Source organism: Atractosteus spatula, chromosome 3 (assembly GCF_055471065.1).
Source record: "Atractosteus spatula isolate fAtrSpa1 chromosome 3, fAtrSpa1.hap1, whole genome shotgun sequence".
Lineage (NCBI taxonomy): Eukaryota > Metazoa > Chordata > Actinopteri > Semionotiformes > Lepisosteidae > Atractosteus > Atractosteus spatula.
The window spans coordinates 43,581,290-43,725,468 of record NC_142708.1 but is presented as its reverse complement, the minus strand read 5'-3'; the positions used below and the strand labels follow the sequence as shown (position 1 = coordinate 43,725,468).

Here is a 144,179-nt window from a genome sequence, read left to right as displayed (position 1 = left end):
TTCTAAGAGTCAAGATAAGAGTCGAAGTTGTCTGTGCGTAACCAAAGGATCCGCCCGAGGTTAGCCCAGCAGCAGGCCTCGTGAACTGCCGGTCACCCACCATGAATGCTCACCTAATCAACGAGTGAACTATGGTCAGAACTGTCCAGCTGAATCTTAGTATTCAGGACTAGCGCTACATCGGGAATGAACCGGTCTTCTTCCTGTCTAAAGAGTATGACTTGCTCAGACCCGCAATCACTTTTCATGTGCACAAACTCTGCTAGTTCAGCCAAGACTAACTAGCTGGTCCTCAAAGAGGCACTGCCAGAGCCCAGCAGCAGGAATCTCTCCCTCCTTTTCCCACACCTCCAGCCACACCAGGACTGGCTGGCCCCAAGCCAGAGGACACCGATTGGATACAGCAACAGCCTGTTGATGTTCCTTTGTGTCCGTGGGAGATCTGAATCCACTTAAATCGGATGAATATTCAACATTCTATATTGCAACTTGAGAATTCACCTCAATCCCAGTTGATGTCAATTTAATTCCTATGAGTGATGTACTTGCTTTTGAGTATCTACTGTAGAAATTGTAATCAAAAAGCTCATTAACGGAACGGTATAAATGAATGGTATACTGAATGTATTTATCTCTTGCTATTTGTAACTCTTCATGATAGAATATAAACCTTTTGTATTCTGCTAACCCTCACTGTAAGATCTGTTATGTTTATATGCACATTTAATATATTATTAATGTATTTCCGTGCATTAGTATCCTTGTGTGTGCGTAACTGAGTTGTTCCACAATGTCAATTTTCTAAGCCGTCGAATAATTATTTTTTGATTTACTGCTACAATTAATAATTGTCCCATTAAAAGCACAAAACCTCCACATATAATTAAGCTTTTTGAAAGAAACTTTTCAAAACCTTCCAAAAATCTATATTTATCTATGTAAAATTTATAAATTTTCTAAATTTAACAATATGCTCTGTTTATTTCTATTACTGTTCTTGCCCATTCAAAGAATTCAGTCCAACCTTTAACACATTAATAGAATAAAGGTCTTTCTTTTGTTAAGTGAAGCATAATTGGTCCTGTGTTTTTTTGTTGATTATTACCATGAATGACATTCAACTGATTTAATCACCTCATTAACTGTGCCTAATCAACTCGTTCACTAATGAAGTTATTTAGTGCTTATATAAAAGTCTGTCGTTTGTATATAATCAGTCATGAATGATCAATTAATCAAAATTATGCTAAATATATCTAATCAATATCTAAAGTCTGGATACTTTGTTTCTAAAAACATGCATAGATACTGTATAGTGATAACATTGTTGAGACTTACTATGACATGAACTCTGAGCTCTTACTATTCCAAAGTAACTATGTTGCTAGAACAAAGGGAAAACATAATAAAATGTTACCATATTACCAAAAATATACTGCTGCTCTGAAATTCCTCCAGAGAAGAACAACCAGATGTATTTCATTACAGTTGTTTTCAATTGCAATTCCTGAATGTCAAAATAGTGAACACATATCCCCAAACTCCATTTCAGTTTGAAAAATAACATATTACCAGTACAAAATGCCCTAAGACACTCAAAATATTTACCGCAACATTTTAAACCTGTCTACTGAACAGTACCAGTGTTAGTAAATTTAATTTAAAAAACAGTTAATTAAAAGTTAATTGGAGACATTACTAAATATATATTAAGAATAAACTTGTTATTCAGGAAGAAATAAGAAAAATGTTTTGCATTGTGTAATAAAGGAGATTGTGTTATAAAGTACCAGATATAACTATAGCCATAGGTTATGAACACAAATTAAAACATTAATTAAAATGTAATCATTCAAAATTAAATATGTTTAATTAACTCAACCTATTTTATTCTTTAAATGAAATCTATAAAGGCATAAAAAATTCTATACTATGTTTTAAGAAGAATGTAGAATGTAAAGAAGTATATATGTATGCAGAAAAGTATAAAATTTAAATGGAGAGAAATAATGATAAAGTTATTCAATGCACAAGTGAGGTCTCATTTGGAATATAGTGTTCTGTTATGATCAAAAAGATGTTAGCATGGAAAGATTTCAGAGAAGACTGTTCTCTGTCTCAAAGGCATGCATTCTCAGACAGACTATAGAACAGAAAACCTTTCTAGAATATAGGAAATTGAAAGGTGATTAGATTATAGTCTTTGAAAATCTCAAAGGTACAGAGTCAGCCTAAAAAATTACAATGATGGAACAAGAATCTACGGTCACAAGTGTAAATTAAGAGTGCATTTCGGAATCAAAATAGGAGGCAATCATGAGTATCTGGTACTACCTTGTCATACTGAAAGTGACTTTCCTTTAAAAAAAAATAGGATAAACATTAGTAAAATGAATAAGAATGCTTGTCTAATTTGTAATAATTTCTTGTCCTTAATGCTGTATAACTGTTCTACTAAGCTCCTAAATACATTAAGTATTAAATTCAAAATCATTACTAGGGATCCCTAGGTGGTTTCTCACTAAAGAGGCAAACCATGTCTTGTACTAATTAGGTCATGCATTTGGAGAATACTTTTAATATTTGCTTTATTTGAGTTTTGATTACTCTGATATGTTGGGTTTGTCTGAGATCCCTGCAACACCTCTGTGTGGTCTCCACTGTATACTTGGAGTAGTGAAAATCTTCTGTGATTAACTCCAGAAACTAAACCAGAGCAACATCTCCTAAGCAGGTACAGTATGTACAGAACAGAAAGTTCTCAATAACATTCTGTCTATCTAACTGGAGTTTCATCTTTGATTTGAAGTTCTAGGTTCAATCCCTGGTCCTGACTGTCCCTAACTGTAACAGCAGAATGGGGCAAATAGACTCCTCTCATTTTAAACCATGCACCATTCAGCTTCCTCTGTCTATTAAAATGAACCTTTTCTCTGCTTCATTTTTGTGTGTAAACTTTGAAAATTCCACATTTTAACCACATCCTTGGACAAATATAAGTTACAACTTGCCATTGCTTGCAGAAAGTTTTAACTGAAAGTGTGAGAGTGTGTACTCTTGAAACTGCAATGTGATAAACTGCAGCAAAGAAAGCATGAGTACCGATCTCTGAAATAAGTAGTTTAACATTAAATTAGTTTGCTTTGTTATTGGTTTCAAATGTTTATAATTGTGCCTGTCTTATCCTTGAAAGTGATTGTTCCTATAATTGAGGCTGATTGGCAATCTGTCTAGAAAAGACTGAAATTGCTAATTAATTTTTCAAAGGGGAACATAATGGCTTTTTTGTACTGCAGATTTGTTTTTGTTCAGGCCTTTCTTTTCAAGCTGCTCTACAGAAACTGAAGAGACATGAATTCAATCAAAAACTTCTAATAATGAAGTGAGCCACTGCCATACATCTACAAAAGTACCTAATCTGCTAGCTTTTACAAAGGAATTAAAAAGTCACTCTTAAAGAATTTTCAAGTTTGCAAGAATCTACAAAGCAATTTTCCGGATTGACTTTGCTTCAACAAGCAGATAAAATTCTGTAGATTTTATTTTCATATTATATCTTAGACCCACAATCAAATACAGTGCATGCACATGCAGTATGGCAGATAGGCATTAGAGCCTGTCCGGTTACTACAGAGTAATGAAGTATGTTGCCCAACTCCCATCCTCACAGATTAGACATTTTATTAACCAACATAAATTTGAAAACTGCTAAAAACTGTGTCATTATCCTGTTCAACATTTAAGGTGTGTGTCAGAAAAATTAAAAAATTAAAAAATTGAAAACTATAATATACTATGAATACTATGAATTACAAAATAAGGAGCAAGCAATGGGCACAAGACAGGATACAGCCTGGACAGGACACCCGTCCATTATTGGGTACACACAGACACACAATATGCACTGACACCAGGGGCAGTTTTCCCAGAAGCCAATTCATCTACCAGTATGTCTTTTGAACTGTGGGAGACAACCAAAGTAACCAGAGGAAACCCACATGGACACTGATACAAGCTTCACACAGATAGACCCCCAGGTCTTGACTTGTACCCAGGGCCCCAGCACTGTGAGGCAGCAATACTAACCACGGCACTACCATTTTTATTTTGTTTCTAAAAACTACTTGCTTCTGCTTCTTAAATTAATTTAAAAGGAGTAGTACTAGAAACCTTTTTGCAGTATTTTTGGAGTATTTTTTTCTATACCTTTCTTGGCAATTCTAGCAGCAATGTCTATAGCTTTATATCCTCTTTGTCTGTCTTTGCTTCTTGGACTTTTTGTGCAGTCAGCAGTGCACAAATCCTTCGTATTTTTTTCAAATCCCATTAAAATATATAGTATAGGGTAGTATATATACAGTATATTGGATATATATATATATTGAGCCTAATTTTAGACTCAAGGTTCAGAGACAAAAAACAGATATATAATGTATAAATTGTAAATATATCCCTTAATTATAGTCCTTGTTGTTTGTCAATATGACCATCTTCGCTACTATGTAACTGAATTAAGTAGTAATCATTGATCATTTTAATTATATCATTTTCAGCTACTGAATTGGTATTTATGTTTGGAAAACTGAAATCTCTCAGTTATATATTGTATTTACATATTATAAAAATAGGTTTCTTACATACCATCCTGAGCTCATTATAAAAGTAACATAGTTTTGTCCAAGTCTGGATTATCTTGTACAATATATAGAATATAACTGTCGTTAAGTCATTAGAATTTCTATTTTCTTCTGTTTTGCTTCAGCTGTCTAGCTTGCACATTATTTGTGATTAACAGTCCCACCACACCACCCCTTCTACTACACCTGTCTTTCCAAAACAATGTTTACCCACAAATCATATATTTTATAGTTATTATAATATTCAGTTAGCCTATACTATGTAGTAGTTTCCTAGTTAATCAGAAGCCTGAATACCTGCACTCGTAGTTAATATGAACACAAGGCTATGATGGTAAATTAGGACAATGACTGTTTTTAACTATCAAGTATTGCGGCCTGCTGCTTTTCTTTCCTTTCTCTTTTGTTTTCATTCTGTCCATTTGTTCCAGGTCCAGTCCTCACTGGGTACAGCACCTTTACAGACTTACTGTGCATGCCACCACTGACTAAGAGGTAGTTGACAAGTGTCAAGACAAGCAGTGTGTGCTTCAATCAATCAATATTGTTGTCTGTTGCATTCATTGAGTTAGGGAAGCAAGAAGACCTCAAAAAGAGCAACAACATTTTTTTCGAGGATAATCTATTTTTGCTTGATGAACTTCAGTTAAGAAGTGTTGAGAGACAAAGAGAAAGAAATCTCTTCAACAGATCTGGGAGGTATGGAAGTAAGTCTAATAGAGAAGATCTAATACTAGTTTGTACACCTGTAATGTTTCTTCATTCTTTCACTACTCCAAAGCAAGGGGGTTTTACCTTGAATGTAAGTCCTCAACCAGGCCTGTACTAGTCCATCACTGAGCACACACAAACACAGACATGCACACACTCACACCAGGGAAAGTTTTACAGAAGCCAATTAATCTACCATCATATCTTTACATTCTGGGAGGAAAACAGAGCACCCAGAGGAAACCCACGTGAACACAGGGAGAACATACAAACTACACACAGATAGTACCCCAGGAATTAAACCCATGGCCCTAGCACTGTGAGGCAGCAATGCTAACCATTATGCCACTGTGATGGTTGCACAGATCATGAGTCATCTTTGATATGAATTAAATTTACTGATTAGACAGAGCATTTTCATGAATTGCGTGGTTCAGTTTCAAATTTCATGTGGAAAGAGAACCATCCATTAATTTCTCCACATTGCAGTATGAGGGATCTGCGGGGATATAAGCACCCTTTTTTGTGAGTTCTGTCTGTATCCTGTCATTTACTGTTTGTACATTTTACTTATAATCACATACTACATTACAAATGGAGTTTTTAATGAAAGTTCGGGAGGAATGAAGGCAGCCGAGCTCATTCGACACAGCTGCTGCAATTCTCAGTAATTCTGACGTAAGCAACCGGTCTCCATATATATATCAAACGTCACCTTCTCTTCTTCCTCGTTCATTTTCTGCATGGTTCATTCTCGCTTAGCTCAAATCCGTGCTCCCTTCTCATGGATCTGCAAATCTGCTGGTCTGATGAAGACCTTTTCTGCCGCACAGGTGACTCCCCTACCCCTCTCGTCCAGTCCCCCCCCGCTCCCCATACCTCCGTCATCACTGTGCCATGCCACTCATCTCCCAGCCAGTCCTCACAAGATCCAACTCCTCGCCAAAGACTGCGTTCCGCCGTTGTAGTCCCTCTCTCATCACAAACCCAGCCTTCCCGTTCCTCTACGGCAAAGTCTCCAAATAACTTTCGCTTCTCTTGAGGTTTTCCCTGCCGCCGCGCATCAGGCACAACGGCTCCCCCTTCTCCCGGATCATTTCTCATGATTTCCAACTGGACCGTAGCAAGCCTCCAGAGGATACTTAGAAAATATGGCATCCATTTTAAAAGAAACGCTTCCCCAAAAAAAAAGCTCTGTTTTCCCCGTACTTAACTGCAGTCTACACAAAGGAAACCTCAGCTCCACAGCTCCTCCCGGTGCCCTCTGATGACATCACCCGCGCTGCTGCCACTCATCCCAACGTGAGGACCCCAAGGCCGCCCGCACCTCTGCCTGTTGTGTCTTCTGTCTTGTCTTGTCCTGATATCTGTGTCTGTGTCTCTTCCCCAACCAATCCATACCTCTGCTGAACAACTGCACCTAGCCTCTTTCACTCAGCCTCCCTCCCTAAACTCCTTGCTACCGAGTCTAAGGCCCCAGGTGCATGCCCCTCCCTCATCCCCTTCTCTGCTCAATCTATTTTCTGCACTCTCCTCTCTCTACCTCTGGCGTCCAACACGGCTCAGGCTCCGCCGGCTTGGTGCCTTCGGCCCCGGTTTCCTTTCTTTCGGCCCCTGCTACTGTCTCCACGGCCCACAGGTCATCCAGCAAACGACCCTCAGCTCAGCCAGCAGGTGGCCCTTACCTTCCCTCACCCCCTGGCGTCCAAGACAACTCGGCAGCCTCCTCAGTTCTCCACGCAGCCTTCGCCCCTGCTTCAATTCCTCTTCAACAGTCTTTGGCTTCCATATCCCAAGCCACCGAGCTTCAGGCCCCAGATCTGTCTAACCCCTCCTACCACAATCTGCTTTCCGCTTTTCTTCCCTCCTCATCTTCTCCCATCCCCGGTGTCCAACACAACATCAGTCATCCCATGCCTTCGGCCCTGGATTCCAATTTCCCCTTCTAAGGACTTTTCTCTCCCAGTTCCTCCTAACGCACTAAAGTTAAGTCCTCCTCCCATTCCCCTTTTACTACGGCAGCAAATTCTACGAGGTGCAGAAGTCAATCTAGCTCGCCTTCTCTCTTCCTCCACTTACAGCTCTGATTCTAGAACAGTCGACTGCGGCACGATTTCCGTTACTCGTAAATCTTCCGACCCTCACTCTGCTTCAGTCCTTAGAATTTCTGACTTCTGTTTGGCTTTCAGTATTTTTTGCGACATCATGTGCTCCGCCTTTCCCGAACATCGTCAGGAACTCGACGATTACATGCACATCATCCTCAATCTATCTGTCCGTTTCGAGGGTTCCCTGTTCTATGATTACCATAAGCAGTTCTCGGCCAAGGCCGCTGACCGCCTACTCCAATGGAACCAGCACACCTACTGGGGAGCCCTCGACATTGAGCTTTACTGCTGCACTTTCGTCGGTGTCAGAGCTCTTTCGTGCAACTTCTGTTCCTCTTGGACACATTCATCAAATCTTTGCCCAGATATTGTCTGCAAGCTTAACCCTGACTCCGCCCCTTCTCCCTCACAGCATCAATTTTCCCTCCAGGTCTTCTTCAAACCTTCTCGGTCCAAAGACGTTTGCGGTCGCCCCATCATGATCGGAGGCCAACAAATCTGCAACAACTTTAATTACTTGACATGTACAGATGCAGCCATTCAAAATGCATGGGCGATACCGCATTATTACCGCATTACTACCGCGAGTTACCGGTAAATACCGCGAGTTACCGGTAAATACCGCTAGCAAAATAATAGTATCCGGAATTTCCGCAAGGTGGAGCTAATAAAGCTCAACCTCTCATGTTTGAGCTGTAGCCATCAAAGTCTTTAACGAAGATATTACTAATAGTATTAATAATAAATGACCTTGGACAAGCTGTAAACTCAAAGTATTGCCCTGGTCCACATTCTTTTTTTCATTGACCGTCTTTGTAAAAGTAACACCACAGCATTTCGCAATCACGCATTTTTTTCCAATCATGCAAAGTACAGTAATTTTTGAGAATCGATTCACCATGCCTTTCACATGCTCATAAAAGAGATTGATTTAGGAACATAAACATATTACCGTATGAAAACTGTACTGTATACAGTATGTATATGTATATTTAATGTCTTAACTGTGCCCGTTTAAGTATTGAATATTTATATGGAATTTTACCACTGAAGGGAAATCTTAGTGCCTGAGCATAAAAAGAATAGGAGCATACTGCAACGCGTGTGAAGGCCATAAACGATATTAATTTTGGAACATAAACATACAGTATATGGCTGGTCTCGGTACTTTAAAGAAAACATACACGAAACATGGTTTCATTATGACCAGAATCGGTCTTGAAATATTTTTAACTTGATTTACAGTATTTGAGAGGTATGTCTTGACACCGATACTACGTAAATACTGCTCACGTACTGTATATGTTTCTAGGTTTATATTATCAAATTACTTTTGAGCAACTGATAAGAAGCGCGAAACGGTATGCCCAGGGCGTTTTAGTTTCGTTTTGTGCGGGGACTGCTTTAACTATATCGCCGTGGATTGATTAGAGATATCAAGTACATACAAGTCATTTTTTAAATGTTGTAGCTCGTCTTGTAAAAATGTTACGAGAACATCATCTGTCAACAATTACACAGGTTCTGTTTCCACGTTGCGGATTTTGGTTACATAATATTATTTTCTAATTTCATGTTGTGAATATATGATTTGGGCAAACAGAGCCGCAAAGAAGTACATTATGGGTTGTTGTTTTTTTTTGCAGTTTTATCTAGAACAAGCGATGCTTAAACCTTTGTCTGATTCTTGTGAAACTATCCACACGACAGTTACCTACAGTAGGAGTTGACTTCAGTGATGTCACTGATGGGATGTTTCTAAAAATCCATCCTCTGTAAAACGTCTTCTCTAGTTGTCCTGGATATGTATTCGCTAATGAAGCTGTGTGTTCTGAGCCTGGTTCTCTACATTTCTGTATGAACCAGCTTAGAGGGCTAAAGACAGCTTGTGTTTAAATTGAGTGTAAGGTAATTTATGCTTCTAAAGTCATGGTCAGCATTTATTATTGTACTGTGCTGTAAACTTGTTCTGTGCCTAATTACTGTGCCTAATTACATTATTTTATAGCTTTATCAAATCTGTACATTGTCTGTCGATAATGTTTCTGTAGTGCTTTTTCAGCCCTCAGCATGTGACCGCGCTGGTGGCGCTGTGTGTTAGTTTCCTGACTCCCATGTCACACGGTCTGTGATTGAATCCCATGGAACTATGACTTTATTTTTTAACAAACATTTCTTTGAAAAAATGAAACGTTTCCCTTGGTCAGAGATTAAATAAAACCTCACTCGCACCAAACAAATTTATATTTCTAAATATCACAACATGATCGAATTTAAGTCTTTTTAATAACAATGAATAGTCACCTATGCGTTACAAAATAAACATTTATATTGATTTGAATCGCGTTTTGATTTAAATCGTAAACGCGTGTTTAAATATGTGTGTTTAAAGGCGATATACTGTATAAAAGCGCAGATTCTTATGGAATGTGTTCCGCCGGGGATTCAAAAAATTTATTTATCTAAGGAAAATTGCAGTATAACTTTGTTCATGCACAAACAGTGGCATGTTACATTATAATTTGGGTGTCTCCTCTTGCCAGAAAGCTCTAAATTGCATTTTGAGTGCAGTTTTTGACTTTTTCTAAATTGCAACCCATAAATAAAGCTGATACAGTTTGGACTTACTGTATTCTAAACTGTATTACAACAGCACATTGGACAATGCAACGTAAATTGCAAAAATGCACTTGGAATCTGTCCAAGCCCTACTACGAAAATTATTTAAACTGCGACACTTATCATTCATCTTTAAATAAACTTTATTTTATATAGTGTTTTAAGCGAATAGGTAATTAGATTGCTCATAAACCTAATCGCTTTTTCTACATAAACACAGCGTGATTGCTCTCTGAAAATGCTTTTCCTTTATATTTAGGCTCAGATTTCAACTATAGATCGTATTATTATAAACTTTCTTGGAAAAATGTCTTTTATGTAAACCATGTTTGCTATTAATTCATTTAGGGCTAAAATATGTTCATTGTCTTCCAATCGAGTTGAGTTGACATTGGAAGCTTGCCACGCCCGGACTGTTAAACCAATGCATTAGCATGTTAAAGCGATTTCATTGAGGAGCCTAGCTTTTTAACTAGTAAGTACTGTACTTCCTACTTTGAAAATACCTGTGAAACCGGTTTAATTCGTCACAGCCAGCACTCCCGCAGAGAGGGGGGTTGTACTCGTTAATGTCCGATGACATACAAGTGGAAAGATTACAGATTTTAATCGTCTTTTTTCTGAACCAGGGAAAATCTGAATGCTGAATGAATAAAAGCATTTTATTAAAAACGTGTTTGCGTTTGTCTGGTATTTACTTTGGTCCCTTTTAACTGTTTTTCGATCTACTGTATTGCTTTGAGATGCCACTTTTAAAGGTGATATGTAAAATAAAGTTTTTTATTATTGTTATAGAGAAACATGATCAGATTTTCCCTGGTTCAGAAAAAAAGATCTAAAGTGCTACACCTTACTTTCCTAATTCGATGTATTTAAAGCAGTGAACTACTGTAGGTGTAACATAACATTCAGAAATACAATCAAGAATAGTTTTGTGGTGTTTGTTTAGATGAAACGTTCCTAAAACGTATAACGTAACAAAATTAAAGACGATTAAAATCTGTAATCTTTCCACTTGTACTGTATGTCATCGGAAAGTTTCTGCTTTGTGTAAGGATGGTATCAAAAAGTAATCTTAAGTGGTGAGAAAGCTGTGCTCAATGTATTTAAGGGACTTAAAAGTAAAAGGAGATGCTTCATATTGCTTGACTAATTTTAAAAACTAAGTTATAAATGCAGACGCTCCCTCGGTGCCACGCCAGGTGTAAATAACAAAATATACACCAATATAATCATATCGTTATTGAATTCTTTAGATACGCGATTCCATATTATATTAGCAGAAAAGCTTAAAACTACCACTTTTTCACACGCTATTTCACATGTCAGTTAAATACTTCGATGCTTAAAATGTTTAGGGAGAAATGGAATACCGGTGTGTATTTTTCCTTTAAAGTACCGATTCCTGGAATCTGACTGGCTGACACCCTTCTGAAGTGGTTCCATAATATCTGGTATACGGAAAAGAAAGTGTTGATAAAAAAGCCTGGATTCTCATGTATCTCAGAGAGCGAGTGATCAGAAAAAGGAACAGCTGTTACACCCAGGTTTTACGCTCTCTCTCTGTTGAATGAATGAAAGCATTTTATTAAAAACGCATTTGCGTTTGTCTGGGTATTTACCTTGTAATCTGTGGTTTACATCTACTGTATTGTTTTGAGATGCCACTTTTAAAGGTGATATGTAAAATAAAGTTTTTTATTATTGTTATAGAGAAACATGATCAGATTTTCCCTGGTTCAGAAAAAAGACGATTAAAATCTGTAATCTTTGCACTTGTACAGTATGTCCTCGGAAAATACAATCAGTTTCTGCTTTGTGTAAGGATGGTGTCAAAAAGTAATCTAAGTGGTGAAAAAGCTGTGCTCCTCAAAGCGCTTTACAGGATAAAAACAATAACAACAATAGTGGCTGGGCAAACGATTTTTTTTATAGAAATACAAAATGAGATACTGTATAATGATGTGCATGAACAAAGTTATACTGCTATTTTCCTTAGATACGCGATTAAAAAAAATAAATTTTTTGAATCCCCAGCGGAACACATTCCATAAGAATCAGCGCTTTTATACAGTATATCGCCTTTAAACACATATATTTAAACACGCGTTTACGATTTAAATCAAAACGTGATTCAAATCAATATAAATGTTTATTTTGTAACGCATAGGTGACTATTCATTTTTATTAAAAAGACTTAAATCCGATCATGTTGTGATATTTAGAAATATAAATTTGTTTGGTGCGAGTGAGGTTTTATTTAATCTCTGACCAAGGGAAACGTTTCATTTTTTCAAAGAAATGTTTGTTAAAAAAAAACTCATAGTTCCAGTGGGATCTGATCACAGACCATGTGACATGGGAGTCAGGAACATAACCCACAGCGCCACCGGCGTAGTCACATGCAGAGTGTTGAAAAAGCACTACAGAAACATTATCGACAGACAATGTACGGCGTGTACTATTCTTGTGTTGCGGTACATGAATATAATTATATCATTATTAATTTAGTTAGATACGCGATTCCATATTATATTCCCTTTTAATCAAATTCTAAAAGTATGCTTGTTGACTCCGGTATCTCTTTAGTTAAAGACTTCGATGCTTAAAATGTTTAGGGAGAAATGGAATACTGGTGTGTATTTTTTCTTTAAAGTACCAAGACCAGCCATATACTGTATGTTTATGTTCCAAAATTAATATCGTTTATGGCCTTCACACGCGTTACAGTATGCTCCTATTCTTTTTATGCTCAGCTACTAAGATTTCCCTTCAGTGATAAAATTCAATATCTACAACGGGCACAGCAAAGACGTTTACTGTAAGTCTTTCTACGACAGACCAACGGACCACGAGTGCCCCTGTCGGTCAACTAATCACGTACCGCGGTACCGAGCGTCATCTTGTGTCACAATGCGCAACGCCACCTGCGGTACGTGTCTGTAACGCTCACTTTGAATGGCTGCATCTGTACCTCTTCCCTTAGTCGCTTCCTTCACATTTGCAGCTTCTGCGGCGAAGCTCACGCTCGCTCTGCCTGCCCCGCTGGCCCTTCCACACTCGCTCCAATTGACTACTTGCCTATCTGTCTACCCCAATCGATATCCCTGCTCTTTCTTCCGAACTGCTCCATCACCCTGACTCCTCTTCCACTCACATCTTCCTCAACGGCCTTTCCTTTGGATTCTCACTAGGCCTGCTCACACTTCCTTCTTTCTCAATCCTTTGCAAAAATCTGCAACCTGTCACTGCCGGTCCCCAGTCCGTCGATTCCTTGCTAGCATCCGAAGTCGAGAACGGTTTCATGATCATCCCACTTGACTCTCCCCCATTCCCCGCATACCGCATCAATCCCATCGGTATAGCGGTCCATAAGTATTGCGGTAAAAAATGCCTTATGATCGACTTGTCAGCCCCTCATAACTCCCGCGTGCCAACTCTAAATAGTCTTATTTCGAGCTCAGACTTCTCCCTCCACTATGCCACAATTGACCACGCCATTTCTCTCATCAAAATTGCAGGTCTAGGTGGTTGGCTCGCTAAGGCTGACATTTCCAGTGCCTTTGAAGTCACGCGTCTCGACCCAGACTTCTGGCACCTCTTCGGAGTTTATTGGCAGAACAAGTTCTTCTTCGCAGTCCGCCCTTACTTTTGGACGTAGGAGTAGCCCAAAAATTTTCGATACCTTAGCCGAAGCTCTCTGCCGGATCCTCTTGAATAACTATAAGCTTCCTTTTCTTGTCCACCTTCTCGACGATTTCCTTACCACAGACTTTCTTCACTCCCCACCTGCAAGAGCCTACTCCACACTTATTTCCGTTTTTAGGACCTCTCACCATAGACAAAACAACCGGCCCCTCTCATACAATCCAATTCCTCGGAATCACCCTCAATTCCATCAATTTCTCTGCCTCCCTGCCTCGCGACAAGATCAACAGGATCCCGATGTATATCTCTACCTATCCATCTGCCAAATTTTGCACAAAGAGGGAACTTCTCGCTCTGCTCAGCCACCTCAATTAAGCCATGCGTATCATTCATCTCCTACCTTTTCGACCTCGGCTCTTCTGTGTCCTCTCTTTGCCACCATGTAAGCTTTTCAGCCAACTGCAAATCCGAGCTTGGGCTTTGGCAGCTATTCTTGGCCAACTGGAATGGCATATCTCTCTTCTACGATGACCTCCTCTCTGATGCCGAGGATATCCAGCTTTTCACAGACCCAGCCCCCTCAGTCAGTACGGAGGCTATTACCAAGGCCAATGGTTTGCGGCCCCTTGGCCTCCCAAAATTCTCTTCAATCCCTCTCGCCGACCTGTCCTTGGACTTGTCCGAAGTATTTACAATTGTCGTTGCTGCTTTTCTTTGGGGCCACAATTGGAAATAAAAATCCGTCCTCATCCATTCGGACAACTGCGCAGTAGTTCATATAATCAACAGAGGAAGGTCTTCATCCCAATCCATCATTTCTCTCGCACATCAATTCATCCTCATAGCAGCTCAAATTCCAGGCCACCTTAATGTGATAGCTGACTCTCTCTCTCGCTTTCAATTTCAGAAATTCAGGAACTTGGCACCAGATGCAAGACCGAACCCATGCACAATACCTCCGTATTTGGAACTCACGTTCCTCTGAATCATCCTTTCCATCACTATCTCCGGCTGGCCCAGCAAACTATCCTCTCGGGGATTGCACCTCGAACTCTCAGTTCTTACTGGACTGCCTGGAAGGGCTTCCAATCCTTCCACCTTTCCACGTACATAAAATTCCCTTCTTTCGATTTATTCTCACCATATTCTTCGTCTGCTATTGTAGAAACTCACTCAAGGTATGAGCATTCACCACCAAAGTATACCCATGCAGCATCCACTTCTTCCATACACTCCCTTTCGGCACAACTTGTCCAACCCTTATCCACCCTCAAATTACTCTCCTTCTTAAAGGCTTTCAGCGACTTGGAAAAACCACTTCCGAACCAATGCGCGCCTCTTACCTCAGACATCCTTGAATCTTGCGTCTACGTTCTCAGGTCGGGTTACCACTCACCCTGGGTCGACCTCACTCTTAAATCTTTATTCTTGTTAGCCTTCTTCGGGTTCCTAAGATGCTCCGAAATCACCGCTGCTTCCACATCCTTCAATCCTTCTTCTCAACCCTGCTTATCCGACATCTCTATCTTATCTTCCGATACATTGACCTTCTATCTCAAGAAAAGCAAAACCGACCAACTCAGGTCTGGCACTTTCAATTCAAACTCCGTTCCTACATAAGCCCATTCGAGCCTCTATCTCATTACGCTGATTTTCGCACCTCTGCCGGAGCTTTGCCTACTGACTCTCTGTTTGTAAACGAGAAGGGCCTTATTGTGACCCACGACTGGTTCCTCTCTCACCTCCATGACATCCTTCTAACCACCGGATACCCTCCTGAACGATTCTCCGGGCACTTCTTTAGATCAGGGGCCACATCCTCAGCCGCTCACCAAGGCATACCCGAGTATATCAAACAACTCGGCCGTTGGTCCTCCGAGTCCTATCACACATACATTAAAACTAACCCCTCGTATCCTCAAGCAGGCACCTCCTCTCCTCGGCTGAATTAGTTCAATAATCATTGTTTTTTCTGCACTGGTGACTGGGGGTCCCGCTTGGTTCTTTTGGGGGTCCTATCCTCCCCGTCCAACGGCCGGGAGGTTGGCCCTCAGCCAAGCGGGTTATGCAAAATTTCCACATTCCAATAAACGAATCTAATTTCTCCCAAACTTTCGGCTGCTGTCAATCCTCGTGAAATGGAGTTTTTAATGAAAGTTCGGGAGGAATGAAGGCAGCCGAGCTCATTCGACACAGCTGCTGCAATTCTCACTAATTCTGACGTAAGCAACCGGTCTCCATATATATAACAAACGTCACCCTCTCCTCTTCCTTGTTCGTTTTCTGCATCCCTCCTCCACCACCTCTCCACCTTTGCAGCTACCCAATTGGTCGCATGGGGGTCCTATCCTCCCAGTCCAACGGCCGGGAGGTTGGCCCTCAGCCAAGCGCGTTACACCAAATCCCCACATTCCAATAAACGTATCTAATTTCTCCCAAACTTTCGGCTGCTGTCATTCCTCATGAACCGCTATTTAGTGAAAGATTCACAAAATCTGAGAAGACATGTCATATCCTAAGTGCCCTTTTTCCTCAAAATAAAATAATAATAATTATCATTAAGACCAGATGCAGCCATTCAAAATGCGCGGGCGATACCGCATTATTTTGCGGTACGCTGTACGCAGTCTACCGCAAGCTACCGGTAAATACCGCGAGTTACCGTAAATTCTCCTATAATACGACAAGCAAAATAATAGTATCCGGAATTTCCGCAAGGTGGAGCTAATAAAGCTCAACCTCTCATGTTTGAGCTGTGGCCATCAAAGTCTTTAACGAAGATATTACTAATAGTATTAATAATGAATGACCTTGGACAAGCTGTAAGTGTAAACTCAAAGTATTGCCCTGGTCAACATTCTTTTTTTCATTGACCATCTTTGTAAAAGTAACACCACAGCATTTCGCAATCACGCATTTGTTTCCAATCATGCAAAGTACAGTGATTCACCATGCCTTTCACATGCTCATAAAAGAGATTGATTTAGGAACATAAACATATTACCGTATGCAAACTGTACTGTATACAGTATGTATATGTATATTTAATGTCTTAACTGTGCCCGTTTAAGTATTGACTATTCATATCTAATTTTACCACTGAAGGGAAATCTTAGTAGCTGAGCATAAAAAGAATAGGAGCATACTGCAACGCGTGTGAAGGCCATAAACGATATTAATTTTGGAACATAAACATACAGTATATGGCTGGTCTCGGTACTTTAAAGAAAACATACACGAAACATGGTTTCATTATGACCAGAATCTGTCTTGAGATATTTTTAACTTGATTTACAGTATTTGAGAGGTATGTCTTAACACCGATACTACAGTGCTTAAGTACTGCTCACGTATATGTTTCTAGGTTTATATTATGCATTTCATAAGGTCAAATTACTTTTGAGCAACTAATAAGAAGCGCGAAACAGTATGCGTTTTAGTTTCGTTTCGTGCTGGGACCCGTGGATTGATTAGAGATATCAAGTACATACAAGTCATTTTTTAAATGTTGTAGTTCGTCTTGAAAAAATGTTACGAGTACATCATCTATCAACAATTACACAGGTTCTGTTTCCATATTGCGGATTTTGGTTACGTAATATTATTTTCTAGATTTCACGTTGTGAATATATGATTTGGGCAAACAGAGCCGCAAAGAAGTACATTATGGGTTGTTGTTTTTTTTATGCAGTTTTATCTAGAACAAGCGATGCTTAAACCTTTGTCTGATTCTTGTGAAACTATCCACACGACAGTTACAGTACCTAGGATTTGACTTCAGTGATGTCACTGATGGGATGTTTCTAAAAATCCATCCTCTGTAAAACGTCTTCTCTAGTTGTCCTGCATATGTATTCGCTAATGAAGCTGTGTGTTCTGAGCCTGGATCTCTACATTTCTGTATGAACCAGCTTAGAGGGCTAAAGACAGCTTGTGTTTAAATTGAGTGTAAGGCAATTTATGCTTCTAAAGTCATGGTCAGCATTTATTATTGTACTGTGCTGTAAACTTGTTCTGTGCCAAGTCACATTATTTTATAGCGTTTTTATAGCGTTATCAAATCCGGTGGAGTTTCCTGACTCCCATGTCACATGGTCTGTGATTGAAACTTGTAAAACCGGTTTAATTCGTCACAGCCAGCACTCCGGTTGTAAAGTAGAAGCAGGCGAGATTTCCAGCGAAAAGCACCTCCCCCTTCTTCAGGTGTGAGGGTCTTCTGCTCAGAATGAAACGCTAAAATGTAATGTAGGCTCTGAATGGGTTCAATTGTGATTTGGGCTTGATTAAGGTCGCTGCCTTTCATCTAAAACCCTACTTGAATCCTTCTAAACTAAAAATCAGTGTTTGTGAGTTCTAAATAAAGAGGTATCCAGGTAACAGTGAAACAGGCGGACAGTCTGGGGAGATCGCCCGTTTTCCATGTAAATAGTTCCCTGGTTCCGCACCCCTTGGTGTTTCTCTCGCTCTCTCTCGGGTCACCTGATCATTAGCTCGAAAGATTTGAGTGCTTTGTGTATATTCTAATGGTAGTGGGGGCAGGGTGTGTGGGAACAGGTTTGGTTGAAATTGCATTGGAGATCTATGTTCTTCACACCTGAAACATTTTCTCTGAAAGCATTTTCTTCGCAGTTTAACCGATCTTGTTACAGCATGTTACAGTTTACTATTATTAACCATATTAATTTTAAGTGCTTAATGTAAAATCTTGTAAAAATATATTTTCATTGTTCAAATATACATTAAGTCTGACTATCATATAATAAGTTAAATACAAAACTAAAGAAAAAATAGGGTTAAATATAATTCAAAATATTTTGCTAACAATGTTAACTGTTTATGAATAATAAAATGTATTAGCTAAGGAGTAGGATGGCACAGTTGTTAGTATGTTTTTTTTTTGTTTCTTTTTCATAAATACAACAGTAGTACCTGATGTCTCAGTGGCTTTCAAAATTAAATTATGCATGCAAACCTGTGAACTAGAAAGATAACTAAGATATCCATCCATTTATAATGGTGGCAAAGTGGTTAGCATTGCTATCTTGCAGCACTGGGGTCCTAGGTTCAATTCCTGCCATCCTGTGTGTGTGGGGTTTACATGTTCTCTCTGGGTTACATGGTTTTTCTCCATATGTGTGATATGACTCCCTCTCGCACTCCAAAACATACTGGTAAGTTAATTGGTTTATGGGAAAACTGGCCCTGGTGTGTGTGTGTTTGTGTCTGTCTGTCCTGTGATGGACTGGCGCTATGTCCAGGGTGTATTCTGCCTTGTGTCCGTTGCTTACTGGGATAGGCTCCAAATCCTCTGTACTGGATAAAGAGATTAGAAATGGAAGTAAAGGCACTGTGTGGATGGAACTATACACAGTGTTAGAAACCCACTATGAAATGGCAGCATCTCACTGAGAATAAAATATTTTATACTGCTGGCTTAAGGAAACAGCCTTTCCACCTCTCTTGCACATCAGTATCCATACCTAGTTATTTAAACAACTTGCCTCTAATTATAAACATCTTAATATGCTGGCTCTGTGGATCCGCATCAGCTATGTTTGCCCATTCCTTCAATTCATGTGCATCCAACACACAGTTCAATGCCAGCAACTACACATAATCTAAAATACAATCCTTATTTCAGTATCTATGTAAACATATAGTCTGTTAACTTCATCATCTTCATCAAAAGTATGCCTAACCCCATTAGGAAGTGTTCTTGTTATAAGTGTATTCCTCAGCTTTCCCCAAACTATCTTCTTCTTGCCAACATCTCTAGTCTTTTATCCTGCAATAACTCAGCCAACACTTAAATCTCCAAAAGCTGCTTGTGTTAATTTCTTTAAATCACAAATATCATGTGTAAATACTGGCCATGTAATACTCTGCATTGTGGAATAATAGTTTATTTTAAAGGGAACTAGAGAAACTAAGAACTAGAGAAATCTAGTTTTTTTCTAGAATTAATAAATGCACATCCTGTTCACTGAGGAAATTAAATCCACACTGAGCAATCTTCAATATGTTCAGAATATGACAGCAAGAATCCTATCAGGGATGCATTACACCTGTTTTCAAGTCCTTGCACTGGTTACCTATCAGATTTCGAGTCAACTTCAAAATCCTTATCCTCCTTATATACTGTCCTACAACTGTTATTATTGATCTCCGAATTATTGTACTTGACATGACTTCATTCAGCCTTTCCTGAACGTCTATGACAGGCAGAGAGAGTGCTGTTTTTGGTGCGATCTTTTACAGCTGACATTTCACTGTTTTAAACGAACAAGAAATTAGATTGCTCATAAATCACTTATTCTATATAAACACAGCGTAATTGCCCTCCGAAAATCTTCTTTTTCTTGTTCGTTTTAGAGACCTTGATCGAAACTGATTTTAGATGTCAGAAAGGATTTATTTTCTCTGTATTTCCTACATTGCTTTGTCGAGATTTTAACTTTATATCTAACTTTATATCTAGGCTCAGATTTCAACTATAAATCGTACAGTAATTAATAGCAGTAAATACTGATGTTTATATATAAAAAAGTCATGCCTTGGAGTATAGACCCCCAAAGGAATGCCATAGACTCAAACTGCAAAATAAACACATACAGAAAGAAAGTATTTGTATTGTAATTGCAAATCCTGGTACTGTATGAGTGATTGGTATGACTTTCCTCATTACAAATCTCTTATTAGAATTTAAATTTCTCTGTAACTCCAGGTCAGAACAGAGAAAATGTAACTGCCTTAAGGAGTTTACGATTATGAAAAATAGAAGGATAAGCATGATACGTATGTCTTCTGTCATTTTCTAAGTCATGTTACTGAGCACCAAATCTTATTGAGAATATGAATCCATTTAAGGTTTATACCATTAAAGTAACGGTTTATTCCATGCTGAAAATGTTTGTACCAGACTTTTTTGAGGCCTGTTTAATTGTGTCTGAAGTCTGATGTTGTAAATTTTATTGTTAAAAAGATCCATGAAAATGTCACTACTAAAGTTAGCTGGTACTGTTGGTACTGTAAGTGGCAAGTAGAGCTCATATTTTAGATTTTGTGTAGTTGCTAGCGTTGAACTGTGTGTTGGATGCACATGAATTGAAGGAATGGGCAAACATAGCTGATGCGGATCCACAGAGCCAGCATATTAAGATGTTTATAATTAGAGGCAATTTGTTTAAATAACTAGGTATGGATACTGATGTGCAAGAGAGGTGGAAAGGCTGTTTCCTTAAGCCAGCAGTATAAAATGTTTTATTCTCAGTGAGATGCTGCCATTTCATAGTGGGTTTCTAACACTGTGTATAGTTCCATCCACACAGTGCCTTTACTTCCATCCATTTCTAATCTCTTTATCCAGTACAGAGGATTTGGAGCCTATCCCAGTAAGCGACGGACACAAGGCAGAATACACCCTGGACATAGCGCCAGTCCATCACAGGACAGACAGACACAAACACACACACACCAAGGCCAGTTTAAATCTAACCTCAGAACCTTTCTTTTCAGAAGACTTAGTGTCTGTATCTGCTTCATTTTCTAATTTTGGTAGCACCTCTAACTGCTTGTCTTTCTTATATGCATTTACTTTGTAATCTGTGGTCCTTTTATCTGTTTTTACATCTACTGTATTGCTTTGAGATGCCACCTTTAATGGTGATATATCAAATAAAGTTTTTTATTATTGTTATAGGGAAACATGATCAGATTGTCCCTGGTTCAGAAAAAAAGATCTAAAGTATACTAGTTTGTCACTCTTCTAATTCCCTTTGCTGAATGACTTTTCATACTAATCTGATCAATCTAACTGCCAGTTTTCTGTGCTTTCTCTATCCTGCTAGATTTGCAATTATTCTGAAAATTTTCATCTTGAAATAACTCATTTCTAAATACCTTTTTCACTGTTAACATCTTGCAGCAACTCTGCGACAAAATATACACTCTGACAGTTCATCCTGCTACCAACATTAAATAGAACAAATCTTAAGATTTCTATATTTATGTCTTTATTTAGTGGTTTCATTAGTGACAAAGGCTAAGCTTTCTTGGAAAAATGTCTTTTATGTGTTGTGGAAAAAACTGACTTGCTTTAACAAAATATGTTTACAAATCCTTTCACCTGGCATTTTCGTAGTTAGAAATTATGGAACGCTCTGTTAAAAGCAAGGGAGTTTTTATGTCCGTTGCAGTTCTTTTGCAACATGAATATAATTATATCGTTATTAATTTCTTGAGATACGCGATTCCATATTATATTCCCTTTTAATCAAATTCTAAAAGTATGCTTGTTGACTCCGGTATCGTGTTAGTTAAAGACTTCGATGCTTAAAATGTTTAGGGAGAAATGGAATACTGGTGTGTATTTTTTTCTTTAAAGTACCAAGACCAGCCATATACTGTATGTTTATGTTCCAAAATTAATATCGTTTATGGCCTTCACACGCGTTGCAGTATGCTCCTATTCTTTTTATGCTCAGGCACTAAGTAAAAGGAGATGCTTCATATTGCTTGACTAATTTTAAAAACTAAGTTAGAAATGCAGACGCTCCCTCGGTGCGCTGCTCTGGTGCGCCGGCTCTTACACAGTGCCTGTCTGCCGTAAGCGTTACAATATACATACCCAACACTGCTTGTACCCATCTGTCATGCAAATAAAACACCTTGAATTGAATTGAATTGAGGGGAGAAGGGGGGGATACTAAAGCCAATACTGGCTCAATGGGCTTTGACGTGCTAATGCGTTGGTTTAACAGTCCGGGTGTGGCAGGCTTCCAATGTCAACTCGACTCGATTGGAAGACAATGAACGTATTTTAGCCCTAAATGAATTAATAGCAAACATGGTTTACATAAAATACATTTTTCCAAGAAAGTTTATAATAATACGATCTATAGTTGAAATCTGAGCCTACTTTAAAAATAAAGGAAAAGCATTTTCAGAGAGCAATCACGCTGTGTTTATGTAGAAAAAGCGATTAGGTTTATGAGCAATCTAATTACCTAATCGCTTAAAACGCTATATAAAATAAAGTTTATTTAGAGATGAATGATCAATGTGGTAGTTTAAATAATGTGAGTCAGGAAACTAACACAGCGCCACCGGATTTAATAACGCAATAAAAACGCTATAAAATAATGTGACACAGTATAGCACAGTACAATAATACTGACCATGACTTTAGAAGCATAAATTACCTTACACTCAATTTAAACACAAGCTGTCTTTCTGTATGAACCTCTAAGCTGGTTCATACAGAAAATGTAGAAATGCATTAGCCTGATTATGATTAAAAACACATAATTAAACACGCGTTTGCGATTTAAATCAGAACACGATTTAAATCAATATAAATGTTTATATTGTAACGCATACTGTCCAGCCTCCATTTCTCTATAAAAATTTGCTGTTGCACACACACACATAATATCCATAATATCGCTTACCTATTTTTTCGAAGAAATGTTTGTTAAAATAAAAGTTCAGCACCAGTTGGATTCGAACACACAACCTGCCAGTTGGTAGTCACGCACCTAGACCGGTAGGCTACAAGAGAGAGCTCGCATGATCAGGCAGGCGAAACAGCCCTACACAGCCCTGCCGCAGTACACGGATATAATCATACCATTATTAAATTCTTTAGATACGCGATTCCATATTATATTCCCTTTTAATCAAATTCTAAAAGTATGCTTGTTGACTCCGGTATCACGTTAGTTAAAGACTTCGAAGCTTACAATGTTTAGGGAGAAATGGAATACCGGTGTGTATTTTTTTCTTTAAAGTACCAAGACCAGCTATATACTGTATGTTTACGTTCCAAAATTAATATCGTTTATGGCCTTCACACGCGTTACAGTATGCTCCTATTCTTTTTATGCTCAGCTACTAAGATTTCCCTTCAGTGGTAAAATTCAATATCTACAACGGGCACAGTAAAGACGTTTACAGTAAGTCTTTCTACGACAGACCAACAGACCACAAGTGCCCCTGTCGGTCAACCAATCACGCACCGCGGTATCCCGTGTCATCATACCTGCGGTATCTGTACCGCGGTGTCTGTGCCGCGCACTTTGAATGGCTGCATCTGTATAATCTCAGTATGAGCTTCCTAGTTTTTTTTTTTACTTAAATCTCTGTTCTACAATGCATGTCTATGGCATTTCATGGTTGGCAAGGATATCTACATAACCAATGCATATTATTCTGGATTTCATGAGCACAACAAATAGGAATATATATATATTTTTATGATTCACCTTTTTTAGCTTGTATTATTTGGAATTAGGATTTGAATGTTACAGAAAGTAGACATTTCCTGAAACGTTTATAATTTCAAAATTACAATAAACATTTGGCTAATGCCACGGCCACACAGCTCTTGAGTCGTGGGTTCAGTTTTGCACTAGACTACATTCTATGTGCATGTCCTACCTGTGTTTGCATGGGTTTTCTCTGCAGTTTCCCATTTTCCCCACCACCCACAGACATGCTGACTAGGTGATGTGTGAGCCTGCCTTGTGGTGTGCTGACATTACATCTAGGATGTAGTTTTACCTTGATTTCTAATGAAAGATTGATAGAATGTCTTTCCATGAATACTTAGCTATGGCATTGCCTGCATTGTTATTGCAAAAACAGTAGCCTTACTAGTTATTTTCTCAGCATCTAAGCTTCAACAATATGATATGGGCATAGTACAATATTATCAATTAAGCTGAAGAAATCTAGAAGAAAGTACAATTGCTGATAATAGTAAAATTAAACAAGAATTATTAATATTTTACTTGTCTTGCAAGTAACAGATGTCTTCTGGATTCTTTTTAAAAAAAGGCCTTTAAAACATTTTAGTGTTATAGCTTTAATTAAATATTAATGAAATCTTTAGCTGATTCAAACACTGTGCTTCATGGTTCACTTTACATTGCCATCCCAGAGATTTGAAAAGAAAGTAAAAGTCAAAGTTAATAAATGACAGAAAGAAGGCAATCCTGTGAAGACTCGGGCAAATATATTTGTATTAATGTATTGATATTAAATTGCGTACAATAATAATCCTTTCAGTATTATATGGTATATTTCTTAAATATCTGCTTTATTTTTTATGATTTGTATATAACAAATAATTATATAGATTTAGACTACTATTTTATTTTAACACTGTAAGGACAGAATTTTCATGATAAAACTGAAAAACTGTATTTTAGAAGGAATTTGTTAATCCTCTTGTGTCTTTAGGTTTACGGTGGCCCCAAAAGTAATACTTTTCACTCAACTGACTATAATGGATTTATTTATTTTCAATAGAAATTCAAAACAATATTTGCTGACAAGTTCTCACTCCACCTTTGAGATGACTTCTTTCAGCTTCTTTGACAGCTTCTTTATTTTGGCAAATAAAAACCCTACATTGTGAAGTCCATGTAGACACTCTGCATCAGCTGTGTCAGTGGTACTAATAGTATTTTCTTTTTCTTTATTTCCTTACATCTAAACATAGTCATAAATTTGTGCATGTCAAAAACTGCAGTGTGAAACCTAAATTTTGAGGTTTCCATTTAAGGGTGAAAAACTATTACCAATGAGTATACAGTCAATATAGAAAATCATTAAATGTATGTTTATTTTTCCATTTCTTTATTTATTTTCTCTCATTTCTATAATAATTGGACATCTAATGTTTTCTATAATATAAAATAATATTCCAAATCGACACAGTCTTTCTTACAGTGCTTTTATTAACAGAATTGGTCCTTCTGAAACTGATAACATCCTACAACAGAAAACATGTCTAAAATCTCCTTCTAAGAAATAAAAAAGCACTATACACCACACACCTTATAGAACACAAAAGTTTTGTTTTCCCATTGTTAGTTTTTTTGATCGGAGAAGTGCCCCTGGAAGTGTAAATTTTGCTTTCAGAAAGGAAAACCTTCTCATGTTAGCAAGCTTATTTTTGTGCCTAACAGTTGTATCATAAAATTAAGTGTTACTTTTTTCAAGTCGAAGACCCTTTTTTAGTAAAAATCATGTTTTTAAATCAGTGAATATTTCTATGTCTTTATTCATCCATTCTTCTTTGATTTATAATTTATACAGAATTACATCATATCATCACACTGCAAACACATATAATGTTTTTATAATGTTTTAATGTTTTATAATGTTAATGTTAAGGCTTTTTGTTTACCCAAGGGGTCTGGTTACATATTGCTACTTGTGGTATACTGTACAGTATGTCCCTCCTAGCGGCAAAGTAATGAAATTGGCTGGTGTTATCATGGACTATACTCACAAACTTCAACAACTACCTTGTATATCCAGCCATAGTACTTGGGGATTTAAATCAATGTAATTTGGAAATCACAATGCCAGGATTCTATCAATATGTGAAGGTCCAAACCAGAAAAGAACATTCTGGATAAGTGCTTAATATATTTTGAAGAGGCTTAAAAGTCCAGGATTAGACCATCGATTTCTACGTCCGACCATAATATAGGACATTTTCATTTCTACCTATTAGTTTAAACTTGCACTAAAGTGGAAGAGAATATTGTCAAGCTATGGACACAAGAAAGTAAGAACATGTTTTAAGTATAAGCAGTGCAAAGTGTTTCACCAAGGGCACCTTAGAAGATATAACAATAGCGACTACAGAGTACATTAGTTTTGTGTACAATCAATTATTCCAACAAAGAAAATAAAGGAAAATTAAGGTGTATCCATATAATAAGGCATATACAAAATACATTAAACACACCATGAATCTAAGGAAGATCAACTTTTAAGAATAAGGACTTTGATTACTGAAAATAATTAAAAGGGACAGACAGACAAAACATGCATATACTGTAAGCATAATTTGGTGGAAGCATTTAAAGCTTATAACAGTAGAAGACTCTGGAACATCATGAAGAGAATGATGGGAATGTCAGGAAATGGAATCAAGAAACCAATAGTAACTGATAATGAACTACAGTAAGTACGTTTTTACTAGGTATGATAAAGCAGACATGTTTGATCAAGTCAATTTCACTTAACAGTTCAGACATGGTTACCATTAATGTAGAACAAGTCATGAATACATATCAGTGTACCAATGTTTGTAAGGCAACTGGTTCTAACAAGTGCATTTATTTTGAAGTTCCTTGAGAATCTGCTCTTGTATGTTAAGTAATTTACCAGATTTCTATAGAAATGCATACTATTCCTGTAGTATGGAAAACTTCAAATATTATAAAAATCCCTATCCCTAAGAAAACCTGCATGAGGAAAGTCAATAAATTTAGGCCATGTGCTCTTATGTAATTTTTGAAGAAATGGAGAGGATCTCAGTTCAGAATCTCACTTAGTAAATGGAAAAGTTGATCTACTGTATATATGTTTGCTTACAAACAAGGGAGCAGCACATAAGATGCAGTAGACCCTCATTCACTTTATTTTAAAGCATTTGGACAAAAACAAAATATATGCTAGGGTGCATTTACTTGACAGTTTTTAACACAATCCGATCAGACATTTTAATATAAAAAATTATTCTGTTACAGCTCAACCCAATACTGATATTTTGGTACAATTCATTCCTTACAAGAAGATTGCAGCAGAATAAAGTTAATAATATACAGTACTTTATTCCAAGGCAATAACTAACTTGGAGAGCCCCAGGGATGTGTGAGTTCAACACTACTCTTCATTCAAATCTTTGTGTTGCCAGTGGTATAAACCAAATCCTAATCAATTTTTCTGATGATTCAAACTTACTTGCTGTGATGAATGATAATGATGACCTCAACCTATATCATAACAGTGTAGACAGTTTGGTTGCAAGGTGCAATAATAATGCCTTGATTTTAAATACTAGCAAAATTGAATGAATTGTCTTTGGTCTTTCCTCAGTTATAATTGATGAATCCATTATATATACAGTACTATAAATATCTGGGAAAATATATAGATGCTGATCTGTCTCAGAAGGTGCTTTTTATAATAAAGTACAACAGTAAATTTACTTTTTCCGTGGGTTATGGGTTTTTGGTGCTCTTAATTAGCTTCTGTCCATGTTTTTCATTTCTGAGATACAAAGTGTCATGCAGTATGGAATAGCCATCTGGTAAAACTGTCTTTTTGTTAAAATTGCAAAGATGTCCAGACTCTTGAGGATCTGTTCTTTAAGGTAGGGCAGCCACTTGAGCAGAGCTTTCGAACTGTTTACAGCACATTTAGAATATGTTCAGACTAGCTGTTAGTACCTCATGTGATCCCTTGCATGTTCTGCATGAAGAATACCAACTCATGCCTTCAAAGAGATGTTTCAGAGACCCTCAAAGTCAGGCTTAAATTGATGTATTCCTTTATTGCATACTCAATAAATAACTTTATAATAAAGGTATTGGTTTATGGGCAAGTACAATCAGTGGCTTATATGCAATAATGAAAGGGTAATAATATACAATTATAGAAGCTTAGGGTACAGTTGTGTAGATTGGTGTATTACTTATGGATGGGTGGATATATGTAATAAATAAAAAATATTTATTTTTAATCTAATGTTTGTATGCTTTTTGTGAGTTTCTGTGTGTGTAAAACATAGTTGCTTGGATGCAAAACAAATTTCTGAAAAATGAGACAAAGTATTATCGCATCATGTAATTTTTTAGTGTTTCTTGTGGCTAAACCCAAGAAACTGTCAGAACAAATTTAGGTCTGTAATACCTTTAGAAAGAAATTTACTGATTCACCAAAAACAGGCTAGATTTCTAACAAAGCTTAGAATAATAAATTAGCAGAAGTATAGTTAATGCAGAGCTTATAGAATGTCTACACACTCTTTCCAAAGTAACACATTTTGTAGTCTAACAGCCTGAAATCAAGACACATTAAATCAGAATTCTATATTTTCACTTTGTAAAACACAACCTCCGATTGAAAACAAGTAATTCAAATGAAAACCATTGAAATATGTTTGCCAATGTTTACTCATTATGCCTTACAGAACTGTTTAAGGGATTGTTGATTGACTGCAACCTTCAAGTCATTCCATAGATTCCACAGACTGTGTGTGTAGATTTTCTGCAGGTACAGTTCTATATATGGCCTCAAATTAGTTCCTTAAATTGCCAGAATATGTGGAATATTGCTTATATTTTACTGGGGTAGAGCCAAGACAAATAATTGAAAATGTTTAATAATGAATTGCAACTGGAATAATATAATAATAATAATATAATAAACTTTGTTTTATATAGCGCCTTTAAAGGTGGCTTCTTAAAGTGCTTTACAGAATGTCAACAACAATAAAAAAAAGAATACATAAGATAAAACAATTACAATATACAAAGGAGACTGAGGATGGTGGTACTAAGAAAAGCAGAGGGGTGAAGAATGGAACAGTTAAGTAAAGGCTTTTCTAAAGAAGAAGGTTTTGAGTTTGGATTTGAATGAGTTTAGAGAAGGTGACTCTGATATCCTTGGGCAGAGAGTTCCAGAGCTATGGGACATAATAGGAGAAGGTCACCCATACAATGTAGACAGGCTTGGGGGACAGTAAGGAGAATAGAATTTGAAGAGCGAAGGTTGCAAGGTGGGGAGTAGGGCGATAATAGTTCAGACAGGTATTGACGTGCCAAGCCATGCAGAGCCTTATAGGTGAGCATGAGGATTTTAAAGTCAACACGGAATTTGACAGGAAGCCAGTGCAAAGACTCCAGGACAGGAGTAATGTGATCACTTGCACTAGACCTGGTCAGGATTAAGCCACAGTTAGTGATAGCATAGGGCGTAGTCGAGCGATATTTCTGAGGTGAAAAAAAGACGTTTTGACAATATGCTGCACATGTGGGTCGAATGTTAAGCCAGAATATCACTCCAAGGTTTTCCAATTTAGACTGAAGCTCAAGTACAGAACCATCTACAGATAGGGTTACAGGATTGGCTTTACGAAGTTGATGGGGGGTGCCAATAAGCATGACTTCAGTCTTGTCACTGTTAAGAAGAAGGAAATGTTGAGTCATCCAAGTTTTTATGTCAAAGATGAAATTAGAATAGACACAGCCACATCAGTGTCAGGTTTAGTATGGATGTATATTTGAGCATCATCAGCATAGAAATGATAACTAAGGCCATATGATCTTAAAAGCTGACCAAGTGGAAACATGTAAATGCTGAAGAGCACGGGACCCAGTATTGAGCCCTGAGGAACACCAGACTTAACAATACTTAATTTATAGGGTTAATTTTCTAAACCCTATAAGCCATAAATGTCTTTATAATCATACAAATTTGAACAGATTTATGTTCTTTCCTTTAGCTCTAGTCCTGAATCTGGTTATGTCAGCATTTTTTACATTTGATTATCATGAAAAAGTATCTTCACAAATTATGTGGAAATGTGGGAAATGTAGAGATATCGGAACAGTCAATATAACTACATAATATAAGATATCTGGTTTACAGTAGTTAAAATGTGCACAAGGATTTTGTTGTGTGATCTAAATTTAATTTCTGTCTTCTCTCTCCCCCACTGTGACTTGGAAGATTATTTTTCTAATTGTTTGAAGCTGAATGTAGACCAAAAGCTCAGAGTATACAACTCAAGTATGTGTATGAACACACAAAAATAACTAAGTTGAATTTGAAATTAAATTAAAACTTGTGCTATTCCAGAATTTATAGGTTACAACATATATTTCCTAGTTTGCCAATAGGACAAGGATGGAGAAACACTTTCAAAATGTTAATCAGGCTGTGTTTTTCAGTTTAACAAACGCATTTAAATAAATTCTAGCAGGATTGAATTTTGCTTGACCTTAAAATGTTATCTCTAAAATATAAATATAATTATGTAAAATTATTTGGAAGCTCTCACTAGTGTGACATCATGTATTGTACAATACCATTTTTGAAATAACTGACCAATTGGCAAATATTTCTCAGTATGGGACAGGTGATTACTAGATTGACAGTTAGAACATATGGATAGAGTTAGTACTCTATATCCATGTAAACTGTGGAATTTTCAATTTATAGTTTGACACTCAAACACTCCTGAATTACCAGTACAAAGGTGCTATACAATTTTGACAAATACAGAAGGCAAAGTTCTATCTTCTACCTAAAACACTGAGATTTACTGTAAATAATTAAAATAGCTCTTTAAAAACAATAGGCAAATCATATCTTTACAAAATTCATAATGCAATGTAATAATTAACATTATTACAAATTAACATAATTTGAAATACAAGACAGTGGGGGGTTAGGGCTCAATCAACAACTTGAAGTAGGAGGTCTTTTTTTCTGAATAAATTTCACTATCTGTACTCCTATTACTCCATATTTCTTAGCAATTAGTGTAGCCATCTGTAATATGAGACTTGGCTGATTATCCCATAGTTACTTTGCCCTCAAGTATCCTGCACATACTAATTAATTTCTTATATCTACACAAACCCACTGCATCACAGTACAGTATGTCAACATACTTCATTCTGACATTACACCTGAGCACTACAATTCTGAATGCATATATTGTATTAAAAGGTGTAATATTGAGAAACTGGCACTCTTGCAGAGGTGCCTAAATAGCAAATTGCATTTTGATGGGTGTTGTGCTGCTGTCAAAAATGATTACACCATGTTTCAGGTTTATACCCTTTTCTGGTAGCTAATTTTTCATGTTGTCAGAATTGATACTTTTAAATTTTCATTGCCATTACTACTAAAATCATTTTCCAATGGGTAATTTATTGACAGACAGGTTACTACAGTCTAACCCAGTCTAACCCTTAGTTCAGAAGCTAAGCATGATGGGACTTAATAGTACTAGAATTGGAGATCTCCCAGGAAAACCAAGTAGTGTGGGTGGAGCAGTAAATGTCTTTCCTCCCTCTGGAGCAGAATTTCCAACTCAGTAGTGTTACGAAGCGTTCTTTCAGGACCCTATGCAGACAGCACAATCCGGAAAGGAGTGAGGAAAACACGGGGAAAAAGCATGCAAAGGGACTGGAAGGAAAACAGGGGGCGTGTCCAAGGTGCGCTGATGTTCAGGGGGGTGTATCCAAGGCAAACAAGTCCAAGGGAGTCCGTAGCAAATCCAAGAATGATCCAATGTCCAATCAATCCAGACACAGACAAACAGAGTTAAAAGCCAGAGCGGGATCTGGCAAAGGATCAGGGGAATAAAAGGGGGTAACGGGACCAGACGCTCCATTCCCGGACCCAGATGGTCAGGACGCCGTTGTGAAGCCTATGACGTCGAGTCACTCCAGGACTCGCGGGTAGGCAGGCTTCCAGGCGTCCATCTTCCAAAGCTGAGCCCAGATTGGCAGGAACGTCTGGTTTTTATAGCACGGGGAACAGGAACCGGAGGCAAGTGCAAGAGATAAACACTAAACAAGGAAGGGCTGGAGCATCCTTAAGAGGAGGGGTTTACAATCGTGATAAGTAGCCCCCAGTATTGACTAGGCACTTCTTTATCTGATGTGCTGTGAACATGTGCTGAGGTGAACATGCATCTAGACAGATGCTGCATTTCAGTGGGTCCCCTTTTATGTAAAACTTAAAGGATATTAAACCTACAGTATAAAGTATAAAGGATATTGCACTATATAAATACATTAAAATACATTAAATGTATGGTCATTGTTAAAAAAGTGGTACATTAATATTGAATTTAATACTGAAGTGTTTCTCATTGTTTACCACCCCACTACATTCTACTTTTCCAGTGACCGCCTGTTGTGATGAGCTGACTGACATCCGACCTCTCTCCTGTTCCACTGTGCATCTTCCACTTATGCTTCAGCTCTCTCTTCCGTTCCTCTCTGTCTCTTCCAGATTCCAGACCTCTGGATCGCAATTTCTACATAAATACAACAGAACCATATCTGCCAAATAGAAAATAATAACACTGTGGTAAAAAGTGTCCACTTAGCAACACATTATTCAATAATCACTTATTTTAATAATTTGATGTCCACAATTGGGAGTGCACCACTTGTACATACTTAATTGTAAGTTAAACTAAAGGTAGACGTTTTTTGTCTGCCTGCAATTTATGCTTCAAAAGAAATACAAATATGTTTTTAAATTGTGATCTTTATATTAAGTTATTGAATGTTTAGGAGTTTTAGAATTACATTTACCTTTTCTTAATACTACCTTGTCTTAATGGGATCCATTTTAAATAATACACAAAGTAAATTAATATTAAAAGCAATAATTATGTATTATTCTAAATGTCTAAACTGCAACTTTAAAAAAGTTGTATATTGCAAAATGTAATTATTATTTTAATTTATTTTTCTCTTATTTGGTTCTAAAACTGACAAGGAAGCATACAATAGAATTCAATACATAAAAAGTTACTAAAATACTCACAAATGCTAAAGTAATAAATCACTTTATTAAGTAAAAAAAAATAAGATACTTAAATGTAAATATTTAATACGTTTTGTCTTACAATTCTTTAATCACAAAATGTCAGTAATTAGATTGTAATAAAATTGTAACAAGTTGGAGATCTGTAACTGCTGTGGTATTTTACTCATGTAGACTTCAATCTTGTCTGACAATATCATTCGACAAGCAATTTGTAGGTTCTTGTGATCTGTCACTTTGTCAGCTTCATGACAGCAAATATCCTCCAGTGAGCTTACGAAGCAGTCAGATTTTTAGCACGGTAAGTATGCTTAAGAGAGAATTGTCAGTGGCACTGGATAAGCATGTAGCCTCCTGGGATCTCTATACAATGCTTTGAGGTTGGACTTAAAGTTTGTGTTGGTGTTGTTTCTTTAACAGGGTACATCACATACAGCTTTTCTGTTCAGAAAAGATATAGTACATTTCATTTATATTCTAAGTTATTTACTGTGCTAAATTTAACTTTTATTACATACTGTATTAATCCTCTATACTAAAAAGCATTAATAAAAAGAAACAGCTGGATTAAAAGACACAATATAGAGAAGTTTTAATTTAAATAATATACTTCATTTAAACACTAATATTAACTTTAATCCATCAAGAAATTATATTTAGAATTTTCTTAAAATAGTATTTACTATATGTAAACAGATGTGGGATACAAAAAATGTGAGTATTTCTTTAGTAGTGTTTCCAAATTTCTCTTATACTTCACTAGATAGTTTGATATTCCTTATACTGTATCTTAATCAGAACACAAGCAGTCATGTTCTGAGTAAGCTTTCAACTTGACAGCCACTTATATTATGAACACTAGTTAGCATTGCTGCTTCACAGGACCCTGGGTTCAATTCTGGACCTGGGGTGCTATCTGTGTGGAGTTTATATGTTCTCACTGTGTTTGCATAGGTTTCCTCCTGGCGATCCGGTTTTCTCCCACAGTGCAAAGACATACTGGTAGGTTAATTGTGCCTATTGCTTGCCTGGATAAGCTCCCTTATGACCCTGAATTGGATGAAGCAGAGAATGGGTGGATGGAAGGTTGCCTAAAGCATGGGTTTTTAACCATGTTCACAGGGAGCCCCAATTCAATTAGTCTTATAGGCAGCCTGTTTCTAATGATGGGAACACATGCAAGATTTTAATTGTTATTTGAATAATCTGTTCAGTTAAAAGAATTGTGATTACTGAGGATCGCTTGGTCCCAAGTGATCTCTAAATTAAGTAGTTAGATAAATTGTCTGGTTAATTTATCACAATGAAATTGTTATGAGTATCAGTGATTTAATTTTGACTTTCAAACCTTGTAGACCAGGGCTTAGGGGTGGGTATTGACCCTATCCCTATTTTAAACTATGTAAATGGGATGCACAAAAACTCTAACAGGATCATACACAACAATAAAGCACCACACCATACACTTCCATAATCCTTTTTCAATGGATTTTTCATCCTGTACCAGGAACTTGACTTTGGCTATATGCTTTGGCAAAATCTGTAGTTTTAGATGGTTACCCATACTCTGAAAGTCATCCTGCATCTAACTAAATATATTGTAATGTAATGAAGGAATAAACTTTCAATTAAAATATGACAAGTTTTTTACTTTCAAGCAGAATACTAATTTGATGGATGGAGCTGAGCCTTCAGAGAATTATACTTTGGGTCTATTTTTAAAAATCTTACAAGGCCAAAATACTCCATCATTCAGTTGTAGCGGTTCACTTCAGACTAATTGTTTAGTAAGTAAGTGGCGTGCATTATTCCATTTTAAAAAGTAAATATACACACGTATAAAAATATATTTAGTGTGCAATCATTCATTTTTTCTTAAAGCTATCAAGGGCTTCAATGTTTTTTATTCTAAACATTTTGTAGGAAAAAGTATTTTAAATGTTTTTTCCCCATTACATTGTGCAATGATTTATTTTCAAAGAAATACTAGTGCTCGCATTCATGGCTGTTCAGTATAATACCATAGCAAAACGATTGCCATCTGTCATATTAAAGATTATTATAGTTGTCTGAAGAGTAGATTTAAAAATTTGAGCCAGTTAAGAACTGTAAGTATTGAGCTGGAGTGTGTGGAGAGATATGCTCATGATCAGATTTTTAGACTATTTGTCATGGTTCGTTTGAAGTAGTTATGAACTATACTTATCAGAGCTTGAAATCTGAAAAGAAGAGAGCATACCACAGACTCCTGCAAGTGACAATTATAGAAAGGAGTAAGCAGTTTAAGGCTAAACACAAAATGAGAATAAAAATGTGTGCTGCAGCCTAAAATGAAAAAAAAAATAGCTATACATTTAAATGCAAAGACGTGTGTCCTTGAGGGTAGCTTCCAAATAATGTGTGCAATAATAAAATGGAAGTAAAAGACACATTCAATATAGCTTTTCAGTATGTTTTTTAATAAATGTCTTACCTTGAATCCATACTTGTGTATTTAACAAAGGCAGCAAGTCCAATTAGAAGGTATGTGTTGTCAGAGGTGACAAAACACATAGGCCAGTTCAGATTGATCTTATACATCTTTATTTCATGCTGTATAGGGGGTGTAGAATGTATGGGCCCCCACATTTTGTTGTGTTACAAACAGAAAATTTGATAGACTTATAAATGTTTTCCCTTTTGATCCATACAATATCCTCTAAGATATCAATGTGTTTAAAAGTTTGGACTTTTAAAAAATTAGTTAAAAATAAAACCCTAAATTTCTTCATTGGAAAAGTATTCACACCTAGCAGTAGCACCACTTATTAAGCTCTGCCTCAACCAGTTGCCTACAGAATTTGCACAATATGTTGACTGAAATTAATCTATGTACAATTAAACTGCTTAATGTTTCAGATTGAACCCCTATCTTTAGAAGGGTAAATGTACATGTCTGTGTGAGTTCCCATCATTGGACATTGCATACAAAGCAATATGAAGACAAAGGAGCTTTTGCAAAACCTGCAGAACACAATAATAGATAGACACAAGTCAGCTGAGAGATATAAAAAGATTTTGAAGGCAGTAAGTATGGCACAGGGCATTGTTAAATCAATTATTTAACAATGGAAGAAGTGGAAGTGGAGGACATATAAAACTACTCAGAATCTTTAATGATCGGTCATCCTCCAAAACTCAGCAGCTGGGCAAGAAGGACATTGGTCAGAGAAGCACTCTGAAAACAGAGAAGAGGCCAAAAACAACCCTCAAAGACTTCCAATGTTTCATAATTGAGATGGACGAAACAGAGTGAGTCTGCAATAACTCATGTACTCCAGAAATCTGGGTTGTATGGTAGAGTGGTGAGGAGAAAGCCATATCACAACAAATCTCTCATGAAGTCCCATCTTGAATATGTAAAAAGGCATACAGGAATCTTTGAAACCATGCAGAATATTGTGTGGTCTGTAGAGAAAAAAAATCATTTTTTGGCCTTAATGCCAAGTGTTTTCTCTGGGAAAAGAAGAGTACTGCTCATCACTCACAAAACACCAACCCCACATTGAAGTACAGTATGGTGGTGGCTGCATAATGTTCTGTGTTTGCTTTCCATTGGCAGGGACTGGGAGGCTTGTCAAGACAGTGGGAAGAATTGACTGAGCAAAATATAGGCAGAACCCAATACAAAACCTGGAGACTGTGACAGAGATTTATACTTCAACAAGACAAGACAATGACCCCATACACAAAGTCAAAGCAACCCTTGAGTGGCTTGAAAAAAAGAAGGTAGAAGTGTCCCAGGTGGTACACCAGATGACCCTGGAACTTTGTTGTGCACTGAAAAATTTGGACAGGTTTTCATATTTTCTATTTGAATGAAATGAGTTTATGTGTCAAATACGCAGCCTACATACTGTACTACGATACAGAAGTTACTATGTAATTATATACCATTGTATAGGAATGTGTGCTACGAACGTAAGTGACCACCTGTATTTAAAAAAAGTTATCTTCAGCAAATAGGGAGGTAGGAGAATGTATGTGATTTCGGAACAATGCCAATCTTGTGAGCACAGGAAAGCATGATAGATTACAGAAAAATATTTAAGGACTGTTTTGGGTTAATTTGAGAAAAATACACTGAGCATCTCTGTGTTTCACTCCCATGCGCATGAAATAAAAACTTCTTTTAACTTGTGAGACGGACTCCTGAAACGGAAACGGGGGAAAATGCAAGCTTGCGGATTGCTTAAGCAGGTAAGCCCCACAATATTTGTGCAGAAGTTTGTTTTAATTTTAATTTTTAAAATTATGTTAATTTTGGCAAAAGAGCTGACAGGTATTATGTGTGGAGAAAAAGCTGCTAAACAGCTCGACTTGCTGCCCCTTTCGAATGACACAGTCACTCATAAAATTATCTACTGTACGTGGCAGATGATGTCAAAAGTACACTGATAGAGCACGTTAAGCTGAGCAGATGCTTTTCACTGCAATTAGATGAGTCTGTAGATGCCTTTGATTTGGCCAATTTGCTCGTTTATGTTAGATATAGAGTTTGAGGGCATGTCCCATGCGGACTCTCTGTTCTGTAAGCCGCTACCAACAAGATCTACAGGAGAGCACATATTTCAGCTTCTGAGTTAATTTATCAAAGAGAATGGCTTCGACTGGAAAAAATGCATCGTAGTTTGTACAGATGGTGCTGGAGTGATAACAGGCAGACACAGCGGTGTAGTTGCGTGAACTAGAGAAGTTGCTCTAGATATGAAGGGGACACACTGCAGCATCCACCGCGAGGCATTGGCAGTCAAGAAAATGCCTGAGGATTTAAAATCTGTTAGACTCTGCTGTCAAAGTTGTGAATTGTATCAAGGCTCAACCAATGAATTCACATCTGCTTTGCTCAACTAAACAGGTTCACCCCTCTCACTGAAATGGTAAGTGCTCAGTGCTATTTTTATTATATGTGTATGTGAGTGTATGTGCGCATATGCCCTCATGTTGGTCATTGAGATTTTCTGTGGTTCCTATGAGAAGATGACTTGTAGGTGGTACTTGGATGCTTTGGTTTGATTAAGGTTGGTACTTGGTCCAAAAAGTTTCAGAACCACTGCCATAGATAATCTGGTAGGAACTGAAGATTACTGTACACCACTCCTCCAGTAACCTGTAACTGGATGAGTTTTTGTTCAGGTGGAGCAATTTTGCAAGAAAGAGTAGGTGGAAAGTAAACCCACAAGATGTGAAAACTGGTTACAATATACTGCAAACAACTTGAGGCTGTTATTGCTGCAAAAGGGAGAGCAACTTAATATTAAATACTTAAGGTCTCAGGTGGGTGAATACTTGTCCAAGCTGGATTTTTCAGTTTTGTATTTTTCTAAGACTTTTCTTCCACAAAAAAATGATTACTTTTCACACCCACTATATCTATTGTAAATGCATAATACTAATGTATCAGTCAAAATAGTGTGGCAACAATATACATGATGCACAGGTGTAATTAAATAAATATGCAATCAAAGAAAGGATCTATGTGCTTTATAACAAAGTAATGTTATAGAATGGATTGAAGGATCAACAAATTGAGAAACCCTTTCAAACTATGTGGAAGAAAATTACATTGAATATCTGTGGGGAGGATTTATGTTATGAATTACATAGTAAGTAAATGTTGTACAAGGGTGAGTCCATAAGAATAACACATTCAACAGTGGCTGATTTATAACTTTTATTGTTAAGTTCAGTTTCATTTACATGAATTGCGATTACTGGTTGAACTAACAGGGCTCCCACATGACTAAGACTCAGATGAATAGCAAGTAGTACAACTATTCTAATTAACGTGACGATGAAATACAAATGAAAAGCGTATTATAATGTATAGCTATAACTAACGGAACCCCCCAAAAATGAAAAGATCCCCATAACACTGATGCAGAACTGATTCTTCAGTGATGTTACTATTGGTGTGTGAGCTATGTTGGTTTGGAATTGCAAGCTTTTGGAAGATTCTTGACTACAGCTGTAGTGTCAAGGCTAATTAATAATACAGGAATTAAGTTTGTTGCTCCCTTGCCAGTCCCTCTCTCCCTCATCTCAGTGGTGCTGGATACAGAGAGGCCATTCCATTTGGTTCAGATTTAAGGTGTTTTTCTATCTGATAGAGTTTCCTGATAAGGAACAACTCCCAAGGCTGAGATTCTCCAGCCACTCTAATAAATGGTCATCTCTGGCGCCTTACTTTCTGGGAGACTCCAAGAGAGAGTCTCATCCCAGGTTGTTTACAACCCTAATGTCAGAGTGCATTGTTACTCATCCTCCACCTCGATCAACCAATCAGGAACTGGTAGAGCATGGTAACCAAACATGAGTCTCGAATGCCCACGAAACATTCAACCAATGAACAACCGTAGTTCCTCCAGATAAAACAGGCAGCACAGGACCCAGAAGGGGGCTCCTCCAGGACATTCTCAGACTCAACTCGGACAATCACATAACGGCCAGTGTGTCCGAGTGCCGGGACTTTAATTTGTTCTAAGAGTCGAGACCGGAGGTCGCCCGCGCGTAACCAAAGGATCTGCCTGAGGATAGCCCAGCAGCAAACCTCGTGAACCGCTGGTACCCCATCGCCTGATCAACGAGTGAACTACGGTTAGAACTGTCGACACCTGAATCTCAGGATTCAGGACTAGCACTACATCGAGAATGAACCAATCTTCTTCCTGTCTAAAGAGTGTGACTTGCTTGGACCCGCAGTCACTTTTCATGTGCACAGTCTCTGCTAGTTAAGCCAGGACTAACTAGCTGGTCTTCAGAGAGCCCATTGCCAGCGCACTGCAGCAGACATCTCTCCCTCCTTCTCCCACACCTCACGCCACACCAGCACTGCCTGGCACCGAGCCAGAGGACGCTGATTGGATGCAGCAACAGTGTTCTACAATGTCTGTTTCAGGGGTGATGTCCTTCTGTAACTTAGTGCCACTGAGCCCTGTTACACTTTCACTTTTCAGCAAAGTATGATGCTGTGTAATATTCACTGACTTAGCCACTTCATTAAATAACATCTGGTGGGAACACTGTATGCAGTTATAACAGTTTACAAAAATCATAAACTATACTTACCAGAAGAAAATGTGTAAATTTTAATGGGTAATGAAGAGAAATTGAAAATTACATAATATTCTACACTGTGCAAAAAAACAAAGAAATCTGAATAAGAAGACTAGAATTAAAATTGCAATCATTTAACAATAAATGTCTGAAAGAAATTGTATTATGTGAATTGGTATTTACTTTTATGTCAAAAAATATTATATATTTCTATTAATAAACATTCATATATTTGCATGACCTACTTTACTTCATAAGGGTATTAAATATAAAGATGCAGTTAAAGATATACACAGATGTATCCAATATTCTCTGTCCTTATAAAAAGTCTGCCATGAATTTTCTGCCATAGTGAATAAAAATACCTCACCCAGTTTTTTTTATTTATGGATAAATTAATTAACTGTCAGAGAGAGTCCAGTCATCCTCAACATGTCCTTGTGAGGCATTGCATGACTAATCTCAGAAGATAAGAAATGACCCCTTAAGTGCAGATAAACCATAACAGAAAATGCATAGATTGCATAAATAAATCCAAAAAAGTTCTGAAAAAAGGAGACATCTTTTTTCTGTTGTTGGTCTATCCCACAGAAAAGCTGTGCACAGTAGAGGCATACAATTTCATAAACTACTTTATAGTATTTATTTAAACACCCAGGGAGATCTGTCTACCATAAACAAAGCAAAAAAAAAAAGATAATATCTAAGATCTCAGAAAAGTTTCAAGTATGTAAAGCTTTTGTCAGTAAGTAGTGATAAGAAAAATTAATATGAACTAATCAGTTAGACTTGGATTTTACCTTGCTGGATCTTCTTTTAAGAACTGTCTCTCCTAAAATTGCTGTTTTTAAAGCAGTATAGCCTGTTCCACAAGGGACATGTGCAGAACTGTATTTACCATTGTATCCCCCTTTCATTCCCCACTGTACATCAATGGCTCCCCTGTGGAGACAGTTAGAAGCACCAAGTTTCTTGGTGCACACATTACAGATAACCACACTTGGTCCCTCAATACTACTTCCCTAGCCAAGAAAGCACAGCAGAGTCTCTATTTCCTGCGGTGACTGAGGAGGGCAAACCTTTCCCCGCCCATTCTTAACACTTTCTACAGAAGCACCATTGAGAGCACCTTGACCAGCTGTATCACTGTTTGGTTATGGAATTGCAACACTTCAGACCGCAAGACCTTGCAACGAATTGTGGAAACAGCTGAAAAGATCATTGAAGCCTCCCTCCCTCCCTCTAAAAAAATGCATGACACAAAGCCAAGGTAGCAAATCGTAAAACACTTCATATCAGATGTATATATAATAAAAGAAACTATAGAAGGAATACAAAAACTAAGAGTAAGAGCCAAATGGGTAAAACAGGCCAGCACTTCCAAGCAAGGAATGAAAAGGCATATGTCTAATATGCATGGAGATTTTATATTCTGAGAATCCCTCAGTTTACAAGCCAAATATGATAAATCTTTCAATAGAAAATGTTGGAGGAATTGCGATGATCACCTGGCAAATCACACACATATTTTTTGGTCATGTAAAAATAATGAAAATATATGGGGGAAAGATTCTTGAGGAAATATTAAAAATCTTCTGTGTTAGTTTAAAACTACATCCTAGAATTATGCTTCTGGGACAAACATGAGATGAACTGCTGACAGAGGCAGAAAAATACTTGTTTAGAACTTTTCAGAACAAATCACCAGAAACTGGTTAAAGCCTGACAGATATAGTGTTCGAAAATTGAAGGTGTGTATGAATGAAATATATCTGATAGAGATTATTACTCACTACCAGTTTTAGAAATTAGAAATCAACATGTATTTGTAAAAACATGTTTAAAATGGGAAAGCTATTGTATGTAGAGACACTCTCTCAATAGAGTGATGGTAACAAAGGTGCAGTAGACAATTAGAAATTGTATAAAAAGTCATTTTACACCCACCCTTTTTTATTTTGTGTTACTTTTTCTTTTTTTGTGAATGTAAGAAAGGAATACTGTAAGCATGTAAGCATCAACACAACTGCAATAAAGTCTAAAAAGAGACTTGACTGAGAAAATGAGTTTCATTGTAAGAATGCAAAAAGTAAAATAGTAAGATGCACAAAAGAACATATAATTGTACTTCATGAGACTGTTTAAGCACTATTGATTATTTGCCATTTAAGGATTCTATTTGCCACTCAGTTCAATTAGAGGTCATTGAAGTTAATTATTACACATTAGTGTTGGTCAGTCTTGATTCTAAAAGACAAGCTCTATTTATCAGAGGTTTGGCCAACAAATCTTCCCATATTTCCAGAATTGAAGAAGCAAGTGTAATGACTTGGACCTATTTTTTTAACACTGAATAGATGGACATTAAAAGGAAGAGAAGGGGCCATGTTTTTTATATTTGATGTATTTTATATATGTGTGGACTTTGAAAACCTGATAGGCATGTCTTTTAACTCTGGGATGCATTATCTGGTTTAAATCATCATTTCATTTCTAGGGTAACACCAGTTTTAAAGAGCTGACAGTTGTGGGGGATTCTTTGTTGTACTGAAACAGGAATGATCACATTATACAATTTTTTCTCAGTTCATTTGCAATAGGGATGATTTGTATTTGAGGTGATGAATGAGGGTAGCTTTGAAATGCTGAAGTCGTGGACTCAGTGATAGTCTTTTTAAATAATTTTAGAATAATTTCTGTCTTTTAAGTCTCTTGTTAATTACAGCGCTATTAAATTGTACCAGAAACAAAGAAACCATGTGACCACATTAGGAATCATTCCTGACTATAAGGGGCATTTTATTAACTTATTATATGTTTGTTATATTTATTTGAAGTGATTTGAGATTTCTATTTTCGTCTTCTTCATTAGAGCTTGGGTGTCACTATGGAACATATGATGTGATAAAATTGTAAAGTATTTTCATACTAGTAAAGTACTATTGGGCTTTAATAAACTTTTACATAATTTTAAATTGGAATAATTACTTAAATTAAGGCTTGAAAGCTGTTCCCTGGCAAGGACTGTTTGGGAGACTTTGGCCACAAGACATACCCCTTTAAATAATCTCCCTAAATACCACAACACCAATGACCTAACAGAACATAAATTAACTTTCTTATTCATTGTTTGTACAAGATGTTTATACTTTTTTAATTTTAAGCTTTTTGCTTTATAACATTTAGATACACCCATCAATGAAGCACAAGGCAAATAGAATTGCTAACTCACAGCAATCTGAAAGTAGGTCATGCACAAGGCATAACTTGGATAAAAGTAGTCTTAACAAAGAGATCCCATCTCTCTGTTTCAGTCTTCATTTCATGTCTTCTGTCTCAGTAATTGGGACGAGAATGAGCAGCTGTACAACCTGCAGGCAGTTAGGAAGTATGAAATAAATGAATGAAAGTACATCAAATCTTAAATGTGTTAAAAACTTATAATTAAAGGTTTGGAGGTTTGAGGTAAACAAATTGACTTTTTTTTCCCTTTAAAAGTTACAGGTAATGTTTAGCCTCTGTATCAGATTTGGGTACATTCTGAATATTAAATTATATTTTCACTTCTGAAAATACATAGATTATTAATTCAAACTGTATATTTATATTATATATAGGATTCTGTATTAAACTATAATACATATTTGGAACACAAGCATTATCAGTGGAGTGTTAGCAATAAATGTCACAAACACGGACTGAAATCCGTGTCAGATCTTGTAGTAGACCCTATGCGATGCGGTAAGAGCTGAAGAAAACAGGAGGCGTGGTAAAAGGGAACACACAGGGGTTTAATAGTGCACAAAATAATAGTGACAATCCGTGAGACAGTGAACGGGGAAGACAAAGAACGGCATCCAAATCCAAACGGGTCCAAAGGCAGGTCAGGGCACAGTCCAGGAGTCCATCAACGAGTAATCCATCCTGGGACGTGACAAGGCTAAAATCCCCGGGAGGGGGGAACACACGGACAGACAAGACATGGAGGTCCAAGGGTGATGGGGCAAGATCCTCCAGACCCCGGGCTCAGGAAGCGAGAGGTGTCGGGGATGAGGCCTATGCCCTCAGGGGATGGACGTAGGGTTTCCTGGTGCTAGGCGGGCCTCGCGACATCTTTACCCTAATGATGAGCCCCGAGGACTGGAGGAGCTGGTCTTTAAATAAAGAACCTAAAAGGGTACACCTGGGGAGCTTAATCACAAGGACAATAATGGGAGCTGTGGAGCGCCCTCTAGGGAGGGATGTTGGGCATGACAATAAACAGGCTACTACAATGTTAAACAGGACACTATGCCCAGTTTTTGCCGAAGGCTTCTTCATCTTCTGGTAATTACAGCTAAGCAGACAGGCCACAGTCAGTCCTTAGGGTAGACAGTAGAGCAAGACAGACTACCTGAATTTACCCCTGCTGAATTTACATTCTCCTCTCAGGGACTACCAGACAAAGGCTACAACAGGGTAACAAACTGACAAGGAACAAAATAATCTATTTACAAGTCTGATGGAGTAAGCAGTAAAAAAACACATTTACCTTATTTTCAAATACATGAATTAAGAATTAGTACCTGGGCCCAGCTGTTCACAAACCCAAACCAAAAGATTTAGTCCCCAGCCATCTTAATGACGCACAGATCCCTAATCCCAAAGGAGATGCAAATTCATATACAGTAAAGGTAAAGTAATTTCTTAAAAATAAAAGATCCTACTCAGGACAAAACAGCTTTCTAAGTGGAAGCATGCTAAACCGGAGATAACCTTTATGCCTACAGTATAATAGTTAATACACAAAAATGCAATAATAAAAGGTGTATTAGCTAAAAAACAAGGTGAATATTATAAAAAGAAAGAGATCTTTACACAAATATAAGGACACAGGCATTTAATGAATAATAGGGTTCTAACTTTCTGGTAGAAGCCTCAAAGCACTTTAGTAATGCCAGTAAAAGATAGCTCTCTCTATAGAGATGCTCTTTCATCATCTGAGGTAAAGAGAGAGATAGATGCCTGAATCTTCTCTGAAATATTGAGGTGATTGCCTATACCAGTTTTTCACTTCATTTCGACAATCTTATCATCATATCAGACCATTTTCCCTATACTGTAGGTTTCCGAATATTTATAGCTCACAGTTGCAGTGTCCTTTATTTGGTGATTTTCCCGGAAGGGTAGACATTTCAGAGTCCAACTCAGCTTGTGGCCTGCTGTACCTTAACCAGCAGTTCTCTTTGTATTGACCAAATAAACAAAACTGAACATTAATTAATAATGTGAGCAGTGATCAGTACCCTTATTATTTTCTTAATAGAGTGTGATACAGTGAAATCTTCTGGAGAATTTCTACATAAACTTAAACTAACATATACTGCACAACAAAGTGCACACAGTCATAGAAATTCTAAAGAAATTAAAAGCTACTGTACTCTTGCCTTGGTAATTTAATGCTGAGCTACTGCAGTGCTTATTTGTGAAAATAATACTGAAGAAAAACAACTCAAGATTTAATCTGTTTTCATAATAACAGATAGGCATGGCCAGCATTTTTGGGAAATTGCTGTAATTACTGCATTTGTTTCTGTACTTTCCATTCTTTCTTTAATTCCATTTATTGGTTTATACTTATAAATTACTCTGAATTTTCCAACTTTATGTGTGAGTCATTCACATTCTGTTTGCATCAAAAAGTAATTAACACATGAATATCATGAAAAACATTAAATCCTTGGTATTCATTATTTAACTCCTCAGCCTCAACCATTTGTCCAGATGTTTGTATGAAATATTTTGCTGGTTTTGTGTATTTTTTGGCAAGAAGTAGAATTTCTGGAATAAGTCAGCATATCACAATTTCAAAACTACCCACAATGCAGTTTAGAAAAAATGAATTGATTTAGTAATAAGTACAGTAAGTAAATGAACAATGAAGAATAGTTTTAAGGTGTATCACAATAAACAGAGTCACCAGAATCATGCTATTCTTCAAGGTACTGTATCATGATATGTTGGAGAACAACACAAAATATTACAAAAGAGCTACAGGATGTGTTCTCAACTTACAACTTACAAGGGAAAACATTTTTATAACCTTACCTATCAGTTTACAGTATATCACTAAAAGTACAGAATTAGTTATTTTGTAATTGCAAAATTTTAATTGGATCTCTTTATTCCATTTTTATCTTTTTTTTAAAGTGTTGTTACATAAGGCAAAGTACATCACATATTTTAAAACAGTCATCCTGCTGCATTTAGATGCTGATTGGAACACTCTGAAAAGTTCCCTGCCTTCTTATTAACAGAAGGTATAGGGCTTATTCACTTCACCGAGGAAAGCAATTAGTGCCTTGTGAAGAGAAGCGAAGCTGAGATTCATATCAGTGTGACTCAGCTAAATATTATACAGAGAGCAGGTTGCCAAAATCCAATACAAAGTATTGCCTGGAGCTATGAACAGACTCTCATTTCCAAAAACGATTTAGTGTTAATAAAATTTCCTCTGGATTAAACCTCTCAGGAACTCAACATGGCGCCTGGGATAGTAAGACCTTTATAGCACTGAGACCTTTTTCTGATATATAGACATTCAAAAGTCACTATTATTTTGTAAGGAGGATCAGTACTGAACACAGTCTGAGAGTATGGATAAATTAAAATAGATCTTCACAAAATAGTGAAAAATAATAATAAATTATGAATTTGCAATGCTTTGTTTTAAATTTATTATTCTTAGACTTATTATTTTTCTTGTGTAAGTGCTAACATTTAATTTCTGAATTTTATTTTTCTAAAAGGGTATATTTTGTCATTTTGTCACTTAGGGCCAGGTGTTAACTTCGGGTTTGCATAAAGCTTGCATTGTTTTTGGTGTGTTTTTCCTCCTCCTAATCAAAATCCATCCATCCATTGTCTAATCTGTTTTATCCAATACAGGATCACAGGGGAGCCGGAGCAAGCAATAAGCAGAAAGCAGGATACACCCTAGATGATTTGCCAGATCCTTGCAGGGCACACAGACACACACACTCACATGCAGGTCAATTGTACTAGTATGTCTGATTGAGGATATTGGAGCACCTGGAGGAAACCCATACAAATACGGGGAGAACATACAAATTTCACCCAGGCAAACATCCTGGGAATTGAACCCAAAGCCCCACCACTGTGAGGCAGCAATGATAACCACGGTGGTACTGTGCTTCCCCTAATCAAAGTCTTCAAAAAAAAAAAGTGGGTCAAGTACCAATCAACAATGATTAAAGGGCACTCTGTTTGCTCATATGCCATTCAATTACCACACAGTAATACTGGACACAAATAGTACAGGGCAGGGGACAGCATAAGACACCGCATTGTTTGGAATGACTGGGGCTGAAGGAGATGCCTAAAATCCCCGCAAGATTACAGAGTTTCTTCACTGTGGCTGTACGAAGCACTGACTGGAGCTGTTTCGATCAATAGAGCTCTTATGTGTTCTTGGGATTTAAGTAACTGGGATCAATGAGTGTTCAGGTGTTTTTGTGAGTGTGTCCCTTGGGGATATGTTTATTATGTGTGTTCTTTTATGATAAGATAGAGGTTTCTAATCTTTACTGTAGTTGTAAGTGGAATAAATGCTACAATTATAAAGGAAGATATATTCATCCTCATCTTGCCTCATGATGGACCAAGTGTCATTAAGGCACGTCGATTTGATGACTGGCAAATTCAAACTAGAGGATATAAAAAAGTAATTGTCAATTCAAAAATTTGGAAAATAATTTACCCTAGACCCACTCCTGACTTTTTCCTCCTTGCTAATTCATGTTATCTGTACTCTGTAAGAGTGACAGTCGGAGTGCCTTGTTGACAGGACACATGTTTCCACAGTGTGTAATGACACTACTTCTGAACTCCATGGCTCTTGACAAACCTAGGTGTAAAACAACCCTTAAGGACTTCACGATGTGCTGTAGGAAAGACATTTAAATTCTTAAAATAAAGTTCTGATGCTTGAATCCTTCTGGTGGGAATCTTCAGTACACCCCCCTGAAGATTAGCAATATTATTCTGTTTTTTATGTTATCCATGATATAGTTATACATAATGTATGTGATATTGACCTCACACTGCACATGTAGGCTCTCAGGGAAGCAACCTGAAACCCAGATGTCAGAAAATGCAGTTTATGAAATACCAGACAGGTTATGTGAAGCATTAATGAGTTCAGATAATGCACTAATGAGAAATTATATTACATTTGTAAGTACATAATTTCTATACATACATAAAATGTGCAACTAAAATTAAAGGTCCACACACTGGGTCAAAAAAGTGATTCTTTCTTAATATAATAAAGCTTCTTCTGCTGACTATAAGTATTGTAAATGGTTTTACAGTTCAGTTTACATTCTAAATCTACAGTATATGGTTCTTTTACAAATATTTGAATTATTTTGTACTGAAGCTAACTAGTTGGTAATGAGGTATCACCTGTTCATGTTAACACTAGCTGTTAAGGGGTATCACTTGTTCATTTTCTTTCAGAAAAATGGACTCAGCTGTACATGTATAAAAAGACACTCCTGAGGGCCAGAGAAAGAAAGACTTGATTACAAAGAGAGGATTGTTCTTGTGAAAACTGATTATCGAGTTCTTCCCCCACCCTGTCCACCATATTTCCCTTTGCTTTCATATATTTAATGAATTCAAAGTGTTCAACTGACTCTCGCAAATAAACTTGCCATTATTTTTTCTTATAAAGACAGCAGCAATAATAACCAACAAAAATTAGTCTAACTGCAGACAGTTAAATTTAAATCTCATATAATGCAATATAATGCAAAAAGACAATCTATTTCAAAGTGTAATAAGAGTTACAGTTTTAAGTTACAGGTCATTAATTCATTCTGTAGAGAAAGGGTGTTTCATTTTTTACTGTATGTATTCTTGCCTCACTTTTCAAAACTATACCAAATTGTAGTTCATTCATTCTATAGCTTTACAAAGGACTGTTTTTGTTTCCAGGCAAACCACCTTTTGCCCTTATTGGGTGCATGTAACAGAAAAAAGTTATCCTTCAGCTATAAATTATGACTTTATTCCTTTCTCTGACAACTATTAGGTTGCAGCACAGTCTTTTTTCTCTATGATTTGGATCCTGAAGAAATTAGACAACACAATATCATCATGTCAAAGGGTATTATGTGCTATGAAAGGCTTAAGGAAATTGACGTGAAATGTTTTGTTACAGACGCTTACAGATGCCGTAGTATGTTTCTAATATTGGAGCAGGGAATAGGGTTTGGAAGTGTGGATCCAGTAGTTGAGGAAATATTGCAGACTGACAGACCACAAATGTCTAACTCAGTCAAAGACAAAATTATTCTCCCTTCTAACCTCTACAGATACACTGTATAATGCAGCTGTAAACTATATCCATCTATTGAATTTAATGAAACAGAGCAAATAAAAAAATTGTCTTGTTGCTAACATTTTTTTATGTTCTCCTATTATAGTCTGCAAATTATTTTGCATCTTTGAATACGTTATAGCACTTTCTGGGGAAAATATCATCAGACATTTAAACTACTTGAGGTATTCTGAGATTATTGATATCTAAAATTATGTTTACTTAAGAATTTATCTTAATTCTGGGACTTAGTTTTTTGACGGATTAAAATAAATCTATTACTATCTCTTGTAGTTTTGCTGGGGGCACAATTCTGTTCTTGAGGAACAACCTTTTAAAACACAGACTTGCTATTGAACAAGGAGAGAAGGTCATTGGTGGTGATGAAGTATAACCCCCTTGAGATAGAACACCATGAGAAATGTTTATTTTATTAGATACTATATTTCAAGGATCTCTCAGATTTGTTTTTATTTCCTTGAAGGAACTATCTGGTACTAGATGATATTACTAGATTATGTTATGTACTGTAGGTAAAAGAAATACAAAATTCTTAAGTTATTAATATTCATCTTTGAATATTAGTTGAATATTAGCAGTTCAAGAATGGAAATGTATTCATGTACTTGTAGTTCATTGTTCTATAAAAGTCTTCTTAATAGGTTCTTCTCAGCATATATATCTAATATAGGTCCAGAGGGAATGCTGAAAGTCCTAACATACTTGAACAAGACCCTGTTATTTTCTTGTATGTTATAATTGTCTTCTAATTACCACTTATAAAAAATAGATGTTATTCATTGTACCCTGAAGATTCCTTACAGTACCACATTTAGATTGTCTGGCAACCACGACTTCTATAGATCCTACTCATTCCAGTTGGATTCCTGCCAAATGACTATGATTATCAATCCAGTTTGGTCCATTTTCCTCTGTGTTAATGAGTTGGCATGCTAAAATATGAATGTATGTACAATATGCCTACAGGTGCCTACAAATGATAGAATGTCACCTTGTAGTACAGTACGTCATGATAGTTTGCTGCATTAATGTTCCTCTGGTTTCAAAAAGGTTTCCATCTTCTGTGTATCCAAACATATCCATACTACAATGGAATTACCTTCACGGTTGGCAAAAATATTTCCTCCGTTTAAACTTTGTTTCCTGCTTTACTAAATGTTCATGAATGTAAACTATTCACATATTTTTTGCACAATGCATGTGGTTAAATGTACGTAGTTTAAAGGGAACATGATTGTATCTGGCCTAGATCATTTGACACTCCACCTGCTCAAGTAGCCTTTCTCATGTTTTCAGTAAGGACTTTATGTAGTCTTTCACCATAAGTATGCCATAAGTTTGGAGAATTCATGAATATCTAAATAATTCATCTTCATTTTTACACATTTTTCTTGGGCTCATTAATGTGATTAAAGTCTTGATTGTGCCTTTCTGTTTAAACATTCCCAGAATGCCTAGCCCTGCAGTGTTCAATTGCCACATGTACAGTAACAGGCTTATTGGAGGTACACCAAGGACATGTGCTGTATCAAGTACTGAACATCAAAACAAACATATCACTCCATCTTTTCATAAAAATATACAAACATTTTATATTGATTCAATGTTTGGTGTCATTTTGATTAAATAATCATTAATGACTGACTCTGATACACGAGTGACTTTAAGTGTTGTATAAACACTACATCATCTGATTATTGAGAGTTGATTTTGCACAGGGGATGAGGTCAATTAACCTTTTAAATGCTAAGCCAGGTAAAAATCAAGTATGAAAAATTCAAGAAAGGAACCAATACTGTATGTTGGCTTATCAGGAAAACATTAAGAAAACTTTCTGCTTGTCCAATTATTATGCTTGAGACTGGAGGCCAGAGGCTGGAGGCTAGAGACTGGATATGATGATAAAATAGGGTTATTGGAAGCCTGGAGAATAAAGGCAGACAGGGGAACCTGCTAAGGTGTGGCTGACATGACAGGGATGCTACTAAATTAAGTGCCAAAAGGAAAGTGGCACTTTGGAGAATTGGAGTCTCACAGGTTCCTGAAGCAGGCAATATTCCTGGTAGCTCAATGTCAGAGCACTAAACTAGCAGGGTTTCAGTGATAAATGTGGTTAATAATAGGAGGGATAATTGGACAACGGGTCCCTGTTTGAAAGGAAGAAGGATGCACAGACAGCTAGACCTGGTCCTCATGGGCTGGGTTGAAATGTAAGCACTCATGGGACTTCTGAGGTTACTGTGGAAACCGCAGGCAGTGAACCGCACCCATCTTAGGTGTGACAAAATGATCAATCATGATGAAAAAATCAGATCACGAACCTACTGTACCTGTGTCATGTCTATTCAATTAAATGTTTGTAGAAAAAGAAGTTGCTTTGAGAAAATAATAACTTATGAGTTGTATGTATCTTTTGATGTTCATTATATGTAATCCTACCTTAAACACTTCCAACATCTGTTCAAACATATGCTAATAAAAAGTTAAAGGAAGAACGTAACTGCAACACATTACAAAATGGTTTAGCAAGCAAGATTTATCTGTTTTCTAAAATACTGAAATAATCAATTGTTGGTTGTGAAAAGATGAAGATTTAGTTTTGATACACTATAGAGGACATGGTGATGATATTGCAGGTACTGCTATCATTACTAATGCCACCAAATTAAAAGGTGCACAATATGTAACCAGCAGATGGTCTGTCTAGAACACACAATCCCAATAAAGCTAGCATGAAGTCTGTCCTGCACCCTGTGGAGTTGCTGAAACTGCAGCACAATGCAATGAGAGAATACAGCACTTTTCAGCATTTTTTAAAACATTTATACAATTCAGCATTTGGAGAGATTCAAGGAATCAATTGACTGGTCTTGATTGATTATGTGTCAGCTATTGAAAATATAGTGTACTGACTGCACTGAGACTATAGCTCATAGTTCTAAATGCAGGGTGGCAGAGTGGTGGTTACCATTGGTGGTGCTGGGGCCCTGGGGTACAACCTACATGGAAATTGCATGGGTTTCCTCTGGGCTCTCTGGTTACCTCCTACTGTCCCATGACAAACAGATAGCTAAAATTGGCTTCTGTCAAAATGGGTCCTGGTGTGAGAGTGTTTGTTTCTCTGTCTGCCCTGTGATTGACTGGCGTCCCATCCAGTGTGTATCCTGCCTTGAGCCCACCGCTTGGCGGGATAGGCTCCAATAAAAAATTAATCAATCCATTCTCTAACCACTTCTTTCAACTCAAGGTCAGGTCCGAACATATCCTGACAAGCAATGGGTGCAAGGTAGGGTGCACCCTGGAAGAGACAACACTCCATTTTAGAGCAGTCACACACACTCATACATATCCAGGGCCTATCAGACTGTGGGAGAAAACAGGAGCACTCGGAAGAAACCCACACAAATACGAGAGTGAATATATATCCGGAGTATATAATATCCAGAACTGAACCCAGGGCCCCAGTGCTGTAAGGTGGTTGGTGAAAACCAGTACACCAAAGTTTATGCAATTTTGTAACAAACAAATATACATCCCCTTGTGTGACATCCCATGAACCTTTCTTGAAAACTCTTTGTAGCTGATACCATACTGGCAGAGTAATGTAGAATGCCATGGAAATCTAGGCGGAAAAGATAAATAAGAATTTACAATATTGGCTATGAAACAAATAAGAAATGAAATTCTAGAAAAATATACAGCTTTGAAAATATACAATAACTTTGAAGCAAAAATGTCCCTTTCAGCATTGTAACTTGTACCTGAAAAATAATATTTTTCAATTTAGATCACTTATATAAAAGTATTAAATCTGGATGACTTTGTTAAATGTAAACTTAATCAAATAATAATGTGCCTACATCCTAGATTTTGATCAAGTCTGACACAGTCCATGTTTTGGTATTCTGTCTGCTCTACCTTTCTGGATTTTATTTCAACCCTAAAAATAAATTGATAATAGAATCTGTCTTTTTTTGCCCAACTAGGACATTAGACGACTCATGAGATGGGCATAAGAAATATAAAATAAATCTCTGCTGAGTACCATACATCTCTGCACATGTTTTGTAAACAAATAAATAACACCCATGACTCATATGTTATATACAGTAAATGTCTCTTGTCTGAAAATGTAAAATGCTATCAATCTAAAAATGTGACTTTTAACCTTTCAATGCCAAAATATTGCCTTATTTTTTAGAGCAGTGGTTCTCAAATTGTGGTACGCGTACTGGCAGTGGTACGTGGAGTGCCGCCAAGTGGTTTGCCAAATGACCCTGGAACTGTGTCGTGTGCGCTGAAAAATCGGGACGGGTTTTCATATTTTGTATTTTAATACGTGTCGAATACGCAGCCTACGTACTACGATACAGTGCGCGCTAATACTTCAGTGGACACAAGAGATACTCTGTAATTCTATACCACTCTATAGGAATGCGTGCTACGGACGCAAGTGACCAATTGTATTTAAAAAAAGCTACTGTATCTCCAGCAAATAGGAAGAAAGGAGAATGTGCGTGATTTTGGAACAATACTAACGTTGTAAACACAGGAATGCATAGAAATACGTGCTACAAACGCAGGTAATCTTGTGAGCACACGAAAGAGTGGTGATAGAAAAATATTTAAGAACTGTTCTAATTTGAGAAAAATACACCGAGCATCTCTGTGTTTCGCTCCCATGTGCATGAAATAAAAACTTTAAATAAATAAATACCGAAATAAAAACTGAAACGCGGAAAAATGCAAGCTTGCGGATTGCTAAAGCAGGTAAGCTACACTATTTTTGAAGAACCTTATTTACCGTTGGCAAAAGAGCTGACACGTATTATGTGTAGAGAAAAAGCTGCTAAACAGCTCGACTTGCTGCCCCCCTTCCCCTGAAAGACACAGTCATTCATAGAATTATTGATATGAAGGATTATATCAAAAGTACACTGATAGAGCGCGTTAAGATGAGCGGATGTTTTTCACTGCAATTAGATGAGTCTGTAGTCGATTTGGCCAATTTGCTCGTTTACGTTAGATACGAGTTTGAGGGCATGTCCCATGAAGACTTTCTGTTCTGTAAACCGCCACCAACAGGAACAGCCTACAGGAGAGCACATATTTCAGCTTCTGAATGAATTTATCGAAGAGAATGGCCTCGACTGGATAAAATGCGTCTGAGTTTGTACAGACGGTGCTAGAGCGATGACAAGCCGACATAACGGTGTAGTTGCACGAATTAGAGAGGTTGCTCCAGAAATTAATGTACGCATTACAACATCCACCGCGAGACATTTGCTGTCAAGAAAATGCCTGACGATTTAATATCTGTTAGACTCTGTTGTGAATTGTATCAAGGCTCGAAAAATTAATTCACATCTGCTTTGCTCAACTAAACAGGCTCACCCCTCTCACTGAAATGGTGCTTTTTTTATTAGTTGTTGTTAATGTTTTTTTTCTGTAAAACACTTTGAGAAGCCACCTTTAAAGGCGCTATATCAAAAACTGTATTATTATATTTATTATATGTATGTGTGAGTGTGTGCATGCGCGCTCATGTTGGTCATTGAGAATTTCTGAGGTTCCTATGAGAAGATGACTTGTAGGTGGTACTTGGATGCTTTGGTTGGATTAGGGGTGGTACTTGGTCCAAAAAGTTTGAGAACCATTGTTTTAGAGAATGGAGGGTTACTTTCTAAATCCTAAAATACTAAAAAGGTATTGCACCCTAAAGAATGTGGCAAATGTGATTGTGTGATAAATTCTCAAAAAGCCACCCAGTTTAGACACATGGGAACTGCTTTGAAGTCTGCATAGAAAAGGTCTGCTACATGTGTGTCACAGGAAAACATCGACAGAATCAATGAGAAGTCATACATTTCTGATCAAAGAGAACACTTACAAATGAAAGGAGGCTATTTGGATCATCTACTATTGTATATAGTTGTTCTTATCAGACAAATCAATTCAAATGCACTGCTGCCCCACAGTCATACTGCAAAGATTTGAGACATGCCACCTTAGATGTATGGAGTTTTTAATGAAAGTTCGGGAGGAATGAAGGCAGCCGCGCTCATTCGACACAGCTGCCGCAATTCTCACTAATCCTGACGTAAGCAACCGGTCTCCATAAATATCAAATGTCACTCTCTCCTCTTCCTCGTTCGTTTTCTGCATCCCTCCTCCACCCCCTCTCCACCTTTGCAGCTACCCCATTGGACGCATGGGGGTCCTATCCTCCCCGTCCGACGGCCGGGAGGTTGGCCCTCAGCTAAGCGGGTTACGCCAAATCTCCACATCACAATAAACGATTCTAATTTCTCCCAAGCTTTCGGCTGCTGTCATTCCTCGTGAAACCAGTTTATAGGTAGGTACTTTATTAATCCCATGTGGGAAATTCAAGTGCTACAGCAGCCAGGCACAATCAACACAGAACAGCACAAATGTAGTAATACAGTAATACAATGCAATAAATAAAAAAATGGAATAAAGAATTACAAACAAAACAGAAAAAGCACACGCAAAGAAGTCCACCACCAACTCCTTGGTCTGTTAATTCTGTTCCAGAATCTATGTGCCAGGTTGTTGCCAATCAACACAGCAGCATCTTTGTCCCATTTTTACTGGCACTTTGAAAGAAATACTGTGTAACTTTTCATCTGAGACTGTTTCCCAGGTTGTAGGACCAGAAGCAACTGTGTGACCAACTTCCACAAAAAGGATCTTGGACTGTCAGTAAAGGCAACTCAACAGAAACTTCTCCTCCACATGGAGATTTAGTTAGTCTGTGCTCAAAAACAAATCTCCCAAAATGCATAAATATTTTTATCAGTTTATACAATACAATGCATACAATCCTGTTTTTTTTCTTACGTTAATTAGACTCCACTCTGAATACATGTGTAAGCAATGTAGGTAAAATTTAATTTGTCCCCTAGGGACAGCTTATTCTCAAATATTATGCTCTGTGATTGAGTAATGCTTCACATAAGTGCAAAAAGATACAACTGAGTTTCTAAATGGAGGCATTGTTGATCAGGAAACTAAAAGAAAACAGGTTAATTAAATTTTTCTTGTGTTAAACAACTATAGAATGTCTGTTAATGGTTTTCAGTACGAGCTTTACCATTTTGCTTTCATTGTCAAGGGCACATTAATTATATAATCAAAAGGGAATACAAGTTAACGTGCCAAATAGCAAGTGATTGTTCATGGAGCATTAAGGTGAAAACAATTCTCACTCAACATTTACTGCAGCAACAAATTGTTCTGACCCTGGCAACGGAGATGCCTACTAGAGACTTTGATGCATTAAAATGTATTCCTCCACTGTTCTTTAATACATTCCATTCCTCTGAGATCAAAATTGACTGGGCAGAATTCTATGTGTGAATATCTAGCAAGCTAAAACAGAACTTATGCAACTTTGATAAAGAGGCCAAAATCTGGATGCAATCAAAGTTCAACCAGTACTGTGTTTTCATACTGTACAGTATATACAAGAAAATAGTTCAGTACCTATCCCTTTTTATGAAGAATTATCCCCACATCTTAACTGTCTCTGAGAATGTAATCAAATCCATTCTTGAGATCAGTTAATAAAATTTGTAACGTGTACAAAAGTAAATTATGGGGGAATACCCTTACACTTTGATTTTTCATTACCACTTCAGTGTTATGTAATACTTAATCTGAACGTAAGCTCATTAAGATACTGTTAGCTAATATATGTAATGTTTTATGTTTAAATTGTTTTTTAAATGAAATAATATTATATTCAAATTTTAAACAGTTTTTCTTTATTCTACAGACAAAATCACAGATCACCAATATAATCCCATGTTTCAGATGGAAAGTTTTAAGATAAGATCAAAGCTATATGTTGTGATCCTTAAGGTGATAGTGAAATAACACATCCCTTTCTGTTCTGTTTCTTTACACCAAACTAAAAGAATTATATCCTCGAGCAGAGCTTTGCGATCAAGTAGCTGGTAGAAGCAATCTATGTCTTTTAAATTGCCCCACTCTGTGTAGAAAAAAGCCACTCTTGCAAGTAATGCCTTCAGCTGTCAAGTGTGTTAATCTTGCTGTTGAATTCAATTGATATTGATGGATATTAAGGCAATGCATTCCCTAGCTTGAGATACCAAAATACATATACACTACATCTAATTGCAAAGCATCAGGTCTTTGATGGGTTTTAAATGTGGCACACAGTGCAAATTTATGCATTACACATGTGGAAAGTGCCCTTGGGAGCAGATGCTGGTACATTTAAAGCTCATGCCTGAATGTGCTCTGTGTCAAAAGCAGGGTGTTTTGAAGGGACAAATCTAGTCATGACAACAAGGTCTGTAAAATAAATAATAAGGTGAATGTAATGCAAACCTCAAATCTATTACTAACTATACTTAAAGTTTCAGACAGTAACACTGAAGAATTTTAAATAAAAATTAAATTGATTATTTAAAACAGGGAGCAATGGAAGATATTGAATCTGTGCTCAATAACTGAATTACCTACATTAGCTAGGTACAGTAACTAGCAAATGTAGTAAGATGCTAATCTTCAGTAAAGCACTTAAAATAATACAATGTAACTTAGGATTGCTCTGAAAGACAGTATATCACAAGAGCTAATAATTAATAATGTAAAAACTAAAAGGATTAATTTGCACTTGGGGTCATACTGTTGTGAAACTTCTGTTACTTGCTAAAACTCTGTTGCCCAAGTCTCTAAGCATGCTGAAGGTGCAATAAAGTTTAAAGTGTCTCTAAGGCATTACCATAGCAACATTTTGTTAATATTCATATCAAAGTGATATGAGACTTTTAGCTTAACAGTTTCATAATGGAAAAGATGTATTTTTCTTGAAGCTCCATTTAACACTGCATCCATGAATAAGCTTAAAACATCCCAATAATTCTTTTGTTGTTTAGCCAAGAGAATTTCAAGCTAGTTCTTTTCATCTGCTTCCAAATCCCAAGAGCCAGTAAATACACAAAAGAATCCTGAGTACAAACAAGTTTTCCAGTGATGTGTACACATACAATATTTCAGTGTAGCAACAAACTATTTGCTGCAACCCTTACTCATAATGGATAAATGACTTTCTCATAATGGATTAATGAGTTCTTATGCTGTTGAAAACATAATCAAACCTTTTTGCAGTTTCTCAGCATCAGTATAAATTAATATCTAATAATCTAATATAACTCATCTTACATTTACTGATCTAAAAATGTTAAAGACCTTTTAATGGATATGTGAAAAAGTTCTGAGAAAGGCTCAGAGAAAATAATGTCTCGCTTTTACAAGATAATAGTATGCATACTGTAGCTCATGCTAATGTGAATCCAAAGTGCAAATTATTCAGTAATATGTGTCACTCTTTTTATATCGTTTGGCATTAAAATGCAACAAATACATTTTGGAATGGATAGCATTTGTTGCATTTCTAAATGTTTCTCTGGACATGTGATACTTCTGTTTAATGCTTTTTTTTAATCTAAATGCCATGCTGTGCTCCACCAGACATGCTCGGAATATTTATTTCTGATCTCATATGCTTTTCTTTATAAACATTGACGGATGCTGCTTGCAGGCAAAAAAAATGTATATATTGTGTGGAACAAATCATCACCAAATGACATGTAAGATCAAAAGGTAAAAGACGTGAGAGTACCTTTTAAGAAAAAATGCAGTATGTGCAGATTTCCACAGTGATTCAGTTTTTAATGGAAGTCCTGGTGCTGCAAAATCAAGTTGTCTGTGGTGTGAATGATATAAAAATGAGTCAACTTTAATCATTGCATTAAGGTTATGGGGGCTAATGTTGGCAGAACCCACAGCAGCCGAATAAAGAAATAATGTATACACATTATTTTTAAGAATGCAAGAAACTTCAGGAGTGTCTTTGGAATAAAAAGATGAAACAAAGTAATGTTTAGATATTTTGATTTTGTATGTGTAAATGAATCAGATATATGCCTTATCAAGTGCCTTGTGTAATATTGACAATAAGTGCACAAATTCCAGCAGAAATGTATTTCATCACATGGTGTTGCAGAATTTGATGATAGTTAGTTTATATTAAGACAACAGTGACAAGTTCTTATCTAACTGGATAGAAATAGTGCATGACAATATGTTTCTTTTACAATTGGACATTAGAATTTACATTTGTTATGTTGGTGTTGAAAGAGATTCTTATACTGTACCATGTCCTTTTTATATTCTGTGTATATAGTATGCCCCCTTGTCTTAAATGCACATTCATGTTAACACATTGAACAGAGTTGTGCCTGGTTCAAAAAATGCCTTTAGAAGTTCTTCAGAAGTGTTTCAGAGCAGAGGAGGCAAAACTAAGTTAATATCTCTGCTATGTTCTCTACAAGGTCAAGAAGCTGTAGGTTGAAATCCACTTGTTGTCATTATTTTAAGTGGCATATAGCATAGAGGTTAGTTACCCCACTATGTTATCATCATCAATGCAGTCTGAGGAAGATACATGTTTACGTTTAGCCCTCTGCCTAATTTTCTTATTAGCTGAACTATTAACAATGAAAAAGATAACTCTTCGTGTATTAAATTTCAAGACAAGTACTATTATTCCTTCATAACAATTGGTGCATTTTGGCCAGTTTAAGTCATTTGTTTGAGCTAGTCCCATGTGCAGTATTGCATAGTCACAACGCAATAGTGGGGTAATTGTTGCACATTTGTACATGTTGCATGTGAGCACTAAAGGCAACATAACTTTGATATAGCAACAGTGATTCTGGCAAAAGTAGAATTCAGAATAAAAAAGCAGCATCATGCTTTATTATAAAACACATCCAGTTAATTACACAAATCCAGTTACTAAAACTAAATCTTGGATGCACTTAATAAAAGTTATATAAAGAAGTAGAAAATAGTGCCCTCTTGAATTATTCAGACCCCTATCAAAAAATATGAACAAAAACATCTTAGTCAAATTATTGATCGATTGTGCTATTGTGCACATGAATTGGCTTCATTTACTCTCTGCTCTCCTCCCCACTAATAGCTGATGTGTGGTGAGCGTTCTGGCGCACTATGGCTGCCGTCGCATCATCCAGGTGTGTGCTGCACATTGGTGGTGGTGGAGGGGAGACCCCATTACCTGTAAAGCGCTTTGAGTGGAGGGTCCAGAAAAGCGCTATATAAGTGTAAGCAATTATTATTATTATTATTATTATTATTATTATTATTATTATTGTGTCTCATTTAAAAAATCCTATTAATGTTACGGAAAACATTGTTAACATTACGGCAAAGAGCAAAGACATATTTGACATAATTGACATTTTTCAAACTTCAAATGTATTCATTTAAATAAAATTCAACAAATCCTGCTCTACGGAAGTGTAATGGAAGCCTCTGAAGATGCTTACGAAGGGCTTTCTGTTTCCATTCGGTATAAAAGCAGGTAATGCACACGGTTAAGGTCATAGAGTTCTTCAAAGACTGCAGGCAAATTGTCACTAATGTCCACAATAGAAAAAGGGTGCTATGAAAGAATTAAAAATCTGCTGATTCTACAGTTTTCTACTGTAGTATCTACAATTTGAGGTTACTGTTGTGGTGGAAACCCTATTAGGCATAGGACTGAGGTTGATCCTGCCATCACGGCCTTTCAGATAAGTGGTTTGGGAGGTGACCAAAGGCAACAGCTGGAGATCTCCAAAATAACCTGAAATCTAAACAAAGCGTTAAAACTTACCTGTCTGAATTTGAATGACAATTGAAACAAAATCTTTTCAAGATGATGTAAGCTTTTTGAACATGCTCATCAGCATTATGTTTAGGGTAAAAATGATGAAGCGCAGGTTGAGAAAAGATTAATTTTCACTTTCAAATATTTGGGGGATTTGTTACATTTTAGTTTTATGGACATTGGACCTCTTTTCAAGATAGAAGACATGGGCATATAACATCTTACATGTACCAGGACATACTGGCTCAACATGGTTCTTTCTGCCAAGAATCTGAAGCCATGCCAAAAATTCTAGCGTGACAATAATCCAAAGCATTCAGTATACAGTGCATCCAAATTGACAAAGAAATGGTCAATTGCTCACAAACTAAATGTTCTTGACTGTAAATTGCAATCACCAGACCTCAGCCAAACCTTTGTGATTTTAACTCAAGATGGCAGTTCACTAACGGAAACCAAAGTATCAAAAGGATTGAGAGCAATTCTACATGGAGAAATGTTCATGTATTTCCGCTGTGAACTGCCAGAAACACGTATGTGCTACAGGAGGTGTCTAGTTAGCATAAGATTTACAAAATGCATACAAGGGTGTGAATAAATGTGACCCTCATGTTTCCTGGACTTTATAACAAATATGCCTTGCTATTCAGGCTACTGGGCAACATTTTTAGATGTTTTCTGGCAAGAAATGCTTATCCAATCACTAAAACTTTTTTGTTACTTGATGTTTAGTTGTCTAAAAAAATAATTTTGGAAACCACTGTATAGAAGCAGAGCCAGTAACACCAGCTAAAGTGCCATCCAATGGGTGAAACCTCTCTCCCTAACTTGTCATTGATCCTAGAATATATTTTATAACACTCCAAACTTAATTTGATTCATATTGGAATATTTCAATAACAAATGTAAAAATAATACTTTAAATAAGGCAATTCACATTGACAAAAAAGGCATCTTGTCAGGTGATTTAAAAAAATTACCAGATTTACATGCCCACAAATGTATTTTATATTATATATCTTTCTATGTTATATATTTGTTTTAACAGCAAACTCGTAACACTTCAGCCATCTTTCAGACTTCTGGAGAATCTCGCTGTAATGCACTGCCATCTTGTGGACACCAGATCCTTTATGGAAGGACTTCAAAAACAAGTTTACATTTTGTTTTTTTATTATTGCTGCTTTTTATATATAATTTACTGTTCAAGACAAAACAATGCCATTACAAATATGTAAAGCAATGCACACATCATTTGCCGTAATTAAAATACTCGTTTCATTGACGACTGCTCAGTGTACAATATAGTATTTTTTGCATTTTTGTATTTACATCTACATTTTAGGCACATTTGAATGTAAATTCAAAAAGATGCGGGGTGCTGCAAATTAATGCATCAAGTACTCTGCCACTGCAGAATAAATAATCAAATGCAACATTGCAGTTCTTCGGAACAAAGCATGGACATTGTATAAATGAAGATTACTGCAAAATTATGCAAAAGCAGTACACAAAGTGCTCTTCACAAAAATAAGATTTGGATACTAAATAATGTTGGTCAGAGGTTTCTACATTGTTTAAAAATATAGCTTTCTGGAACCATATAATAAATTAGGTTTGAAATAGTTTTCATACGATATACAAGTACATTACATAACCCAGTACAATCTGTGCAAAACACAGATCAGAATAGAACAGGACATCTCTCTATTGTTAGGTACAGTAATATAGAAAAATATTAACTAACCTGAAACCAGCTTTTAGGAATAGACAGCCATCTCACAAAAAATGCATAATTATGTCACCTTTATAAAAAGTTTCACTAAAAGAAGGTTACTAGAAACGATTAATTGGTTTTAACATCTTTAGATCTTCAATGTGTGTGCTAAAAGGGATAAAGAAATACCATATTCAATTTTATGGGAGATATGCTTCAAAAGAATTCCAGATACATCTATTAAACTGCCTGGAACCCGTGTAGTAAATTAAGAATACGTCTAAGTGTGAAAACTGATATGGACGTCACCCTGTAAGCCCATTCACATACTGATGTTTAACACAAGGTGCATTACAGTTATTTTTAAATGGAGTCCCATCACATGTGCAATGAAGTGATGAATGAATCCTTTCACATCATTGCACAGTGTAGAGAGGTTTTCTGTTCAGAGACAAAAAGGTGAAGAGTCAAATATGTTGCAGCTCCCATGGTATGTTTTTTTTCATTATAATTTTGTTTTCCATGTGGCTGAATTCCCTAACACCCATAACACTACACTAATCACAATCTGGGGATTATTAGCAGGCAATGCAAGCAGACAATGAGATAGCAAAGCACAGTTACTGCATGCACAAAGATGTAGTGGAAGGAGAGGCTTTGCTATGCATAAGGTCAATTAAAATACATTCAATAAACTTAACAATAAAAATGGAACAGTAGGTAGAGTACCTCATTCCAATACAGTGACTACAAAACAAGTTATTCCTAAGATTTTAAAACATTGTAAATGCATGGCTTAATGCCCAATAGCATACATAATGGGAGAAAAAGTGGAAGTTAGTCTAAACCTTAATGTGGTGTTTGGATTTCTAAGGCAATCATTAAAAGTTTCCACATTAGAAGAAACAAAGGAAAGAGCTGGCTGCCTTTTTAAAATCTGATATTTTTAAAATAATAAGAGTCAAAACAGAAACTGAGTTACTTATATCTTTATTTTTTTTACTTTGCCTGCATAGTTTGCATCCTCAAGTAGATCTCATCACATAAAAATATTTTCAAATCATGGATAACAAATTTATTTTGGATATAAGTATCAAAACCAAGGTAAATTAAAATTAATAACAGGGAAAACAAAGACTTGAGGTATCTGGTGAAACTCAAGGTATTTAAATTCAGGAAACGTAAGCTTCCTTATTACTTTTATATTTAAAAAAAGTAATCTTTCAGTGACCATAAAATGAGATTTCAATCTTAAAAATACTAATGCTCTTTAAAAAGCTTTGAGCAAGAATTATTTTTTTAAATATAAAAAAATCCCAAATAATTTGATCAGACATACAAAATAAAAAATGATTTTCAATATTTTAGTCTACCAAGTATTATTAACCTCCCACCAGCATACCTCGTTAATTTCCTTTTTGCACACAATTCTAGATTTGGACTTTTTGCGACACTGCATCATCGCTATTAAATAATAGTGTGCATAAAAACATTATTCAAATCCAAATTATATATTATGTGCTATTTTACAGCAAACGTTTTAAAAGGTATTGAAAGCCATACGTGTCATCAATGAAGCACTCAGCTACATAAAAATTGATCTGATGGTACAGATTAATGCATAGAGTTCAACATTTTGTAAACATCTACACCATCATCTCAAGGCGCTGACTGCTATGCATCCAGCAAAAATTACCATAAGGCATAGAAAAAATAAAAAATCAATACAATTATAGTTTGATTTCAGTTTGGTTGTCCAGTAATTTCTACTTATTAAACATAAAATAAGAACTACCTGTTTTATCAATTGTTTTCAGATTGGCATTGAGGAATACAGGGGTTACCAGCAAAATATATAGATATATGAGAAGTAGCCTTACATACTTACTAAATAAAAATATTGATAATTCTTTAGTTAAAGTATGCTATAAGTCTCATCAATATAAAAGTACATTTGTAAATGTATATGAGATCTCCACAATGGAGATCTGTTGACCTTTTGTCTCAGCTTGGTTTATAAGCACATCAAAAAAAGTCCTTGCAGGAGTCAGAATATAATTTATGAAGCAGAATCCCTTAGAAATAAAAAGAACCAAATCTCACCTCCCTCCCTAAAAACTATGAGTTCTTAAGAGGTTTTTTCAGATGGTCATATTTGTTTAGTTGAAAATATTAACCATCATGTGGTAATTCTTATAACTCGCACAAGACTCAGCATGTAAAAATACAGGTACAGGGACATTCAAATTCTCCAACTGCCTGCCATCAGGTAACAAAAAAAGCTGGAATAATGATGATAACATAAATAACAGTTCATATTTGTTTAGCAACCTCCAGAAACACTTTTCTTCATGTAGGCAGCAATGCAACATGGCTGCCGATTTGCATGAAAGACAAGCACGCTAGACTTCAGAATACATTCTGCATCTCGTCTTGTTTTCAGCAATACCCTGATTCTTCAGTCCCTTGTTCACCAGTGCAGAAGGGGGACACTGTCACAAGGCAACGTGGCTGTCACACACTGCTGTCCTGCAGCAGTGGCTCGATGTCCTCGTCGCTGCCAGGCAGGGGGGTGTTGCTCTGGGTGCTGGTGATGCTGTTGCTATGTCTCCGGGTGTTGCAAGTCTTTACAGATAGGCTGTTGTGTTCAGGAATGAATAAGGCAACCAGGAAAGCAAGAAGAACTGCACATGCTCCAAAAAGAAATGGTGGGCCAGAGATAATCGACCTCTATAAAATAAAGAAAGACACTGTAAATGAGACAGAGCTATATATTTAAAGAATAATAATAATTGCTTACACTTATATAGCGCTTTTCTGGACACTCCACTCAAAGCGCTTTACAGGTAATGGGGACTCCCCTCCACCACCACCAATGTGCAGCATCCACCTGGAAGATGCAACGGCAGCCATAGGGCGCCAGAATGCTCACCATACATCAGCTATCAGTGGGGAGGAGAGCAGAGTAATGAAGCCAATTCATAGATGAGAATTATTAGGAGGCCATGATTGGTAGGGGCCAATAGGAAGTTTGGCCAAGATGCCGGGGTCACACCACTACTCTTTTCGAGAAACGCCCGGGGATTTTTAATGACCACAGAGAGTCAGGACCTCGGTTTTACGTTAAATGTACTGTTTAAAAACATATATGAAGAGATCATATAGGCTCCACTTGTTAACATATAGCAATAGCCTATTATTCAAGTCTGATTTCATCAAACCTTGGACGAATTCCATGGCAACATAAAAAGAAAAGACAAGAATCAAGAATCTACTAGTAATTAACTGATGCTCAAGTTACCAAGTGAATGAATGAAACACAAATTGATTTTTTGGTCATTTTCACTGGGAGTAATTAGCACAGAAAGCTGAAACATAAAATTGGATTTGTTCTGGTTTAATGTTGATTTCCATCCCCTGCTCCTGGTTCACAAATGGTTACTTAGTTGGTAACAAACCAAAGTTTAACCAAAGTAAACCAAAGTTTACCAGAACATTGTGCCACCTTGTTTCCCCAAAGCTTAAGGATGGTTACAAATGCAATGATCAAAAAGTTAAAATCAGTGTTTCCCAATTAACCCACTTTCTAGCACAAAATGTATAATATGAGCTCAATGAGTCAGATTAAAAGCAACGGCTGTGCATCCTGACAGAGCAGGAATTCTACATCGAGGTGTGGCTAAACATCCTTCATGAGTAATTTAGGAACCTATTAAAAGACTGCAGGAAGGGCTGCGTCAAGTTTTTCTAAGACAATGATTGTCATGCTAGAAATAAATCTGAAAACCAATCATTTAGAAATAAGTAGACAATGTCTTGCTTATAAATATCATACTAAAAACTTCAGTTTTTCAGGTTTTATTGTGTTTCTTATACTGAATATCCACCTGGAGTTTCATGATAAATTAACTTAGCTCTTAACTTAGTTACATACCATTAAAGATGTGAAAAAATTTCAAGGCTACTGCAGGTTCCCCTGAGATGCCTGATAGAAGGTTATTGAATATGTTCAAAATAAATTCAGCTGCATATCAGTGATGATAATTGTGACTTAACAAGGAATAACAATACCAAAGAATTAGATGCATTTGAGGATGTTTATTGATTATTTTTTATAGTGAAATAGTCTTGGCTAAGGCCCAAACGTAACTTAAATAAAACTACAGGTGCATTGTATAGAGAGAAGCGCAAGTCTCTGAATGGTCAAAATTATCTGAAAAACTAATACTTCAACCTATTAGATGGGTTTTTTCTATAGCAAGTCTATTTGAAAACATAGTATGGAACCATTACCAGTGCTTTTGGACTGTTTACATGAAACGTGGTTTCATTTTACTTTGGAAATTTTTTATTCAAGGTAGAGGACAACGGTTTTAATGTATTTTGGCTCCCTTTCGTTTTGTGATTGCATTTTGCTAGAGAACCAATAAATTATCAATGGACTTTGGTGCCTCTCGAAACTGAAACAGGAGATGACTTTTTTTGTGAAAAAAGATTAATTTGCTTTATGCTGATGTATGTAGTTACAGAAACACTTCTGAAAAGGTTAGGTTGTCACTTAATCTTAAGTAAACTTAATCACCAAAAAATCCACCTTGCAGGACCCATGCTTATACTGTACATTCAATGCCAGCAATGTGCTGTGGGTTTAAAATAATAAACACAATTATTTTCTGATCTCTAGAGGTCAAATGAAACAAAACTAATTCCTACAATTGTAACTAAGAAAATAACTATGGAAATAACAGAAACCTCCAACAATTCTAAACACTATATATAAATTAAAAAAAGAGGTTATTCTCATACCTCATCAGTTGGATCAAGCATAACAGTGTTTTTCTCATTCTGAACTGGATCAATTTCATTCAATTCCACATTGAAAAGGAAGAAAATGAATCCATAGAGAGCTGGTCCCAATCCATTGCAGAGGCCTCGAATTCCCGTTATCATCCCTTGCACAACTCCTGATGGAAAGATTATTATAATGATTAAAGTAATTAACATTCCAGAGAAATTATCTTTAATGTTAGTGCATTTAACTTATCAAAACTATGTATGTTTTATGTTATGTTGCTCTACAAAGCAAAGTTACAAAGCTCTAAAAATAACAGGTCATATAAAATTAAACTACATTGCAAACAAAAATGTATCATAATTAAATGTAACTGCATACACTACATTGGTAGCTAGTATGTCAATTGGCTTTTATTAGAAAGAGCACATTTTTTTGTAACTCTGAATACACTTATACCATAAAGCAATTAAAATTTTTAATGCAAGCAGTATATCAGTGGAAAGAGTGAATTAGTCAAGCCTTTTTTTCCCCCTCTTTGCTGCAGTGAGGGTTTAGGTTGATTCCATTTTTTTTTATATTCACAAAACTGGAACCGGGAAGAGGCAACTGGAACTGAAAAACTAATGTTGGCCCAATGTGGTTGTAGACAAGTCTGTTGCATGCTGGTTTTAAAGTCAGTAGTATAGACTGGTAGTCTGTACCGTTATCTTAACTGACACATTGCTTTGTAGCCTTTTGTGGACAAAGTCTATCCACATTACAAAGAAACTGCAACCATGTTTGATAGCAGGCATCATAACTGTTCACTTCCCTTTCATCTCCCTGTGAATTCTCGCACAGAACCGATTTTATATTTTACTATGCTTCAGAAACTACATTACTCGAGAAGGAGTCCAAATTGCACCTCCCATGATGATTTTCTCTGGGTTTTGGCTCCTAAAATTGGCTCCTAATTAAACATATGCACAGATTTACTGACCCCTTTTATTTTCAATATTTTATTATATGAGCCGGAAGTTGTAATGTTTCATCGGATTGGGAGCAATAATCAAAACATAATAAAAACCAAGCTTCAATTTAATAAAACTTAGAAAATAAGTACTTTTGTATGAAACTTAAATTAAGTGTTAGAAAAAAGTACATGCACAAATTCAGTATTGATTTATTTTTCATTCTTTCTCAATTGGGAACATGATTCTCTTTGTTTCTCTATTATTCAGTTTATAATGTTTATGAATGTAAAAGTTAAAATACAATTCTAATATCGTCAAGAATGTTTTAAGGATAATTACATAAGTACTAACTTAGAAGATTTTCCAAAGCAAATGTGAACTTATTTATAATGAGAGTACTGGGAATATGAGTGTTTTCAATTTATAACGCTAAATAAATTTGTAAATGAAAAAATTTACATCATATTTATTTGGCAAACACAAACGTCATGATATAGACTGCAAAGACATTAGACTGAGATGAAGAGAATAAATGATTACACTAATGTCTGCAATCTAAAGAGGTACAAAAACAGGACTTCAATCGATTTTCAATGGGTTTTCACCTACATAAAACAAGCCTTAATTGTTGATTACAACTACAAACTACATTACCTTATCCATCATTCACTGAATCTACTTTTTTCCGTCACTGTTTTCAATTAACTGCATTAAGGAATCTGTTGCCCACCCTTATTGTTTCTACCTCTCACCAACAGTCCTGCATATGTATATATGGTATCTGTGTTACACTTTGTGCTGTTGAATTATCTGCTTCAGCATGCTATTATATCCATCTTTATACATTTAAAGAATGTGATTTACTGCATTTTCCTTGCTTAATAATGACTTATTTTTCTTCATTCACTTATTGTATTGATTTTCTGTAACTGCACATATTTCTGGATAACACTTAATGATAACAATGATAATGATAATAAGATGCTTAGATACATGGTTATAAATATTCTGAATATTTTAATACAGAGAAACACAAGACTTAAGGTAGATTTCATACAAGTTCAGAAATCAAGAACATCAACAGTCAGCCCAGAATGTTATTTTTAACTCAGCACAGGACCAGAGGGTGTAAACTGAAAGTGTTATCAAATTATTAGAATACAGAACTCTTTTCAGAAAACATTATGGATGTGTGTGTATATATATGGAAAATATTGAAAAGTCAATATTGAAAATATTGAAGTGAAAAAGTTGCATTACAGTTGGAATTAATAGGTGCTTCGGTCATAATTCAGTAACAACTTGATGAACACCCTATTTTCACATGCAAATTTTATTATTTTTTAAATTGAAGTTTGGAATTTGCAGTGTAATCATTTTTGCATATTTAATACAGCTTGACAAATACCTTTGTATCTGTCATTATACTGTATATAGCAATGTGCAAAATGGGAAATGTGTCAACTTCCATATTACATGGTTTATATAAAACAGACTTAGAAATACGGAATGAAGTTAGAATAATAAAATCTAAACATGAAAACAGCTCAAACAAGACAAGTTACAGTTCAGTTAGAGTGGCCACTAGATGGGGGTATTACCCAAGACATACTGCATATCCTTTCTATAGCAAGGAAGGAATAATAATTCTCTTATTTCTATAGTGTTTGTTATTCCCAAAGGATCCCATAACACTTTTACATTAAGGAGAGCATCCTCTTCACCGCACATGAAGTGCAGTAGTAATTACGTGCCGGCAGCCCCACAGCACAGCCGATCAGGTAGAGAAGTGAGAATGTACTTCACCAATTGTATTAAGGGGAAACTGAAGTAGGTAAGAATGTTTTTTAGTACTTAAGTACACAAGATTGAAACAAAGTGAAATTTAGGCAGGGTAAGAAGGTTAAGAGAAGGTTTTTCTATTGACATTTTAATGCTTTGTTAATTTCACATAACTTATCACTCATGAGCTTCCTGCTTCATAGAAAACAAATTACTCTATTAGACAGTTTTTTACAATACAATGAAATTAACCTGAGAAGTTTATACATATGTTTTACATATCAAACTCCAACAGAAATACATTTCTTCTTTCATGTTTGGTTCATACACAATTCAAAACCTTTACATGAAAATGAAATTAATACTTGGTGATTCTGTGAAAAATGAAAGCTAAGCCTGAGAATGGATACATTGTTTAAACTGTGTCCATTATTGTGTTCTGGAGTTCATAAACACAGCCCCAAAGGTTTCCTAGGTAATGCTATGATTCACGCAAAGTCTTTTCAAGTGACTACTTATTTGACTTTCAACTCACTCCTTATTATGCACTCCCAAATTGTCAGAATAAAACACTCATTTCTGTTCTTCTTTGCTGTTGCGATTCATGGTAGAATTGTTTTGATTACTTGATTTGCTAGTCACATATTCAAACAAATGCTAAAAAATTGATTCTTTTTTTCTCCTTTGCTATGCCTCCACACCAAAATATAAGCATTTTCCGCAACCATGTGCACGAGTCCCTACATGATGCTCAGGTCCAAGCTAGAATGTATAAATTTTGATTACATGACTGGCTTTTACTCAGAATGGTATCATCTTTGTCAAGGCTGTTTGTTTTAAAGTGAAGGGCTTGTGGTACTTAGGGGAACTAAATACAATTTAGTTAGCGTAATAAATGTAACTATGAGACTATACAGTACAAAAACTACAACGTACAATGATGTACATGCTACAGTACGTAAAGGAATACAAGTTATTGACAAGAGCAATAGCAGCAGCGGTACTTATTTCAATGTAAGTATTTTGTTGTATGCCCAACCAACCTGGAATCACCAAGTGTGTTTTTTCCCGACTCACAATAACTAAACCTACAGCTACACATACAAAATACTAGCAAGTATAGAAAAACTATCTAAGCCACCCATCTTCAACTCATTTGTCTTTTAATGTCTCAAGAAATACAGTCATGTGCAGGAGGTTCTGTTTTACTTGGAGAAATGTGTTTTTGGTCAACAGAAACACCAAGTTTGCATGCATCTCGTAAGTCACCGTTCGACTTGGAACCAAGAGAGCCCTGATCATATAAGTCCAGCCACACCCTAGACAGCACTCAGAAAATTGTCCTTTGTCGTCTGGAGAATCCTATACAGAACCAGAGAGGGACAGAGTTGATCAGCCTGCACTTGCATGAGTACCTTTACTGGCCCATTACTGCATGAGCCCAGTAAAAAAAAAGTACACTTCTTTGTATAATAGAGTCTCAGGCATCTTTAATTTTAATAAGTTTATCAACTGAAATTCAGCCTCAAAGAAATTCTTCGTTCTTACTTCAAACGAGAACACCAATAGGTTTCTGCAACTGTAATGAAAATGAATCACTTGCCACACAGAATCTCTGCAAGTGCGACTGTCTGCTGCTGTAGTGGAAGTGAAGCTGAGCAGAGATCTGTCTTACCCTGCTGATCAGGCTCTGCACTGCGAGACACCAGTGCACTCACTGCTGGGAATGTAATACTAGACATCGCTGCCACCGCTCCTGCAGCCCACATCATCCTGCAAGACACAAACTGTGGGTCACCAACATGAAGGGAAGTCACATTTACCTTAGGACAGCCCACTTGATGTTTTTGTTTTACCAATTGACTGTAGACTCTGTTCTAAATGTAAAAATTAATATTAATCCACAAACCTGAAAATTAATAATACTATCAAGAAGCATCAATCTCAAAATAAACATCACAATATGTTCAATCACAACAAATGTAGGAGTATAGCAGTTTAAATACTAATATTGTACATTTTATGACCTATGAAATAAATTACAGGAATTTCAAATTATTGAATGAAAACAAAAGGCTTGTGATAAATAATTTATGGTAATTAAATTTATTGGATTATTAGATTTGATAGACTATTTATGATCATTATAGACTTTTAAAACATTTGAAAATGTTTATTCCAATATTACCTATCGATAAGAACAGAATTTGCTACACAAATCTACTTTTTTCATTACTATAGAGCTTTATTTATTAGATAAAAAATAAAAGGACGGAGATAACTGAGCTGGAAAAAAACTAAAGTATTTGCTATAACCTCACTGTTACCCGTCTGTCTTTGAATTCTACTGTTGTTGTTCAATCATGGTTTTCTCCAAATATCCCTTATGAATCTTGTACCATACATCCATGTTTATTGCAAGCTTAAGTTTTTCCATTTACCACTTTCAACATAACTGCAATGTTTTGTTGTTTTGTATGCACAACTAATGGTTCAGAATTACCTGCAAAATGATGTACCAGTATGATCCAAGACATATTTTAACTGAAGTCTTTGTGGTCACAATCACCACAAACATTTAGAATATTTAGAATAATTCTTGTTATAACATTACGAAAATAATACTGCTGCCTTGTGAAGTGTAACTACAACAATTCCTGCTCTGATGGCACTTGGACAGATTAAATTACAAATTGATTTCTCCTGAACTTGGGATAGTGCTAAGGATATTGTCTCATGCTCTTAAATTTGGACATAGTTACAATGACCCAGTTACAATGAAAAACATAACTAAAGCATTAACGTTGCAGTACTTTCCAATAATTAAGACAACATCATTTCTTTGAACATTTCCAAGACTGGTTTTATTGATTAACAGTGATTACAGAGTTATAGTATCCTTGAATCAGTGCAGAGAGTTTGGTGGGAATCTGAAGAAAAAACTATCCCGTTATGTTGCACAAGCTGAGACCTTTTAAAGAAATGACTGGATGAGATCCTAGGATTACTTAACTACCAACAAACAAATAAGCTAGATTTGTCCTGTTTGTATGTTTGTAGATCTGTTTGTATCCTGTGACATTGATAAGAAAGTAAATTTTCAGTTAACCTGCATTCTAGAAAGAATGGTATTACAGGGTTCACTAATGCCAAGAACAGCAGTCTGTCTGAATCAAAAGTAAAGATTATAGTTAATATTTCATGAAAGGTGGTAATTAAGTGACAAAAACCTGAAAGATACCTGAATGTGGTTAAAATTGAAATAATTCAAACCTCTGGCTTGCCTCTGCTTAGGCAGAAAGAAAACACATTTGTAGCAATAATGTTTGATACAATAGGAGCAATTACAGTATTATTTCAGAAAGCAACTTAACAATCTTGTGTGATACTAAGCTATACAGAACAACCAGTCTATGATAAAACCTTTATAAATGATCAGAAAAGAATTGCTGCATTGTTGTTTATAATAATACTATTGTAATACCACTCAATCTGTTCTTGTCTTACCAAGATGAAAGCAGAAAAGCTAAAAAATGCTTTTGTGTTTTCCCAGATAACTGCAAAGCTTTTCAACCTAATCTTTGAAAAACATGCTCTTAAGTTGCAATATACTGAGAATTCTGGTGCGTGAAGTTTAAAATAAAATCTTGTGAACACAGAACACTAGTCTTAGCATCTCTACATTGGCTCCTGGTGGAGTTGAGAGCCAAATCAGAATTTTGTTTTTAAAACAAAGGCTGTATATGTAAAGTATGAGACAGGTTCGATTTTTTCTACATTTTAAGAAGCTTAGTCTTAGATCTCTGGACACTGAGCATCTCTATCACTTTGAGTACAAGAGGCCAAACAGCAATCAACATATTAGTCACCATACATTGTCCCATTTGGCAACTAGACTGTACAACAATTTCCCAAAGAACATAATTGACACTGACACTATCAGCACATTTAAAGCTAAACTGAAAGCCTACTTTTATAGCTTTGGTTTTATGTTAAGATGCTTGCTTAATGCAATTTATAAAAATGCACTGTATTTTTTAAAATCCGTTTTTTCTCATGTGAAGTGCTTTGGTATTGTTGTACAGAAAGGTTGCTATATAATGCAGAAAAGAAGATGTGTAGCAGTTCATAGAGTTCAGTTGTTTCCTTTTATGAAAAAGAAGGATGAAATATTCGAAGTTCAGATGCATCATGTGGCAAGAGAAACAGAGAATTATATTGTTGCAGTAAATGCACACAGTAATATTTGGGTTTCAGAATGAATCCATTAAGAGGTACAAAGAAAATATACTTCATTGAACTGAAAAAGGAAATGACTGAACAAAACTACAAATCACTAAAAATGCCTGCAAAAGAATTTGTATTATAAACTGTTTTTATTTATATACTTTTCCTTATCATAATCTAAATATCTTACTTTCCAAATGTTTACAGTTCTGCACCCTAAAGGAATAACAGTTAACCAAGCAAAAATGAAGAATTTCAGGGTGGACAGTGAACTTACCATGGTTCAGATCCAAATCCATACCAGGCCAGCTGGAGCATTTGAAACCCAAGCCCAAGCAGCACTGTGTTTTTATTCCCTATGGTCTTCATTAGAATGCTAAGAAAAACTGTCTGTGATGAGAGGAAAAATGAATTAGTTGTTCTTCTTCCTAATCTGTGATTACTCTATTAATTCTCTAATGTTGTCTTTTAATGTATGAGTTATCGTATGCATTTCAATGGAATCTTCAAACTGCTTTTATTTCCGTGCACCTTATCACTTTATAGAAATATATGGTACTAGGAAAAAAGAAACAAAAAGCAATTTGTTGCAACATATAGAACCATCTTATTTAAAAACAGAAAGTTAAAAACAGCCTAACATAATTTAACATAAATATGAAAGCCATCAAAAGTTACTGGAGTACCTGAGCTATGATTGAAAGGATCCCCACAACAGCTATAAATGCTGCTATAGTAGTTGATGTGAATCCAATAACCTGAAAGAGAAAATATATATTCACGTTATGCTGCTTTTGAATTGCACCCTTTTTTCTTCCCAAACAAGGCATTTTGCATGATACTGAAGCATTACCAACTCACTGGCAGCTGCAGGGCTACTGTATGTAAAGCCACCTTAATGCCTTTGTCTAATTTTAGGTATTTATAATATGAAGAATTGAAACAAGGTTCAATACACATAACATGATCAGATTACATATTCATATTCATTCAATTGTTGAGCACAAAGAGAAAAGCATAACATCTGTCCTTTCAGTACAAGATGTGGTTCCAGTACAAAATCTCAGGATACTCACGGTGTTAAATACTGTATGTTAGAGTACAATTTGCTAGTCGAAACTGTATGTTAGAGTACACACTTGCTTTTCACTGAATTATAGTGGTTCATGTCCAAACACAATAAGAGTCCTGAAATTATCCTCTCTACATAGAAAAATATCCCAATAATTATAATAATAATAAACTTTATTTTATATAGCTCCTTTAAAGGTGGCTTCTCAAAGCACTTTACAGAATGTCAACAACAATAAATTAAAAGAATACACAAGATAAAACACAATTACAATACACGGAGGAGATGGTTGTACAAATTAAAGTAGTAGCAGAGGGATAAAGAATGGAACCAGTTTAGTAAAGGCTCTTCTAAAGAAGAAGGTTTTGAGTCTGGATTTGAAGGAGATTAGAGAAGGTGACTAATTGTCCACATTGCTGCTCCTAACAGACCTTGTATTCACTGAAAGAAGCTCAGTGCACTATGATAAACTGACAGTATAAGAATGGTTACAAATAAGGCCATTTAGCAGATTGATCTCACTTGGGTGCTAAGAGGTAATTGACTGGAGGATAATATCCAGACGTTTTTTTTTAATAAGCCAAAGTTTCAGCTACAGATGCAGCCATTCAAAGTACGCGGCACAGACACGCACCGCGGGTAATTGGCTACAGCCTCGCGCATCGTGACGCGCGATGACGCAAAATACCACGGTACGTGATTTGTTGACCAACAGGGGCACTCGTGGTGCGTTGGTTGGTCGGAGAGAGATTTAAATGTCTTTACTGTGCCCGTTTTAGTATTGAATATTTATATGGAATTTTACCACTGAAGGGAAATCTTAGTAACTGAGCATAAAAAGAACAGGAGCATACTGTAACGCGTGTGAAGGCCATAAACGATATTAATTTTGGAACATAAACATACAGTATTACAGTAACTAACGTGAAATAACATGTATAAAAAGTGGTAGTTTTAAGCTTTTCTGCGAATACACTCCATACCGGAGCAAACAAGCATACTTTTAGAATTTGATTAATAGGGAATATAATATGGAATCGTGTATCTAAAGAAATTAATAACGATATAATTATATTCATGTACCGCAACACAAGAATAGTACACGCTGTACAATGTCTGTTGATACTGTTTCTGTAGGGCTTTATCAACACTCCTCATGTGACCTTGCCAGTGGCGCTGTGCTCTAGGTTCCCGACTTATACATCGCACTTTTTTTTTAACAAACATTTCTTTGAAAAAATAAAATAGGGTTAGTGTTAGGGTTACTGTCAAACTTTAAATCAACAATTGATTTAAGGACGATCTGTCAAAGTGCAATGAAATACAATATTGTTGTTGTTGTTATTGTTTTTATCCTGTAAAGCATTTTGAGAAGCCACCTTTAAAGGTGCTATATAAAGGCACTGATTCTTATGGAATGTGTTTCCTTTCTTCTTTTTTTCAGCATGGAATAAACCTATTACTTGATTCTTATGGATGCCCGGTTCCGCCAGGGATTAAAAAAAAACATGGAATCGTGTATCTAAGGAAATAGCAGTATAACTATATTCATGCACAAACAGTAGTATGTTACATTATTAATTTGGGTGTCTCCTCTTGCCAGAAAGCTCTAAATTGCATTTTGAGTGCGGTTTTTGACTCCAAAATTAATATCATTTATGACCTTTATGACCTTCGTTATGCTCTTCGTTAATGTCTAAGCCGGAACACATCGTTATATCTCATTTTTGATTTCTTTTTTAAAAAAATTAAAAATCGTTTGCCCAGCCTAACAGTATTGTTGTTATTGTTTTTATCCTGTAAAGCACTTTGAGGAGCCACCTTTAAAGGCGCTATATACAATAAAGTTCATTATTATTACTATTGTTAATTTGCTGGACAGAGAGGTGAACATTATTACGCAGAAGACAAAGATAGTGATTTACGTTGCATTGTGCATTGTGCTGCTGTAATACAGTTTAAAATAATTAAAAGTCTAAACAGTATCAGCTTTATTTATGGGTTGTAATTTCAAAAAAGTCAAAAACCGCACTCAAAATGCAATTTAGAGCTTTCTGGCAAGAGGAGACACCCAAATTAATAATGTAACATGCTACTATTTGTGCATGAATATAGTTATACTGCTATTTCCTTAGATACACGATTCCATGGGTTTTTTTTTAATCTCCGGCGGAACCAGGCATCCATAAGAATCAAGTCATAGCTTTATTCCATGCTGAAAAAAAGAAGAAAGAAAACACATTCCATAAGAATCAGCGCTTTTACACAGCGCCTTTAAAGGTGGCTTCTCAAAACGCTTTACAGGATAAAAACAACAATAACAACAACAACAATATTGTATTTCATTGCACTTTGACAGATCGTCCTTAAATCAATTGTTGATTTAAAGTTTGACATTAACCCTAACACTAACCCTATTTTATTTTTTCAAAGAAATGTTTGTTAAAAAAAAAAGTCATGGCTCCGGCTGGATTCGAACACCCAACGTGTGATGTATAAGTCGGGAACCTAGAGCACAGCGCCACTGGCAAGGTCACATGAGGAGTGTTGAAAAAGCCCTACAGAAACAGTATCAACAGACATTGTACAGCGTGTACTACTCTTGTGTTGCAGTACATGAATATAATTATATCGTTATTAATTTCTTTAGATACACGATTCCATATTATATTCCCTTTCATTCAAATTCTAAAAGTATGCTTGTTGACTCCGGTATCACGTTAGTTAAAGACTTCGATGCTTAAAATGCTTAGGGAGAAATGGAATACTGGTGTGTATTTTTTCTTTAAAGTACCGAGACCAGCCATATACTGTATGTTTATGTTCCAAAATTAATATCGTTTATGGCCTTCACACGCGTTACTGTATGCTCCTATTCTTTTTATGCTCAGCTACTAAGATTTCCCTTCAGTGGTAAAATTCCATATAAATATTCAATACTTAAACGGGCACAGTAAAGACATTAAATATACATATACATACTATATACAGTACAGTTTGCATACAGTAATATGTTTATGTTCCTAAATCAATATCTTTTATGAGCATGTGAAAGGTATGGTGAATCGGAGATTCTCAAAAATTACTGTACTTTGCATGATTGGAAACAAATGCGTGATTGCGAAATGCTGTGGTGTTACTTTTACAAAGACTGTCAATGAAAAAAAGAACGTGGACCAGGGCAATACTTTGAGTTTACAGCTTGTCCAAGGTCATTCATTATTAATACTATTAGTAATATCTTCGTTAAAGACTTTGATGGCGACAGCTGAAACATGAGAGGTTGAGCTTTATTAGCTCCACCTAGCGGAAATTCCAGATACTATTATTTTACATGCGGTAGCACGTGGTATTATGAGGTACTATGCGAGAATTTACAGTAACTTGAGGTAGGCTGCGTCAAGTGCACTGCAAAATAATGCGGTATCGCCTGCTTGTTTTGAATGGCTGCATCTGTATAACAGCATACAATAGTTGGGGAGCTTGGCCTATACTACCCCACCCCTAATTAAACACACTTCCACTCTGGTTTGCATTTTACTGTTGTTCCTTAAGAAGCCTAGAGCAGTCTTTGCCAAAACCTTTGAAGATTTTGAATACTTGAATAAAGACCCTTTATTCCTTCCTATCTTCAAGACTAAAACAGTACACAACATTCTTTACAAGAGATCTTAGTGATGTTTTGTACAATTTTAAAACAACATTCTTGTTTCCTCACATCCTCAAAGGTCAACATTAAAACATTATATTTGTCTGGTAGCAGGGTCTTCAAGGTCAGTGTCTCCAGCCTTATATTTCAAGTTCAAATAGCATTTTACAAATTTACAAATACCTTCCCAGTATAGATCTGTAAGAGTTTTTGGTAATTATTATAATAATAAGTCTTTACATTTTCATTAAACAATATTACTATTACAAATCTGAGCATACAAAAAGAACACTAAGCATAAGCAGTTCCAATTGCACAATGCCAGTTTTCTAAAAGTGCATTCACCATTTGGGTGGTCAAAAGGGGCTTCTGCTGTTCAGTTTCCTGTTTTACTGTGCTTTGATTAAGTTTTTTGCTGAAATTTTAAACTGAAAACAATTCAATTTCCTAAACTAAAGTACACAAAACTGGCATGTCACATAATTTAACAAAAATACCAGTTTATGAGAAAATCTGTTGTTTTTTAAATGTTGGTTCATCTGTTTAGTTGGAAATGGAAAATTATGGATGCCTGAAAAGAAAATAACTTCTGCAAATTACTGACTCAGTCATTCTTTCCACTTTTTACACTGACCTTGTTCTTAACTAAGGGTTCCCTAAAGAGCTCTTTTACATGCCTGCAGAAAAACAAAATCAAATTACCAAACCTGAACTCTTAACAGCCTCACAAAAATATTTTCTATAGTATGGCAAAGCTGTCTGATAAAAAGTACTTCAGTTTCCAGACAAAGAAGTCTATATTCGTTTTAAACAGCAATTTACTCAAAAAGCCTACCTTTATAGGTTACAATAATCAGATGAAACTTTAGAGAAGGATTGAATTTTTAAGGAGAAAACTATGGCATTATTTACCTGAAAATTTACTCACCTGTCTCAAGTAAAGGAAAAAACTGGAATACTGGCCAGCTTCTGGCAGGTAAGACAAAAACACTGTGATACAGATTAGCAACACTGTGGAATCCTTCCCTACTTTCTTCAAGGACTGAAAAGAAAAAAAAATGGAAAATATTTTTTCGCAACGTTTACCGCAGCTTTCTTTTAATTACATTAGCTCTAAATTTAAAACTTTAAATATTAAAATCCCTTAATCTAAAGATATTAAGGGACCACTGAAAAAACAATATGATTAGACATTAGAAGTTGTATATATTAAAAGATAAGCTTCAGATTTAAATCTGAAGATTGTTTTTAAATAGAGGGCTCTGAGTGGTTTAAGAAATACCTAGATATTTAACATAATTGATGACAGTTTAAATTAGGGGCTGCAAATTCTATTTCTAAAAGTTATATCAAAGGAATATATTAATAAGTGATGAAGGGAATAAATAACCAATTCCTATTGTAGATTATTTGGATATTAGTAGCAAAACATTAATCAAGGTCAAGGTCTTACCCTAACTGTAGGGTGATCTCAATGTAACCATTCATTTTTTAGAAATAATTATTTTTGCAACCCCTAAGCTAACTTATGACCATATAATGAGCAAAATCTGTCACATATTCCACAAAAAGACAAAAAAAATCATATGGAGACATGTGAATAAAAAATTAATATACCTTTAAGTGTGGTGATTGTCTAAGCAGATAACATTAACTGGAGTTAAGTAAAATCCACCTAACCACCATAAAGTTTAAGGGTTAAGCTTTGTTCTAAATATATATAAACATTTCTCCAACATTTCCAAATTTCTGGTGTAAAAAATATCTGCTTTTTAATTGAATTCCGAAAAAAGAAAAATACTTACAGCAAAGGGGTCAGCTTTCTCCCATGAAATTGGTGCTCCCCAGGAAGCTGGCCTCATTTTCTCAGGCAATGACTCTGGCACTGCGAGGAGAATGAAGCAGATGTCCACCAAAGCAATGATAGTTGCAACAAGCACTACCAAGTTGTCTCCATAATTAGCAGAGAGGTAAGCACCAATCGCTGGACTCGTTACTAAACTTGCAGCAAATGTTGCAGAGACCTGAAAGCAAACACAGAGAAATCATTTAAAACTATCAACATTAGAAAAAATGAGAGCTAAAGAAACTGATCTCCAGTACAGTTAGGGGAAAAAAAAAACATGGCATTGTTGACCTTGGCAGCATTTTCTTTGCCTCCAAAGAATCTTCTTTAATTCTAGTTCAGATATTTGTTTCATGGTCACAGTGGTTATTTAAATAAATCTTATAGGCACAAGACTCAATATGGGTGAAAGGTCAGCTACAAGAGCAGGAAAGGTCTACGGAACCAAGTCTCAGGTGTTGCGATTGGAGAAGCCTGCAGAAAATGTAGGACAGAGTGGAAAAAACCCAAGCTGCCCAAAGAGATTTCTACATTTCTACAAGGGTAATACCATAGCATTCAGGATTCGGTAAAAAATGTCCCCGTTTTGAAAATCCCTTATAATTTTACTAATAATTTTAGGTTCTACAGTTTTTAGGTATTCACTCCTGATTTGTAGTCATTTCCCTCTTTGAATCCAAACAGAGCTTTGAAAGTTTCAGTTCAGGTATATGGCATTGTTTTGATATTTACATGCGAAAGTCAGTCACGTTAATTCCCTGCCCAGGCATGCTTCTTGCTCATGACAATTAATGCCACTAAAATCACAGCAAACAGTACAAAGTATATGTCCTCCAGATACTGAGTTTGGTTGTTTAGGTGCCGATGATTAAACTGAAGTTTGGCAAGAGTAACATTCGAGAGACAGAGGTTTACCGAGCCCACTTCCTCCATGCAGCCCAATAGGTTAGTGCTCAGTTTCAGCCTTGTTTGGATTTATAAATATTTATAATTAACACACTACAAATGACTACTATGCATTAATTGTTTTATTATATTGCTAGACTACTAATTGCAGTCTTTTTTCATTTCTTTTTTGACATGTTTAAATCTGTGAAACCTCCCTAGCTCTCTCATAAAGGGCAACTGCCTGCATCTAAAGCAGGTGTGTAAATCTCAGTTCCTCGATAGAAAGGTATCTTCTGTTTTTTGTTCTTACCTAATTATTTTATTACTTAGACACATACAGGGTGTTTCCTTAGGTCTTTTACAGTTGATAACTTAAAATATTAATTTTATTAAAAATACAGTTACCTATAAAACACTTTGGAGCCAGGATAGAAATATTACAATTATAAAGGATCATTAATTAGACCCACTATGTGTAAGTGTAAGACTCCAGGTGGAACAAAAGCCAAAAGACACTTGGCCCTTCAGGAACTGAGATTGACAAGCCTTATTTTTATTTAAGTACACAATTAATAAGGTCATTTATGAAAGACCTTCTGCATACTCACTGGGGTGAGCTATACAACACTGTTCCTGTAATGAACCTACAGTTCCACCAGAAGGTGCCAAATACTCAGAGAAAGACTAGTTTTCTCTATTCTCCAAAGACATTAGGACATTAAAGGATAAAAAGAGCCATTAGTTAAAATTAATCATATGAACAGCTGAGGCCTGCAAATTGCTAAGATGAGAATCATATTCAGCATCATATGAGCTACATTCAAACTGACACTGCTCCTATTTACCCAAGCTAAGAGTTTCCTATTAACCTGTTTATAGTCTGACAGCAAGAATATACTTGAAAGTCCAAAGTTCAGTCCACTTTGGCTAGTAGAAGATAGAAAAGATCTCCTGCAAGCAGTATAGAGATCAACATAATCGACATGATCATTTGATTTAATTACTTTGCCAAGTATATTTAAAGAAATAAACTAAAAACTGTTCCATTATGTTATTTGAAAGTTAAATTTGTACAATTAGGTTAATAAATACTATTTCAACTAAGAATGATTGAAAATAAGAGACTTTAAAATTAAAGCAATGGATCCCTATTGAAATAGATACAAATCAACAACATATTTAGTTGTTTTTTATACAAAGTACAAACAAATGGCTTACGTTCTTATGCTTTTAGTTCTAGAACAATCTAAACTCAGACTGGAAGTGTTTTCAGTAATTAGAAAAGTGGAATATGCATTTGTATTTCAAAATATTTAACTTGCCACAAGAAAAAGGGGGACGGACTGAGTGGAAATAATCATTTTCTTACCAGTCCATATGCTGTGATTCTTTCATGTTCCTTGGTGATATCGGCTACATATGCAAATATTACAGAGAAGGTGACCGAAAAAACTCCAGACACAGAAATCATAGCAAAATACCACCTAGAAAGAAATGTAAAAATATTAGTTTAAAACGTATCTGAAATAGCAGCCATATCAAGAAAAACTACAAAATGCTTAATAAAACAGTACTGCTTGCTCGGCATATACACCCAACAACAACACCTAACAGAAATCATTGGAAATACCTTTAGTTCACGAGAAAGCATAAATTTTGCTGTAACATCTTATTTTACTTCAGGGCATACAAGCATTGTCATTATATAATGCAAAATCTATTATTCTAAGCATTTAAAAAAATCGAGTAATTACACTTTACAAAACATAACTGGAAAATGAAGGTTGCTATCAGATATTTCAGATTATCAAGCTGTGTAATTTGAGTTCAAACTATTTCATTACTGCACAATTATTGATGTTTAAATCATGGCTGCAACTTTAATTCTGCATCATGCAGTCCTTTCTACACAAAAGTAGGTAGATTTTACTAGGATCGGTTTTCAAAATGCAATTAACCAAAAATAGCTTTTAAAGGAAAAGAGCCACAGTTATAATGCCCCATGAGAGACATGTGACTTGGTACAAAGAGAGCAGTCTCAGCCAGTGCCTCTTACCAGGGACTTATCCTCATTAGAGGAATTGGGATGCAGGTGAAGAACACTGTGACCAGCAGGAAAGACTTTCTGCCCCACACATCTGAAAGGGCACCAATGAGTGGGGCACTCATGAATGATAAAAAGCCCTGAAATATTAAGATAGAAAAAAAGTTAAAGTTTAATAAAAGTTCTTCCATTTAAAACAAAGACAACCGAAATAAATTAAAAACTCATTTAGGCAGACTTCTGAAGTTTAAAAGCAGATGCCATGAAAATATACACTCTCCCCAGGTTACGCAAGACTTGGCTTACGCAAATTTCCACTTCATGTTAAAACCTCCCATGGGTCTCTTAATAAATTTTTTATGGTAAAAAGATTTTAAGTTGCATGCATAAGGGGCAAGTAGTACGAAGTAGAGAATGAGCCTGTTCTCTCTCTCGCTCTCTACCCCCCTCCATGGTTAGCACACACTTATTAATCATTCAACAACAAAAAAACCCAAGGTAATTCTGTTCTCCTATCTCTTCTTTCTCACTAGACACAGCTAGGGTAAATAAGCAAGGATAACTGTAATATCATGGTAATTCTTTCAAGCCCGGCCCAGGAGTGTCTCGTTTCCTGCGGCTGCCACGGGTAAACGCAGCATTCTCACTAGCGCTCACTTTATTTTGCTTTGTTGTGCAACACCCTTTACATTATTAATTTCAAATGTGTACTGCAAGAAGAACATCAATCAAAAAGTATTTAAATCATACATACAGAGTACAGAATGGTCACTCATTACAGTGAACTGTCAATTTCTTCTTATTAATAATTAATAAACCAATAGATTAATTAATAATTAACAAACCACCTATACCTAAAAATATAGCTCATTTTAAGTTAGGAATTGTGTATTAGAGTACAGATGTTTGCTTTATGTGGTGGCAGTTAGGGTCATGGATTCAATTCCGGACCTGAGGTGCTATCTGTGTGGAGTTTGTAAGTTCTCCCCATGATTGCATAGGTTTTCCGGGTGCTCCTGTTTCCTCTCTCAGTCCAAAGACATACTGGTAGGTTAATTGGCTTCTGAAAAGAGTGTGCATGTGTCTGTGTTTGGGTCCATGTGTGTCCTGTGATGGACTGGCATCTCGTCCAGGGTGTACCCTGACTTCTGCTCCTTGCTTGCCAGCATAGGTTCTCGCTCCCCAATAACAAAGTATTGGATAAAGTGGTCACAGAATGGATGGATGGAAGAATGTTTGCTTTAGTACAAGAAATCATTTATGAGACAGAGAATGTCATGCAATACGGCAAATGGGAGTGAGACTGATTAAAAATGTTTCTTCAAATAACTTAATAGACTTTACACAATCATAACAGTTTAACAAAGTCATTAATAGTTTGGACTGGAACGGTAATCATGAAAGCTTTAGTGGCAATCAGGCTATAATATGCTATAAAATATTCATTTTAATTTTGTTTTTATCAGGAAATCGAAGTTTTTAGATAAAGTCCAAATCAGGGACAAAACATCACGACAGACGTTTCGAAACATTGTGTTTTCTTTCTTCTTTTTTTCAGCATGGAATAAACCTATTACTTGTTCCTTTGCAGCCTACGCATGCTGACGCAGCTACCCACATAAATTAACAGATTACTACTGACGTTTTTGGTAACCCCGTCAAACAAAGTTATTACAATTTCGCAAAAAACAGCATAGATAGGGGTTAGAAATAACCCCAATATATTCAACTGAAGTTAACAAAAGCAATAATAATACATCAAGAAAATCACCTACCTTTACACCTTGTATTAGGCCATTCATCAAAAATGTATGCTGTGGAAATGTTTCATGGAGGACCTAAAAAAGAAAAGCAAGATTGCCAAATAAACTAATCTTTTTCATTGTTTAGGATTTTTCCATAGCAGTTTTTTTTAATGAATCCTGTCAGAAGCAAAAAAGCAATTTCATTAGATGGAAAGATTTTAGATTTCAGTATTTGGCAGGTTATTATTAGGTGTAGTATCTTCTTAAATTCTTCTCAATTCCATGTATAACAATAACATCATGTAAACTTTCAAATGTGCTGTAGGTCACCATGGCACCTTACATATATTATAAGGTATAATATGACCTTTTAAAATAAAATGATCATATAGTATGTTATACTATCCACATTCCTACAAATAGTTGCTTGATCTCTGAAAAAAATAACTTTTGTCATAGAACTAGGATATTTTCTCCCCCAGAGTAAATAGGTGCCAGTATTATTATTATTATTATTATTATTATTAAATTGACAGTAACTTCATAACCACATAAGGTTTAAGATATTCTAAAAATAACTATTGGCCAATAAAGAGAAACAGAATAATGTGCATTTTTAAATTTTTAAATTTGTCTGTTAATCTGTTAAAAATCTCTTAATTCTTAAAATAACATTTCCAACAGAATTTACCTTATATACATGTGTAATGAAATGCAAATATACACTATACATCTGTTGATTAATTTTTGTACCTGCATATACAGACTTCTCTTTCTAATGTTCTTGATTTCTGGTAAAAGTGACTTGAAAAGGATATGAATCTGTGTGTTCACTATTCACACAACTTCTGAAGACACTGTATTAATAATGTTCAGTTTCAACTTTAACAATCAATTTTATTGTGATATGGTGCCTTTCAAACAGCAGTCCTAAGGACTACATAAAGAAAATGTACAGAAGCAGAAAAATAATTATATAAAATGTATAACTTATTAGATTATAAGAAATTAAAAGAATGATGTCAGGAATTGAAGGACGTAAAGAACAAGTAAGTCTTGAGGCATGTTTTAAAAACATTAGCAGACGGTGCGATCAGGAAGTATATTCCAAATACTGGGGGTCCTAGGAACAGTGAGGGGCCTACAGCCATCCGGACGAAGTGAGTGAGTAATTCTTGAAAGTACATCGAAGGTACACCGCATGGCACCTACTAGGTCAACCAGAGAATTTTAAAGTCAATCCTGTAAAGGACTGGTAGCCAAAGCAAGACTTCCAGCACAAGAAAAATATGTTCTGATTTTTCAGATCAGCACACAAGCAGCACAGTACTGGACATACTGTAGTTTCTGAAGTTATTTCTTGGATGATCCAGCTAGCAAAGCATTGCAGAAATCTAGTCCTTAGGAGATGAAAGCATGGACTACTTTCTCTGCATCAGTAAGAGAAAGAATTTGTCTTGGGTAAGATACAGTACGTCTCATAAATGGAAAATGGATGCATTGCAGACTTTGCGGATGTGATTAGAAAAACAGGGAAGTCAAAATATATAAAATATATAAATCACCCCTAAAGTTTTAACAGAATTTGAGGGAAGATAGCAGACAAGCTATTAGAAAACCAAGACTACATTGCATCATAGGCAAGTTGTCAGATGAACACATTTACTTAACTACATAATTTACAATGAATATAACAATGAGATTTTACACATTCTTTGGAGGTGGCAGAAACTGCACATACGATTGTGGCTTATATATTTAGAAAGTGTTGCTCCTTTCATCTCCCTATTTAACTGATAGGACTTTTTATGTAAATCTGTGGTAAAATATCTGTAATGGATTCAATTTCCAAAGCTGAATCTGCATAAAATAATTATACTATATACTATAAAAATACATATATACTAAATTACAGTATATACTATTATACTACCGTCTTTCGGATGAGACATGAAACCGAGGTCCTGACTCTCAGTGGTCATTAAAGATCCCCAGGCATTTTGTCAATAAGAGTAGGGAGTTACCCCAGTGTCCGGGCCAAATTTTCCCCCTCGGCCTTTACTGTGGCCTGCAAATTGTCCCCGTGTATTACTACCTTGCACTTGCCCTGCGATGGACTGGCGTCCTGTCCAGGGTTTACCCTGCCTTGCGCTCGTTGCTTGCCGGGTAGGCTCCAGCTTACCGTGACACCGTATGGTATAAAGTGGTTTGGCAAATGATATGACTATTATTCTATTTTATATTTATGACATAAAATACTGTCTGAAAGAAATGTTGACATGGTACAAGACATTTGCACACAAAATGCAACTGTGTGACCACTCTCCTGAATTTCCATGTTTGAAAGACTCTCACATTTTTATTGACATATTAAGGATTTTAGAAAAATTATTCTGAGGCTCTCAGAATCAAGCTCACTCAAAAGACCTATGATTTATATTATACTCAAAACATGTAAAGGAATTTTGTAAGAAAGATATGATTTTGGATTGTGGCCATGTTTCAAATTGAAAAATGTTCAATAATATTTTTTTAAAAGGTTTTTAATGAAAACTGAGTTTTCTATAATATTCTCAAATATTCTATAAATTGCTTCAATTGTTAATTATGAATTGATTCAATTAATTTGTGGTGCTTAGCGTTGCTGCCTTGCAGCACTGGGGCCCTGGGTTCAATTCCAGATATGGGGTGCTCTCTGTATGGAGTATGTATTTTCTCCCTGGGTTCACGTGGGTTTCCTCCATGTGCTCCACTTTTCCCAAAAACAAAGTGGTAGGTTAACTGGCTTCTTGGAAAACTGGCTCTAGATGTGAGTGTGTTAGTGTTTGTGTGCCCCGCAATGGACTGGCATCCCATCCAGGGTGTACCCTGCCTTGCGCCCATTGCTTGCCAAGATACGCTCTGGGTCCCCTCTGACCCTGAATTGGAAGAATCAGTTAGAAAATGAGTGCCTAGATGGATGAATGTAACTAAAAAAAATCTAGATATCTGCTAGAGTGCAGCTCTCCAGGAGAAGAGGTAAAGATGCTTAGCTTAAATGTTTTGGTTTGTTTTTTTTGTTGACTTGAAAGGAGCAATATATTTCAAAGAAATTTTCAAACAAGTAAGAAAGGGAAAACCACAGAAAAGAGAATCACAAAAATAAGAATTAATTCTATATAGTTGGGGAATCCCTTTTTCACAAGATATTTTAAGTTTTAAAAAGACAATACAGTCAATACATCTTATGTTTTTTTCTGACCACTGAAAGTGTTGTTTCCAGATGTGAAAGTATATCAGTTAAATTAAAATCACAAAAAGCCAAAAGCCCGAAGCACAAATTTCTGTGCTTAGTAAAGACTCAAGAACAATAAATAAAAACCAATTTAGCAATTTAGAGATAGTAACACATAGTAGTTGATAAAACAGAAATAACATCCATGCTACACTATAAATAGAAAGGTAAATATTGTGAAAGGGATATGATGTAATTATGTACCATGGAGCTTGCTGACTCTTGTTTTTAAGTTCATTCATAATACACAATGTATGATTTAAGACCACTGGACACTGCACATCATAATTTACTAACCATGATAATACTGTCTGAATATCCAACACTGTCAGGACAAGATGAATCTCTAATTTCTAGTCTTAACATGTTATTGATGTACAAAGTTTGGAGATATTTTCATATTTCCTATTTTTGCACTTCAAGCAAGGAACAGACAATAAACAAAATACAAAAACAAAATGTTTTGAACATTGCACCAATACCCTGTTAACACAGAACACAAAACCAAATTGACTTCATTTTCTACCTTGATGTTAAATGTATACACAACTTCTTAATTTGGTCGTATAAAAACATACAGTACTTACAGTTAACATTGGAGTTGTTAATAAGCCCCAGGCAAAAAATTCCAAGAATATTACAATCACAGCATGGGTAACACTAGCATTCCCAATTCCCTGTTGCTGTGAAAAGAGAAAGAAAGAAGTCAGTAATTTCTAATACCACATATTAAATTTATAGCATTTCAAACAACTGGAGACTTTGGAATTGCATGTGCAATACAGAATAAGATCTAAAAAATGATTGTGATGGTCAAAAAAGTAAATACATACAAACAAAAGTGCAAAGTGTTTAAAATCAACAAAATGAAACAGAAAGCATTAAAATCAAAAGACTGGGAATTAGATTTAACCAAGATGCATTCACAAAATGTCTCATGTGGTGAATATTTGTTGCAAACGTTTCACCTGCAAAGTCTGTGTTGTATTCTGAGGTACAATCGATAGCACACAGAGGTAAATAAAACATATCTTACAAAAATAATGACATACACAAGAGCTGAGTATCAGCAAACTATTATATATAAATTGATAAAAAATAACAAAATAAATTGTTAAATAGGCCTTACAGCTAGTAAACATTACTAATGAAATTCATAACTCATACTTATATTCCAGAGCAATGGCTAGTCAAAACATTCAGAGATGTGTATGAAGGGAAAGAAGGAGATACAGTGTCTCAATAATGTCTCTTTTTGTTGAGTTACATGTTACATTACTAAGTGAATGTTCTTCATCAAAACCTAAATGCTCAAATTGAACATGTGTGGGCAATAACTCAAATGTCTGCAAAAACAAAAAAAGTGCAGAAAATAAGCTGTAAGAATTCAAATCAGAAATGAAGCTTCCACCCATTATGAGAAAGCCACTAGTCCTGGTGTGGGTCACGGCAACTTGGAACCTAACCCAGAAGCACATGACATAATACATTCCTTCGTAAACCACAAGTGCCGTTATTTTCAGAGCCCAAAAACGCTCTCTTCTTACACCATTCTTGTGCTTTACAAGCAACCACTTTGCATGGACAATAATAATGTCCAGCTACTGCAAGTGTAATTCAACATCCACGCCAATATTTTAAACTTAATTTACTACTGAAAATCCTTCTTCGGTTTTCTAAGTCTTTAGTCTGTCAAGTGTGAAGTGACACTCCTGTGTGAAGTCACAAGCCTCCGTTGAAAATGCAGGTGGGCTTCATATGTGGCAAAAAAATGATTGGAAGGAATTTCGGCTTCTATGACCTCTGGCAGTTGGGAGTAGACATTCCCATAAATTGAAGAAAAACTCAACAGGCAAGAACAAGTCACAGGTAGCTTAACTGGAATATGCATATGATCTCTAATAACACACTTGAGGACACAAATTCTTAAACTACTAAACTAGTGGGTGGCTTTGTTTGCAAATGAGTCACAACACTGGTGTGCAAAATAGTGGTGCTCTTCCAATAGTCAACCAAAAAGCAAGTAAATATATACTGTATTACAGTTTCTATACTGATCACACTGCCCAGAAGAAAAAATATCAGCTGAAGATGCAGAAATTGAAACTGTTTGACAAGCTGAAGCACCACAGAGCAAAGCTGAGCTAAGTTCATGATGTACTGATATACAGTAGCATAGGTTACACTCCAAAAGTTTACACTGAAAATGTGGCAAAAGAACTACTTACACATTTTAAATTTAAATGTTTTGCTGTGAATTAAAACTACCATTGTTTTGAGTTTATGTAATTTTCTCATAATACATACATAATGCTTGTTAGATGTGATTAATAAAAACATTCAAATTATATGCTAGTATGCTGTGTGATTTGTTTGTTCTCATGACGTATAGGCCAGGGTTTGAATTATTTCTACTAAGTAACTACAATAACAGCATACAAGTACTGAATGGTAACCAATAAGAACATTACAAATAATGCAAATATGTGGAGGCCAATCTGCTCATCTTGCTTATTTGGTAGTTTAGCAGTTAGGCAAATCTAGCAGTTCATGCTGCTTTTTCTTAAAAGGACCTAGAGTATGGGCCCAGACAACCTCACTGGGAAGCTTGTTCCACATCCCAAAACTATTTTTGTAAAGAAAAATTTCCTATTAAATGTTCTCAATGAATTCTCTTTTAGTTTCAGTTATGACACCATGGTCTTGTGCTACTGAGATTAATCATATCTATAAGATCACTTTATTGGCCATATAGAAATTATTGAATTAGGACCTTGTCTTTTCACGTACCTCAACTTGCTCTCCATGAGACACACAGACAGGGACAGAAGTTTGGGGTCAGAGCGCAGGGTCAGCCATTTATACGGCACCCCTGGAGCAGTTGGGGTTAAGGGCCTTGCTCAGGGGCCCAATGGAGTAGGATTTCTCTGCCGGCCAGGATACGAACGGGCAACCTTCCATCCACAGGCGCAGAACCTTAGCCACAGTGCCACCGCACCACCCAAAGAAAGCTCAGGCCGGGAGTGGGGTTTGAGCCCCCGACCTCCAGCATGGGAGTCACAAACCAAAGCTGGATCTTAAAATCCTTGAATTAGATCTTATCTACCATATTCCTTTTTTATATAGTGAAAAGATTTACAGTATGTCCCCTAACCTGTCTAGACATTACAATACCCTGAGATCAGAAATCATTCTTGTTCTTCCTCTTGGAACTTTATAAAACTTTATAAAACTTTCTGTGTTAGTGACCCAATGTGACTGAGTATGCTAAGTGAGGTATTACTGGTATATTGCAAAGCTAAAACACAATATCCATCCATCTTTTTTCTAAAAACTTTATCCAATTCAAGGATGTGGGCTACATCTCCAGGGTGTATCGTGCCTTGCCCCCAGTGATTGCCAGGTTAGGCATTGGCATCCCCCGCAACTCCATTCTGGATAAAGTGGTTTAGGCAATAGAAAGATAGGTAATATTTTAAGCAGCTGACTATCCATCTTTCTCAATTTAAATAGTTCCAATGAAAATACATGAAAAGAAAAATCTAAGCTTTTTGCTGGTCAGCCTTTGCCACGGTCATTTTAAAATTTTGTCACCACAACATTAAAATCTTTGGTTTACATCAGACAACTACACCCATTTTTTCAAGTTTGAGAAGGTGTTTTTTGATTTTTCTTATCAATATTATTCTGTGGCGGAACAGCAACGTAGAGACAAACCTCTTTTGAAACAAAATTTGTTTTTCAAAAAGGTTAAGTCAAAGATGGATCAATAGCAGACACATTTCTACTAAAGTCAATTTTTAAATCCATTTTTTGAAACTTCAAGATGGTATTGCAGAGAACTGTTTAGTGTGTAATTTAGAAATATCAATAGGATGATAGAGAACATCTACCTGTTATCTGAGTGAATGCTTTTGTTTTACAAATAAAAAGGCAAAAAAAAAAGGTTAGAAAAAAATTAGTAAAAATACTTGTAAGTCCTCGATTCTATTAAGCAAGGTAAAATTCAGATAAGTTCTAACACTTCTTAAAGAAAAAAACTTATACATATTAATAATATTCAAGGTTTTATATTTATTAAGACTTAATAAGTAATAATATATTTTTAAATGTCAAAGACTGTAGAAGTGCAATGGACAGTTAACGTCGATATTTTTCAAGTTTTCCTTTGGTTCTGTTTAGGTTTCAATAATAAGCAATTTCCTTTGTCCCTTAGCCTAATATCTCAGTATTAGAGGTTACACAAGGTCTTTGCGGGGAGCAAAAAAAAATACGTTTGGTATTTGCACCAGGTACACCGTGTTGTGGTTTTTCCAACATACTGTTCAAGAATGAAGGCAGAATTATTACTTGTTTCATACAGACCTTTACGGTTACAGTCGCATAACATGTAATACATACAGTAGCATAAAAAAAACATTAGGCCTGCACTTCTAGAGTCCCGAAAGACTGCTATAGTCAAGAAAATAAATCTATTTAGATTAGCTTAATGTTGTGACTTAAATTCGCAAGAATTATTTAGTATTTTAAGTATTATGGTGTATTACAGTATGAGGTTTGCTACAGTACGTTTGCGACAGTCCTCGACTCACTGACTCTGGACGGTAGAGTGTCTCTACCATGTATAGGTTTACAGTTAAGGTGTTGTTTACTGTACATATTCCTCGAAATAGTTAAATGGAGCCGTAAAACACTTGTCGCATTTCACTAAAGTATGACGAATGAAATACGAAGCAGAGGACTTCATTAAATATGTAACCTACACTTTATCAAGTGCTTCACACAGTTCCACTTCAAAACTACACTGCTCCAACTGAGACAAGCAAGGTACAACAAGGTAGAACGTGTTAACTTCGCCATTCAATGACAACCTTAACTATCTTTCGTCGTATCTACACAAATATAGTGTACAGCCCTCTAGAGTGTGTGAACCCCTTGAAGAATTTAAACCGATATACAATACAGGGGGCACTATAAAATCCTGCAGAAAAAAACAGCTTTCAGATTCTTGCAAACTTTTAACATAAAAAGAGTTTGAAGAAACGTTTGGTGAAGCTTTAAGACGGTGAACTAATATTACAAGAATACACTTTGATCTTTGTAACTGGCAACACCATAAAATTGAGTCAATAAAATACACGTTTTAGACTAAAATGAAAACAGTTAATGAAGAAGGGGATATTACATTCAAATTAATTTAAACAATTGTCCTTATAATATAAAAATATATATATATTGGCTCATAATGAATACAGACAAAAGTTCTACAACCAATAAATAAAACTATTCTACAGCAATCGTCTCCTTTTCATCTTGCGTACTGTTGTGCCCATATTGGCACAAAAATAGCGTTTCCAGAAAACCTTCACTGATGCTTGAATCGAAACTAGAACCGAACTCAGTTACTCGTGTTTTTCATGTCAACACTACAGGATATGTTACAGTTATTCATATATATAATCATGACGTTCCTTCGCTTCTGTTCAGTATTCGCCGAGGATTGCAAAAAAATAGAAAGCGATCACTTACATTGCTCCCATCTTTCATTATGATCTTTTTGACCAACATGATGCGGTTGGTCTGCTTCTTCTTTTTCTCCTGGCTCATCTCCTCACATTTTTCCGGAATTATATAAAATCCATGTTGCGTAGATATTTTCGGTGTACCTGCTTCTTCCAGGTTGCCTGCTTTGTTGTTTCCTAATTATAGCTTGTATAAATAAGCAGACTAATATTTCTACAGCACTTTCCTGTCTTATGGGTTCCAATTTTGGCTCCGCTCAAGGCAACACTACAATCTTCTTCCTGCCGCCGCCTTTGACACACCACCGGAACATACGTAGCCCCGTACGGAATGACGTCTGATCACTTAGCAACCGGGGAGAAGTAGACGTTCCATTGTTAAGCCTATGTACTGACACGGTGAAAGGGGGCGGAAGGGGGGAGACTGTAGGCGTTCTTTTAACACTTAGACCAAGGATTGTTAGACGTCCGATTTTTGACCCGAGTTCAGCCATTAAGGGATTTGTTAAGTTTTAGGTATGGCAGATTATGTCCCCAGACACTTCCCAAGTAACTGCGGTGCACTTGTTTTGTGCCGTGACAAAACAACGAATTAAGATGTCACTGTCCATATAAGAAACAAATACGATATGGCAGCTCTCTTAAGGATTGTTATGATTGTTGTTTAAAGAGTATAAATGGCTTGTTGATGGTCTCGTTGTTCATATTAATTAGCTATAGAGAAACTTAAGGTCAATGTTGCGTTGTATATTCAGAATAAAATAACGTTTCTTTTATTTACAAATTCAGAAGCTTACACGTTTGTATGAAAACATTGTGTATTTCTGTAGCACTACATTACAATATGTATGAGTTAGGAAAAATTGGGTCCAAGCTCTGAGGCAAAAAACCTAGAGGGTTGAAGTTGGATGACCTACTGTACAAATTCAGTTGTATGCAGCCTGTTTTGTCTTTATTTCAGTGCAGTGAAGCTCAGTGACATTCTGTCTGAACAATACCTATTAAGTTGAAGTTTGATTACATTCTTTAAGAGCTTAGCTTTATTTTATTTTTTTGCCAGCAGCCATATCACCCTGCAACTCACAGCCGGCAGCCTACTAAAGCTAAGCAGGTGTGAGCCTGGTCAGTAGCTGGATGAGAGACATCCTGGGAAAAAAAAGGTTGCTGCTGGAAGAGGTGTTAGTGGGGCCAGCAGCGGGCGCTCACTCTGTGGTCTGTGTGTGTCCTAATGCCCTAGTATAGTGACGGGGACAATATACTGTAAAAAAGCACTGTCCTTTGGATGAGACATAAAACCGAGGTCCTGACTCTCTGTGGTCATTAAAAATCCCAGGGTGTCTCTCGAAAAGAGTAGGGGTGTTACCCTGGCATCCTGGCCAAATTTCCCATGGGCCTTTACCAATCATGGCCTCCTAATAACGATCATCTATAAATTGGCTTCAATACTTTGTTCTCCTCCCCACTAATACCTGATGTGTGGTGAGCGTTTTGGTGCTTTGTGGATGTCATCACATCACACTGGTGGTGGTGGAGGGGAGTCCCCATTAGTAGTGCTTTGAGTGGAGTGTCCAGAAAAGCACTATAAAAGTGTAAACAATTATAAATTATTATTATTTTGTACTTTTTTAATTAATCTTTATCCAGTCTAGAAAAGCCTAAGCACTGCAACTCAGCTGGGTTCAGAAGAAAATATAACAAAACTGCTGAGGCTTCGAACTGGTGGAATAATCTTTGCTTAATGCATTTAACAAACAGCCTAAAATAAAAAAAGTTATTCTCATTTGATGTTTTTTCTTTGGTAGCTAACATCCTATAATAATGCTGTGACAACATCATGCTTTTCAGTTTTAATTGATGCTTTAATTGCTGAATGTTTACAGTAAATAAGCTTGTGAATGAGACTGAAAGATGAATTATATGAAATACATGTATTTGAAAACTTTCAGTGGGCTATTTTAATGTTATTTTATATTTGATATATTTTGATGAAATATTGCTGGGTATTTTTTTTTCTTATTCCATTTTTCACTCTTTAAAGGTTGGCACCGTGGCCAGCACTGCTGCCTAGCAGCACTGAGGCCTAAGTTCAATTTTTGAAGTGCTATTGGCATGGAGTTTTTTTTTGTTCCCATGTTTGCGTCAGTTTCTATTGAGTGTTCCGGTTTCCTCCCACAGTCCCTCGTGTGAATGTGTGTGTCTGTGAATGTGTCCTTTGATGGGTTAGTGTCCCATCGAGGGTGTATCCCATCTTGTACCTGTTGCTTGCTGGTATAGACACCAGCTCCTAAACGAAAGTGTATTGGCTAAAGAAGTTAAAAAATAGATGGCGGTCTTTTACAAACCAGGCATGTGCTATCATGACGATAACTTGCTAAGATTAAATTTAGTGCTGTCAAAAGTTGACGTGCATTCCTTTTTGGAAAGGTGCGTAAAAGGAAAAAAAGAAACTCAAATGCAGCTCCTAAAGTAGACTACATTCTGTCATCCTATTAATAATGAAGTTCAAGCTTTTGTGCATTGACACTCAATATGTAATATATCCCATGTCTTAACTGACTGTGCGTGCATGTAAAGGTGGATTTGATACTGGAGATGTAATCCTATACAGCTTACTACTTGGCTCATCCTAGTTATCAACTAAACTCTAATTGTCATTTTATTGCTGCAAGCTCCTGTGTATCTCTGTATCTAAGCAACATGAGTACTAGTAGAACTGTAAAGAGCTGCATATCGTCATCAATCCAGAAGTAGAGGGCACATCTGTACTGACAAAGGCTGGTGCTGTTGAAAGAGTGAGAAGTGCACTGAATTAAAATTATTTTTGAACTATTTGTGTTTTACTGCACAGGAGATGAAGAGTTTAAACATATCAGTAGCTTTATACTTACTTACATATCTTTATGCATGAATGCATGTATTTCAGATAGGAAAATGGCGTTGGCAAGTGGTCATTGGATTGAAAAAGTGATCAAAGGAGACCTGCCGTGCCCCAGGTAAATTATGCTTCCTTTTCTGTCTGCTTTGTCTTCATATTTATTTGTTTTTACTTTGAAAAATTATTTAAACAAAACAAGTTGTAACAGTTATTAAAAAAATATTCTAGAGGATTATGTTTACATTCATTATGTTTAATCCATTTAAAATTTAAAAACTTAACTGAGCACAGAAAAAGTTATTTTACCCTATATATACATCAGCTGATTCTTATTAGCTTCTAATTGAACACAGAATTTACAATAAAAGTACAAAATTTCAGAACATTATTTTTTAACTCAATAAAACAATAAACTACGGTTCCTGTAATGTAATGTTTAACGTGTTGTAATGTTCCCTTCATAAGTTGTCTGCATACCTCTGTTAGTTTTGTTCGGACTCATATTATTCATGCATCTTTGTAAAACTAGCTACCTTGACAATATTTTCAAATATTGAGGAAGAGTACAGAGTAACAGGAGGGTAGTACAAAACTGAATATTTTTTAGCCAAAAATTAGTTTTAACTAATATAATTTAATACACTTCTCTTCGTCTCCTGTAGTTTAACACTTCTGAACTTTCTAGCAGGAAGTTAACAGGGGTGTATTATAAATGTTAATAAGAGACCTGGGTTTAGAAAATCATATGGAACAATGTAAAGGATGTGAAATAAGGAGTCAAAACAAAGGAGAAAATAAGGAGAACAAAAACAAAGTAATTATACATTCTACTTCTTTAAACAATGCTAATTTGACTAATTTTGGTACAAGTAAAGCTTAAGTGTTCCTATCTCTGATCAATAACATAGCCCAGAAAAGAAATTCTGGACATGAGTCATATTGTCTTATGTAGATAAATAGTAGATATTAACCTTCTAAATTCAAGGTTTCATATTTTTACAATGTCATTCTTTATTTTATATGATTATTTTATAATCTTATTTTAAAGATACGTTTGTATCGTTTCAATTATCAGTGAATTTTTCAAGATTAATGTTTTATGTTTTAAACCAAGGTAGGTAATAAACATACTTTTTAACATTTTATAAAGAAAAATAGGTCTTGTATTACATAAGCCTAGTCAAATATCACTCACTGTTTTTTTGTTTTTCAAAGACATGGTCATGCCCTGGCAGTAGCTGGAAATATAGCATTCCTGTTTGGTGGCATGTCCACCTTGAATTCCCTGGTGAGTACATTTTGGACTAATTCTAAATTGTTATTGTCTTACTGACATCAAAAGCAGGAGGTTCAAAAAAGCTAAAACAAGACACAGGGCAGTAGAGAACTTGTCCAAACAATGGTTTTAGTTCAACAAATGACCCCAACGATCTCTAAAATATTGCTATTTTGAGCTTCATCATCCTGTTTAAAGTTGTTCTAATCTTAACATTTCACAAGAAGTTTTTTTTTCAGTTCTTTCTACTTTATGACTATTTAGTGCTTGTCTGTAAAGCTTCTTCCCAAAAAAGCTGAAATGCATAATACCCTACAAATATTCACTGTATAGCATATATGCTTTTTTATTTCTTGGTCTTAATAATATTAAACCAGCTCTGAAAAAATCCAGAGAAAATATTATTAATATTAAGTTTGTGTGGTGTTAGAATATACAGTATAACAAAGGATTGAGTACAGTAGTGATCAGGAGCTCATGATGTGCCTTTGCTATTAAAGAACAAGGCAAAGTGAAAAGTGTAAGTCAATACTCTTTTGCTTTCATTGCTTTCAATTCAGCTTACATAATGCTTGAATTAAAGCCTTTATTTTGTGCAATTACAATAATTACATTTTCATTTTAGAAATATATAACTTGACTAAATTTTAATAAAATCAGTCTTTAAGATCAACATCTGGCCCACAGAAATATATTTATAATATGTTCTTATAATCTTTTACAGGATGACCAGCCAAAACATTTAAATGATTTTTACATGTTTACAGGTAAATGTAATAAATTTATGCTTTAATATTTCTAATTAACATACTAAGAGGTATGTTTTGTTCTGCTCAGAGAATACTACACTTTCATTTTTTTTTCATTTTACTCTGTTACCAGTGACAATCAACCCAATCATAAAGAGTGTTTATCATTTTCATATCACTCCAATTTACAGTACTAAATTGATCCAATTAAATTTCTTAACAGATATATATATGAATGTTTAATTGGACTGCTTTATTGCTAATGCAGGCTGTTTGGTTTCTTAATTGATCAAATGCTATTCCTCCACAAATATGGCTGTGGAAAGTGTTAACAGCAGGTGCTTAGGGTAATATCTTTAATGTTATACAGTAAATAAGTGTAAGCAATTATTATTATTATTATTATCATCATCATATACAGTATAAATATATAGACTAGGTCTTTGACCAGGAGTCTTAATATGCAGTGACAAGCTCACTGTATTAAATTATTCCTTGTGGATTATTATTTATGGAGTTACCACAAGATGTAACTGGATGCCACCCCCTTTCAATGCTAAAGAATATAACCCACTGAAAAGCTTCTTGCATTCTTTTGAGTACTGGAATGTATGTGTCATTCAGCAGTTTTAAATATAATTCTTTACTGAATGTTTAAACTGAAATTGAGGAAGAAAACAAATTCCTACAAATGATTGATGTTTAAGTGCATGTTTTAAATTAAAGGAGTCGAGTTGCTTTCAAACCCTGTGGAAGTCTTTCAAACAAAAGACAAGTAAGAGTTCTATTAGGCATAGACCCCTTATTAAACATTTATTTTTCTATCTACCTTGTTATTTTTGATTGTCTCTCTTTTGATAACACAGTTCTCAAGAACTGCTCCACTCATTGAAACCATTTACACTTAACACTCATTTAATTCTTGTGAGTTTTCAGTAGAATATTTTTCCAGTTGTTTAATTTCCTCAGTTCATACAGTGTTACAGAAACAAACTCGGTGGTATTCTATATTAGTTTCTTCTTGCAGCCAAAAGTTGAGCTTTGGAGTACAAACATTCACCAGAATGTGTATTAGCAAGACAGGAGACAGGGTTTTGATTGTATTAGCCTAATTATATATTTATGAAAGTTTGATTTGTGGTTAAAAGCAAAGTACTTTACTCTCTCACTTCTGTTTTGGTAAATTGCTTTGATCTAACCCAATAACTTTAATAAGAGCTTTGATCACGTAAAAACGTTTCATTTAAAACTGTTGTGTAATCACAGACTTTGGCATTTATTGTTCTTATGACAGTCTATTTTAGTTAATTTAATATCACTTCCAATAATTGCTTTTCTTCATTGTAAAATCTATAAAACCTATGAAATGGATATAGTTTCACCAACTGATTTGACTTGGGAGGTGATACCACAAAATGGGCTGATTCCACCTGCAAGAGAGGGCCACTCTCTATGGTAAGAAATGGCACCATTTCATCTTGTCATTTATAGTTCAGAAAACCTTTATTGGTATTAACATAACATGATTTGCAATATTCATATATACTTCTCTAGATGACAAAGAATATAAACCATAAACACCTTTGTAACAAACTGCTTTTCATTTTAATTTTAAAATGACATTGAGGAGGATAAACTGTGGAGTTTAAGACCATCATTTTCTTTTAATCATATTTATAATCTAACTGTATTATAGTTAAATATTCTCATATAACTGACAAAACTAAAAACATTTCAAAGAAACGTCTTGCTTGTATATAAAGTGTTCTTGTTTGGCCACAGTGTGATAAATGGAAAATTATACCTATTTGGTGGTGCTTCACATCCACAAGCCAAAGAATGCCTTCCTGGAGTGTACTGCTTTAACACTGGTAAGATCCAAAATAGCAAGTTTATTATAAAGGGAACTGCACAGGAACAGTAACAGTAATAATACTGTGGAAGCAACAGGGTCAATTCGACATTTGACACAATGGCAGCAGCAGTAGATTTGTTCCTCTCATTTCATCTGTAGTGGCAAACTACAGATTGGATTTCTTGCAGACCACTGGTGTAGTGATCAGGTCTCTGCACATACAGTATGAGTAGAAGGTTGGGCTCTGCTTTGAGCAAGGTACTTGTTTCAGATTGCTTCTGAATCAATGCTAAATTTCCAGCTGAATTAATCAATACTTTTCACAAAACATTAACGAAATAAATTAATAATCAGTTAATAGTTCAGACAATGACGCGTGTAAATGCTACACTTTGTAAATCAAAAATAATGGTATGAAATTAATTGAAAGATTAAAATGGCTATTGTTTTTATAAATGGCACCTGAATAATTTAAAGAAAATACTATAAATACATGTGGATGTCTGTCATATGTCTGATTCATAAACTTTCACAATAACATCCAGGTTGTCATTGACAGCATCATTAACCTGGGAGAAGCTGAAAACTGGAGGAGTCTCTCTGAAGAGTTTGAAGCATAGTGCAGTCACAGTTGGGGACAATATTTATGTCTTTGGCGGGATCCTGGATGGCACCCCAAAAGATGACCTTCTGATGTTTAGCAGAGGTCAGTAAACTGTTCTGCTGTTACTGAATTTATAGAGCATAGGATGGAGCTTGTCTCACAACCACATGCAGTATTTGACTTCACAAAACAAAACTGTAAATAATGGCATTGACTTCACTTGGCTTAACATTGACTGGTTTATGGATAATCTCCACATTACAAATAAAAAATAGTAAGGTTGTAACATTAACCATCATATTAATGTGCCACCCTGTGAAGAAAATTATTTATATAAATTGTATTAAAAGGTAAAGTTTCTGCTTCCTAAAATAAGAGCAACAAATTAGATGACATCTATAAAATTGAAAAACAGCATGCAAAATTGAATTTGATACTTTGAAGTATTTGGGTAGCATTAGGTTAGTATCTTCTTGCACGTATTCTTTGCATCTTTTTCTGCTAACAGTTTCATTTTCTGTATTTTGAAATCACTGGCATCTTTTCAGAGAAGTCTCTTCAAACACATACAATTTCCAGTTCTGGAGTTTAGTTTCTTCTTTACAACACTCCACTGCTCCTCAATCTATGCAAGACTATTCAAACAATTTTTCTGCATTTTGTAAAACTCTGCTTGGCTTTCCACACCTGAAGATTTCAAACATTCTTATTCTCTTGTGTTTGTCGATTATAGCCCTCAAACTGCTTTAACAAGAGTCATTTTGTTTTTTTCTAATTGTTTTTTCTTTGTTTAATCATATCACTGTCTTGGTAACATATTGATGTGCTCTTTAGATTTAAATATTTAAATTGATTTTGTAATCGGGTATTTCCATTTCATGGTCATTTATTATTTTTATCTACTATAGTTATTAGTTTATGATCTTTATTCATTAGCTGCCAATCACTGGCAATGAATAAATAATTGTCACAGTGTGATTTTTACATAGTTTTCATTTTATATATGTACATAATAATCTAGCTAGAATATATAATAATTTAAAGAATCTTATTATTTCTCAATATTATTTCTATTAGCTAAACATAATGTTGAAAATGTATTGAGTTATTCCCTAATAACAATTTGCTTGGTCAAAATCCCTGCTTTTCATGCAGTTTCTTCTTAATAGCTCAGTTCCTTTTTGATCTAGAGTTAATAAATTTAAATTCAGGAAACTGAAAACATAATAAGGTGTTAACAAATATTAAGTGCAACAGACTGAAGGTGATGTGCTAGATATGTGAGATACTAATTTACAGACCTGTAGATACACTTTTCAAGTATTATTTAGTATATATGAATGTATTGAAGTTTGTAAGCAAACCTAGCATCAAACCTTTCATCTAAATTTCTATGTGTAAACATGTCAAAGCTTCTAAATGATCTGGATTTAAAAAAAGTACATATGAAAAAACAATTGACCAGGAACTCATAGTCTGTGCATCTGTACTTCTAAATAAAAAGGTTTAAGCTCCATGTTTTTATATACAGATGTCATGTACCACAGGTCTAGTGCAAGTTATCACATTACTCCTGTAGGGTTTTTGTGAATTTACTGGGACAATTTATTAATTGTAGCAACAATCACGAGGGCGTTCGTTATGGCTTTTAGAAAATCAATTGATCAGCGACGCACACACACGGATTCAACAAAAGAGATACATTTATTAATACATAAATTGTGCATAAAACATAACAGTCTGACTGGATACAGATGGCCGATCTTACTGTAAGGGTTATCAATGTGCAAGGTATATAATCACAAAGAGATACAAAACACAAAGAGATACAAACAAAGAATATGCTTCAGTATACCGTTCGGCTATACTATCGTTTATCAGTCTAGATTAGCTACTCAAAAGTAAATACATTACTCATTTGAATTGAATTAATATAAATCCGTGTTGAGGTAACAATAGAATTCTCGAGATGCAATGTTGAACATTGGGTTTACTTATCCAGATGTGGATTCGTATTTCCCGGTACGGACACCAAGACCAGCTACCGGCTGCGTCCAATCGCTGCGGCGTTCAATAGGCGTCATCCCGGCATCCTCTGGGTCCTGGCCAACCAGTCGCAGTGCAGCTCGGAGTCGTACGAATTAGGAGGAGAGATTTCTGCTGTGGCGACGTGCCGACGGTGTCTCTCTCAGGAACCTACTAGTAGTCCAGCTGAGTGGTAGAAAGTCTCTATGCACAGAGGGTGACAGCGGGTCCAAGCAAGTTACTCTTCAGGGGGAAGAAACTCGGTTTGCTTCCGGTGTAGCGCTGTTGCTGAATAAAAACTTATTCAGGTTGTCGACAAGAGTCCAAACTTATACTCCGGTGATCAAGCGAAGCTTCCACATTGGCGTTGGCTGGCAATTTACGTACGGGCATTCCCCAGGCCGACACTTAGCTGAAACAAGGATCCAGTCCCTATACTGGCGGTCACGTGATTGTCTCTGAGGGTGTGAAAAGTAGCTGGAGAAGCAAAGTTTCTGAGCTGTGCAGTGTCTTTTAAACCAGGACCAAGACAGGTGGTGATTGGTCGAAAGTTTAGCGGGCATTTCAGACCCACCTGGGGTTACCACGCCCTACAGGTTCATGATTGGCTGGTCAAGGTGAGAGATGAGTCACAATGACCTCTGACATCTTGGACTGCAATCCAGATGTTCTCAAGAATCTCACAGACACATAGGCGCCAGGAATGACCATTGATCATGATAGTTCAGGTGGGTAGCTGTGTCAGCATGCATAGGCTGCAAAGGAACAAGTAATAGGTTTATTCCATGCTGAAAAAAAGAAAGAAGAAAACACAACGTTTCAGTCGTGGAGCCTTCTTCAGGTTTTCTTTCTTCTTTTTTTCAGCATGGAATAAACCTATTACTTGTTCCATTGATCATGATAGCCAAGCATGGCTGGGCGCATCCCCACTTGGGATCTGCTCCTTATCTAAGAGAAAACACCCTAAATCAGAACTGCATAAATAGCTTCTCTGTGGCTGCACCACAGAGATGAGAAAGAGAGAAGGGGCCTCATTTAGGAAAGCACAGCAACACTTAATTCTGTTTTATTAATAAGCATTGCCGCTACACTCCTATCCTGGAGTCCTTGCACTGGCTTCCTGTCAAGTTTCATGTCGACTTCAAAATGCTCATGCGCACCTGTAAGGCTCTGCATGGCTTTGCACCTCAGTACCTGTCTGATCTATTATAGTCTTACTCCCTACCTCACAACCTTTGCTCCTCTAATTCTGGTCTCCAAACTGTCCTCCAAGCCCGTCTACACTCTATGGGTGACAGGGCCTTCTCCTGTTATGCCCCTAAGCTCTGGAACTCTCTCCCAAAGGATATCAGAGAGTCACCTTCTCTAAACTCCTTCAAATCCAGACTCAAAATCTTGTTCTTTAGAAGAACCTTTACCTAACTGGTTCCATTCTTTACTCCTCTGCTCCTACTTTATTTAGTACCACCATCTACTGTCTCCTCTGCATAGTCTCATCGTGTTTATCTTGTGTATTTTTTATTGTTTATTGTGTATTTTTAATTGTTGTTGTTGCTCTTGTCATTCTGTAAAGCACTTTGAGAAGCCACCTTTAAAGGCATTATATAAAATAAAACAAATTTTATTACTATTGTATTTACAGAAATGAGACTTTTTTCACTTGCTGTGTGAAGAAGTATGTAGAATTGTGTTTAAATATTATTAATATTCTTATTTCACAATAATAATTAATAATTATTAATAATGAATAATTTTCACCTCAAAACAAAGTTTTCCCATGGTATTTATAAAACCAGTTACAATCATGAGAAAATAGACCACATAAAATCAGACTTACTGCTCCATAATAGCAATTATGAAGTACAGTGTAATGATTTAAATATAGAAGTTCTTAATTGAGACCCAAATCAGCCACCAGGCAGTTTCAATTATTTTGTAACAGTTGTTTTTAATGGAAATCCTTTTACTTTTAATACTAAATTAATTTTAATCCTGAATTCTATTTCAGTGTCAATGACCTGGACTCCAGTTAAAACCACTGGCTCACTGCCATCTGCAAGGTAATAGATCTGCAAAGAAAATAGAGGAAGCTGTATTACGAAATTAGTTTTGGAACTGAAATAGAAAAGTATCCATTGGAACAGCTGTTATATTGAGTCAAAATGCACCTTTATCATCACACTGGACAGGATACCAGTCCATCGCATGGCACACAGACACAAAAAATAGATGCTAACCTATGCACCACTATGCCACCCGCACATCATATTTTATAATGTTACATGACCCTATGAATAGGTTGATTACAATGGTAATATATTACATATTTGTAAACAATCATTCCCTACCTTTATTCTAATGTTGTGCTTTTTAAAAATAAAAATGCAAACTTAAATCTTAGATCTACACTCTAGTCTTATGAATTTTCAACATTTTGTTTTTGCTTTAATCAAAAGCCAATTGTGCCCTAACCTCAAACAGGGCAGTCCCAAGAGTCTGCATGCAGAAGGCCTTTTCAGATTCACAACAAGAAGTAAACTGCACTCAGAAATTCCAAACCACCAGTATCTTGCATACGCTTTATATTCTAAAGACAAAGCCTAATTATACACATGTGAGAATGTGCATAAGAAACCTTTATCATTAATCTAATCAATTACCTATTTATTACCTGCTGCATGGCTACAAGTATTAGAGGCTGTATTGTAGCCTCTGGTGGCAAGTCAGCTACTGTATAAATGCAGCCCCCTTTTATTATGGCCTGCCAAAACTATTCCCTCTCAGCTCTCACCAACAGGGAGAGTATAATCCTGCAGCAAACAACAGTTCCCACAAGCATTCCCCAGGACCAAACACCCTGTACCATGTGTCAACACTCTGAGTTTCAGCTCAAAGTTATCAGTCCCCACTCTTTCCCACAAGGACCAGCTAGTTTCCCAGGTACCCTGGTGACAAACTTCCTGTCAGGCAGTGTTGCATGGAGAACATCTAAAAGATGCTCTCTCCATCAGACAAGGACTGCAGATAGAGCACTGTCATCATCCATCCCTCCTCTGGTTTCTTTCCCTCAGGTTTGAGGTAAAAGTTTGCGGATTCACTGGCCTCTCTCACTCTTGCAATGGAGTTTGTACCAGATGTCCTATCTATATCCTCTCTCTCCTTCTCTATACTAATCTCAGTCCATCTTTTCTTTAGCTTAAAGCCAGGGCAGCAACTGTAGCATATCATCACGTGTTTTTCTTGCATGTTGTGGCCAGAATCTGGCTGTCATCTATTATTCTGACCATAATACCAGAGTAGAAATGTCAATCTGTCATATCCTCCTGCCATTTGAGGATCAGGCCAGGAAATTCTTTATGTATCTCCTCCTCTGGAGGCTTTGGCCAAGGTGCATAGCTGTTTGTTTCAGATCTCGTTGTGGGCTACATCTCCCTCCTCACTGGAAACTCACAGGTCATCATGCCACCTTCTGCTCTCTCAGCTTTGACAACTCTCGGATCCCTAGTCCTTACACCTCCATCATCTCCAGGACTTTTGGCTCACACGTTGTGGCGTCGCTCACCATTTGCAATTGTTTCTGTAGTGTGTGTTTATTTTCAGCCTAGCTAGACTGCAGCTGTCCAACTGTGCCTGTATTTTAGACTCCAAGTTCTCCCTCTGCTGTTCTTTAAAGGTCTTAGGTCTTATTCATCTCCTTTTTGAGTTTTGTGCACTCTTAATGCAGATTGCTCAGTTGTGCCTGGAGGCTGTGACTGCAGCTCTGATACTTTCCTAGCTCATCACTCTCCTCTTTCAATTGTACTAATATACAGCATCTTATATACAATTTGACAAAAATCGCTGGAACTTTGTAAAATTGAAACTTATGATTAAAGGAACATAACGGGTTACAAATGAGTCTAGGCAATTCTGTGCATAGAGGTTTTATTTTGTTTGCAGCACTATCTTTTTTCTAACATGGTGTTCAAAATTGTACAAAATATTCCATTTTAACATGACATACTTTGTTTTACAGTTTTTACAATGTAAAATCACTTGATCTTTGCTCCTTATATGGCTTCCCCATACTTTGAAGATTAAAAGTATGTATCAAAATGGACACCTAAGCTTTTTTAATACATAGCTTCTTCATCCTCAGTGTTTCCCATCCTATATCAAAATTGTTTGTTTATACTACTTGTGTGTAATAGTCTGCATCAGTCTACATTAAATATGGCAGCATGGTGGTACAGTTGTTAGCGTTGCTTCCTCACACCACTGGGTCCCTGGGTTCAATTACCAGACTGCTATCTGCATGGAGTTTATATGTTCTTCCCATGTTCCCATGGGTGTTCCCCATGCTGCTCTGGTTTCCTCCCACAGTCCAAGGACATACTAGTAGGTTAATTGGATTCTGGAAAAACTGGCCCTGGTGTGATTGTGTTTATGTCTCTGTCTGCCCCTCATTGGAGTTCTGTCCCGGCCAGGGTATATCCTACCTTGTACCCACTGCTTGCTGGAATAGTGCTCCAGTTCTCCATGAACCCTGTATTGGATAAAGTTAGTAAATAGATGGACATCTACATAAAATATCACCAACCAGGTGTTTGCCTAGTCTTACATTTTTTCATTTTGAAATTACTTTTCTGCATCTACAGTGCTTGCTAATCTGCTTCTGAAAGTAGGCAATTCTCTCCATAAAGCTCTTTTTATTTTAGTTATTAACTGTACTGAGCAGCATTACCTTATTTGTAACATGGTGATTAGTTTAAAAACTATACCAATCAGTATGAATTAGGAAACAGTGGCATGACCTCAATTTGAGTAATACTCTTAGATGTATTACTGTGTACTATCCATTAACCAGTTATTAATTCAAAATCTTTGAATCTTTAAGTAATTAAACAAAATATGTGTTCAAAAGTTCTAACAAGTGAGTTAATTAAGACTTCCCTGATCTAAATCCATGCTGACTATTCATTAAAATATTATTACAGTATATCTTCCATAATCGTAATAATTATGTTATACTTTTTACATGTAAGAAGTAATGCTTATTCGTCTATAATTACTTGGCTTGGGCTTGCTGTCTTTTTTATTGATGGATACTTTACTAGCAAATTCCAGGTAACTGACTATTTTTCCTGTCTTGAGTGAATGTTGGAAAAGTTTTGTTATTGGCTTATGAATAATATCCATGATTTCATTAAGCACAATTCACAGAATACCATCAGAACCTGGAAGTTTGTTTTTCTTAAGTGTTTTTAATACTTGTAACACTTCTTCCTGTTGTGAGCTATCCAGTGCAGTTTGTTTTCTCAGCATGAGGCACATTGTCAATTTTCTTTCTTCGGTAGACACCTGAGTGAAATATCCATTTAATATACTTGCCTTTTCTCTTGCATTGTCTTAAAGCCTCCCCTTATTAGCTCAGAAACACTTACACTGAAAAAATAAATTGTATTGTTTATTTTACTCTCCATTGGAGTAATCTTTTCTGTCTCTCATTTAACCTTTCTGGGATGCTATTTTACCAGTGTTGCCAATTTATTCCCCTATATCCTCCATTTACTTCCATTACTCTGAGAGCCATATCCTGTCTCTCATTTTCAAGAAAATTAACAGTGTCCAGAAGATTCTGAACAGAATGATGAAGCAATGACTGGACTGTCAAGATACAAACCTTGTGCTCGTAAATTCTGTGATAAATAATATTATACATATAAATTATTTTACTTATATCAAAACAAGAAGCAGGTTTTGATAACTCTGTGTTCCCTATGTGCCGTCTGTATGGCGTGTTGTAGAACATGTTGCCATGGTGCAATAAGAGCAGTCAGCAGAGTAGCAGTCTCATGTGAAAATTAATCTGATCACCATCTGTCACCTATTGTGAGAGGGTCTCGCTGCTTTGGTGCACTGCAGAGTATCATTCTACCTGAAGCATGAAGAGTCATAATTTCCCTCTGTCAATGAGAGAACCATTTCATCTACAGAGCCTGACTGCATTCACACCACATCCAAAAATCTGCTTTCTCCCCCTTCCCTGAGACTGTAAGATCTTTAATGATTAACTGCTCACACGTCTGCTGATAGTTTTTAGGAAACAGTTAATTGGCTTTTAAATTACAGTAATGTGGTGGATAAATATTAACTGGGATTCATTTTATTACTAGGCATTAAACTAAAACATTCACCTTAAATTATTCAGGTAATACACGACAATATGATATCATTTTTTGCATTACAATAATAAACTGAAAACTCCCTATTCATATACATTAAAAATGGCAAGAAGGGCCAGCACATTGCTAAGGAATTCACATAGCTATACACATTGAAATAGACTTAATTTCCCAGCAGAATTTGTTTAATTGTGCAACGATATGATGCCTTTGAGCAAAAAGTTGATTGAAGGTTGTGTCTGGAAATCTGCCATTATTCCTGAAATAAAATTCATTACACCATTAAAAGAGAAAACATTAGTGCTCAACTACTGATTTCAATTTCCTAACAATGTTTAAATATTAGTATCAAATACATTTCTAGTTTAACATCTTCTGAACCAAAATAATTTAATTATTAATATTTTAATAATGATCTTTCCTGTTGATTTTGTTAGGTTAAATGACTAACAAAATTGGAGTAGTAGGTGATCCTTCTCATTTTGGGTGTTAAGAATAACAGCATCAGAAAATTAATTTAAATCCTACAGAAGATAATGCCAGCATACTTCAAAGCATAGAGATTAGGTAAAGGATATGCAGATACTCTTTTTACAATACTGATTAACAAATTCAAGACAGCACTGTTTTTGTTTGGACTGAACGTAACTGACATTTACTTTTAGCAAAGCTTATTCATCCATGTTCAGCCAGACCAAGAGAGTTGTTGGATCTGTTATTAAAACTGGCACATTCAATCATGAAATAGTGAAGTGGAATTTGATCATTAAATAATGACAATTAATTTAACTCAGATTAAATAACAATGTCATCCCAGCTGCCAAATGCAGATGACACATTGTGTGCTGCCTGGAATGTGACCAATTAGACCTCTGCAGAAGGAAAAAAGGTTCATTTTGGGAGTGTGTGGTACCATGTCATTCATACCTGTCTGTTCATTATAAATTTATCAACTAGTAAGAACTGTTTAGCCAGATATAAAGGCAAGTTGAAGAGACGTTGTGTTGTTGGAAACAGTATCCTTGAAGTAAGGATTTTTAACACTCGGGGATGACAGAAACAAGTTAAATTGAAGACAAAACCAACAAGCAGATCAATGAAGTAATCAATTAGCACTACGGATATAGAGCTCCACTACAATGAAAACCACCAGACACACTGTTCCTCCAGGACCTAGAGTGGTAACTATGGCTTTATACAGTACATCATCAAAAGATCATTTTTGTTAACATTAAAGGTCTTTGATGATAAAGATTAGTTTTACAAGAACATACTTCCCACATTGTGAATATGGGTAGATAATGACATGGCTTTAGGATGGGAGGTTAATGTAAAGCAAGAAAGAATATGAGCAGGACAGCCTTGTATTTCGGGATGAGCTCTTTGAGAATGCACTTACGAGAATGCTATCTAAAAATGTGTTAACTAACATGATTATTTTTTCCATAGGTATGGTCATACGTGTGCACTGGTGGGTGACCAGATATACATGTTTGGTGGCTGTTCAGGGGATAACTGTTATCACACAGATGTTCATATTCTTAATACAGGTAAGTAGGAGATCACCCCACCAGTACACATAAATGGTAGTTAGAAGCTAAAACTCCTGCTTCTGACCCCCACGTTTCAGTTTATTTTGCATTGTTTCCCTGGTTTGTTTTATTGGATTTTGAACCTGTCCTGTACATGATGCACATGATCTCCCACTTCTTCCCCCAACAAAACAGCAATTGAATGAATTTGATTCTTCTGGCTGGATAAGATGGCCGTTCTGCTACAGCAATCTCTCTATCTTGGCGCATACATTATGTGAAAATGAGATGGTGGGGGCGACCTCCCAGATTACAGTAATAGCTCGAACATAGTGATGTTTACAGTAGTAGTCTCTAAATCTGGGTCAATAGGAGTTATTCATTAAGAGAGCACATAGAATTTATGGAGATCTGTCTTCTGAACACCAAGACAAGCCCAGGTGTTTAGTTTCACGTTTCACCAGTACATGCACAGTAACATTTGAAAGACATTAGTCTGTCCAGCCATGTTTGCACTGCAGAGATCTATGATACCCTTCTACCCAGATACAGTCCAGCAATAGCCAAATACAGATAAGCAAGAATGAGGAGATCATTGAGGGAGATTGGGATCCAATCCTTCTTGTCATATCACTCTGATACTTAAGGTCCTCCATGCTAGTGTTATTTATCTCTCATGGGGGAAATGTGTTGATATTTGTTGGCTCTATTGTTGGAGATGCACTGGTGTTTTGGCATTAGGGCATGATTAGGGATGCAAAACAAAGGGCTCCTAACTGAGGTCTGGGTAACTAATTTCAGAAAAAATTGTCTTGTAAGTCTAACCTGGGTAGAACAAAGATTGTCATATTTGAAAACAAACACATTTTTTTTATTCCAGATTTGTTTTCACAGCCAGCCTGCATTACCTGTCCTATTTTTTTTAGCAGAAAATTATTTGGCTTTCATTTTGACTTTCAGCTATGGACTCTAAACACTAAATTCAAAATAAGATGGATTAATAGGATGTTCACAGTTCTTTTATGTGTGCCTCATTCCCCAACAACAAACACCTGAATAACAAGAGACACCTGTCAGCCCATTGTCCCAGTGCTTTTGGTCTTTCAAAATCAAAGGTTCATCACTATAATTTTTGTTTAATTGATCCAAGTAGAAGCAAATTGACTTAGAAAATAAAAGATGATGAAAATGATAGTTTAGACCTGACCATATCAATACCAAAGGTACAGAATTCCTTACTATTTAACTACTTTGGATTTTAACAGTGGGTGTCAAAATGCACACATTTAATGGGAAGCAGTTAAAAGCTTTATTAGAGATAATTCTGCTCTACTTGCCTCAGGGGTAAAACTAAGGGTTTGTCTTCTTCTGTTTATGTCTTTCTAGAATAGGGACTTAAATGTCACAGATGCTGCTAATGCAGTCTAAGCCTTGCTGCACAAGGGTTTTCACAGCAGTTTGACCATATTTTAAGGATATTTAGGGATTGATGAGGGTGTTTTTATGTTTCATTTTCTTTTTCTCTTGTTGAATTTTGTTTTGTTTAATAAAATAAAAAATACAATAATAAATAATACAATAAAAAGATCACACAACACAGCTCCATGTTACAGTAGCATTAAATATCAAAACTTGCTTTGTACATATAATCACTACTAGGATGTTTTTACTGCAGATACTCTGATATGGCAGAAGTTAGAAGTGAAGGGAGAATCGCCTGTTGGATGTGCAGGTCACACATTCACACCTCATCATGACAAGGTAATACAAATACATTCACCCTTAACAACAGTGCAAATGTGTATATATTCTCAGTGTATTTTCTGCTAAAGCTCTTTTTTACACTCCATTGTCATACTGTATATTTTGCTAAATGATGATAAGAGAGATGAGCAGAGATGCCTAGTGTTAAACTAATATTTATTAGCCGAAACACTCAGTACAGTACATTTACTTTTTACTTTAGATCACAGTATTTAATTAGCAAGAAATTTTGTTACAAGAAGATTTTATTTTAGCATTCTAACCCACCTATCAATGTGCATTGATATCCGGGTTAGAATGCTTAACTAAAATCCATTACTTCACTTGCGACCAACTTCCATTCTTACTAAAGCAATTATGTACAGTAAACTCTAACTGTCTGTACATAACAAATACCAGCTGTAGTGACTTAAAGTCTCAGACCTGACTAATCTTATGTGGAAATCCCTGTTATGTAACAGATTACAATAAGATTTCACAGTGAGTAGAGTTTTTAAAGGCTAACCCAATTTCAGACACAAGGTGCAGCTTCTGAAGCAAACTCTGACCTAATAACCAAATTGAAATGATAATATTAAACTTCATTGGCAAAGGACAGAAGGGATGCTATTTTAAATACTGTGGACACTCTAGGCTACAGTTTTTATGAGAGCCACAGTAAATATTGGCATGACATTAAGCTCTCATCATTTCTTATGTGCACTGATTTAAACAAAACAATGTTACTTTACACAGTTTAAACATAGTTTAAAGTTTAGATGTATTTTGTTTGCTGATTACCTGGACTTTTTGTCAAAAACAAAAACTATGGAACTAGAAATCTTGAAGTACATTGTGGAGTCTAATGCACACTGAAAGTTGTGCCTTTAACTTATTTCAAGAGTTGGGGGGATTTTTGATTTAGTAGTTCACTACTGTTGTTACTATTAATGCTACTTCCACTACTGCTGAACTTGTTAGCAGTACTTTTGATACTACTGATTATTTTTGTTTTTAGTTTATGTATATCTTTCATTATAATAACTAACACCATCTCTATACCAATAATATATGTTTTTGTTTTGTAACATAGGATATATATTTATTTGGAGGTAGATGTACCAGCAAAAATGGCATTACCACATCAACAAATGAAATACATAAACTGAGCATTGGTAAGTATATATAATCTCTTGTATTATTATTTTGTTGTGATTCTATCTAAATGATCTGTTTTGTGCAATGCATTAATCTTCGTTGTTTGATGTGTAGAAAGCTCCACCTGCTGGTGAAAATGATTTAGAAATCTTTAATGTTTCACTTATTCATGACATACTGCCTTTTAAATGTTTGGGAGCTCTGAATGATGCTGATGTGTATGGATCATATCATGAACATAATGTAATGAGCAGAACCTCTTACATCTTTGGAGGTAGACACTACATACTAAATGTCTTATGTCATTCAAGAATACGTGGAAAAATATCTATCAAATTAAATTTGTTAAAAGAAGTGTTAAATACAGTATTTGGGAGCAAATTGTGATGTTTATAATTTATCATTTATTTATATTGTTTATCAATATTTAATATGTGTTCTATGTTGTAAAAGGAGTTGAAGTCCAGTGTAGAACAACTAGACTTTTCCTGATTGAAGGGAAATTTATTAACAGAAAAATAATAAATCAGACTCCAGCAGTTACTTTGCTAGTTAGTTTTATAAATTTACATTGAATTATTCAATTGAAAATGAAGTCAAGGATGATTGTCTTCCTTTGATCCAAAGCCAAAGGTGACAGATAAGGCCAAAAGAGGATCCCCACACTCTTGGTTGAGCAGGTGTTGTCTCAGAGGTGTGTGCTGTGCTATCAGGTCTTAATGAGGTCTCTTCCACACTCTTGCTTTGCTTCTTCATTCTGACATCCTGGATTTTAAAGTGCTGGGCTGTTTCCCATATATCCTTTCTGCTTTGGTTAAGCATAATCTCCCAGGATGTTGCATTTCTTCAAAGGTACTTCTAGTACAGTTTCTAGAACTTCTAGATCTTTGAAATACTTCTGGCCTCTTCTGGAGCATTAGACTCTTGACTAAGCTGGTGGAAGAGCTCTGTGGCTAAGGATCTGCACCTGTGGCTGGAAGGTTGCCGGTTCAAATCCAGTAGGTGGCAGAGGAATCCTACTCCGTTGGGCCCCTGAGCAAGGCCCTTAACCCCAGCTGCTCCAAGAGTGCCGTATAAATGGCAATATCGAGAACACAACAATATCCAGAACACTACACAAACCAAGACTTTAAGGCAAGGAGACAAACCCATCTGAAATCCCATATGTTTTAACACTGCAAAGAAGTTACAAAAGGTTTTGTTGCTAGATCCAATACATTCAGAACTTCAACTTCAACTAATTGCAAGGTGTTTTGTCTGGTGCAAATCATCTGGTCAACATCATCCTTACTGTCAAGCATGATGGTGCCAGCATTATGTTATGGGATTGCTTCTCAACAGCATGGACTGAGTACCATGTCAAGACTGAGGGGAAATGGATGGAGAAAGGTGCTAGCATAGTTTTGAGGAAACCTGCTTCAGTCTGTAAACAGAACAGACCAGTGACCCAAAGCACAAGGCCATTGCAACACTGGAGTGGCTTAAGGCTTAGAAAGTGAATGTCCCTGAGTATCCCAGTGAAAGTCCTGACTTGAATCCTAATGAGAACCTGGAAAACTGTAACCCATGTGCAATCTCCAAGCAACATGAGAGATCTTGAGCAAATCTGCCAAGAAGAATGTGCAATTGCACAAAACTAGTAAACAACGTTGATAAAGACTCATCCCAAAAAACTTGCAGCTGTAATTGCTGCCAAAGGTACTTGGACCAAATACTGTATACTATACAAACAAAATATTTTCAGGTTTTTTTTCTTTAGGCTTTGTGAAATTTCCTGTAACGTATACTACCGTTAGAAGTCTTCAGTCTGAACATTCAGGTTTTGAATAAAATATTAAGTTTTAAAAACTGCTTTTTTACAATATGGAACACCACAGGAAATTTCTGAATACTCTGTAAGGGACTGTAGCACCTGGTAGACTCTGTAGTAATATGCAGACATGCTACAGCTACCAACTAGATGAATACTGCAATAAATGTGTGTGCCAGATAAAGCTGAAATCTGATTAAATTTAAAAGGATTCAGCAGGATTTGTTCTTGAGCTTGTTTGATTTTAACATCTGTAACATATTTATAGTCAAAAGCTTTATTTCAGCAGGATTCTCTTTTTGTATCAGTCCATTTATTTTGTTTTAGTTAACAAGTGTGGCCATGTCGTTTAGATCTTACGGCCTTTTATGAACATCAAAGTCACACCTGTTCATTTGCATCACGTAAAAATATAAAAAGCTATGCAATTTAGTCTATTAATTATGTTTAAGCTTGGCTAGTAATTCATAATGTGCCACAACAAACATATTAGAAATAAGTTAATTACACATGTTGATACTGTTACAGCTATCCTTAAAAAATGGAAGTGATATATATTCATTATGTCCTGAATTTTGTTAGCTATTGCTTAATTTCGGCAGACATCTTTAAACCAAAGATACTCCCCCACATCTGTAAATTATACACAGTAAAATGTCCAGTATATGTCTCTGTATATGTCATCCATATACCATTGATTATATTTGCTTTTAGCCATCTTATATTGTATGAGCCTCAAGATTCCTCTCTAAACTTTGTCTTTCTTATCTTGCACCAAACATATTTATTTTGCCAAACTTTTTTTCCATCTCCTTCTTATTCAGAGTATACAACTTTCCATACTTCTTTGGGGTGTCTGTAGTTTCTGCATCATTTTGTTTTCATGGCCAAGCTTTTGCATGTACTGTATATTAACGCAGACTGTACACATAGATCAAATCCTTTCTTTTTTCAAAGACACAAAGGCACTCCCCCCTAGACTCATATTTAATCTTCCAAAAGAACTTCATCCTATTTTTACTCGTCTGTTTTAGAGGTCCAGCTTTGAATTGATTATATTATTTGACCCAGATGCACATAATTATTGGTATCCTATAGCTTGTTGATATTGACTCCTTGAGAAGAGGATTTTTGTTAAGGCATCACTCTAGTTTTCTCCAAGTTAATTCTCAGTCCTGCTTTAATGTTACCATCTGGGCAAACATGATTATGCTGTTTGCAAACTTGTAGGTGAGTATTACATATATACAGATGTTAAGTGTCCAAATCCAATGATCTTTAGATGTTTTATTCACAATCAGTTATATTGAAAAACTATATTGCAGTCCCTTAGCAATTATATTTCTACATTTAAATGTTTTCTGCCTTTATTAAGCTGATGACTTGGTAGTAAATTGGGCTAGTTAGGTTAATGGACTTCTGCTTAATGCCTTGGCATTACATTCTAATCAAGTTGTACAGAGTACCCTGTAGTTTAAAAATGTGTGTGTCAGATTTTGTTCTTATAGGAAATACACACCTGTGCAAGCAAAGTGTTTCAGCTGCAGTAATAGCAAGTAGCTATCAAGAGTGTGAATCCCATGGGAGATTTACATTACAAGCTCTCTTAGTTACACAGTTTGAAACAGTTGCCCTTAAGACATACTGTACAACATACAATACATATTCATTTGCAAACATCACAAATGGTATACTTAAAATGAAACAAAGCACCCACTTTTGATTTGCACTGTTTTGCTACAAAACAGTATTGTACAAAATAAAAGTTTTAGTTTCCTCGTATATTATTACCTCGTAAATATAAAATACGTAAAACATTCACCTTGCAACATAGGTCTTCAGCGCAAACAGTATTTATTCTTTAACACAAGCCTTTTAAGTGTGGTTTCAGAGTGAGTATGAAGACATTAATTAAATATCATATGCAATGAAGCTAATGTATGTGGTTTACTGTACTTTTTCCATCTATCTGCTTATTGCTCTATATGTTCTTAAAATCTGAGCAGGAGGTTTCATGGCATAACATTAATGTCACTTTATTGATAATTACATTAAAACAGATAGTTTTGGAATATGTCAGTAAAAGTGATATATTTACCTGAAAAAATAATGTAACTGCAATCCATTTTGATTCTTAATGGCTTAATATAACTTTCTTTATAAGTAACAAATAGTACATACAGCTGCATTTGAATACAGTATGCATACGGTATATGAATACAGTACATAATAAACTATACCTGTTTAAAACTATATAAAAGTTTTGAAAAAAAAAATTTTTTTAGAAAGGTAACAAGATAGTAATATAAATCAATTGTTGGTCACAGTTTTCTTAATAAGAACTGAGACATGAAGCCAGGTTAGGATCTTAAAACCAGCATTTGATCCCTGACATTCACTGTACAAAAGGTACACACCCAAGGAAATTACTCGAATAAAAAAAAACATCTAACACTCAAATCAGGTAATATTACTTAATGGTGATCAATTTTTATCTTATTCCTCCATGAAGGTACTCACATTGATTTTACAATGATAGCCTCAGTTCTGTTCTTATTAATATTAAGTATACATGTTTCCTAGATAATCTCTTTGCAGATATGTCACCCTATTATTCAAATAATGTAATTCACTATATATTTAACATCTCTTGTTAATAAGTAATTAATAATTGTAAGATGAATGATTGTTCAGTAAACTTATGAAATAAATTAGTGAATATACAGTTTATGCAGTCTGTTTATGTCTTTGCGTACATTTAATACAGGACACTGTCTTAAAGAGTATACAGTATAAAACAGTTAAGGAGGTGTACATCATTTAAAAGCTCATGCTGTTACACTAGTTTTACATTTTCTCTGCAGCCAAGATGAAATGGAAAGTGCCATTGTATGTTGGGATTCCCCCAGCCCGCCGACACAGTCACACGGCATTTATTCTTCATGGTCATGTAAGTATGAGGCACTTGAAAACAGATTGATGTACCCTTATGAAATGCAAGTAGATATGCAGTTTATGTACTGTGCACACAAATATTCACCTTAATAAAATGTCTTTAATTACATGTTCCCCCAGGTGGTATTATTACCGCCAATTACAGTAGAAATGTATCATTCAAGATGAAACTAAAATAATGATTAGTGCATGCTGTGTAACGAAAGGTTTGTTTTTGTGATCTGAAAAGCAAGACCAAAGTGAATTATATAACAAATCTATAAAACCTGTTGCCTGTAATTATAGAGGAAACTATACAGTACTGTATCTATTGTAATGTAACATTCACAGATGTGCCATTGAAAACCAAATGCATTATTTGTACAGGTGCTGTAACATTTAAAATGATGGTAGCCTAGAATGTGATGATGAAACCTTAAAATAGACTTAACTTCCTATGTATTGCATTGCATAATATTAGTCTCAATTATAAGTTTAATTTTGCTATTCTGTTGATTTAGATGTATGTATTTGGAGGCTCAAATGAAGAGAAGGAGTTTAATGACTTAAAGGTGATGAAACTAATAAATCCTTCAGAAAGACAACCAAGTATGTATGCTTTTAAGTTTTAAATATAACTCAATAAAGATGATATTTTAAGAACTGCTACTATATGATTTTACAAATCTAAAAATAGGACAGGCAGTGAATGGCCGAGTGGGACTTTTGTTCACCTTTCATATGGCACATGGCCATTATGGAGAAGAAACGTGCCACTGCTGCTGATCAAGAAAATCATGCTGTCCAGCTGGACCCACTATGACATCCAGTTCCACCTCTCTCTTTTTTCAAGGCTGTACTTTCTTTTGTTTTTCTGCTTCTTGTTCCCTCTCATTCATGTTTCATCTGGCTTGTTAGATACTTCTGTGGCTGCTTCACCATTTTCACCAAGGTACTTCTTAGCTGAGGTCATACAGTAGCTTCTATTGTTTTCCCTTAATCACCCTGAAAACTGTTATTTTTTCTAAATTCTGCATTACAAGATTGGTCTTTTCTGCAGAATAAATTCTTGAATTTATTCTATGCAGTAATCTTTGGTATATAATTATACATATTAATATATACATTTAAAAATACATATTTTTATTTTGGCCTATATCAGAGTACACTAAGGAGTATTAAAAAACTGTTCCAATACTCATTTGTGCCATTTTAACATCTCTCTTTATTTATTTACAATACAAACTGAAACAAAATTAATGCACCTAAACTTTTGTTACTAACTTTTATTAATCCCTAATACAAAATTGTGTGGCCACTTTCTGGACAAACATTAAAATTAATATCTTGTGGCATAGAGGCAGCACAGTGGTGCAGTTGTTAGCATTGCTACCTTGCAGCACTGGGGCCTTGGGTTCAATTCCAGACGTGTAACGGTAGTTGCGTGGAGTCTGTATGGTCTCCTGTATTCACGTGATTTTCCTCCAGGCACCCCAGTTTCCTCCCACAATCCAAAATAATAGTAGGTTAATTGGCTTCTTGAAAAACTGGCCCAGGTGTGTTTGTGCCTATGTGTGCCTTGCAAAAGACTGGCATACTGTCCAAAGTGCACCCATTGCTTGCTGGGATATGCTCCAGCTCCCCAGTGACCTTAAATTGAGTGAAATTGTTAAAAATTGGATGGATACAGAAGCACACAATGGGAGTTAGGGTGCTGTAATAGTATTTTAAAATAGACTTGTCCAGGAAACACAAATGATACAACCTTGAGGTACAAACCAGTACAGTTTATGTACAATGTAGGGAAACAACAACAGAAAAGCATGAAGCTCTTCTTCTCAGAAATGGTCAACAGCTCATTCCTGTCACGCCCTCTGTAGCCAGAGGGCGCTCCTTCTCTGTCCTGTCCCTAGTTTCTGGTCTGCTGTCCTTCCGGTCTCTCTCTTTCCCTTGGGCTATATATTTCCGGGTCTTGCACTTTGCCAGGGCTCAGCATTGACGTTCGGCTGTCCTGAGACCCGCCTAGCACCAGGTCGCCCCACATCCGCTACCTGAGGGCATAGGTTTCTATACGGCATTCCTGAACTCTTTGCACTACGAGCCCGGGCCTTTTTCCCGTCTCGCCACTACGCATATGGGTCTTTTTCCGCTCTCCTGCTGCCCTCGGGTAGTCCCTTTGGACGTCCTTGACAATTCCCTCAGCATTCTGGGTAATGTGGTTCAGACAAGGGTCTTCATTTTGCCCGAACCTTCAGTTGTACCATACTGGCCAAGGCACGGATAGTTTTCTGTATTGATCAAACTGCTGAATTCTCCTTGGCAATTCCTTCTGTTGCAGGTAGGAATCACACTCTGGCACTTCTATCCAATCCTTCTCCAGCTATGGACTTTGACAATAAAGGAACCATCTTCCAAATCCCTTTATCCCCTGCATTAGGGCCCAGCATTAATATGGATGTAGTTGTTTTGTCATCTGGTATGCAGAGACAGGATTGACTTTTAACATTTCCTCTCTATCAGACACACAAAAGGAGATAATACACCATCCACTGGTATGTTTTACCTTGCAGTTAGTTTGGCATGCCATGACAAAATGGATGGTGTTACAGTGGATACCTGCTGCAGTATCTCACCTCACAGTCATTACATAGGCAGCTCCCCTCATAGGAGCACAGTTCCCCTGTGGGATCTTACTGGGGACATGATGGACTTTCACATGTACTGCTTGAGCCACTAATTTGTCAGTCTGTGAAGACTACCTTCTTTTTATTTGTCACATTGAATGGCATGTCAGTGAACTCCAGGCATTATCCACATATGACTTCATTGTTCAGTCTTTCTTCTGACCCTCTCTGAAGTGACATTAACATCAAACCCAGCCTTTATTCTCAAGGTGTTGTCAACCTTCCACTTTAACCATCTGATTGTAGTGTAAAGCCTTTCAGTCATCCCCTCTACCTTCTTCTTATTCCTGTCTACAGGAGGCAGTCTGGGAATGTGATGCCTATATGCTGTACACTCTCAAAGCATATCATTACTGATGATAGCACATCCATTGACAATCTATTTGTGTACATTCCTGTAATTTAAATGTAATACTTCCATCAGGATTCCTGTTTGACGTTTCCTCTGAGAGTCATATTCTTATTCATTGAACTGCACAGACAAATCAGAGAACAGCCCAGTTTTGCACATTTTGCAGATTTCATTGCTATGAATATTCACTAGGTGTAATCCTTTACAGTCATAATATTTTGTGAAGACATCAGCGCACTTTGCACCAGGAGCCTGACACTACCACCGAGTCACTTGGATTTGTCACATTTTAAATGCTGGTTCCAGTATTTTAGTTCTTAATCACTTGTCCCCTCTTGGGGAGCACAGTCATCTTCTTCCTCAAATGCTTTGTTCTTGAATCAACTGACAACTCACAGCTTAAAATAGTACTTCTGTATTTTTGTATTTACACCTGATTTCTTCCATTTGTAATTCTTTGATGATCACTTAGAACTAGAGAATTACAGATTAAATCATCAGTAATTACCTAGGAAAGATTAAATACAAATATATTTTAAAAATACTTTAATTTAGAGACATTAGGAAAGTCAGTAATTCAGTATTGAGTAACTGAGTGGTTAAGGCTTTTTAGTCTGGACTAGTAGGTTGTAGGTTCAAATAGACTGTAGACTGTTTTGTCTGTTTTGTATGGATAGATATCCCAGGTGTCACAGCCGATATTTCTCATGTCCTACACCTCCAGTTTTCCGAGACCAGGTTCTGGAGGACCTCACCCCGTTATCCCAGGATCTCCATGTCGGTTGTCTGGTCATGTTTCCTCCATTCCCGGGAATTTTAACCTTGTCACGTCTCAGGATGGATCTGTTGTTAATGTACTCTTGGACTGTGCCCTGACCAGCCTTCAGACATGCTCAGATTTGGATGCCACTCTTTGTCTCCCCCGCTCACTGTTCTCAAGGACTGTCAGTGTTATCTTGTGCACCATTAAACCCCTGTGTGTTTTCCCATACCACGCCTCCTGTTTCCTCCAGCTCTTACCGCATCGCATCGGGTCTACTACAAAACCCGACACGGACTGCAGACCCTGTCCGTAACACCAGGGATGGCAGCTCCAGTCTTCAAGGATCACAGAGTTATTTGATTTTCATTCCATCACTAATGTTGATTAACATATTGATATAATCACCTTTATCTCTTAATCAGCAGCTAATTGAAATGTTCTTCCAAAGCCCATAGCACTCTGCTCCTAAAGGATTAAAGTTGTCCATCTCATGTAAATCATGCCATTGGATAGACACAATTAAGTAGAAAATTAATATGTATTATTGATAATTTAAGAAAATATACTATTGCTTACTATTGTTTATTAAGTTTTTCGCAGAACTTGCTGGTCTCATTAATAGAACATTAGGCATCCTCATCCATCTCTAGTCTTCAAATTTGATGTTATGCAACTTCACATCATTATTCCAGTTCTCCCTGCTGACATACAGTATTTGTTATAGAGGAAATTATTTAAGCTCATCTGAACAGAATCGTTTTGAACTATTTTGCTATCATTCTCAATGCTTACTTGTTCCTTCACTGTCAAATTCCTTTACATCTTCATCCACTGTCAAAATGTACTGTATGCAAATTAGTCAAATGATTTGCTTTGCAATGAATTTTACACCTCATGAATTTATCTTAGCTGTACGTGATCATCAATGTGCTTGCAGTTGCTAGGCAACAAGGTGCCTTAAGAGGGAAAAGTCCAGTCTTCCTTGGCAAAGGTGTCATAATAGTTATACCATACCAAGATGCAGTTTAGAAGACACAAAATTAATTTTTTTGTCCTTTTTACATGTCCTTTTTAGTTTCAACATTTGCTTTGACCTCTACTCTAAGAGACAAAAATGATTAATTATATCCAAAACATTGTTTCAGCACAACAAAATAGTGATCACAAAACTTGTCATTTTTACTGTACCTTAATCAACTATTGTCCTTTTCGCTGACTGTTCTCAGTATCACGTCATCATTTCCAGTGCATTAAACTCTAGATATAAAGGCCTGTTATACCTTGGCCATTAACTTATTTTTAAATAAACTAGGCTTAATATCTGTGATGTCATAATTAATTGTAAGTATGAATGAGTCGAAATACAGTATGTGTAAGGAAAAAAATCACTTTGATTATTTCACAGAACGTATTTTGAAGAAAATATTTGAACAATGTAAGTTCATATTATTTTCATTTCAATGTAAACGTTTTAACCACTTTTTAATTATTGAAGTCATTCTTGTTTTTGTTTGCCTTTGTGATGGAAGTAATGAAGGAAATCCTGTCTGAATTTGGAATCCAGGGAGTAAGCAATTCGTAAGTCTTTCTTTAAATAGTTCCAGAATTTTACATTCCCCATGCATTCTTTTGTATTATACAGTGGTTCAGTATACATATCATTTAACTGCTTTTGGTTGAATCTAGGAAGATTTTAATGTAAAGTCACAGTATGGGGAAAAACAGATTACATATGGTGTCAAACCCCAACTGTTCAGTTGAACTCATTTTGGCATTTTATTTAAAACTGTCACACCATCTGAACCTTTTCAGGTGGACTTTTTGGTTTTCAAATTAAACAGACACACTTTACCTGAAGGACATCTTTGGCATTTAACGAAAAGAAGAAAAAAATTATAGCACGAGATAATGCAGACATGTAACAAAATTTTGCCTTTGCTCATTCTGACTTTACATTATTTTCATGTGAATGCAAACAGCATACAATTCTGATTTACTGTATATTAATTCACATAAAATCTTCTAAAAATTAACAAAATAAACTTAAATATCACTAATTTAATACATTTACAATTACTTTTTTGATACACCTACCAATGGTCTGAAAACTGGACTTGTTGCAAGTGATGTATTTTTCCTTCACTGAATCACATAGGTATCTTCGATAGTGCTAAAGATACTCCAGAACACATCACACTCTTCCACTGTTTAATGATCCAATGCACCTGACCCCTGTAGCATTTCTGTACTTCTGCTTACATTTAGTCATGTTGTCCTTGGTCTTGTATACTGAAGACCATAACACATATTTACAAACTTTTCTTTAAAAAGAGCAGCATAATTTAAGAATTTGGTTTCTTGTATTACATTGCTAGAACCCATATATGGTTCTACAAACAACTAAAATGTCTTTATGTCAGTTCAAAGGTGGCACAAGCAACCCAACTTTAAATTTATTTTTTTTACTTGCTCTATTTCATCTACTGAAACAATTTACTTGTTACATAACATTTTAATTTTTACTCTGAATTTTGTATTAAAGGAATTACATTTTTATTATAAATTAATACAGTATTCTCACACATTTTTGAAAGATTTGGTTTTTATCAGACGCACATGATTTGTAGATTGTCACTAATGTTCTATTTAAATATATTCACTTCCTGTTCCTGTTAACTAATATTTCTAACACTAACTTCCTGTACCTTCCTGTCTCACTCCATTGCTGAGGTCTGTGGTGAGCTTTCCTATATTTGACTGCTTATTTCTTCTCACAAGACATGAAATTTACCAACTGTCCCTTTGGCTCCTCCCTTTGGTTACTCTTGTAACCTGGACTGCAGCATGGCCAGCTCTTCTTATCCATTCCTCAGAAATTATAAATCAAGCTATTTGCATGGAACTTAACATTCTTGGCTTTTTTGGTAGGGCAGTTGGTATTTTTGTCTGCTTTCTGCAATTACTTATGGTTTTATACCTGTGTTTCTTTTTTACATTTAGATTTGCACCTACAAAGGTTCCTAATGTCAAGTATGAACTTAGTGAGCCTCCTTTTCCTACAAGAATAGAATCACCTCCCCCCGTCCAGGTAAGTTTACATGTCAAGTTACATTATAAAACTTACTCCCATATAATGGTTCTTTGGGAGTAAGGGCAAGTTGGTCTATTAGTTTTTTATATCATAAAATGTATTGCACAGTGTTCCATACCTAATGTGCCTTCTATTCCTTATGAAATTCATTCCCTTCAAATCACTTCAAATACATTCAGATTTATAAGAATATATACTGTAAGCAGCAATGTTACAAACAATTGGTAATATTTGCCATATGCCTTCAATGTAATATGACTGTTATATTCAAATAAATATTCATAACACAGTAACTTTGTGTGGAATAATATTTCTGAATTAACGTGCAATGTGCCAAGGCAGCTGGAGTTTTTAAAGACAACAGATGTGAATTATAGATTAGATTTTATGTCGCTCCTGGCATAGAACCAGATACTAAAGCAATGATTATTTATTTAATTTTACCTCATTTTGTTTTGTTCTGCCTAAGACAATTCTTCTTAATGTTTTTTCTTTTCCTTAAAGAAAAGGCCCAGCACAAAGAAAGTATAGTCACATAAACAAGTCAGTTAAACCTATACTACATTTAAGTATTGCACAGCAAATTGTCAATATCATTAGTATAATTTATTGCAAAAATCAGTTTTGAGTTTATACAGATAATTTACACAAATGATCAAATGTAACTTGATACTAGCGTCTTTCTCAAAATCTTGCCCATAGATAATATTAACAGACGCTTTGTATGTTTAGCTAGCAAGCAGCCGGGATTTCAGTGCTGTTCGTAATGAAGCCATGGAGACAATCAACAGAGCATTTGCTATGCTGGACAATGAGTTCCTGAAGCTGGATAAGTATGTATTTTATATGTAATTTCTTGTTTATATTGGATTGTTTAGATGGCATGCATACACATGCATATTTTCAAATATACTGTCTTCAACTAAAGTACCTTGCAGAAGTATTCACCCCCTACCCATTATATCATACTTAGATTCTTTATGAATAATTGATATGCTGTACAGTACATATTTTTCAAATATTTTTTTCAAAATTGTAATGATCAAACTGAACACTGTCATAAGTGAAGTGCAATTTATTGATTGCATGAGTATTCAAGTCCCCTAAGTGAGTGGGAACATCATTAAGACAGTACTTGGTGAAAGCACCTTTGGCAGCAATTACTGCTGTCAGTATTTGTGGATAGGTTTAAACCAGCATTTCACAGTTGGATGTTATAATTGTATCTGTTCCTCTCAGCAACATTGCTCTAGGTAGGGGTTAAGTCTATGTTAAAAAGCAGAAGGAAAAAACATGATTTGCTTCACTCTTGACACCTGAAGAAGGCTCAACAGCCAAAATGTTGATTTTTTCCTTCTTTCTATGTTTCAGAGTGGAATTAACCTTTACTTCTTCCTTTGCAGCCAGCTGATCTGGAACACTTCAAAATTGCTCCAGTTCTAATAAGTTCATTGAGTGTAGTTAATGGACTACAACTGTCAAGTCTCACCTTAAATTTTTTATTGGATTCAAATCCGCATTTTGTGCTACTTAAGGTCATTACATCTTTTCTTGTCAGACCACTCAAATGTGGCTTTGACCTTGTACTTTAGGTCATTGTGCTTCTGAAATGTAAATATTGAAACCTAGTTCAGATTCCTGATTAAAACACTAAAATATTCCTCCACTTCTCTTGAATTTTGTACCATCCATTTTTCCCTCATTCCTGACAAGCTTTTCAGTCCCTGCTGATGAGGAGCATCCAAATAATATGATGTTTTGCAAACAGTTGGGAAAGGGTTGGCAGGGGGATATGCTGTACTGGATTTGTGTCAGACATAGTGCTTTGCACGCAGACCAAAAAGTTCATTATTTGTGTCTTCTGAACATAAAGCCTGCATATATCTAATACAAACTTTAATAGGAGTCAGTGTGAGTTGAGGCTTCTTTCTTTCATATTGTTATAAATAGGGTAAAGAAAACAGAGAATTATCCAAAATATACTGAGTGGGACAATCAATAATTCAAATAAATAATCATAACACCCAGGTTGTAAAGATTATGCCAAGAATATACCCGAACAGTTGGTAAAATAAGAGAAACTTGTAATCTTTGTTCTTTGACACAGTTTTGATGAAAAAAGTAATATGTCTCACAGATTGGGTCTCTTATGAACATGGATCTCCAGTGTCTCCCTTTTCCATGTTCTGTGTTCTTCTTTACCTCTTCCTGTACTGTTGGTAACTCTTAATGATTTACTCAGACCTTAATTAACTAAGGTAAACCTTACAATTTTTTTATCAATTTGTCTCAGACCCCCTTACAACTCAGCAAACATCTCAGTTCCTTTCCTGCTTTGAAGCTGGAAAAAAAACAGATTTTGACACTAGCTAGATGTTGTCCAATGTAGCTAGATTTTTAAGACACCTCAATAGAATCTTCCAATAACCGTAACAATGTATAGGTCAGCCTTGTGCACAGCCCAGGATATTGTTGATATATAAGCGGTGACTCCCATCTAAGATGGAACTTTGCATTTACTATTGATTTACAGTAACATCCTTAAACATTTTTACATTTTTATGCTTGCCTGTCTGCTCAGTTTCAAAAGGTAGCCTGATCTAATTAGTGTCTGAAACTAAAAACTAATGATGCACATTCCACTTATTAATGATGGACTGTACACAAAGGAATAATTTACCTTTTACTAATCTGTATCTCTCTGCCACCTTATTCCTGATTAGTTTCAAAAGTACACCATTAAGACTTTTTGGTCTTCATGGTGTCACACCTAGATCGGCGGATGACATGGGAGACTGCAGCTTTGCCATGAGCAAGTGCATTTCTCCTGGGGCTGCAATTCAAACACACTCGGGCTGCCTTTGGATTTGACCTTCCCCCAATCAAGCCAGCACCCAATCATCCATTTAATTTAATCAAGAATCCCTGTTCAATCCCCAAAACACCACAAAAAGGTGCTCTGTTATTGATCTACTGAGCTCCTGCTACGCTCAGCTCTGACTTTAAGTCATGCTACCAGCAAACCTGAAACCCCAGTGCCTGTGACTCCAAACTCAAGACCCAAACACCCAAACCCTGCCTGAAACATGTCCTGCATGGTGTGCTTCCAGCACCTTTACCTTGGTGTTCTTCCTTGTCTGTTCCTGCCCTGTTTCCAGACTGTTTTTCTTCTCCCAGACAGTCAATTCTTGCTTCTTCCAATCCTTTGGAAAACACTGACTCACAGCCTGTGGATTCCCTGTTTGTCTGAGGAACTGGGCTCTTACCTGCAGCAGGCTGCATCATAACACATGGTTGATATGTTGTATAGGAGTTATCCATAGGAGTTATCCATTTCATGAAAGACTCAAATAAGTATTTTATGTCTTCTAAATTTTCATTTGTTATTCTTGTGGTATATTCTATGAAAAGGTCACGGTATATATTTCCAAAACTTTTTTGCTTCAGTGTAAACTTTGTTACAGTCTATATTCCTCCAAATGAACCTCATTTGATATTCTTAAGTGGAAAACTGCAGCAATTATCATTTACTAGCTAGAGGACAGAAACCAAAATCGGTAACTGAGTCAGTCTTTTACCACAATGCTAACTTGGTGCATCAGTTTTCTTGACATGAACTGATCTAGAAAGGCCATGAAATCTTTTCAGGAAGCATGATTTTTTTCTGGGAGAGTAAGTAAGTCATACATAATTACATTAGAAGGAGAAAAAAAATGATTCAGGTAAACCATGTATACTGTAGTTAATCAATGAGTAAAACTGCATTTTTTAGTCTTGTTGAAGCCAGGCTCAAGACACTGATAAGGCCTTGTATCAAGCCATGTCAGAGAAATAATTTCTTTCAGTCTACTTGTTAAAGTAGAATACATAAATGATGGATAAACTTACACCACTGTAGACAGATGTATATGAATGTTTGATGTGTGTGTATTTTATTTTCAAATTACCTTTTGGAAAAATACGTTTTCTTGATAGCTGAGAATCTCAGCAGACATAAGCTTAATTTATCAAAAGGAGAAACAATATTATTATTACACTTTCCAACTTTTCATATGGCATCTTCAAAAGCAATCATCTTAAAAATGTTTTACAATATATAAAAAACAAAAATATTGTTGAATTTACAAAGCTGCATTTAATTCTTAAGTTGGACACAGTACATAAAACAACCAGCACAATCAGCATTTAGTAACACAGACACAGCAACAAAAGAAGAATTCACCCACAGAGTAGACATTGGTGATACATAGTAAACCAGAATTAGGTGAGAGAAGTTCAGTGGAGTTTACAGATAACATATTGGCTAGAAATTCTGAGAGACAAACCCAGAACCTTGGACATAAACAGAAGGATTTTAAAATCAACTGAAAATCTGGCAGAAAGCCAGTGCCTGGAGTCCTAGATAAGCATGATATGATCACTTGTGTATAACCTAGTCAGTATTCTAGCTGCTAAATTCTGAACTACAGCACATTGCCGCATGTAGCATTATACTCCCTAAAGAAACAAGGGCATGAACAATTTTAGGATTATTAATGGTATTAATTGATTTCCTCCCGATGCTGACACTGATCCGTGAAGAAAATAAAATTCTTGATACACTCCAGGAAATAAAAAATGCATTTGTTAGATTCTGAGAATGTGTTTATTAGATATGTACAATTAGGAGCAAAATGTAAAAATAAAAAAATAATTCATGCTACTTATGTTTTCAGTAAAATCCATTTTTATTTTGATTGAAATGGCTGTTAAATTCATTTTCATTGGTTGGTTAATCTATATCCTCCCATTTGTTATTCTCTGTAAAAAATGATGATTCTCCTTTTTAAAGGTTTGTTACTGTACGCGTAGCAACTAATAGTTGATAACTACATCTAATTAATAAAACTAACCAATGAAATCTAATTATAATTAGTGGGCTTTTAACTAATTAATCAAATGTAATTGATGAACTAAGCATTGCTGCCACACATCATCCAGGTGGGTGCTGCACTACAGCTCTCTTTCCGACAAAGGAAACAGAGCTGTGGGAGGTGCTGTCCTTTGGATGAGACATTAAAATATGGTCCAGATTACATGGTTGTTAAAGATCTTGTGGAAGTTTTAGAGGTCTACTTACCTACTTACTAATGTCCAATCTGAACCTGGGTTTGTACATTCTGGTCTTCTCACTCAGATCATTGTTGTTGTTGTTGTTGTTGTTGTTGTTAATGGTGGTGGTGTTGGTTTTGTTGTCCTTGTTAATATGCACTAAATGATTATTATTATAATATGGATGAACATTTACTTCATACTGTACATACAGTATGATGGACTTTATTATATTTTTAACAAACAAGTCACAACAAATGCACTTTTTTAACTTTTTTAAATGCAAAATTTTAAATGCACATGTGAATGGATTTACAAATATAACATATACTATACAGTATGTAACAATGGTATCTTCTGTCTACATGTAGTGAAAAGTCAATTATCGCTCAAGCTGCAATTGCTCTCCAGCATGAAAGAGAAGTCTACAGCATCCAGTATCAAAAACAACAACAGGTCTGTATTTATTTGGTTCACATTTAATGTTTGCTTTCAAAAATAGTAAAAACAATTTGCCACAAGGATCTCCTATCATGGTCTATATCTCTGTGTTACAGAAAAAATAAAGACATACACCTGGAAATATTCTAAAGTTTTCTTTGATGATAGCGCTACACTGGAGGAAACAAACACCTGTAAAATTCTCTTGTAGTGGAGCAGCCATTTTTACCCAACCACATGCAGCAAACTTTAGTTGTAATTCTATCAAAATTAAGCATCATACAATTGTGTTACAAACATTCACTATAGATGGTAGCAAAATTCATTTTATGTATTGACTTACTCTGTTATGTAGTTCTTGTACTTGCTTTTGAGAAAATATAAATGATCCAACAGAAGTAGATCATAACTGATACTATTATTCTTCTGTAGCAGCCCAACAACGCTTTTATTTTACCTTCAGCACAGATGTTAGAATATTTTTGGTAATATTTGACCACAGTTTCCAAAACCATTTTTCCCTATATCTCAAGTGATTCTCAAGAGGATCAACCTCACTAATTTAATGCACTAATCTTGCATAGTTAAAACTATGATAAAGTATCAGAAACAGAAAGAATCAGAAGAACTGACCATTGTCTTTCTTTAGGAACTCCAGGAAATGCTAGAAAAACATAAGGCCCAAAATGAAGCTTGGCTAAAAGCCCGAGCAGAGGAGAATGACAAGGAGAGGAAGGAACTCTATAAACTACGGGTAATCTCTGCTACTGCAATTATTATCAATGATTTCGGTAATCAGAAAGCACCAACGTGTCTTTTTCATACCTAAAACAGAAAACCATTTTTTATTAATAACAAATTAGCTGGATAAATGTTTAGAGACAACCCACCTACTACTTAAAATGCAAGATAACAGGGATTTGTCAAAACAGAGATTTTACCAAACGTATTATTGTGAAACCATGGTTAACTTCATCCATATTTTAGAGGGGAAAATTAAGGCGTTCTTTTGAGATGTAAACTAGTGTTGCAAAAGATGTTTTCACTTGGAAAATTATTTTTTCAGGAGGAGATATTGCAGGAGCAAAAGAAGCTTAAAGAAGAGCAAGAGAACATTCAAAAACGAAGTGAACAGCTGCTGTCTATCATGCAGCAGTTTAAAGGCATGTAGAACAAAAGAGTGATCTACAACTTAGTGTCACGATCGTAAACCCCTCCTCTTAAAGACGCCTTGTTTTTCACTCATCTCCCACACCTGCTCCCTGTTCCTGCCCCCTTTTTAAGCCAGACGCCTACTCTGTTCCAAACTCTGCATTGACTCCCGTACCAAGCGAGTCCGGGACCTGGAAGCGCCTGGCCCCTTCAAGGTTTTAGTTTCTGTTCTTGATCCCGTGCCGGTCCCGACCCGGTTCTTGTTTTTATCTTGTCTGTCTTGGATGGATCGCCTGGCTTTGGACTTTTGCCCCGTTTTGGATTCCCCTTTTGGACTCAGCTCTGGATTGTTTGCCTCGGCCACACCTCCACCGTTCACCAGCACACCATGGACACGCCCCCTGTTTTTCATTTCCGACTCCTGCATGCCATCAACTGTGTTTATGTTTTAGCATAATTTTTTTAATTAAGAAATGACTTCTCATTTTTAAGGTAATGGGTAATGAAGATGATTTTTTAAAGGTACTGTACTTTTAATTAGATTTTTTCTCAGAAATATGTGAGAAACAACAGGAGGGCAGAATTCAAAATGGCTAACAAGACATGCCTTTTTACCAAATTTAGGCCAGAATAATGAGATAAATCATTTTAAAGATAATTGATGAATTGACCCAATTCAACCTAAAAAAACAAACTTAAAAGTGTTCCAACCTGGTGCTACATGCATGGCAACTGAATCTGAAAAAATAACAAAAGTAAACATCATTCAATTTTTTTCAATATACAGTAACCTAATAGTTGAAGACTTAATACCGAAAACTGTATTTGTTTCCATTACACTGCTACACAGTGTTAGTTCATTATTCTGAACTCTGAACAAAAGATGTTTCTGTTGTATCATGGTATTCAACTTTGAGACAGTGGTGAGTAACATAAAGTAGAATCTAGAAGTTCAGAACAAAATGTGAGGGGAAAGGTGTCCATCATTAAAACAGATTGCCATGCTTTTATACTTGCCAACCATTTTCTTCTACCTGCTTCTTCCAATTCAGGGTCATAGGAGAGCCGGAGCCTATCCCGGCAAGCAATGAGAGTACACCCTTGAAGGAATTTGGTCTGGTACTAATTGAACTCGTGAATGCCCTAATGTAATAATGAAATGCTGTATGATGATTAATCTTACTATAAGTCACAGGCAGGGCCTAACACCCTGGACAGGATGCCAGTCCATTTCAGGGGAGACACACACCTAGGGCCAATTTTCCACACTCACTCCTAGAAGCCAATAATCTACTGTACCAGTATGTTTTTGGACTGAGGGACGAAATGGGAACACCCAAAGGTAACCCACGCAAACATGAGAAGAACATACAAATTCCATGAAAATAGGATAGGCAGATAGGCCCTAGAGCTGTGAGGCAGCAATGCTAACCACTGTTGCACTAGGCTGACCTTTTACACATAAGCTTTTATTAATTTGCAATTAGAATGTTAAAATGGAGAAGTAACCAGGAATATAACATTTTCATTTCACAATTTCATTTAGAGCTTTTAAAAAAAGCTAACGGCAACTGAGAACACCACATAGGACCACAATGATGTACAGTATTAAAAATAACATTTTAAGAAACAGAAATACATTTGCTGTAGTGGTATGTAAACTTCATAATTATACATTAAAATGTGAACATGAAGATGGTAATGTCTGTTAACATTTTTATAAGCTGATATTAAAGTTATAATACCAGAATTGGAGTGATCAACACTATACTTCCACTGCTGACAGACGTGGAAAACAACATTTTCATCAATAGAAAATGGTACAAAAGTTATTGATTCTTTGAGCATCAAAATTATGGGGTTCAAAGGGCACTCGTTTTATTCAGAGACAGATTTTCTATAACATATATACAGTACCAAACATAAAAAGATTTGTAAGTATGGCGCTTAATTTTTTTCCTCAGGGTAATAAAATCAAATGTCTTTTTTATTGTCTATCCACTATCTACAGCCTTCATAAGTGATTCTATTAGAAATTGTATATCTAGTACTATTTAATTTATACTAGCGATAAAAGTGCTGGAGGAAAAAATCCAGAAATCTTCCTCAAATTTAGCTAAGCAAGAAAGAATTGACATATGCTATGAGTTAGGAGTGTAGTCCAACCCAGAGTCAGAGCAGTTTATCCTGGATTATGCAGTCTTAAGCAGGCTAGAAAGCAACATCCCACACTCAGATAGGACATTGGACCATCACAGAGATTATTCCCCAGCAAAGCTGGTCTCCAATGATATGGAGCTGGGTAGACTGGTGGAAGTGGGGTAAAGACAACAATATAATGCCCATATCAGGAGTCTGAATCCACAACCTGCCAATTATGAGTCCAACAAATTACCCCCTAAACTACACCACCCCCAAAATGTGTATAAGGATCAACAAAGCATTAACCATCTTAAAAGAGTGTATGTTTTTCTGGCATTTTTCTTGCAAGTTTGCTACTCAAAATATCCCTTATTATTAGAAATAGAAGCTATGGATACAGTTTGCTTTTTAGCACACCACACAACTGTTTGACTGTGTCTCTTTGACCCTTCAGTCCAACCCTTCCCCTAGAACTTACTTATACATACTCATCTTTTTTTGTGAAGCTCAGCCCATAATTTTACAATGAGATTAAAATGAGCCAACTGGGGAAGGCCAGCTCATTACTTTCAAAGCCAGGTTTTCTCCCTGAGGCTGTTAAAGAATGATATTGCTTGTTTACATATTTACCAATTCTCCTATTGTATCTGTGCACTTGCAATAAAGCCCCAAGACCATACAGTACTTCCTTCGACATGTACCTTATGTTTCACTATGCATATCTCTAAGATTTTTAATGCTGAAATTTGCAGCCGTTGTTGCATCCACCCATAGTACTTTTCACCATTTCTCCTTTGGCAATTATTTTTGGAGCTTATCCCAGAAGCTGGAATGACAGAATGCCAGTCCATCACAAGACAAACATATCCAATAGCCAACTTAGAGATGAATGTTAGCCTGGGCAACATGTCTTTGGTCTGTGGAAGAAAATTGGACTACCTGGAGAAAACCCATGCAAACACAGGGAAAATATATATGTGTGCACAGCTGATCCTGGGCTGCTTTTTCTTATCATCTAACCTGTAAGAATACATAGTTAACAAACTCGCCAGCAAACAAAAAGAGGCAAACTAAACCACGCTTGCACTTGGAAAGCAGCAAATTGGATTGGCAAGTTCAACATTTTGTGTTTTAATATTATTAATAAATATTGCCTGTAGTGACTTTTAAGGACTGCACAAATTCTTAGTGCATTATTTTACTAATTTAGTTTTTAATTCTGTTTTATTTGTGTTTTCATTCTGTTTATTAATTTGTACCTGTCACTATTGGTTTTGCATTATTATTATTAGTAGTAGTAGCAGTAGCAGTAGTATTTTAAAGTGTTAAAGCTACTTTCTGCTACAATGTTAAGTATACTACATTCAACCAAATAAGAATTAAACTTACAAACAAATTGTAAACTTCTGATAGTGGTGTTTGTAAACTGCTTGCAATACAAGTGATTAAAGTGTTTCTTGTTATAAAAGACCTCATGGAGGTTTTCCTATGAAACGTTCAGGAAGTGTGTTCCACCAATCACCCACTGCCCCTGCACACTGTGGAAATGCAAGCTGTTCCACAGCTTTGTAAATAAGTATTATTATGGTTGTTAGTAATTAGAATACATCAGTGCACCTTTAAAACAACTTCATCTGGTGATCAGGTGTCACAGGGCTCCTCCATTGAGCAGCGATCTGTAACCCAGCCGTTACAGATTTATTTACAATACAGCTGGCAGCAAACCAAAGGAAACGGCAAAGAGGGATTTCTGAATAACAATTAAACAACCATTCAGTCATTTCATTTTGTCGATAACAGTAATTAGTTACCTTTTAAAGATTGTAGAACTTATCATTACATTTTTAGGGATTGTGTAATTTTTAACTTGAGTCAAAACTGTAATTTATTATGTGTGGTACATGCTTACAATACACTACATTCAGTCAAACAGAATAGGTTTTAAAACTAGTTTGCTGATAGTGGTAGGCAGAACCTGATTGTATTATAGCTAAATAAAAAGATTTGCTGTTTAAAAGTGCGTGGATGATTTCCTGTGAAATTAACAGTAAGTGTGTTCCATTGACTGCCTCTGAACATAGGAACATAAGAATAAGTGCAAACTATTCTAGCTATTTTTTTTCAGAAGCTAATTCTTCTCATTCAGCCACGTCTTTAAAAAAGCTAGGGTATCGGCTTCGATAACATGGTTGGACAGTTTGTTCAAGACACACTCGCAAAACTTTTTGTAAAGAATTGAGTCCTGTTCAAAATTTTTAATTAGCCTTTCACATAATTGTCTCTGTTGTCCTCTGGGTCATTTTTTTGTAACTTGTAAAACCTTCAATTTACATCACAATAAATGAAGGGTATGCTCAGCGCCATATTAGAGATTCAGAACAAGACAGCAAAACTTCCTGTGAGGTGAAGCGGCCCTATTACATTGTTAACAAGCAGGCTTGTGAATACTGTACATCTCTTTTAATCCATTAGAAATATTGCTCTCATCTTCAAGACGGTTCTGCCTGCAAATCACACTGGAAACTTTCTATGGTTGTAACAGCGATGTTGCCAAAATTATGATTTACTGGATCCTATGTGATAGGTGGTGAATTTCAGGCATCGGGTTTAAGGGAGAAAGTTGGGTGTACTTAGCCAAGTCGAGGAATCAAAATCGTAGTCAAAGCCGTAACACAGGTTGGGAAGCCGGAGGGTCAGGAATTAGACAGCTACAAGGAATCGAATACGAGAACTGAGAGCTCCACTGGTAAAACCAGTACGGAGCATTGTGGTGGTGGTAACGAGTACTCTGGGAAGCAGATACTGCGGTGATGAGCGAGTGGTGTGATTGGATAATAATTAAATGTATCTGCGTTATTAGCTTGTACATCGCATTACATTAGTTATAACAGTGGCTAGTGAGCAGGAAGGACCACATCACATCACAGTTTGTGGGAATTCTTTCTCTTGCCCATGGCAAGACCAGAGGTTTAAGACAACATGGCAACTTACTGCACTTTTACAAAGTTCACAATTTTAAAATTTTCTAAATGTTTCTATAACATCAATGAATTTATTTCATTTCTGAGATTTAATAACCAGTCTGAGAAATCGGGACTGCTGTTCCCCTTAAATTTTAATGTATTTGAGGATTTTGAACATTGAAATATTTTGGTCCCCTAGTCCCCTATCCTCTGGAGCTGGTCAGTACCTGGAAGGGAAACAGAGAAAAATTAACTTACTGTTGTTAGTGCTGTGGTTGTAGGTCGTTCTCTTCCACCTAAACCAAAATAGCTAAACCAATGGCAAGTAGTGAAGCTGATCTCCTCTCATACAGTGCTTTAAAGCCCTTTGGGATGAAAAGTGCTATGTAAATGTGAGAAATTATTAATAGCATTCACACACATTTTTTTGTATATATTGTCATTGTAATATATAAGTTGTTCAGCATTGCATTTGAGGTTCAGATTCATTGGTAATGATGGTTATGAACCTCAAATTGAAGGTCAGTGAATAAACCTCAGTTACCCGAAGATGCATGAAAATGAAATACTGATTTTTTAGCAGTGCTGTTGGAAGTATAGAACCACCAGTATTGCGAGAAGTGAAACAACAACAACAACAACAATAATAATAATAATAATAATAAGAAAAAGAATAATCATCTTTACACTTACTGTGTATAGTGTTCCACACAAAGCGCTTTACAAGTCATCTTTGGCTGCCATTGCACCTATACACTCAATACACATCAGTGGGGATAAGAATAGAGTAATGAAGCCAAACCATAGATGGGATTTATTAGGAGGCCATGATTTGAAAAGGCAAGGGGGAAATTTGGCCAGGACAAGGGGGTTAATGGCTCTACTCTTTCAAAAAAACACCCTGGGATTTTTAGTGACCATTGAGAGTCAAGAACTCAGTTTTATGTCTCTTCAAAAGGACGGCACCTTTTATATAGTATAGTTTCCCCATCACTATATTCATCCTCATCTCTTCCAATCACATAATTTTGCTATTTAATATTTATGTGTATATGTGACTTATTGATATCCCCACAGAGCAGTTTGCTGACATTAAGCCTAGCTTTTCAGTCACAATATGTTAGCTTCAAAATTTTTGGTGTGAATGGGGGTAAAATGTGCCAGCCTAAATGTAGTTGAACATATGTAATAAGTGTGAAAGGGACCTAGAAAATGTACCATCTTTAGATCAGCATATACACTGTAGCCCCTATCAGCTTTTTGGTCAGAAACAGAATGGTATATTTTACACAGTGTTGATTGTATTCACTTCACCTGTGCACACTAATATATAAATCATTAATTAATGCTTAATTGGCAGAACACTGGAGATATTTGGATCAAATGAACAAGTAATAGGTTTATTCCATGATGAAAAGAGAAGAAGGAAAACACAACATTTCGGCTGTGGAGCCTTCTTCCAGGACAAGAAAGACAGGGCAGTAAGCAAAGGTAATGTAGCTGGAGAACAAAAGCTGGGAGAGAGGAGGAGTGAGGGGCGGGAGCAGGGGACAGACAGAGTGGCCAATCAGGAGGTGTGAAGTCAGGATAGGTGAAGAGAGGTGTGAAATTAAATCTCTCTCCCAGCTTGTTCTCCTGCTACATTACCTTTGCTTACTGCCCTGTCTTTCTCACACCTGAAGAAGGCTCCATGGCTGAAACGTTGTGTTCTCTTTCTTCTTTTTTTCAGCATGGAATAAACCTATTACTTGTTCCTTTGCAGCCTACGCATGCTGACGCAGCTACCCACCTGAACTCCAAAGAATGCCCATTCTCAAAGAGGTACTGTTAGGTGTAGTTAATCAATTCATGGTCTCAATACACAACAGGATTAAGATTAACAATGGAAACCAAACACAAAAACAAAATTAATAATATATACAATTATTTACAACAGCAATTTGTTCTCAGAACCTAAATCCCTGTACCTTTTAGCTTCTTGCACTAGATGCTAAACATGATCACTCTAATACACTCAGACCTTTACATAGAACTATAATAATAAACAGCTCTGCATAAACTAAACAAATCTACACAGATCATCCTCATACACCCTTTTGTTCCTAGCAAAAACATTTCTCAATAAAGAGACACAAACACTGCCTGTTACATTTAAAAACAGAAAACTCAAATACTTGCAATAATAGTAAAAAATTTAACTCCCTTCAGTTCAGATACTTGGAGAATCTTGGCTCATGCAAGAGAAATACAGTGATTAAAATTAGATGGTCAGCTGTACCACGCTTATTCACTTACTCTTCAGATTTGGACACACATACACACTTTCTGTGTCTTTATAAAGTCTACCACATGGTAGCTATTGTTTATTTTTGGGAGTTCCTAGAACGTTCTAATGTGTCTAGTGACCTTGCATAAAGTTTAAGTTTCTCATCTAGATCCCAGATGCTCTGGAGAGAGAGAGGAGAAGGAGGAATGTCTTTCTAATATATAAAACACTACTGAAAGTAGGTCTTTCCTTAAAATAAAAATAACATTAATACAAATATTTTTCCTAATATGTTTTAGCACACACAGTATACCATAAGTAATAGTATATACAAATATATTAATATAAAGTGAAGTGTATCATAATCACTAGGTTTACTCAAAATAGAGGTAAATACAGGTACAGTATGCTGCAAAAATACACAAGTGTCTGTCCAAAAATAACCTACAGTTGTCAAGGCAACTATCTTGCAGATACATGTTTAAAAAGTTGTGTTCCTTATGAGGTATGCAGAGAATTTGCTGTTATCTTCATGAATGTATTCCAGATGTGTTTCTTACTAATAGAGACTGGGAAAGGACTATGCAGGAGTACAACTAACATCGTTAGTTGTAATCTGGGGCAACATTGACTGGTGTGTGACTGGTCTTTTGACTTAAAAATGGGATAAGCACCCTCAGATATTACAGATTCCTTGATGGAAATCGGGACTAAATAGTTGGGAAAGACATGCTAGTACTGTATATCTGTGACACTGCATGTATCACATCTCAGAAGGAAGGGAAGACAGCCGTGGTCTAAAAGTAAAGGACAGAGTACCAAAAATGAAAAATTGCACCAAATATAAAACTACGCAACCCAGAAAATTTGAAGGTGCTAAATCCCCTCACCCTGCACCAAATGGTCTAGATGGGCTGAAAGGCCTCCTCTCATTTGTAACCTTTTTTATGTTCTTAGAACTCAAAAGAGGGTGGGACTGTCCTGGTAATCACGTGAGGAAGGCTGACATAAACAAACAGAGGCTACATGCAGATGATGTCTGTATGCAAATTACCAAGTCTTGTGATGTATTGTCTTTCCTTTGTCTTTGTGTTTTTTAGGCCCAGTCCTTGCCCTTTCAGCACCCCTAGCACCTTATGCATCACATCTAACTGTGTAGTAATTTGATCAATGTCAAGGCAAACAGTGTTTCACTCAAACTGTGATGTTTGCCGCCTACTGTGCTGATTTTTATGACAGCTGAAAGAACTTATAAAGAGAGAAAAATTGACACAAAAAATTGAAAAAACAAATTTCTGTTTCCTACTGTATTTCTGTAGCTCAGTGACATCAGAGGACTTTAATTGATTACCACTTTAATGCAGTGACGGATTTCCCATTAGGCCCTGTGCCTACAGTGCCTAGGGCCTACGAAATTTTTTGGGCCTATGAAGGAAAGAAACACTAGTGACTAACGAAAACCAAGCTGAAACTACATGCTTGTGATCGACTCTAGGTACTCCAAATCAATAATCATTCGCTATCTAGTGGCTATTCTAGGAACTAGAAGTATCGAAGTGATGGTCGCTTGACTCACTCCATCAATCACGTGGTTTAGCATTAGAATAGTGTAGCGCCAGTACCGGTTGCTTTAACGGCTGCACCTCCCCTTAGCTATGCGCCCACAAGGCAAGCTGGGGGCAGAGGCCATGGGGCTGGACTTGAGGTCAGTGTGTCGACCAGAGATTGACCTGGCAGTGTTAATAGCATAGAGAGTTTATGAGGAGCCATTTTAAATAGTTGTCAGTGTTTGCTGCTTTGTCCTTGTAACCCACCTTAAACTGAAGGTCCTCCCTTAATCCCGCCTTAATCCTTACCTTGTGCAGTTGTGCAGCTCACAACTGGCAACCCACCTGAAGCTAAGCAGGTGTGAGCCTGGTCAGTACCTGGATGGGAGACCTCCTGGGAAAAACTTGGGTTGCTGCTGGAAGAGGTGTTAGTGGGCCAGATGGGAGTGCTCACCCTGCGGTCTGAGAGAATCCTAATGCCCCATTATAGTGATGGGGACAATATACTGTAATGCTTACGGCCACCATTGAGTGTGAAAGCTGGCTTACCAGAGCGGTGATGTCACCGCCTTTCCCTGTAATAGCAGGACCACAGCCGCTGGGCTGGGGGGAGATCTCTCTTTACCTCACCAGGCTGGGTCCCTGTTGAGTGATGCTGGAGGCCCGGGTTCGCGTCCCCGATGGTGGGGGGCCGACCTGTGCAGGCAGCAGGCGAGGGCGCCCACATGAACCCCATAGCATTACAATACTATAAAAAGGTGCTGTCATTTGGATTAGATGTAAAACCAAGGTCCCGAGTCTCTGTGGTCATTAAAAATCCCAGGTTTCTCGAAAAGAGTAGGGGTGTAACCCTGGCATCCTGGCCAAATTTTCCATTGGCCCTTACCAATCATGGCCTCCTAATAATCCCAGTCTATGAATTGGCTTCATTACTCTGCTCTCCTCCTCACTTATAGCTGCTATGGCTGCCACCGCATCATCCAGGTGGATGCTGCACATTGGTGGTGGTGGAGGGGTGTCCTGTAAAGCACTTTGAGTGGAGTGTCCAGAAAACTTGCTATATAAGTGTAAGAAATTATTATTATTATTATTATTAATAATAATAATTATAATAATAAATATCCTGGTCATTACAATAGATTAAAGTACATCATGTTTATCAAGGTAATTCAATTGGTGTTTACCCCTCTTTAGCACATTTTGGAGTAAAAGTTCCTAGTGCCTACGAAAACCAAAATCTGGCCCTGCTTTAATGGTTGTAGTTGTAGCAAAACTATTGAACACTTATTCATAATCGTGATTTGTTTTGTCATTTGTCTTGAAATTTATGGTGATCATATTACTGCATTGCTCAATGACTAGGAAATATTTGCTGTGAGAAAAATAGTTTCCTCTTTTTTTATTTGTGGCCTTTGTTATCCTGACCTCAAAGCTGTTAAAACTGTTTTCTTAAGATTTTAGTATTGCTAATTGTTTAGTTGTCTATAGCAATTTATTTTTATTGCCCTCTTTATTTGAATAATTGATGGACACTGAACTAATTATATTTTTATACAGGTTTCATGATTCATATAGTAATCTCAAATTGAGTCCAGTAACTAACATCTTTATACATCCTACTGTTTCTGGCCCCTGTCTCACCACACCACCTTTGCTCATTTTAATGGTGCACCCTTTTGTTTATGGAAAAGTAAAAATGTGCTTTATTATTTCTTACTTTCACTGCTGCACAACCCAGAGAAATGCCCAATAGGGAAAACTGGAAAAAGCCTGCTACCAGGTGAAAGACTTTAAAGACAACATCCTGTGATAATGAAGAGTACAACAACTACAAAAGTGGTGCTGTAAACACAGCAGGAAATAAATTATGTATTGTTACTATTTGTTGTATAAAATGTAAGTTGTATATTACATTTGTAATAACAACAATGTTTTATCTTCTCACTCTTGCAGCTTCAACACTCCCTTGCTTTGACAGTTATAGAAATTGTGTGATATTGCTCAGGCCTTTCTCTTTCATATAAATCAGGAGATTATGTACGTTCAGTCTGACAACGTTTGTAAACATTTTAATTAACATTTATACTGCAAAACAGCAAGGAACTTTGTGCCTACC

The 144,179-nt window shown here is 36.1% G+C and overlaps 2 protein-coding genes across 2 annotated transcripts; one reads left to right on the top strand and one right to left on the bottom strand.

Annotated features, from left to right (window-relative positions):
* Positions 1 to 62,487: 62,487 nt before the first annotated feature.
* On the bottom strand, positions 62,488 to 95,161 carry slc71a2a (solute carrier family 71 member 2a). Its single transcript, XM_088910737.1, has 12 exons — positions 94,854 to 95,161; positions 89,912 to 90,007; positions 86,081 to 86,143; positions 84,318 to 84,445; positions 83,631 to 83,745; positions 81,333 to 81,551; positions 80,456 to 80,569; positions 75,493 to 75,564; positions 75,084 to 75,196; positions 72,255 to 72,352; positions 67,856 to 68,013; positions 62,488 to 65,779 (listed from the first exon to the last, which is right to left on the bottom strand). The coding sequence occupies exons 1-12, from the start codon at positions 94,929 to 94,931 to the stop codon at positions 65,564 to 65,566; spliced, it is 1,470 nt and encodes a 489-aa protein (XP_088766863.1). The 5' UTR covers positions 94,932 to 95,161; the 3' UTR covers positions 62,488 to 65,563.
* A 2,589-nt stretch (positions 95,162 to 97,750) lies between these two features.
* LOC148837818 (kelch domain-containing protein 3) lies at positions 97,751 to 133,164 on the top strand. The gene is made up of 17 exons (XM_088911139.1): positions 97,751 to 97,839; positions 98,937 to 99,009; positions 99,722 to 99,764; positions 101,123 to 101,201; positions 101,529 to 101,617; positions 102,161 to 102,307; positions 106,239 to 106,290; positions 111,844 to 111,944; positions 113,602 to 113,687; positions 114,763 to 114,844; positions 119,502 to 119,587; positions 120,093 to 120,180; positions 124,900 to 124,948; positions 126,371 to 126,458; positions 127,194 to 127,298; positions 132,643 to 132,747; positions 133,060 to 133,164. The coding sequence occupies exons 1-17, from the start codon at positions 97,751 to 97,753 to the stop codon at positions 133,162 to 133,164; spliced, it is 1,467 nt and encodes a 488-aa protein (XP_088767265.1).
* Positions 133,165 to 144,179: the final 11,015 nt, after the last annotated feature.

Excerpts from the sequence above, each read along its gene's own strand:
- slc71a2a (XM_088910737.1), bottom strand. The coding sequence starts at position 94,931 with ATGAGCCAGGAGAAAAAGAAGAAGCAGACCAACCGCATCATGTTGGTC. Across the intron at positions 90,008-94,853 it reads TAATGAAAGATGGGAGCAAT|CAACAGGGAATTGGGAATGC; the intron begins GTAAGTGATCGC and ends CTCTTTTCACAG. Across the intron at positions 75,197-75,492 it reads TCCTTTCAATCATAGCTCAG|ACAGTTTTTCTTAGCATTCT; the intron begins GTACTCCAGTAA and ends CTCTCATCACAG.
- LOC148837818 (XM_088911139.1), top strand. The coding sequence starts at position 97,751 with ATGAATGCATGTATTTCAGATAGGAAAATGGCGTTGGCAAGTGGTCAT. Across the intron at positions 101,202-101,528 it reads AGAGAGGGCCACTCTCTATG|TGTGATAAATGGAAAATTAT; the intron begins GTAAGAAATGGC and ends GTTTGGCCACAG. Across the intron at positions 119,588-120,092 it reads CATTTATTCTTCATGGTCAT|ATGTATGTATTTGGAGGCTC; the intron begins GTAAGTATGAGG and ends CTGTTGATTTAG.